We start from the raw sequence: 144,179 nt of genomic DNA, 5'->3' as shown, positions 1-144,179 counted from the left end.
AGAAAATCAACACAGCAAAAAATAGGAGAAGACAAACAGGCAGAGAAAGAGACACAGAGAGAGAAAAAAAAAAAAAACTAACAAAACCAGAATGCAATGCGTTTACAGAGGACAAAGCATAGCAGGGAGGGGGGGGGGGAGGTGTAGAGCCAACGCCCAAAGTGAGGAGAAACAAAAAAAAAAGCCAGACACGAGCAGGCGCTGACGTAAGCAGGAAGGAATGTGCAGGGGGATGGGGCGTGACAACGCACAGCACCAAAAAAGGACAAAACTAAAGGGGGGGGAAGCAAAACTCAATTACCCAACATGCACGGAGAAGAGACAAGGGAGGGGCGAGTTGGGAGGGGCGAGGAGGGAGGGGCGAGGAGGGAGAGCGAGGTGGCAGATAGAAGGATGAACACCAGACAAAGAAACCGGTCGCCACTTGGCACAGGAATGCAAAGGAATGCAAGGGGGGGGGGAAGGCGTCTCCCGCCTCAAGAAACAAAGAAAGTGCAAGCAGAAGCAAGGAAATGCAAGGGAGAAAGTAGAAAAACATACAGCATTTAAACAGAGCAAATTAAACAGTCAGAGAGAGAGGGAAGAAAGTGAAGGCAAAGGAGAAAAGAATGCAGAAGGTTTACAACTACAATAAACGGAACAGCAGAGAGAAAAAAAGGGAGGGGGAGAGGGGGAGCAGAAAATCTGCACGAGAACACCAAACTGAAGTGAAAGTCTGAAAGGTTGAAATAATACAGAACAAAACCTGCTAAATTAGCTCGTTGGTATACACACACATAGCTGGGAAAAAAAAAAGTACTCGAAAGCAGATTCCACAGACAGTAAGGAATGTCATTCAAAAGAAGCACGAACTACAAGTTAAACTAGGTCTGGCAGACTAACAAACTATAGTAAAAAATAAAAGAGAAGACACAGATAACTGAAACATTAATCAAATCAATCACTTTTTCTTAAAAAAAAATTAAAATTAAATCCCATACGTACCCAATCATGAACTGAAGGACTTCTCCCTATGGATCAACGTCTTGAATCCAAAGGTGAGAAGAGTTTAATGGTGACCTCCGTGGCAGCCACCGGACTCACTTCACGATCTTGCCAGTACTAAAGTACGCTAATGACCCCAGGTCACCCTAAGTGGAACTGGTTAAGTAGTCAAAAGCTTTAAACAGGTCCGCAAACTGCTGTAGCCGGTAAGTCACAGGAAAGGGGCGCAAATCCTTTCCTATGAATCCCAGCGGTGGCTCCAGATGTTAAAAGAGGAGCGTCCCCTGTGTCTAATTACAGAATAAATACCAGCTTCAGACGGTAATAAAGAAAGGGGTTTATTAATACAGGTAATTATATAGAGGAAGGCGGATAATTCCTCTAGGAGCAGAAAAATACAGAAAGAATTTAGTACAAGCAAAGGTGTACAAGGTCTGTTTAAAATCTGCTCAGTGTTCTTAACGTGTGCATCAGCTTATAAAGGGTCTGGGGTCTGCTGTTATCAGTCATCTGCATAATCCACACCCTTTACCTTTAATAGCCAATCGATATATATGTTAACATGTGTACTTTAGCTTGCTCTTACTATAGGCCACAGGCCTCTTCTTATCAGTTAGAATAACAAACTTAGTTCCATCCTTCCAGGAATGATGTCATCTGTGCTGGATAATTCTCTGGCAAGTTCAGTAATCAGTGCTTCATAGTGCTATAACTACATATGTGCAGGATATATGCAGTGCACTATTCTACACCAGGCAAGGACGCTGATGGCTTGAAACAAGGCTGAATCTGAAGCGGAGCTAAAGGCTGCAGCGAAGCCACAGCCAAAGACTAAAGCAAAGCTGAAGGCTGAAAGATGGAACCAGGCAGAAGCTGATGACAGGAACCAGGCTGGATTCAAAGGCAGGAACCAGGCTACAGATGAAGGCTTGAGCAAAACAGAAGACTGGAATTAGAAGGAGCAGGAACCAGGAGACCTTCTTGCTAAGGTAATGAATCCAAGTCCATGCAGGTTAAGAAGTCTTGAGCATGTGACATCATCATTGGGTTGGATATCTGACTCTCCTGCCAATGTGCACATCGGTTTGCATGCATGCCCTAAGCATCTCTTCGCTGGGTCCTAGTACATGCATCAGAGCATCCAATGGATGCTCCCTGCTGCACGGTGTACATCTGCTGCCGAGAAATCTAGGAAGTCAGCTGGATTCTAACACAGACAATAACCACACCTAGTTACTTCGGTAATATTTCTTTTATTGTGATTTACTTGCATATAAGGAAACAGCTAATCTAAGGAAATCAAGAAATACAGACCAATATATCATTTCAGTTATTCATTATTAAACAGTATTTCATTATTTAGTATATAGCTATTAATTGGAGCTGAGCACTTCAGGGTGGCTTTACCATCAACGTGATGTATTTCCCATAAAAGGCAAAATTCAGATTCTGACCAATAAAAGCTCAGCTAAATATCTATATTTCTAGCAGAATTCTGAATCTTATGAATAATAATTTTATGCCTATAAGAAGTATTTTACTTTCTAGCAGTACACATTCTGCTTTGTACTAGTTCTAGTTAGTTCAGGACACTGACTTCAGCTGCAGAGTGAAGAAGGCTATTACAGTTCAAAGCATGAAACAGCTTCCAGCTAATTCTATGGGACCCACACAGTGAACTTAGCTTGGCATTAGTAAAAGCACAAACAGGCCAAAGACCAGCTTTCTAAGATTCTACACAATTTTCAAATTCTGTGAAGAAGAGAGAGGGAATGGTTATGAAAGGTTAGCAAAATGCTTCAGTTTTGTATAGCTATACACAAATTGTGATGTAAAGATGGTGAAAATACAAATAATGAGAAAATTAGATAATTCTAATCTGTAGTATGGGAATAATAAATTCTCATATAAGCTGCACACTATATGTACTTATTAGCAGGAGATGTTCATGTACTCTGCTCCATCCTAATAATCATAGTACACTAAGACTGCCTGGGCCCCTTCCTAGCCAGAGCAACTATAAAGACCAGGCCCTTCCCAGTCAGAGTGACCATACAGACCCAGGCCCTTCAAAGTAGGAGCGACCATACAGAGACAGGTCCCTCCCAGCCAGAGTGACCATACAGATCCAGATACCTCCCAGGCAGAGCAACCATACAGACCAAGGCCCCTCCTATCCTGAGCAAGCAAACAGAGACAGGCTTCTCCCAGCCAGAGTGACCATACAGAGACAGGCCCCTCTTAGCCACTGTGACCATATAGAGCCAAGCCCCTCCCAGTCAGAGAGCTCATACAGACAGCTCCCTCCCACATGATTTCGGCAAATGGTTTGAGGAGTGATATTCTCTCATCAAAACAGCTCCTCTAAGGACAATTCATGGTTTAAGAAGTGTCTTCAACCAATGTATCTATATCCTGACAAGTGCCTGTTAACTCCAAACTTGTGAAAATCCCACAAGGCACACAGGAATTGAATCCTTGTTAACTGAAGCAGGAAAACATAATGAGGAACCTTGTTTTTTGCTCTCAAAGAATAGTATAAACAAGGATAACATTACACTGTAACAAACACACAAGAGGTTGTTGTATTGTACTATATGTTTTTTTCTGCGATTATTATGAATGTTGTCTAGTTTTTATAAGCGATCCATAAACTCTAATATAAACACGCATACACAATCTTTTCTTTGTACTTCCTCTGACCAGGCACTTTATAAGGTGAATGAGTCGTTATGGCTGTATTTGGTAATGAGAAACTGTCTGGTAACTGGATATAGCTTGCTAGCTTTTCATTTCAGAGCTCTGTACTCCAATTACCTCCAAATGGCCAAAGACTGATGAAAAACAAATTCCCTTCTAGGTACAGACTTTTATATATTTTTAAAGTAACCTTTTCAATTGGCTACAAATATAGTAACTACTTAAATTACTTAAGTAATTAGTAGATTACTGGTTGCTTAACATAAGAAGTAAACATAAGAAGTAAACATAAGAAGTAAATCCTTTTAAACGGCAGAGGAGCTTCGGGACCGCTGAGGGCCTGCGCATTCGGCGCCGAGACCTGCCGGGGTAAGGCCTTTAAAATTTCAGCTTACCCAAGGCAGCCCCAGTGCCGACCATGAGGCTGCTCCGGCCGAATCCGCGCCTCTTCTCCGCCTCCTTCTGCGCCGGAACCAATCGCAAACTTCAGCCGCACAGCCAATCGGGGGACAGCCCCTTTGGCTTAAAACTACGAACGGCAACTAGGCGTCGCGCGCCGAAGGAGCGCGTCAAAGGGGCCTGCCCCTTTGTGTGCCCCTTCGTGTGCACATTCGCAAGGTCCTACTAGCGTACAGACTTTCTGCCAGCACTCAGAAATAAAACATCCTCAGTCAACGACCATTCCACTCTCCGCATACAGCCAAACTCAAACAACTACCTCTCAAACAATTCAATAACTGCAAACAACTATCACTCACAAATAAGCTTCCAAACACCCACAAACATCCAAACATCCAACTTATATTGGGAGCCAGTTAAAATCCTCTATTACAACGAGACCCCCCGAGCGCCCCAGAATCAGGGCCGCTTACACCCTCCAAGTCAGCCCTGGGAACGTCCACAACTATACCTTTAAAACTCACTCTTTGCATACAAAGCAGGACAACTCATCCGGAGAAAAACAACAGCACTTGTGCCTTCATCAAAGCGCCGAGTACATCTCTCATCAAGCGTCAGCAATTCATGTCAATCTTATCATATCTCAGCAATCATCCCCACAGTCTCCTGCAAATACTACTGTCTCCTAGAAACTACTCTTCCATCCTGCATCCTACAAAATCCTGCTTCCACTCATCTACCTTACCATCATCCATTCATCTACCATACACTCAGCAACCACACATCCTTCCATCCTGCATCCTACAAAATCCTGCTTCCACTCATCTACCTTACTATCATCCATTCATCTACCATACACTCAGCAACCACACACCTAATCTTCTTCTATCAACCACCCATCTTTCATCCGACAAGCTACCAGCCCCCCGTAATCCCAACTACAACTCCGGATTCCAAGAAAGGATACAATTCAACACACCAACACCTTAACATGCACCCTACACCTATACCTACTATCCATTACACTCCTAAACTCAAACCCAATAAACCCAGGATTCTAGGCATACGACAACAGAGATTGATTCCAATCATGATATCCCCCATCTCTCAAACACTAGGATTAACACTATTCACGCTCACACTATTCAACGCCCAATCGATCACAAAAAAACTCCACCTCCTCAACGACCACAACCCCGATATTTGCGCCATCAGTGAATCATGGCTGAAACCCACAGACACAGTTCTATTAAACCAGCTACCCAACCATCTTTATGACGTACATTCAATCCCTAGAATCAGAAAAAGGGGTGGAGGGATCCTCCTAGTCTCAAAAAAGGGCCTAGGGCTCTCACTCCAATTATCTTCCACAATAAACAATACTGAAATTGCCTTTTTCAATTCGGAACATCTACAAATAGCTTTAGTCTACTCACCACCTGGAACTTTAGACACAGACCCTTCACCTCTAATTGAATTTATAACAAAATACTGCAAACAGGACAAACCAGCTATTTTAATGGGAGACTTTAACTTACATGTAAACAGCGCACCTCTAACCCATAACTGTGATATCCTGCTCTCAGCACTCAACAGCCTAGGCTTCAATCAAATAGTTAAAGATCCCACGCACAAAGCGGGACATACCCTCGACCTGATCTTTCTCAACTATGGCATAACACCAACCAACAACCCTATTTACGTCCCAGTCCCATGGTCGGACCATCACGTCATCTCTGCAGAACTTCAAATCAAAGACCAGCCTCGTCCCATCTTTCCAGAAACCACCATACGTTACAGGAAACCCTGCCCCATAGACAATCTTAGTAATATACTTTCCAAAGAACTCAACCGACTGGATCTAACAGACGCTTCCTCAGCTATCATCTCCTGGCTCAACATTACAAACGAGATCGCAGATCTTACCTGTCCCTCTATCACCAAATCCTTAAAACCACCCCAAGCAAAAAGACAACCGTGGTACACTCTGACACTCAAAATCCTCAAACAAGAACTTCGGAAAAAAGAAAATAGTTGGCGCAAGTCTCCTTCCACCATCACAACGCTAAACTATAAATCCCATCTCAACACATACAGATTAGCCATCCTAAAGGCCAAAAAAGACTTCTTTGCAAAAAAAATCCACAACTTTGCACTCGACTCAAAAGCTCTATTCTCATTTGTATCTTCCTTAACAAAACCCACTCCACCTATCATTCCAGATAAACAAGCAGCCAACAAAGCTGAGGAACTAGCAATCTACTTTGATAAAAAGATCACTAACCTCCTTAAACCAATCTCCACCCAACAAACAACAGTACCACAGCCGACAACCTCATCACATCACAAAGAATACAGCTTATCATCGTTCGAAACTCCGTCATCATTGGAAATCGAACTTATTCTTAAGAAGCTCAAACCATCTTCCCATCCTCTGGATACCATACCCTCCAATCTTCTATCGACTCCCAACTCCATTTCTAAATCAATAGCTGACATCATCAACTGCTCCTTAATTCAAGGAAAGGTCCCAGATCAACTCAAGATAGCCATTCTGAAACCTTTACTAAAAAAACCAAACCTTTCAACGGATGACCCTGCAAATTTCCGCCCTATCGCTAACCTTCCCCTGATCTCAAGAGTGATGGAAAGATTCGTCAACAAGCAACTGTCGGAATACCTGGAGGATAACATTCTCTCCCCTTTCCAGTTCGGCTTCAGGAAATCACAAAATACTGAAGCTCTTCTAACATCATTATCTGACACCATCCTTATTAATCTCGAAAAAAAACAACCTTACCTCCTCGCTCTCCTTGACCTATCCACCGCATTCGACACAGTCAACCATACCATCCTACTCGAACGGCTATCCGATATAGGAATTCAAGGAGAAGCTCATAGCTGGTTCCAATCGTTCCTGGAGAACAGATTCTACAAAGTAAAAATCAATAATGAAGAATCGCACCCTATCAAATCAACTAGAGGAGTACCACAAGGATCATCTCTCTCCCCTACGTTATTTAATATTTACCTGCTTCCACTCTGCCACTTACTCTCTAACCTCAAGCTAAAACATTATATTTTCGCTGATGACATCCAGATTCTCATGCCCATCACAGAATCACTGCAAAAAACTTGGGCACATTGGAATAACTGCTTACAAGCTATCAACACTCTGCTATCCAGCTTGAACCTCATACTCAACCCAAACAAAACAGAAATCCTCATCATCTCACCTGACGAAAACCATACCCTTACCAACTCCCAAAGCGCAACACAATTCTCAAAACTAACTATTAACCACTCCACCTCCGTCAGAGACCTGGGGGTGTGTCTCGACAACAAATTCAACCTTAAATCCTTCATTACCAACACAACCAAAGAATGCTATTTCAAACTCCAAGTGCTAAAAAATCTTAAACCTCTTCTTCACTTCAGTGACTTCCGGCTAGTAGTCCAGTCTATAATTCTGTCCAAACTGGACTACTGCAACTCTCTACTGCTAGGTCTTCCAGCCTTATCCACAAGACCATTACAGAAGGTGCAGAATGCCGCAGCGAGGCTACTCACTAACACAAATAAAAGAGCTCACATAACACCTATTCTTCACAGCCTTCACTGGCTTCCTATAAAAGCTAGAATCACTTACAAGACATTATCAATGATCCACAAGGATATCATGGGCATCGCCCACCTTAATCTAAACTCACAACTCCGCCCTCACACATCACAAAGACCCATAAGGTACAACTACAAAGGTTCCTTATATGCTCCCCCAATCAAAACTACACTAACAAAACGAGCACTCTCCACAGCCGGGCCCACCCTCTGGAACTCATTACCGCCGGATCTACGCCAAGAGCCCTGTCATCTAACTTTTAAGAAAAACCTAAAAATGTGGCTTTTCAGGCAAGCCTATACAGAATCTCAAGATCACTCAGACACAGGTCAAAGAGAAAAATAGTCCAACATCAGATCCTCGATCACCTATACCCCCCTCAAGAACCAACCACGCCAGATCTGAACAACACACCTGTTTAAGACTCCTTCTCTGATTCAACAGTCTTCTTTAAACCATGCATAACTCGGACTTTTTGCACATCAACAAGGTCTATGTACCCACATATCACATTCTAGACTACCCCTTTAATTATTCAAGATATTTATTCACGTTTTAAACATTCCCTATATTTATCCACGTCCTGTTGACGAGTTATTATTATTACTGTATATGTAATATCTAATTTATATTATTTATATTTATGTTATATGTTATATGCTACTCATATGTTAAGAAACGCTGTTTAATGTAACGCCCTATTGCGACAGTTTTGTTCTATGTAAACCGACCTGATTCGATACCTGTATTGAGAACGTCGGTATATAAAAATCCTAAATAAATAAATAAATAAGTAATTAGAGATTATTAATTTGGGATTAGTTGTTGATAGATGTAATGCAGGATAAAAAGGAGGACAAGAGACTGAAAAGCATTATGCTACAAAAGCAAACTCAAAGCCTGGCTGTGTCAGCAGTTTGAGAAATTCATACTTTGAGCAAAATATTCTGGTTACCATATTAGCCAACAATCAAAGATGGAAAGACCGCAAGTCCCAGCAACCCCTGAATCTGGCCTAAAACATCCTTATTCAGGAGAAATCACACTGTGTGCACCTCTGATGTCATCAAACATTTGGGTTTCTTTGACGAGTACATTTATGGTTGACGCATGGGTGTCTACAAGAACTCTGTCTTCCTGCGGTTCTTTGCTTGAAGATGCTGAGGGACTTCTTGTCCGTGAAGATGGTATAAGTCTGCCAAAGCTAACAGGTACATTTTAAAAGGAGCGTGTGTGCACCCATAACACGCTTACTGGGCACGAGAGCAAAGATATGCTTAATTTTATATTGCTTGTGCAAGTACACGTGTATCATTTAAAATATCCCTGCCACGCACATGTGTGCAGCCTTTATGCGCATATTATGACCATTGAGGGGCAGAGGGAAACAATCTGACACTCTATATATCTCCCACTGTAAGAGGGGCACTTTCAACAGGATGGGGTTTTGGGGGGGGGGGGGGTGTTACAAGGGTCTACAGACCCTTGCACCCTAGGCAGACCAAGGTAACACTGCCTGGGCCCCCAAAACCTACCCTGAGTTGAAAGTGCCCTCTTACAGTGGGAGATATATAAGAGTGTCAGATTCTCTCTCTCTCTCTCTCTCTCCACTTTTGAAAGACATTGTTTGATATGCATTTCTTTCCACAGACAATGGTCCAGTGACTTATCCACGATGTGTATTGTTTTAAAAGCTCCTGAGGAACATAGGCTGCTGTTGGGCTTTTGGGAATACCATTTAAGACTGGTGTCTAAAGATTTTATGTGCTGTTTAAAAACTTTGCCCCCCCCCCCCCACACACATATATAATTGAAAAGGCCGAGTGGCCCGTGAGATGCAGGGCACACTGACTGGCTTGCTGATTCTGTGGGTGATGTTTGCTAAGGTTTACTAATGGTGAGAAAGAGAAACAAGGGTATTACGAAGTCTGGGAGATTGGAGAAGGTGCTTTGGAGAGCTCTCGTCTAGTCCATGAAAGAGATGACGGATTGCATTAAGTCTGCAGATGAGGTTGTGAGTCACTGAACTAAACCACAATATGAAAGAAACTTTGTCTAGTGGCAGCTAATTTACTGAGCAGACAAACTTCCATCGCTTTGAGCACTTCCTGCCTGAAGCTTGGTTTCCTCGTCTGACGGTTCATTTCTCCAGTATTACACCGAACAGAAAACAGGCAGTGAGCCAGAAAATGCAATGTGCACAGGGGCAGATAGATATAGGAGCTGAAGGTTCAGCCTTACTAATACGGGGAAACATTTCTTCTGTAGTGTTCATAGAAGGACATAGTTCCTTTTCTTCCTGTTCAACCCACACTGCTGAGTTTTCAGTGCAGACCCTCACAAGAATGGATCTGGAGGTTGCTAATTGTTTATCTCGTGAGATGGCTGCCTCTTTGAGTTTAAGTGCATTGCAATAGTGCATGGAAGAGACAGAGACTGCCACACTAATGCAGAGCTTTCTGTTTTGGGGTGCTGAAACGCAGAGCTGAACTGTGTGGGAACAGAAAGCACTGCCATGGTCAGTGAAACTTCTTTATTTATAGCATTTCTTGCTCACCCCTCCAAACAAGTTGCACATACACAGGGCCCAAGATGCTTTTCATCTTCCTCTCCTCCAACAGATGCCAGAAATGTTTCTGGCTCAGCCCAGCTTTAAATAGGTAAAACAAGTTGGCCCGTGCCAGTGGTTGGCAGGTAAAAAGTCATTTCTTGTTGAAGATATTTAAAAGCAGTATTAGCAGGCTCTGCTCAGCGCCTCCTGAGATCACACCTCCTGGCCTGGTGCAGCCCAGGACCTTCTCTGGTTCCCCTGTAAGTGGCTTCCCCAGAGATGGTATCTGGACCCACCAGCAAAAGACTTTGGGAGCAGATCCTTGGTCTATAGGCCCACCTAGCCACCACCTCCAGTGTCCTGGTTGACTCCCACTTGTGGCTGCAGGCACCAGGACTCCCTGGCCTTCCCTCGCTCTTGCCACTAAGGTACATGTAATACTGATGCCCCCACACCCACAAACCAAGACCACTAACACTTTTGTTAAAGGCTTAATTTGTTGAATAAAATGCATTGTTTAAAATTATCTATCAAATAAAATCAGGAAATCAGACTGGAAGATAAAAGGGAAGGGGGAGAGTGCTAGAGTGGGATATTTATAACTCTATTAGTGCCACTTATCTCCATGGACCTTTTATATATAACAGAAAAGCTATAATGAGGCTTGGGGATGCTTTTGGAAGGGAAAAAAAGCTGTCTGTTTCCCAGAGATCTAAACTCTGAAGAAGTGACAATCTTTGAACAATGCCTGTACTTTTAATTCTCTCTCCTGACAGCAGCACAGCAGGCTCCATTATCCAATCGGTAGGGGTGGGAGGGGAGAAATCCCTCACTTTCAGAGAGCCTGCATTAAGTAAATGAGATGACACTTTTATCCTCATTAGAAAAGGTACTTGACAGCTCGTGGAATCTCAATCAGGAATAATTCCAGATTGGGAGGAAGGGGAGAGGCAGCCCTACCTAAGAGGCAAACATTTGAATAGCACCATTAATGGTGTTTACTGCAGGAAAACGGAATTAGCATTTCACTCTGCTCATTATAACGTTACAGGCTGGGCTGGAAGGTAGCCTGGGTCCTCCTGAGACCACACTCTGGTTATTGGTAAAGCTTTCCTCCAGTGGGAAACTGACAGCTCTGATGAATCTAGTACATGGTTTAGATAATTTAGAAATCTGTATTAAAACTGCAAGCAAGCAAGCAAGCACTTTGCATAATGTGGCTGTATTTTTCAGGCAAGCCTAGGAAGGAATACCCCAGAGCACTCATCAGAAAGCAGGGGGTACTGGCTTATAACTGAGAAACACATGAGCCCTGTGCACTGTGCAACTTGCAATTAGTCCTAAACTTTAATCTGGTATTTCTGCTTCTCACGGGGCCTAACATACGAGCTGATACTGTAAGGTGCGGTAGAAAGAGGTGCGTTAGTGTCCGGCGCACCCACGTTTGCCACATGCACAGTTCGGATCACCTACCGCTCGATACTATATTTAAATGGCATGCAAATGCAAGCCGCATCCAACCCGCGTCCAACGCGTGTCCATGAAGCGCAATCCATTTTACTGTATAGGCACTATACAGCGCCTATACAGTATCCTGGGTGCGCTGGTACCTGTCATTTCAAAGGTCATTTCAAATGACCTTTGAAATGACAGGTACCAGGAAGTGGATGGTTCTCGCACTTAGCCGCCCAGTCCCAAACCAACCCAATCCACAGAAAAAAAAATGCTTCTCGCACTTAGCCGCCCAGTCCCAAACCAACCCAACCCAAGCCCAAGCAGAGAGAGACAAAATTTTACAGTCCCAAACTTTCCCCCAGACCCCGCTCACCTGCCCTGACCGCGGCTACGCAAGCCCCCAGCAGCAGCAGTAGAAGGGCGGTGAGAGAGAGCGGCTTCAGCAGCCCCGCCAGCGAAGGTGAATACGTGCACGCCTGTACGTCCAATATGGGCGCGCAAGGCAGCAAAGGCGCATGCGCACACGCCGTGACCTAGTCGGTCACGGCGTGTGCGCATGCGCCTTTGCTGCCTTGCGCGCCCATATTAGGACGTACAGGCGTGCACGTATTCACCTTCGCTGGCGGGGCTGCTGAAGCCGCTCTCTCTCGCCGCCCTTCTACTGCTGCTGCTGGGGGCTTGCGTAGCCGCGGTCAGGGCAGGTGAGCGGGGTCTGGGGGAAAGTTTGGGACTGTAAAATTTCATCTCTCTCTGCTTGGGCTTGGATTGGGTTGGTTTGGTTTGGGACTGGGCGGCTAAGTGCGAGAAGCATTTTTTTTCTGTGGATTGGGTTGGTTTGGGACTGGGCGGCTAAGTGCGTCATTTTGCCATCCTCCTCCGGCGTCCCCAGACCAGCTAGACGCTGCCTTCCGCCATGTTCTCCTGAGGCCTAAGGGCGCACGCGCGGTGCGACCCCGACTGAAGTACCAGCTGTGGCGCGAACCTCAGGGGCGTCCCCCTGAGATGACATCATCATCGCCAGATATTTAAGGTCTCTTGTTTTGCTAGCTAATCGAGTTAGCAAAGGGTTTCCTACCTAGCTGCCTCCAGGTATCGCTGCAGATGGGATTCGCTCTCCGCTTACCTTGCTACTCTGCCTCCTCGGACTTTACCAGGGGTACCCGCTCCTCGGGGCCTCGCTCTCTTGCTTTTCAGGTTGCAGTCTGGAACCAGTACTCACTCCTCGAGGGCCCATGCTCCCGGACCTGCTACTGAATATAACTTCTGCCTACAATACCAGTGAGTTACCATCTCTCTCTCAGAGCTTTCCCTGGAACCAAGTACTCGCTCCTCGAGGGCCTACTTCATTCCAGCTCCTGGGCTGTTCCAAGAGACTATTGTGTGAGTGTTACCATCAAGGTTCTGTTCCTGAACTCTGCATACTCTGCATCTCAGTTCTCTTCAGCTCAGCCATCCTGGGATCATTGTTCCAGTGCCTGAGGGACTACAGCCCAGCAGGGCTCTTCCAGCTCACTACTGCCACCTCTGGTGGTTCTCTAAAAACAGTTTAATAAAAGAACTAGTGTGTGTCTGTCTCCCAACTCTGAGCCTGACCGGTGGTCCCTCTCAGGGATCTTCCCCCGAGGGTGTGGTCATCTGCCACACCCTCGGGGGAATTATCACAATTATACCCACAATTATCACAAATAATAACAATACAATAGTCCTTTATTTTGAGATCCTAGTGTTTGTTGAGGGATGTAAGATTGTAGTGTCACTCCTAATAAGCCAGTGTTATTGGAGTTAATAATGTTGACTATTATCATTAATACTTTATAGTAGATATATTGAATATTATAATTAATACTTTGTAGTAGATATGTCCTTTTGGGGCCTTCTAAGTCACCTTTGCTCAGTTGGCTACTCATTCTGCCACTATCATAAGAACAAAAGATTTGCCATACTGGGTCAGACCAAAGGTCCATCAGGCCCAGTATCCTGTTTCCAGCAGTGGCCAATGGCCAATCAAGGTCACAAGTACCTGACAGGATCCCAAATATTATATAGATCCCATGCTGCTTACACCCAGGGATAAGCAGTGGCTTTTCCAATTCTACCTGGTTAATAATGGTTTATGGGCTTTTTCTTCAGGAAATTGTCCAAACCTTTTTAAAACCCAGCTATGCTAAGTGCCTTTACCAGCAATGAATTCCAGTAATGAATTCCAGGGCTTAATTGTGCATTTAATGAAAAAGTATTTTCTCTGATTTGTTTTAAATGTGTTACTTTGTAACTTCAGGGCGTGTCCCCTGGTCTTTTTATTTTTTGAAAGAGTAAACAACTGATTCACATTTACCTGTTTCACTCCATTGATGATTTTATAGATCTCTACTATATCCCCCTCAGCAATCTTTTTTCCCAAACTGAAGAGCCGTTCCATCCCCCTTAATTATTTTGGTTGCCCTGCCTGTACCTTTTCTAATCACCGCTGCAAAGAAATCCTACATCTACAAAAAACTGTGAGCTTCACGGAACAACCCTAGAGAATTATATACCTCTGTCAAGAATATAATCAACCCAAGCTTGACCTCCTCCACTCTTCCTCCCACCACCCCAGGGATGAGCATCGTAGAGACATTCGCCACCCACTTTTCTAACAAAGCTGCATCTGGCATCAGCACTTTCAATAATTCCACCCCTGATGAAGCCTACCGCAATCCAAAATTTCAAGGCCCAACCTGGGAACATTTTGAAGACATCATTACAGTGGAGACCACAACGATCATCGACAACCTGAAACCCTCGTCCAACCCCCTTAATCCATGCCATACGTCCTTACTCAAACTGATCAAAATAGATATTGCTCCATTCATCACTAAATTCATAAACTCATCACTACAACATGGCACCATCCCAAATACCATGAAACAAGCCTCAGTCCAATCCATAATCAAAAAACCAACAGCAGATCCAACTGTCACATCCAATTATCATCTGATATCCACCCTATCCTTCATGGCCAAAGGACTAGAAACTACAGTTCTCCACCAACTCTGTGACTTCATTGATTCAAATAATATCCTCAATCAATACTAGTTCACTTTCAGGAAGCACCACAGCACTGAACTCCTACTGCTATCTAGCTTTGATACAGTAAGAACTGGATTTGGCTATGGCCCCTCATTCCTCCTATGTCTACTCGACATCTCCGCTGCATTCAATATGGTTAATCATGCCATCCTACACTCAAGGTTACGCACCTTCGAAATAACTAGTACTGTGCTGAACTGGTTCTCATCTTACCTTAGCAACAGGACACAGCAAGTCCAAATTGACTCTTCTACCTCCTCATTGATGCCTCTGAGCCCTGGAGTGCCCCAAGGATCCAATCTCTCTGCTGCCCTCTTTAACCTTTACACTTCACTAAGCTGCACCCTTGACGACCTCGGAGTGCACTATAAAATCTGTGCGAATGAGATTCAATTCTTTTTCCCACTCAAAGAAACATGGGCCCTGATGGAATCTTTCCTCAACAACTACCTTACAATGATCCAAAAATGGTTACACTGTAATAAATTAGCACTCAACACATCCAAAACAGAAATCATCATTCTATCACGCCATCCAGTCGTCAATACTCCCAACTGTATCACTTTTGATACTCATCCCATCCCCATCGCCCAAGGTGTATGGAACTTAGGAGTCACTATTGACCCCTCCCTCTCCATACGTAACTATATCATATCACCAACTCCTCCTTCTACAAACTGTGCTTACTACACCATCTTAAACCTCTCCTCAAATACTCCGATTTCAGGTCCATCCTCCAATCCCTACTATTCTCAGGGTTAGATTACTGCAACTCTTTCCTGACAGGCCTACCCCTATACACCACCCGTCCACTACAAATAATCCAAAACATGGAAGCAAGACTCCTTACTAGCACTGACATGTGCGAGCACATTTCTCCTATTCTACAATCTCTGCAATGGCTCCCTATCTCCTTCTGAATACAATATAAGCTGGAAATGATCATCCACTCCTTGATTCACAACATAAACTCCCCATGGCTCTCCTCAATAATAAAAGTCCACACCCCACCAGAAAGCTAAGATCATCTAACCAGACACTACTTGATGCTCCACCTGCAAGACTCATGCACCTAGTGGCAACCAAAGAACACGCTTTCTTCTATGCTGGCCAGTCCTATGGAACAGCCTACCAAAGACAAAAAGATGTCTCTGAGAAAGAACAAAAAAGCCCTAAAAACTTTCCTCTTCAACAGCATTCCCAAACCAAGATGATAATGGACTACCCTCAATCTGTCCCCCGGCAGGGGATGCTACCTAGCCTTCTACTCCCCTCTCTGATGACCCATTGTCACATCTGATCTCAATCCCTTGATGCCTGTCCTGTCTCTCCCCATAAGATTTTGTATTGCTTTCCCGCCTCCCTATTGTCTATATACATTCCATACTGTACCCCGCTCTGAACGTAAGAAGGGTGGGCAATAAGTGCCTTTAAATAAATAAATAAATAAATAAATAATTCTGCTGTATCTTTATTAAGATGTGGTAACCAGAACACACATTACTCAAGATGCAGTCACACCATGGAGTGATACAGAGGCATTATGATATTCTCTGTTTTATTCTCCATTCCTTTCCTAATAATCCCTAGCATTCAGTTTGGTTTCCTAACCACCTTCACACTGAGCTGAGGATTTCAATGTATTGTCTAAGATGATAGGATCCTTTTCTTGGGTGGTGACTCCTAGTATGGACTTTAACAAAGTGCATCACTTGCACACAGAGCAAAGTAATCCCTGTCAGATCCTGCAGAGTTAACCTACTTCAGGAAAGCAAAGCTGTGGAATTTCTTTTTCATGCCTTATCCCATAGCAGGATGCAATATTCCAAAGCCCCAATGCCTTTTGAGAATCCCTTCCACAAAAGTATGGTACGCTGACATAGTGCAGCACCCCCCACCCCTCTCTGTTGGTTGCGTCAGGCATAGCCACCTGCAGAATAGAGTGAACATTTTCCTCAGACTTAACATAGTTAAGAACATAAGAAATTGCCATGCTGGGTCAGACCAAGGGTCCATCAAGCCCAGCATCCTGTTTCCAACAGTGGCCAATCCAGGCCATAAAAACCTGGCAAGTACCCAAAAACTAAGTCTATTCCATGCTACTGATGCAATTAATAGCAGTGGCTATTTTCTGCTTCAACTTGATTAATAGCAGGTAATGGACTTCTCCTCCAAAAACTTATCCAATCCTTTTTTAAAAACAGCTATACTAACTGCACTAACCACATCCTCTGGCAACAAATTCAAGAGTTTAATTGTGCATTGAGAGAAAAAGAACTTTTTCCGATTTGTTTTAAATATGCCACATGCTAACTTCATGGAGTGCCCCCTAGTCTTTCTACTATCCGAAAGCGTAAACAACCGATTCACATCTACCCGTCCTAGACCTCTCATGATTTTAAACACCTCTATCATATCCCCCCTCAGCCGTCTCTTCTCCAAGCTGAAAAGTCCTAACCTCTTCAGCCTTTCCTCATAGGGGAGCTGTTCCATTCCCTTTATCATTTTGGTTGCCCTTCTCCATCGCAACTATATCTTTTATGAGATGCGGCGACCAGAACTATACACAGTATTCAAGGTGTGGTCTCACCATGGAGCGATACAGAGGCATTATGACATTTTCCGTTTTATTAACCATTACCTTCCTAATAATTCCTAATATTCTGTTTGCTTTTTTGATTGCCGCAGCACACTGAACTGACAATTTCAATGTGTTATCCACTATGACGCCTAGATCTCTTACCTGGGTAGTAGCTCCTAATATGGAACGTAACATCATGTAACTATAGATTGGGTTATTTTTCCCTATATGCATCACCTTGCACCTACCCACATTAAATTTCATATGCCATATGGATGCCCAATTTTCCAGTCTCACAAGGTCCTCCTGCAATTTATCAAAATCCTCTTGTGATTTAACTACTCTGAATAATTTTGTATCTGCAAATTTGATTACCTCACTCATCATATTCCTTTCCAGATCATTTATGAATATATTGAAAAGCACGGGTCCCAGTACAGATCCCTGAGGCACTCCACTGTCCACTCCCTTCCACTGAGAAAGTTGTCCATTTAATCCTACTCTCTGTTTCCTGTCTTTTAACCAGTTTGTAATCCATGAAAGGACATCGTCACGTATCCCATGACTTCTTACTTTTCCTAGAAGCCTCTCATGAGGGACTTTGTGAAACGCCTTCTGAAAATCCAAATACACTACATCTACCGGTTCACCTTTATCTACATGTTTATTAACCCCTTCAAGAAAGTTGGTGCAGTCCTGCTGAGCCCAGTTTGTCCTTCAGATCAGAACATGCAGCTGTGGAAAAGATCTAGACTCTTTCCTGAAAATCAGAAAAAATGTGAACCGCACCCAGGGCTATCAGGATATGGCAAGTGGAAATGTTTCTTAATTACAAATATCCATTTAAAAAACAAGTTGTGCAGTGAATAAATTATATCATTCTCATGTTTAGGGGCTAGTGTCTTCTTTTTAGTGTGTAAGCCTGTTTTAAGGCCAGACACATTTTCCCATAGACACAAAGTGGGAAAATCTCCATAGTGATTCAGATTGAAACAACGTGACAGGTGGTAGTTAAGGCCAAAGGGATGCTGGGCTGCATAGAGTGAGAAATAACCAGCAGAAAAAAGGAGGAGGTAATGCCCCTGTACAGGTCCTTGGTGTTCAGTTCTGGAGACCATATTTCAAAAAGGATAGAGACAGGATGGAAGGAGTCCAGAGAAAGGTGTCCAGAATGGTGTGGGGCCTGCAGCAGAAAAGTTATGAGATGAGACTGAAGGACCTAAATATGTATACACTGGACAGGGTTGATATGATACAGACTTAAATATCTGAAAGGTATTAATGCACAGGAATCAAGCAAGCCTTTTTTGATGGAAAACAAACTGTAAAAAAGGAGTCATAATATGAAGCTCCAAGGGCAGGGCTTCCCAAACCTGTCTTGGGGACCCCACTGCCAGTTGGATTTCAGGATATGCACAATGAATACGCAAGAGATAAATTTGCATATCATATATATTCAGTATATGAAAATTTATTCCATGCATATTCATTGTGCATGCCATGAAAACCCGACTGCTGTGGGATTCCCAGGACAGGTTTGGGAAGCCCTGTCCAAAGGGGTTGAGACAAGGCCCAAAGTCAGGAAGTATTTCTTCACGAAAAGGGTGGTGGAGGCATGGAATGCCCTTCCATAGAGGTAATGAGGACAAAGATGGTAATGGAATTGAAGATGGTAATGGAATTGAAAAGGATTAAATGATGGAGATGAAGAAAAGGGTAACCTGCACAGAGCAACAACTACCCTAAGAAATAAAATACTAAAAATTCAAGGCTTACTGGGCAGACTAGATGGAGCACTTGGGTCTTTTTCTGCCGACATTTACTATCAGGCCGATACAGTAAAGTGCGGCCCCAGTTACCCCGTTTCTAACCCGCTGTGTACTCACAATTTCGCCGCGTAAGTCTAACCCGTGATTCACTATCTGTTTTTACCGATCCTTACCGCTTCTTTAACTCGACACGTATCCCTTTCCGCCCGCGGCATGTATATGTATATAAACGCGGCAGCCAAACTTCCATCAACCAAAGAGGGAGTCGCCAAAGAGGTAAGGTGTGCGGAGTGGAGATGTCGGGCACAACATGTATATTCCCACAATATGGTGCACACATCCTGACACAAATAAGAAATTGAGTGTTTTCAATAGCAGGTCCAAAGCTCTGGAATTCCCAACCCAAGGCATTACGTATTTTGCCAGAAAGAAAGAGATTTAAATGTGAACTAAAAACACGGGTATTCAAAAATGCATATAATTTAACTTAAAAACATCAGAATATACAGAACCACAAAAAAAATGACAAAAATAATAATAGAATCATGAAGAATAAATCAAACAAGAGAATGGAAGATTCTCAAGACAACTCACTGACTAAGACGTGAAAAAGGAAAATTGGTTCTTACCTGCTAATTTTCGTTCCTGTAGGTACCATGGATCAGTCCAGACCGTGGGTTGAGCCTCCTGTCCAGCAGATGGAGACAGACCAAAATTGAATGGGTATCCTATAATCAGGAAAGAGCCTACCCTGCATCCCTTCAGTATAAACATTATCAAAGCAGATAAAACTCCCAAACGATCAAGCAAGTAAACAGAAACAATTGAAATAATTCTGTATCAAAAAACACTCTTGCATAGATATTCATTTTCATCTAGTAGAAGCTTCCGGTGCCTTAAAGCAAAAATAGGAGATTCAGGAACTTGTACAAGTTCCTGAAACTTCGAGCGGACGAAACAGATCTAGAACAGGAGGGCATCTGGACTGATCCGTGGTACTACAGGAACGAAAATTAGTAGGTAAGAACCAATTTTCCTTTCCCTGTATGTACCCAGATCAGTTCAGACCGTGGGATGTACCAAAGCTTCCCTAAACAGGTTGGGACCGAGACAATCCTGCTCGAAGAACCTGCTGCCCGAAGGAGCCAAAAACTGGAGCCTGTACATCGAGGCGGTAATGAAAGCAAAGGTATACAAAGATTTCCAAGTAGTTGCCCTGCATATTTCCTGCGGAGAAACCGACTGACTCTCTGCCCAAGAAGTGGCCTGGGAATGCAAGGAGTGGGCCTTTAAGCCCTCCGCGACCGAACTGCCGACGCAATAGCCTCCTTTAGCCAACGAGCAATCGTGGCGTTAGAAGCCTTGTTACCCTTATTTGGACCACTCCATATAACAAATAGGTGATCCGAGACACGGAACTCATTTGTAACCTGGAGATAGCGGAGTAAAACCCGTTTTACATCCAGGCCCAGAGATCACCACCAGACGTGTTCGCTATGTCCTCAGAAGAAAAGGCCGGGAGTCCTACCGACTGATTGATGTGAAAGGAAGACACGACCTTCGGCAGAAAGGAGGTGACCATCTTGAAGGAAACCCCTGAATCAGAAAAACATAGAAAAGGTTCCCTGCAAGACAAAGCTTGGAGCTCCGACACCCTCCTGGCAAATGGACACCAGGAAGACTGTTTTGAGAGTCAGGTCCTTAAGCGTAGCCCTTCATAGAGGTTCGAAGGGAGCCTCGCATGGAACCCGAAGAACCAAGTTAAGACTCCACAAGGGACAAGTGGCCCAGACCAGTGGTTTCAAATGCTTGGACCCCTTGAGGAAACGAATGACATCCGGATGAGCTGCCACCGTGTAACTGTCAATGTTGCCCAAGAGGGAGCCGAGGGCAGAAACCTGCACCCACAAGAAGCTGAAAGACAAGCCCATAGAGAGACCGTTCTGGAGGAAGGAAAGGACCTAGGATACTGGAGCTTTACGAGCCGACACTCCCGATGCTGCACACGCATTTTCAAAAACATAAGAACATAAGAAATTGCCATGCTGGGTCAGACCAAGGGTCCATCAAGCCCAGCATCCTGTTTCCAACAGAGGCCAAAACCAGGCCACAAGAACCTGGCAATTACCCAAACACTAAGAAGAACTTTCCAGACCTGGACATAAGCGAGAGAGGTAGATGGCTTCCGAGCCCTCAACAGTGTGGATATAACTTCTTCCTTATATCCCTTCTTTCTCAATCTCCGCCATTCAAAATCCAGGCCGCTAGACAAAAGCGATCTGCCTGATCAAAAAATACGGGACCCTGCCGAAGAAGGTGTGAGAGATGACCGAGGTGGAGAGGACCATCCGTGGTGAGGTTTACCAGATCCGCTATCCACTGCCTGCGGGGCCACTCGGGTGAACTAGAATTATGGGACCCCGATGGAGCTCTATCCGTCTGAGTACCTTTCCCACTAGAGGCCAAGGGAGAAAAACATACAGAAGAACGTTGTGAGGCCAGGGGAGGACCAGGGCATCCTCTCCTTCCGCACAATGCTCCCTTCTGTGACTGAAAAACCTGGGAGCTTTTGCATTGTTCATTGTGGCCAACAGATCTAAGTGCGGGGGACCCCACCTTTGGACGATCAGGTTCATCACTCCATCTGACAACTCCCACTCGCTGGGGTCTAGCCGCTGACGACCGAGGAAATCAGCTTGAACATTCTCCTTCCCCGCTATGTGCGAAGCTGCTAAGCGATCCAGGCGAAGAGCTTGCTGGCTTCCATAGCCAACAGGCAACTCCTGGTGCCTCCCTGCTGATTGATATAAGCCACCATGGTAGAGTTGTCTGAGAGAACCAGCACCGCCTTGCGATGGAGCAAGGGAAGGAAAACCTTGAGCACCAGACAGACCGCTCGAGCCTCCAGTCAATTGATGTGCCAGCGGGATTGGACCGGGGACCAGTATCCCTGCATAGACCGGTCGACACACCGCTCCCCAGCTGGAGAGGCTAGCGTCTGTCGTGACAATGATCCACTGCGGCATCTGAATGGGCACTCCCTTCAGAAGGTGGGCAGGCGAGAGCCACCATTGCATCTCGGCGATGGTAGACTCAGAGAGCGGGTGTTGTAATTCGGAAGTGGATCCTTGGGCCGACCGATGATGGAGGACGGTCAGGAGGCAAAGACACGCTGCTGGAGCTGAATCTTCACCTGGAAACCCGTGACCCCCCCAGAGGAGCTGTTGGGATCCGGATCGCTAGGACTTAGGCGGCTTCGCCCTGGAAGTCCGCGGTCCCCCCAGGAGGAGCCTGTAGGGACCCGGACCGCTGGGACTTAGGAGATAAGGCGCTGTGGAAGAAGACCAGGAGCGGAGTAGAAGCTGGCCGGGTCACCAGAGGCAGCGAAGACAGACGGACCGAGGTCTGGGCAGGCAGCAGAATACGGAGCGATGAGACAAGTCGGAGTCAGTTCAGGTAAGCAGGCAGGCAGGTAGACTGGCTGGCAGGCAGGCAGGCAGGTAGACTGGCAGGCAGTGGCAGGCAGACTGAGCAGGAACAGCAACTTTCTAGGTGACCGCGTTGCAAGGCAAGGGAACCTAGCAGATGCCGGGTTTACATCCCCCCAGCATCTGAGGTCACAGAAGGGGTCTGACGTCACAGAAGGAGGCGTGTCCGGCTGACGTCACAACAGTACCCCCCCTCTTACGCCCCCTCCTCAAGGGTCCAGGTTTATTGGGATAGTCGGGATGAAACTGGATTAACAGGGACTTGTCCAGTATATTTCGAGCAGGTTCCCAAGAGTCCTCCTCAGATCCGCACCCCTCCCAAGCTAGGAGGTATTCCCAACGACGGTTGTGGAAGCGCACATCCAATACTTCTCGTACCTGATACATGGGTTCTTCGTTAGAGGGGGCCGGTACCGTATCAGCACTGGGTTGATGGAAGCGGGAAACTACCACAGGCTTCAACAGGGAGACGTGAAAAACATTGTGAATGCGAAAGGAGGAGGGAAGCCGGAGCCTGTAGGACACCAAGCCAATCCGTTCTGCCACCCGGAAAGGTCCACAATATCTGGAGGCTAATTTCCGTGAGGATGCAGGCAAGTTGAGGTTCTTGGTACTTAACCACACTTTGGTACCGGGCAGAAAAACCGGTGCTGGGCGCCGATGGCGATTGGTAACCCTTTGTGCTTTGATAGCAGCTTGAGAGAGTCGTTGCTGAATAACCTTCCACCACTGGTAAAGCTGGAGAGCCGATGTTTGCGCTGCAGGTGAGGGAACGGCCACAGGAATTGGTACTGGTGGTCTAAGGTTCCGACCGAAGACCGACTGAAAGGGTGATAGCCCAGTAACCGAATGTGTGTGGTTATTGTATGCAAACTCAGCCCATGGTAGAAGGGAGACCCAGTTATCCCTTCTTTCGGAAATGAAGCTGCGGAGGAATGTCTTAAGGGAGCGAATCATTCGCTCGGTCTGCCCGTTGCTCTGAGGATGGAACGCCGTGGACAGATTTAACTGTATTCTGAACTTTTTGCAGGGGGCCCGCCAATATCGGGCCGTGAATTGTGGCCCCCGATCGGACACGATACTCTGAGGGAGCCCGTGGGCCCGAAAGATGTGTTGTGTGAAGAGGAGAGCCAGCTCTGGTGCCGAGGGCAGTTTAGGCAAGGGAACGAGGTGAACCATTTTAGAGAAACGGTCAACGATGACCCAGATTACGGTGTTTCCTTCAGAGGACGGTAGATCAACCACGAAATCCGTGGCAATGTGAGTCCATGGCTCGGTGGGAATCGGTAGAGGTTGTAAGAGGCCCCAAGGCCGACCACTGACTGGTTTTTGTTGAGCACACACCGGGCAAGACTCAACGTACGCACGTACATCCTGACGAACCTTGGGCCACCAGTAGTAACGATTCAGGAGATCTAGCTTCCTGTCTCTGCCGGCATGACCTCCTATGAGGGAGTCATGGGCCCACTCGAGAACTTTTGTGGGATCCCGACGAGGAACCAATACTCTCCCCAGAGTGTGGACGCTGGTACTGGTGAGGCAGATTTTGGCTGGGTCGATGATATGCTGAGGAGGATCTTCTTTTTCCTCAAAGATAGTATTGCGGGATAAAGCGTCTGCCCGCACGTTCGAGGCAGGCCGATATTTGAGGACGAAGACGAATCGACTGAAAAATAATGACCAGTGAGCCTGCCTGGGATTGAGCCGTTGGGCTTGAGTGAGAAATTCCAAATTTTTATGGTCAGTATAAACAGTGACCGGGTGTTGAGCCCCCTCCAGCCATTGCCTCCATTCTTCAAAAGCTAACTTGATAGCTAACAATTCTTTGTCACCTATTCCATAGTTGGCCTCGGCAGGAGTGAATTTCTTTGAGAAATAAGAGCATGGTAGAAGGTGTCCAGTACTGGAGCATTGAGAGAGCACCGCTCCAACGGCGACACTGGAGGCATCAACTTCGACAATGAAAGGGCGCTGATGGATCGGGATGTCGCAAACAGATGTCCAGTAGAAAGGCCTCTTTCAAGTCCTTGAATGCTTTACAGGCCTCAGTGGACCAGTGTCAAGTATCCGCACCCTTCTTGGTTAGGGCGGTCAGAGGAGCAACTAGTTGCGAATACCGTGGTATGAAGTGCCTGTAGAAATTCGCGAATCCTAAGAATCGCTGCAGTGCTTATAGGCCCACGGATTGGGGCCATTCCCTGATTGCGGATATCTTATTAGGGTCCATGAAAAACCCCGTGGCAGAGATAACATACCCCAGAAAAGGTAAAGTGTCCTGTTCAAATAAGCACTTCTTAAGCTTTGCATAGAGATGATGGTCGCGCAGGATCTGAAGTACTTGCCGGACGTGGTGCCGGTGGGAGTCCAGGTCTCGGGAAAAAACGAGGACATCGTCCAAATATACAATTACGCAGGAATATAGTAGTTCTCGAAGTATTTCGTTCATCAGATGTTGGAACACAGCAGGCGCATTACACAAGCCGAATGGCATGACCAAATACTTGTAATGTCCGTCCCGGGTGTTAAAAGCGGTCTTCCATTCATCCCCGGGACAGATCCGAACCAGGTTGTAGGCGCCTCTTAAGTCCAACTTGGAAAATACCTGTGCTCCCTGGAGTCTATCCAATAGTTCAGGAATTAGAGGTAACGGGTAGCGATTCTTTTTAGTAATGGCGTTCAACCCTCAGTAATCGATGCATGGCCTCAAAATCCCATCTTTTTTGGCTACAAAGAAAAAGCCTGCCCCTGCAGGTGACTTAGAAGGGCGGATGAACCCCTTGGCGAGATTCTCGGTGATGTAGTCCGACATTGCTCGAGTCTCCGGCTGAGAGGGGGGTACACTCTTCCCAGAGGCGGAATTGCGCCGGGAAGCAGATCAATTGCGCAGTCGAAGGGACGGTGTTGAGGCAAAAGTTCCGCTTTTTCTTTGGAAAACACGTCGGCAAAGTCCGCATACTGAGACGGAAGCAGAGATCCAGTGTGAGCCAAAGGAATCTGATGAACCACACCTGATTTGATGCAGGATCGAAAGCAATGGGAGCTCCATTGGGTAATCTGCAAATCATCCCATTGAATCACCGGCGAATGTTGCTGAAGCCAGGGTAGTCCAAGAACCACTGGGTGTACGGACTTTTCTAGGATCAGAAGTGAAATCTTTTCTGAATGTAATAGCCCTGTCTGAAGGGTGATTGGGACCATAGCAGTAGAAATACTTCCGGGTAAAGGAGTACCCCGAATTGAGGTAACCCGTAACGGTGGCTCCCGAGGTTGAGTGGCCAAGCAGAGTTGTTGCACGAGTTCGCGGGTAATGAAGTTCCCTCCGGCGCCCGAGTCGATGAGGGCTCTCGTGTCAAAGGTACCCCCCGGGAACTTTAGAGTTATAGGAACTGTACATTGAGGAGTAGCGTTAAGGCAGCCTAGGAGACGCTCCTCCCTTACTCCTAGGCGCGAGAGTTTTCCGCTCGCTCCTTGCACTGCGAAAGGAAGTGTCTCTTTCCTCCGCAATAAAGGCATAGCCCTAGGTTGCGACGGCGTCGTTTCTCCTCTGGAGTCAAAGAGGCCCTTCCCAGTTGCATAGGCTCTTCCGTGGCAGGTTCAGAAGGAGTACTGGTACTCCGGGGACTCGGAGGAAGTGGTCTCGAAAAGACCGGGGCCAGAGGAGCCATACGTCGAGGAGGTCGTCCTTCCTTCGCCCTTTGCTGCAGACGGCGATCAATGCATCCTGCGAGGTCAACCAGTGCGTTGAGATCCTCCGGAAGGTCCCGGGCGGCCAGTTCGTCTTTTATCCTGGCTGCTAGACCCTCCAAGAAGATTCCTCGGAGAGCGTCGTCGCGCCACCCTACCTCCAAAGAAAGCGTGCGGAACTCCAGAGCATAATCCGCCAGAGTCCGAGTTCCTTGTCGAAGCTGGAGCAACTCCGAGGTTGCCGAGGTTTGGTGCGCAGGCTCGTCAAAAGCCGCCTTGAAATTCTCTACAAAACTAATCAGATTGCTGAGGATGGCGTCGTTCTTTTCCCACATGGGTGATGCCCAGTTCAAGGCCTTACCGTCCAACAGGGAGAATATGTAAGCCACCTTGACGGCATCCGTCGGGAATTGATTGGGCAATAAAGCGAACCGCACGAAGCACTGGTTCAAGAATCCCCTACGTGCCTTGGGGTCCCCGGCGTAACGTGAGGGTGCCGGACGTTGGGTAGAAGCGTGGAAAGGTACCACTGGTGGTGGTGGTGGTGGTGCGGACACAGGTACAGGAGGTTCCGCATCCATCCGAATAGCCAACCGCTCCACAGTGGCTGCCAAGGAGTCTAGGACTTGTTGCTGGTGCACCAGGCGTTGAGCGAGTCCCGGAATGGCTTGAAGACCAGTGAGGTCTGCCGGATCCATGGCCTTGCAAACTGTTGTAATCCGGAAGTGGATCCTTGGGCCGACTGACGATGGAGGACGGTCGGGAGGCAGACACACGCTGCTGGAGCTGAATCTTCACCTGGAAACCCGTGACCCCCCAGAGGAGCTGTTGGGATCCGGATCGCTAGGACTTAGGCGGCTTTGCCCTGGAAGTCCGCGGTCCCCCCAGGAGGAGCCTGTAGGGACCCGGACCGCTGGGACTTAGGAGATAAGGCACTGTGGAAGAAGACCAGGAGCGGAGTAGAAGCTGGACGGGTCACCAGAGGCAGCGAAGACAGATGGACCGAGGTCTGGGCAGGCAGCAGAATACGGAGCGATGAGACAAGTCGGAGTCAGTTCAGGTAAGCAGGCAGGCAGGTAGACTGGCAGGCAGGCAGGCAGACTGGCAGGCAGGCAGGCAGACTGGCAGGCAGGCAGACTGAGCAGGAACAGCAACTTTCTAGGTGACCGCGTTGCAAGGCAAGGGAACCTAGCAGACGCCAGATTTACATCCCCCCAGCATCTGAGGTCACAGAAGGTGTCTGACGTCACAGAAGGAGGCGTGTCCGGCTGACGTCACAACAGCGGGAGAGGCGTCCGAAACTGCTCTGACACCAGTTTCCAGCGGGATAGCAATAAGAACATAAGAACATAAGAAAATGCCATACTGGGTCAGACCAAGGGTCCATCAAGCCCAGCATCCTGTTTCCAACAGTGGCCAATCCAGGCCATAAGAACCTGGCAAGTACCCAAAAACTAAGTCTATTCCATGTAACCATTGCTAATGGCAGTGGCTATTCTCTAAGTGAACCTAATAGCAGGTAATGGACTTCTCCTCCAAGAACTTATCCAATCCTTTTTTAAACACAGCTATACTACCTGCACGAACCACATTCTCTGGCAACAAATTCCAGAGTTTAATTGTGCGTTGAGTAAAAAAGAACTTTCTCCGATTAGTTTTAAATGTGCCCCATGCTAACTTCATGGAGTGTCCCCTAGTCCTTCTACTATCTGAAAGAGTAAATAACCGATTCACATCTACCCGTTCTAGACCTCTCATGATTTTAAACACCTCTATCATATCCCCCCTCAGTCGTCTCTTCTCCAAGCTGAAAAGTCCTAATCTCTTTAGTCTTTCCTCATAGGGGAGTTGTTCCATTCCCCTTATCATTTTGGTAGCCCTTCTCTGTACCTTCTCCATCGCAATTATATCTTTTTTGAGATGCGGCGACCAGAATTGTACACAGTATTCAAGGTGCGGTCTCACCATGGAGCGATACAGAGGCATTATGACATTTTCCGTTTTATTCATCATTCCTTTTCTAATAATTCCCAACATTCTGTTTGCTTTTTTGACTGCCGCAGCACACTGAACCGACGATTTCAATGTGTTATCCACTATGACACCTAGATCTCTTTCTTGGGTTGTAGCACCTAATATGGAACCCAACATCGTGTAATTATAGCATGGGTTATTTTTCCCTATATGCATCACCTTGCACTTTTCCACATTAAATTTCATCTGCCATTTGGATGCCCAATTTTCCAGTCTCACAAGGTCTTCCTGCAATTTATCACAATCTGCTTGTGATTTAACTACTCTGCACAATTTTGTGTCATCTGCAAATTTGATTATCTCACTCGTCGTATTTCTTTCCAGATCATTTATAAATATATTGAACAGTAAGGGTCCCAATACAGATCCCTGAGGCACTCCACTGTCCACTCCCTTCCACTGAGAAAATTGCCCATTTAATCCTACTCTCTGTTTCCTGTCTTTTAGCCAGTTTGCAATCCACGAAAGGACATCGCCACCTATCCCATGACTTTTTACTTTTCCTAGAAGCCTCTCATGAGGAACTTTGTCAAACGCCTTCTGAAAATCCAAGTATACTATATCTACCGGTTCACCTTTATCCACATGTTTATTAACTCCTTCAAAAAAGTGAAGCAGATTTGTGAGGCAAGACTTGCCCTGGGTAAAGCCATGCTGACTTTGTTCCATTAAACCATGTCTTTCTATATGTTCTGTGATTTTGATGTTTAGAACACTTTCCACTATTTTTCCTGGCACTGAAGTCAGGCTAACCGGTCTGTAGTTTCCCGGATCGCCCCTGGAGCCCTTTTTAAATATTGGGGTTACATTTGCTATCCTCCAGTCTTCAGGTACAATGGATGATTTTAATGATAAGTTACAAATTTTTACTAATAGGTCTGAAATTTCATTTTTTAGTTCCTTCAGAACTCTGGGGTGTATACCATCCGGTCCAGGTGATTTACTACTCTTCAGTTTGTCAATCAGGCCTACCACATCTTCTAGGTTCACCGTGATTTGATTCAGTCCATCTGAATCATTACCCATGAAAACCTTCTCCATTACGGGTACCTCCCCAACATCCTCTTCAGTAAACACCGAAGCAAAGAAATCATTTAATCTTTCCGCGATGGCCTTATCTTCTCTAAGTGCCCCTTTAACCCCTCGATCATCTAAAGGTCCAACTGACTCCCTCACAGGCTTTCTGCTTCGGATATATTTAAAAAAGTTTTTACTGTGAGTTTTTGCCTCTACAGCCAACTTTTTTTCAAATTCTCTCTTAGCCTGTCTTATCAATGTCTTACATTTAACTTGCCAATGTTTATGCTTTATCCTATTTTCTTCTGTTGGATCCTTCTTCCAATTTTTGAATGAAGATCTTTTGGCTAAAATAGCTTCTTTCACCTCCCCTTTTAACCATGCCGGTAATCGTTTTGCCTTCTTTCCACCTTTCTTAATGTGTGGAATACATCTGGACTGTGCTTCTAGAATGGTATTTTTTAACAATGACCACGCCTCTTGGACATTTTTTACTTTTGTAGCTGCTCCTTTCAGTTTTTTTCTAACAATTTTTCTCATTTTATCAAAGTTTCCCTTTTGAAAGTTTAGCACGAGAGCTTTGGATTTGCACACTGTTCCTTTTCCAGTCATTAAATCAAATCTGATCATATTATGATCACTATTGCCAAGCGGCCCCACCACCGTTACCTCTCTCACAAAGTCCTGTGCTCCACTGAGAATTAGATCTAAAATTGCTCCCTCTCTCGTCGGTTCCTGAACCATTTGCTCCATAAAGCTATCATTTATTCCATCCAGGAACGTTATCTCTCTAGCGTGACCCGATGATACATTTACCCAGTCTATATTGGGGTAATTGAAGTCTCCCATTATTACTGCACTACCAATTTGGTTGGCTTCCCTAATTTCTCTTAGCATTTCACTGTCCATCTCACCATCTTGACCAGGTGGACGGTAGTATACCCCTATCACTGTAGTCTTCCCTGATACACAAGGGATTTCTACCCATAAAGATTCAATTTTGTATTTAGTCTCATGCAGGATGTTTATCCTGTTGGACTCTATGCCATCCCGGACATAAAGCGCCACACCTCCTCCCGACTGCTCCTCTCTGTCATTGCGATATAATTTGTACCCCGGTATAGCACTGTCCCATTGGTTATCCTCTTTCCACCATGTCTCTGAGATGCCAATTAAGTCTATGTCATCATTTACTGCTATACATTCTAATTCTCCCATCTTACTTCTTAGACTTCTGGCATTAGCATACAAACATTTCAAAGTTTGTTTTTTGATTGTATTTTTATTCTGCTTTTTAATTGATAGGGATAAGTTAGAATTTTTTAGCTCAGGTGAGTTTTTAGTTACAGGCATTTGGACTACTTTTCTAATTATTGGAACCTCACTGTCGGGATGCCCTAATTCTAGTGCATCATTAGTATCCTTTAAAGATACATCTCTCCGAACCATGCGCTGCTGAGCGACTGTCGGCTTTCCCCTTTGTTCTAGTTTAAAAGCTGCTCTATCTCCTTTTTAAGGGTTAGCGCCAGCAGTCTGGTTCCATCCTGGTTAAGGTGGAGCCCATCCCTTCGGAAGAGACTCCCCCTTCCCCAAAAGGTTCCCCAGTTCCTAACAAAACTGAATCCCTCTTCCTTGCACCATCGTCTCATCCACGCATTGAGACTCCGGAGCTCTGCCTGCCTCTGGTGACCTGCGCGTGGAACAGGGAGCATTTCAGAGAATGCTACCCTGGAGGTTCTGGATTTAATCTTTCTACCTAAGAGCCTAAATTTGGCTTCCAGAACCTCCCTCCCACATTTTCCTATGTCGTTGGTGCCCACGTGTACCACGACAGCCGGCTCCTCCCCAGCACTGTCTAAAATCCTATCTAGGTGACGCGTGAGGTCCGCCACCTTCGCACCAGGTAGGCATGTTACCAGGCGATCCTCACGCCCACCAGCCACCCAGCTATCTACATTCCTAATAATCGAATCACCAACTATGACGGCCGACCTAACCCTTCCCTCCTGGGCAGTAGGCCTTGGGGAGATATCCTCAGTGCGAAAGGACAATGCATCACCTAGAGAGCAGGTCCTTGCTACAGGATCCTTTCCTGCTACATCTGGTTGGTGCTCTCCCATTATGAGACCTTCTTCCTCCAAGGCAGCACCAGGGCTGCCAGTCTGAAGTTGGGACTGGACTACTATGTCCCTGAAGGTCTCATCTATATACCTCTCTGTCTCCCTCAGCTCCTCCAGGTCTGCCACTCTAGCCTCCAGAGATCGGACTCGTTCTCTGAGAGCCAGGAGCTCTTTGCATCGCGTGCACATGTACAACTTCTCACCGGTGGGTAAAAAATCATACATGTGACACTCGATGCAAAAGACTGGGAAGCCCCCCTCTTGCTGCTGGACTGCTGCCTTCATCTCAATTTTGATCAGTTCCTAGTTAAGTTTTAGGTTGCTATGGGATTAGGAATGTGTCTAAGTTCCTTTAAATGTATTAGTGAATTCACTATATGTCTGGTAGTGGCCTACTGGGGTCTGATCGAATTCTCAATAACGTTTTTGTTGATGGGGTTTTTTTTTTTTTTTTTGGGTTTTTTTTTGTGCAAGTGGCACCTGCCTATAAATTAAGGGATGAGCTTGGGGTGGGTGGGCGAGGGGTGGGAGGGTTGGGAATTACAAACAGTCTAACTTTAGTTAGTCAGCCTGAGTGACTCACAGCTCCCTTGATTAACAAATGTTGTTCCCTATTCAAACCTAATCACACTACCTCAACACCTTTCCAAGGTGAGTAACTGAGCTGAAATATTCAACTTTTTTACTTTGGTATATACTGCTCCTAGCTTATTTCTAGCTTCTGGCTACTTTTTTGTTGGGTTTTTTTTTTTTTTTTTTGTGGTTTTTTTTGTTTTTCAATACAATGCACTCAGTTATTTATTAAATAAAACACTTAGCTCTTTAAAAGTCTGGAGGACACTTTAATAGTCAGGCAGACTTTTTTTAAAAAATAAACACACTACCTACTGCTACCTTATTGACTGACTATTTAAAAATGCAAACAGTCTAACTTGTTTTATTTACTGACTGACTATTAAAGGCACAAACACACAAACACACTAAATAATATTCCCAAATAGTTAACTTTGCCCCAATACTTTTAAAAAAGTCAATGTCAATGTCCCAAGCAAAAACTTACTGATTCCTTTCAGCCACCAGCAAGGTGATCCTCTCCTCTCAGTGTTTCCACTGGAATGTGGGTTACTGAGCTCTTTCCTTCTAATTTATAATGTGCTTCTAAAGTAAATTAGTGCAAAATAATCCCTTAGGAGATGTACACTTCAGTTAGATTTCCTGAGTGACCTTTCAGTTAGATTTCCTGCGTGACCTTTCAGTTAGATTTCCTGAGTGACTCACTGCTGTGCTGATTAACAAAGAATAGCACCTATTCACAAATACACAATAGTACCTATTAACAAAACACACAATCTTCACACTTTTTGTAATGGACGCATATGAACAAAGGCCCAAGGAACCAGATCGATAGTGGAGGCCATGGACCCCAGGACCTGAAGGTACTCCCAGGCCATGGGTAGAGAAAGTGAGAGAAAATTGCGCACTTGTTCCCTGAGTTTGAGCGCCCAAGCATCTGGAAGGAACACTTTGCCTACTCGTGTGTCGAATCATGCTCCCAGGAATTCCAGGATCTGAGATGGCTATAGCCTGCTCTTGGAAAAGATGATTATCCACCCCAGAGAGGTCAGACAACTCAGGACCCTGTCAACCTCCAGCTTGCAGAGAGACTCTGACTTGGCCCGGATGAGCCAATCGTCCAGGTAGGGATGGACCAGAACTCCTTCTCGCTGAAGAGAAGCCGCCACTACCAGCATGACCTTTGTAAAAGTGTGCGGCACTGTGGCAAGACCGAACGGGAGTGCCCGAAACTGGAAATGTTGGCCCAGGATCTCGAACCGGAGATACCTCTGATGTTCGGGTTGAATCGGAATGTGCAAGTAAGCCTCCGTCAAGTCGAGCAAGGCAAGGAATTCGCCAGAGCGAACTGCCGCTATCACTTCTCTCAGGGTCTCCATTCGAAAATGGGGGACCTTGAGGGTCCAGTTGCCTCGCTTGAGATCCAAAATTGGATGAAAGGAGCCTTCCTTTTTGGGGATGATGAAGTAGATGGAATATTGGCCGAACCCACTGATTCATTGTAATCTTGGTCCATTCCTCGAGAAACAGGGACAGCCGTCCACCTAAGTTTGGAACGGAGGAATGGGCTGGCCGTATTTCATAGAGGACTTTGCGGCCGAGTGTTGTTGGCTACCATCCCAGAAGGGCCGATGTCCACGAAAGGAATGAGACCAGGATTGGGATCTGGAAGCATTGCCTCTCAGAAAGGAACCCCATGCTCTACTGTTATATCGACATTGCAGGAAGGAAAGAAGGACTTAGACTGTTTCGGGCAGTCCTCCGGCAGCTTACGAATCTTGCTCTCCCCAAGAGATTTAATAAGCTGCTCTAGGTCCTCACCAAAAAGCAACTGGCCCTTGAAAGGGAGAGTGCCCAACTGCACTTTAGAAGAGGCATCCACTGCCCAATTCCTCAGCCAGAGGAGACACCTGACCAAGACCACGGAAACCATGGCTCTGGCTTGCACCCACAGAAGATCGTAAAGGGCATCAGCCCCATACACAATCACGCCTTTTAGCCGGTCCACCTGTTCTGCCTCTGCAGATGGGAGGTCTTGGGTGCTAAGTAATTGTTGAACCCACCTGAGGCTTGCCCACTGCATGAGACTGCTGCAGATTGTCACCCAGACTCCTAAGGACAAGACCTCAAAGATGCGCTTGAGAACATTCAAGTTTGCGGTCCTGAACATCCTTCAATGCTGTGGCTCCCACTACCAGGATGGTGGTGTGCTTGTTAACCGCAGAGACGGAGGAATCCACCTTGGGTATGTTGAGCATGTCCAGGCAGTCCTCAAAGAGACTCCTAATATTCTCCTAATGTTATCACTGTCTACTCATAATTCCTATTTAAGTTTCTATGTTAAGCCTCGTTGCTGATTTGCAGTTTTCATCACTGTTTACTTACAAGTTCTATGTAAAGCCTTGTTTGCTGATTTCGAAGTTTTACTGTAAACCGATCAGATGTTCTTTACGAAGTTTGGTATATAAAAGCCACAAGTAAGTAAGTAAGTAAATAAATAAATAAAGAGAGGGTAGAGCTTATCCATAGCCCTACCCACTCGGAGTCTCGCCTCTGGCGACTCCCATTCCCGAAGAAGCATCAGCTTGTGCATAGGATGAAATGGGAACGTACGTGGAGAAGCCCTAAGTCCCGCCAGGACTGGGTCCACGTTAGCAGGCATAGCAGCCGTGAGTGTCCTCAGGGGGCACCTCAATTCCCAGCTCCTTCAGAATTAAGGGAATGAGTAATTCCAGTTCCTTCCTTTGAAATAGCAGAGCACTCGAGGGTCATCCCCCTCGAGGGGAGGGGGTTTGGGAAGCAGAGAATCAGGGTCCTGATCCGGATCAGGCACCGGTGGAGGCTTGGGGGGGGGGGGGAGGGTCTGGAGGTGGTAGCACCCCCAGTACCACCCTGACCCTAATGGATCCTTGCCCCTCTGGTGCCGCAGGAAGTTGTGGAGAAGAAACCCACAGACTCTTAGCTGGGGGGGCCCTAGGGGAGGGTCTTCCTCCTCCTGTAGGGTAGCAAGGTAGGATTTGTGCATGAGAAGCGCAAATTCCATGGAGAAGCGAGACTTACTTGCCAGGAGGGCGAGGAGGAGAGGGGGGGAAGGGTCAGGAGCCCCCTCTGGAGAATGAGCAGGGCTCAAATCAGTTGAAGAAATCATAAAATCGGGCTCACCTTTCTCCTGCAGTCCCGATTCAGCATCTGAAACTGTACCCAAAATGGCCGCCATTTGCCAAGCAGGCCACGTGGCGTACAGCCCGACTCCGAGGCGCTGTTTTCACGGGTGCCAAGGAGGGGCCCTCCCCACCCAGCAGACACTCGGAACAAAGCCCGCCGTGGGAGACCCGCGTGGCAGGCTCCCCGCAGGCCGTACAAGCGCTGGGACACGGCATGAGAAGAAAGAAAAAATTACCGCGGAGAAAAAAAACAGCTGAGCCAAGCCCTGCCGGCAAGCGAGTGCAGGGACTGAACTCTGCACGCTGCCAGAGCTGTCTGCTGTCCTTAAACCTTTTGCTGAGAAGCCCGGCTTAACTTTAACTTTTTCTTCTGTCTTTTTTTTTTTCCCAGCAAGAGCAGGGGAATAAACTTCCCTGCCAAAGGCCTGAGGAAGGTACGTCTCGGGGATAGACTGCCAGCAAGGGGGAGTGACTGGACCACCGGGAAATGGGGAGCCTAGGCTGACGATTCAAGGGGCAAAGCCCCCCCTAGGCTCCCAGCAGAGCATGGAGACAGTGCTGTCTCCAAGGGAAAAACAGACAAATCTTTCAACAAGTTTCTTTTTTTTTTTTTTTTTTTTAAATATCATTCAAAACTAATACTTGCTTGATCCTAGTAATGAAAGGTAGGAAAACCCCATAGGGGTTCCAAGTTACTGCCCTGCCCCCTTCCCTCCCCTCCCCCTAGTTATAATATCAGTTACAATGTAAAGCCCTGTTGGCTGAATTTGCTGTTATCTGGAAACCGATGTGATGTCTCGTGCGAATGTCGGTATAGAAAAATGTTAAATAAATAAATATAAGCAGGGGAACCGCAGGTTCAGTTACCTGCATCTGCTGGAGACAGACGAATACTGAGGGATGCAGGGTAGTCTTTGTCCTGGTATAGGATACCCTTTCAGTTTTGGTCTGTCTCCATCTGCTGGACAGGAGGCTCAACCCACGGTCTGGACTGATCCGGGTACATACAGGGAACTACCATTTCATTTGTAATTATCCTTACTCTTTGCCTCATGTACTAGATCAATTGTAATATGTACTAGTACATTTTTCTTGATAGATATCAATGCCTGTGAATACCTCCTCTGTAACCAAGTTTTGTTTGTTGGTTGAGTTATAATTATGAAAGTCACTTAGTAGGCCGTTATGATATAAACGTGGAATGACGGTATATAAAATGTCTAAATAAATATATAAATACATTTATACAGCTGTATGGAATTGTAAAGTGACAGCTCTTTTAGTAGCAGGATGCAGTGAACAGTAATGAAAAGGACATGGAAGCCCTCTGGAATACACCAGAACTGCCTCAACTAGAAAGGCAACCCCCACAGGGAAATTCTGGAGTCTCTTTCATTATTTAAAGTTACAGGCATTTGAAAAGTCATGAGATGAATGAGTTCTGTTATGCTCAGGCTTGTGGACCCTTGGCCGACAAGAGGGTGGTATACCTTTCGGAGGGTCCGTAGGCTCTCTTGTCGGGTGGCGAGGCAGAACAGGAGGCGGGACCAGCTGACCCTTGGCACTGGAGGCGGAGGCGAATACAGAGGCGGTGAAGAGACGAGATGAGGCACTGTGTCTTCACCACTGGTGGTTTGCGGTCCCCCCGGGAGGAGCCCGTAGGGACCCGACCGCTGGGACTTAGGTGGACCTATGGAGGTCAGAGCAACAGTGCAAAGGCCAACTGGAGCTTCGCCCTGAAAGCCCACGGTCCCCCCAGGAGGAGCCCATAGGGACCCGGGCCGCTGGGACTTAGGTGGGCCCTTGGAGACGGAGTCTTGAAGGAGTCCTAGGTCGAGTGCCAGAGGGTCGTCGCTCACCAGTCCGAAGTCGTGCACCAGAGAATCACTGCTTGCCAATCCGAAGTCAGGAACCAGAGAATCACCGTAAGCCAATCCGAAGTTAGGAACCAGAGAATCACCGTAAGCCAATCCAAAGTCAGGAACCAGGAAGACAAAGCAGAAGCCAAGCTCGAAGAACTCACTGAAGCAAGCAGACTGGAAAAAGCTCACAGGAGACGTTGCCAAGTCAAGGAATGAGCAGAGGGAGCCTCCCTATATACTTCCTCTGCTCTGGATCATTGGAAACAGGTGAGTCCAGTTAAAGGGACCAGGTCCCTTTAAATGCAAATGAGTTGATGGCGGCCATCTTGGATCTCATGGCGGTGGCCATCTTGATCTCCCGGTGGAGGAGAGACGCTGATGAAAGCAAGACGGCTTCCCCTGCAGCAGGCAGCACGGCCCGAGTCGGAGCCTTCCCCCGGGGCTTCCTGGCGCTGAGAGTCAGGTAGGGAAACGCGGTCGTGGGGCGCCACGGCCGCGGAGCATAACAAGTTCATGGAGCTCAGACTGGTCACAGAGCCTTTGATTAAGAAGCAGCGCTATCATGGTGCCCGTGACAGATCTTTCTGATTTTGCACAGAATAACAAATAGAATGCTGTGTATTTCTGCCCCACCAGTACGTGCATAGACTTGGGACTTTATAAAATTTTGTATTTTACACACGTACTAATTGTAATAATGCATGTGCAATTACGCAGAGTTAACCACGGGGGCATGTACTCAGTTTCTGAAAATACTTGTGCATGCACTTGGAATCACCAGTTTATCAATGCCCCCACCAGTTCATCCAGACCAAAAAGATGAGTCCAGTTAGCACTTAGCAGTGCAAAAGTGCTCAGATAAGTTTGATAATGAGGGAACATATACCACTTACAAAATGGCAACGTGTGCGTGAATTTCTAAACTCACCCTGAAAGACCCTGAAACTGCTTTTTTTTCCTCTGTTCATTTATGTGTGACTCTGCAAGCATGCACACTCTAGAAGTTTATAAAATATTGTTTACATGATTAAATGCTACTTACACCTGTATATGCTAATTTTACATGTGCAAATCTTGTGTAACTCTTTGACAACTACCTCCATACTGTGTGTGTGTGTGTGTATATATATATACACACTGATGTGAAATTTATTTATTTATTTATTTATTTATTTAAATAATTTATATACCGGAGGTTCCTGTATAATATACATATCACCCCGGTTCACAAAGAACAGTAACTATCGCTACAAATAGCGGTTTACATAGAACAGAATAAAAAAGAAGTTTTACATTGAACAAAAACTAAGTAAACAAGTTTTTACATTGAAGTCAGCATGTGTAAATTTCTGATTGAAAAAAGGAAGAAAATAATAGATCTGAATAACTCGTTGTGGGCTTGAAATGTATTAAAACATTCTTTATTCATATATATTCTATACACAATAAAATAAATGAGCAGTACCTGATATAGTAATAACTAATTAAAATTCTTTTCAAAGTCCTCATGATGATCCACAAAGATATTCACAACATCTCCCCCCTCAAGCTAAGCATCCAGCCTCGTCCACACACATGGGACAGACCCATCAGAAGAGCCTAGAAAGGCACTCTCTATGCCCCCCCCAGCAAAAACATGCTTAAGGAAGCGAGCCCTATCCACAGCGGGTCCCACCCTCTGGAACACTCCTCCACCTGATCTCCAACAAGAACTCTGCCTTCAGACATTCAAAAAAAAACGTAAAACCTGGCTGTTCAGCCAAGCCTTCAACGGAGATTTAAGCTCCTCCTGAAGCTGCCTCCCAGTCTAGGTTATGTCGCACTCTCGAATTAATCCTCCCTGCCCTTTTCAGGGGCGCCCTCTTGCAAACCTAGCGTGCTCTTCTGCTCACATCAGGTTCCTGCCCCCTTATGGCACCCCAGTCCTGTTGGACTCTAACCCTCTATCCTACCTGCTCAAGTTATCCGGTATTTATCCTGTTACTCAGCAGATATCATTTCACAGCCCCTCAAGCTGTGAGCCCTCAACCTAAACTCATCAGCTCCTTATTCTTCCAGGTTCATTTCTTCATTTTATCAAAATAATAATTTTAACTGCTCTGAAGTTATTTATTTCAACTCTGATAGTATTTATCTACTCGATTTTAATTGTTGATTTAATTTATACGGAAGTTATTTCATCTACTTGACTTTATTGTTCCTTGATTTAAATTGTAATTGTAACTGTTCCTTGTATCGCCACCAAGCGACTGTTCTGTGTTTAATGTAAACCAGTGTGATCTGTATTCTATACAGGAACGTCGCTATAGAAGAAATCAAAATAAATAAATAAAGTCTAGTATAATGCACTAAGTTTAATCACAGCACAGTGAAACTTAACATTGTATCAACACAATAAATGGGCGTGAAAATGTGTTACAAAGTCCAAATGAGCAAATGTTCAAGACATAATAAGTTAAAGGTAATGTGACATAATAACACTTCATTACATATAACATAGCTGCTTGTTGTACATGAGCATAGATCAACTATGTGCCAACCCATCAGTCAAGAGCAATTGTTAGATACACAAATACATAGATACAAGGACATAAACATGCATACGTTCCATAGACAAAGCATTAACTGTAATGTGTAGTGTCCCGGGGTGCACACACTAAAAAGCCCCTTGGGGGACACTACACATTACCACATATTTGGATTTTTAGCTTTCCTTTCAAAATAATGTTGGAGGTGGTTTAAAGCATGACTAGCATTCAGTTGCATGTGCAGTAAAAGAGGCCAAAACACTCCTTAAAATAGGTGAGCTCTTGAGAATACAGCACAAATGTATACAATGTTGTACATACAGAAAGCCTCTAACCCTGCTAATTAATGAACCAAAGTCTTTCGGGGTGGGAGGAGCAGTAGTTATCACCTAATGAAGGAGCACACTTACATCTAATAGTTATACCGGAGAGAGAGAAGGTGCAGCTCAGTTGTTGGCAGCTTGCAAAAAGGACTTGCACCATATCCGCTGAAACATCTTTTCATGAATTACTAGAAAGCACGCAGGTGATGTGATAAATCCAAAGGGCCAGAGTACTGCAGTGTCTCATTGTAACCATCGTGTTTTTCTACTTTCCAGGGTGGGAAAATCCCCATCAGATGGACGGCCCCTGAAGCTATCGCCTACAGGAAGTTCTCCTCGGCCAGCGATGCTTGGAGTTATGGGATTGTGATGTGGGAGGTGATGTCCTATGGAGAGAGACCTTACTGGGAGATGTGTAACCAGGATGTAAGTACTGCTCAGTCACTCATGCTATGGGATTCTTGTTAAACCTCTAGAAGTGCTCGATAGATCGGTAGTGCACGCTGCATTCTGCAGGACAAAATCCGACACAGCACCGTACACTGTGAGAAGATCTCAGAAAAGTCACTTGATTGGATACTACTGAGTGAGTGAGATCAAACCTCGTGCAGCTTTCTGAGAGGCAGCCAGAGTGGCTAGCGGGCTACCAGCATGAACAGGGTAATCAGTAGCAGAATGACAGAGGCCATGTTACTTTTGTATGGGGCATTGGTAAAGTCATTGAGGACTATGATGATCCAGCTTGATTACCATATTACACAATTACAATTTTTTCCTGTAGATAGCAGGCTGAATTAGCCATGCTGTCGTGGGATCTGTCAATCAGGTCTGGGAGGCATAGCTACCAAAGTGATGTTAGAGCTTTGCTCTGAGGCTGCGTGTGGTTTCCCACGCTCGGATCGACTCTCCTCAGTCTGATCCATGCGCAGGATTGTGCGCACGGAGCGCCAGACCTCCTCAGTTTTTCACAAAAAAAAAAAAAGAAAAGAAGAAAGAAGAAAAGAAGATGAAGGAAAAGAAGGACCTTCGTCTGTCGGGCTTCAAACCTTGTCCCTGTGGCAATGTCCCGAACCAACGACCATGACAAGTGCTACAGGTGTCTGGGCCCAGACCATCCGATAGTGACTTGTTCAAATTGCAGTAAGATGTCCCCGCGGGCACGTCAACAGCGGACCGAGAAGATGGAGGCCTTAAAATTAGGCCGCATGGGCTCTTATGTCCCACCGTCCGAAGCACGGTCATCGCCAGGGCCATCTTCCAGCGTGCCGCCCCAGCAGCGTCGAGCAGCCTCGGTGGAACCATCCACGTCTTGGGTGGCCAGAGGGGATGCACGCCTAGCACCATCCAGAGGCTGAGACCCCACTCGGGACCGAGTACGGGGCCGAACGGAGTCGCCTGCGTTGACAACACGGCCATTAACTGAGCACGGAGCTCCCAGGCCAAAGACGCACAAGTCAAAGGTGCGTCCGGTGTCAGTTGCCTCAATCGACATGACGCAGACTACGCTTGCGATACCTCCGCGCCCACCGACGCAGACGTCCTCGACGCGGGAAGAGTCGTGCCGGGAGTCGACACCGATACACCGCTCGATGCGTCCTACACCAACGCAATCGCCGAGGCGACCATCGACGCAATCGGCAAGACCACAGTCAACGCAATCGACGCATCCGTTTGAGCCAGCGCATCGACGCAAACAGGACATCTGCTCTATCTTCCACAAAAGGGACGACGCACACGACGCAGGAGACAGCATCGGATGTGTCCCCTTCCATATCCAGATTACAAACACCTTTGGGGGCTGAAAAAGTGTGAGGGCAGGGACGTCTTATCACCCAGGTACCACAAGCCTCCCCAGTGGACCTCTCTGTGGATTCCAGTGAGGATCTAGGACAGGCACACACTCCGCGCTCTCTCTCTTCATCTTCTTCGTCCCTCAGGGTCTATTCGGACCTATCCTCTGTCTCTAAAGCGCGCTCTCATGGTCATAGTTTACAAAAGCCGCTGGCGAAGAAACGAAAGACATTAGCTTCACCGCCGGTACGTAAGGTGGCAGTGCCTCCACCGGACTCAGATATTCTCTTAGCGGCGCTACCGCACCAAGGCGCAACATCTCGTCCAGTCATGCCTCCACCCACTCAAGAGGCATTCTCTAATCTCTCGCTGGCTCTGGAAGAGTTCTTTCAGGTCATGCAGGCTACCTATAAATTACCGATTAGTTCACCGAGTTCCGCACCATCCTCGCACCATGCTTGGCACCTGCCTCGCCTACTCCTGTCACGCCGATGCCAGTGGAGGTGCCCCCTCCAGCCACGGTACTACCACCATGGAATTTGCCTTCTCAACCAGAATTACCGACGGGTCATACCACCACTCCGGACACATCAACGGGATATCCCTCGGAGCCGGAGGAGCAACCGGCTGAGCTGTACTCTCCGCCCAAGGATCTCACTTATCCCAAATTCCTGGAAAAGATAGGAAAGGCTCTCAACCTAGATATACAGAAAGTACCGGATCCTAGGGCGGAAACCCTAGGACTACTAAAGATCTTTGATCTACCAGAGGAACCTACAGCCCTGTCACCACATAAGATTCTTGATTCAGTTCTTGAGCATTTGTGGGAGTCACCTTCCACACTGCCGGCAGTCTCCCAGAAAATGGACCTTTAAGCTTAAAATGCAAAAGTCGTCCTACTACTCACCGACTCAACTACCCCACGCCTCCGTGGTGGTAGGATCTGCTATGTCGCGAGCCAAAAATCGAACATTCATTCCTCCACCCTACCGGGATGGGATTTGAAATCTTTAGACGATTTTGCGAAAAGAACATTTCAAGCATCCATGCTAAACGCCCGGATAGGTCATCATCAGTTTTATATTATCCAGTACATTTACAACTGTATACAGCGCCTAAAACAGGGTTCGGAGGCACAGACTAGCACGACACCGGATCCTGTTATCTTACAGGATGTAGAAGAAGTTATCCGACATCTCCTCCGCACAGTATACAAGAGTTTTGAAGCCTCTTTCAGGATTTCGGTGGGAACTATAGCAGCGTGCAGAATAGCTTGGCTCCGCGCTAGCTCTATCCGACCGGAATTCCATGATAAACTGGCCAACCTGCCCTGCAAGGGGGACAACATCTTTGGGCTGCAGTTCCAGGAGACGATTGCGCATCTAAAAGAACAATCGGTAGCGGTACAATCCCTAACAGCCACTCAGTCCTATCCACCCTCGAGAGGCTACTATACCCCGAACAGGAGATCGTCTTTCCAACAACATCCATACCATCCATTCACTTCATATCGCACGCCACCGCACCAGCCTCCACCACGGCAGCAACCACAAGCCCCTCAAAATCACAGAGGCCATCAACGCCCCCAACGTCCAACAGCACAACAGCCACCTACCACGCCGAAGTCCAATCCATCTTTTTAGACTTCGCTCCGCCACCATCACCAACAGTTTTCGCAGGAGGCATAACAGGTCACCTTCCACAGTGGGAAGCGATCACATCGGATCAGTGGGTACTGGACATCATACGTTCCGGATACCGAATTCCCTTCCTAAGTTTACCACCCCTGCCCCATCTTACATGCAAGGGACCTAGATCCGACCTCGGGCAGTTGCAGAAGGAAGTGTTGACCTTACTCCAACAATAGGCAATCTGTCGAATCCTTCCATCCAACCACAACACAGGGTTCTACTCCCCATATTTCCTCATTCCAAAGAAATCTGGAGGACTCCATCCAATTTTGGATCTCAGGGATCTCAACAAATTCATAATCAAGGAAAAATTCAAGATGATCTCCCTCAAATCCATCCTACCCCTGATTCCTCCCAAGGCATGGATGTGTTCTTTGGATCTCAAGGATGCCTACACTCATATTCCAATGCATCCTTCCTCCTGGCAATACCTATCCTTTCAAGTTCAGGGCCAGCACTTCCAAAACAAGGTGCTGCCCTTTGGCCTCTCGGCGGCACCCAGAGTATTCACCAAGTGCATGGCGGTGGTGGTGGCGTTCCTCCGTCAACGGGGAATAATAATTTTTCCGTATCTGGACGATTGGCTCCTGATAGCATCAGACCCACAGACGCTCCAGAAGAACTTAAAGGACACAATCTGCCATCTCAGCCAGTTGGGCCGTATCGTCAACTACAAGAAATCCCAGCTGTTGCCAACTGAAAGACTTCAGTTCTTAGGAGCCCTGTTGGACACGATACAACACAGAGTGTTCCTACCATGTGACAGAAGGAACACGATGTGTCAACTTTTCCGCAGTTTATGTCATACACAGACTCCTTCGGCACAGCAAATTCTCACAGTGCTGGGCCACATGGCAGCGGCCATTCATGCGGTCCCTTCAACCAGACTACACATGCGCCACATTCAATGGGATCTCAAACGTCAATGGCACCAACATTCTCATCCATTGACAATGAAGGTGTCTCTCACTGTTATTGATCACCCTAGCTGCATACAAATCCGCCCTCCACTTCTACAGGAACTCAACCCTACAAACAAAAAGAGATTTTTACGCTCTTAGAATCCATGACCTAGTATTTGACGCGAAGGCCCTATTCTCATACGTATCTGATCTCACAAAAACCTCCACCCCGCCCATCCCAGATGACCAAGCATAATCTAAAGTGTTGAATATGGTTGAATAAGGCACTTGCCTCCTTTTTCCAAAGCAAAATATCCAACCTTCTAACACGCCTACCCCCCAGCTCCACACCACCTCTCTACTTCACCTCCTCTCTTTCTTACAAAGGAGCATCACTTGAATCTTTTGAACCCATATCCGCCTTAGAGATTGAAACTATATTAAAGAGAATGAAGCCCTCTACCCCATCCATCCGACCAAGCTACTTCTATTGGTACCGGACACTATCTCCAAGCACCTGGCGGATATTGTAAACTGCTCTCACAAGGAATCTTCCCTGACGCACTAAAACTCGCCACCTTCAAACCACTTCTTAAAAAACTGAACCTCGACCCTAAGGACCCCAACAACTTCTGCCCTATCTCCAACCTGCCTTTCGTTGCCAAGATCATGGAAAAACTGGTCAACACCCAACTCACAGACTATCTTGAAAACCATAAAATACTTTACCCAACGCAATATGGATTCCGAAAATCTCTAAGCACCGAAACCCTACTCATCTCCATCACAGTCCAACTCATCATGGGATTGGACAAAGGACTCCTTCCTGCTAGTGCTCCTCGACATCTCGGCAGCGTTCGACACGGTGAACCACTCTATCCTCCTAAATCGTCTATCCGACATTGGGATAACAGGATCGGCGTTCAAATGGTTCGACTCCTTTCTCAGTAGCAGAGGTTACAAAGTCAAAATCAATAACAAAGAGTCCCCACGCATTAATTCTTCTCTAGGAGTACCCCAGGGCTCCTCCTTGTCTCCCACCCTCTTCAACATCTACCTCCTTCCCCTCTGCCAGCTGCTAACAAGCCTAAAACTAAAACACTACCTTTACGCAGACGATGTACAAATCCTGATCCCTATAACTGAATCCATTACGAAAACACTCAAGTTCTGGGACAACTGCCTCCAAGCCATCAACCTCTTACTCACCAGCCTAAACCTGGTACTTAACTCCGCCAAAACGGAACTCCTCCTTATATCCCCCGAACACAGTGATACCCTCCAGCCAACCCTCCCCAACACACTAATTACACAAGCAAGAGATCTCGGAGTAATAGTGGACAAACATCTAAACTTAAAGAAGTTTGTTAACCACACAACCAAGGTCTGCTTCTATAAACTACAGATGCTAAAAAGACTCAAACCCCTTCTACATCTTCACGACTTCAGATCAGTCCTCCAGGCCATCTTATTCTCCAAGATAGACTATTGCAATTCCATTCTACTAGGTCTCCCTGCCTCCTCCACCAAACCTCTCCAGATGCTCCAAAATGCAGCCGCCAGAATCCTAACAAACACCAACAGAAGAGAGCACATTATGCCCGTCCTTAGAGATCTACACTGGCTACCAATAACCTTCAGAACAAATCCCTTACCATCATTCATAAAACCATTCACCACCAGGTATCCATCGACTTGCAACTCCCACTCAGACCCCACACTCCCTCTAGACCTATCAGGGAAGCCCACCCTACCAAAGCCTCCCATCTATCTTCCACTAGAGAACAGGCCTTCTCAACGGCAGGACCAACAATCTGGAACGCTATCCCCCCCGATCTCAGACAGGAACCCTGCTTGTTGTCTTTTAGAAAAAAACTTAAAACCTGGCTCTTTCAACAAGCCTTCCTCTAACCCAGTCCTACATCATGTACTAAGGCCTTCCATCTAAGGCATTCCATCTCAGGCTTTGCAACTGACCATTGCACGCCATCTCAAACATTGTAAATGATTTGCTATAGTTACCGAGTTTCCTATCTACTATAGCTTCTTCATCTTCCAAGTTCCACTACCCTTGTTTTATTGTAACTTTTGCCTTTTCATTGTGGTTAATGTTCTGGTTTATGTTAAATCCCCCTGTTCCTTGTAAACTGATATATGACCTGTATCATGAATGTCGGTATAAAAAAGTACTAAATAAATAAAATAAATAACATGGGCCCTCGAGGAGCGAATACCAGTTCCTATCTGTAATCTGAAAGTAAAGAAAAAGAGCGATGCCCCCAAGGAGCGGGTACCTCAGTTAAGTCTGAGGAGGCAGAGTAGCTTGGGGGAAGTAGTCCGTAGGTAGCGAGACACATTCCCATTCCCAACCCCTTGCTAACTCAGTTAGATAGCAAAATAGAGACATTTAAATATTGGAAGCAGATAACGTCATCTCAGGGGGACGCCCCTGAGGTTTGCGCCCTTGCTGGTACTTCAATCAGAGCATGCGCGTGCCCTAGGTCTTCAGGCAACATGGTGGATCTGCAATATTGAACCGGTCCAGGGACGCCGGAGGGAGGCGGCATGGAGATGCCGCGGCAGCCAGCCATCCATCAGACCTGGAGGGAGTCGCCACAGAGGTAAAGAGGGCGGAGTGAGGACGTCGAGTAGCGATGGTCACAACACTCACCAGAGCCATGTGCAATGAACTCAACTGGTGGCTTCGCAAGAGAACGCTCAGCAAGGGTGCTCCATTCTTACCTCACAATGCCGTTCTCACCACGTATGCCTCCCGCAAGGGATGGGGAGCGCACTTAGATCACCTGCAGACTCAGGGTCTGTGGACTCAACGGGAACAATCACATCAAATCAACCTATTAGAACTTCAAGCAATACGCTATGCCCTACAGGCTTTTGTCTCTCACCATCAAGGTCATCGAGTGATGGTCTACACAGACAATCACGTGGCCATGTTTTACATCAACAAACAAGGCAGCTCAGGCTCATGGATCCTCTGCAAGGAAGCCCTAACCATTTTCTCATGGGCAGACACACACACTCAATTCAGTTATAAGCAACTTACCGGGAATCTCCAACACCAGGGCCGACAGACTGAGCAGAGTATTTCACCCTCACGAATGGTCTCTCAACCCAGTCATAGTAGACATATTCCACAGGTGGGGAACACCGACAATAGACCTCTTCGCAACAGAGGCCAACAGGAAATGACCCCGCTTCTGCTCGGTCTGGCCGAGCCAGTACAGGATCTCCCAGGATGCCTCTCTCATTCCGTGGACGGAAACATTAATGTATGCTTTTTCGCCCATTCCTCTTATTACCAAGACATTACAAAAATGCATGCAGGACGAGGCACAACTAATTCTAATAGCACCTGCGTGGCCACGTCAACCGTGGTACAAGCACCTGCTATAGCTGTTCACAGCGGAGCCATTCCGCTTACCAAATCAGGAAGACCTCCTATCGCAAGAAGAAGGTTCTCTTCTACACCCGCTCCAAGCCTCCCTACATCTAACGATGTCAAACGGGGCGGACCCCCTCACATGCCCCCCGGACATTCTTCTTGCGTACCTACACACATTGCATGTAGCTGGCCTAGCCACAGCTTCTGTCCGAGTCCACCTGAGTGCTATAGCTGTGTTTCATCGGCTACATGAAGGACATCCGATATCTCATCATCCAATGGTATCATGAATCCTCGGAGGTCTTACTCACCTGCAACCTCCAGTAACAAAACCCCCCGTGCCATGGAACTTCAACCTCGAACTAGAACAATTCATGCTGGCTCCGTTTGAACCAAATGCCTTACTTGGAGAGTGGTTTTTCTGGTTGCAATCACTTCAGCTTGTCGAGTTAGTGAGTTACAAGCCTTAGTACATTATGCTCCCTTATCTCCAGTTTCACCACAATAAGGTGGTCCTTCGAATGCATCCTACCTTTCTACCGAAGGTGATTTCTCAATTTCATCTCAATCAATCTATTGAATTACCTACTTTCTGTCCGAAACCACATCGGAACAAAACGGGAGAAACTTCTACACACTTTAGACTGCAAGAGGGCATTGGCTTACTATAAACAACGAACCCACTCCCCTGACAGAGTCTCACAGCTGTTTGTCTCTTTCAATCCAAATGCCCCAGGACAACCAGTGGCTAAATGAACAATTTCCAGTTGGATTACTCAATGCATACTGTTCTGCTACAACAAAAGGCAGATCGACTTACCGTCTCGTCCTACGGCTCACCAGCTCCTACAGCTCACCAGCTTCTCTGGCTCATTTGAAACATGTTCCACCACTGGACATATGCAAAGCAGCCACATGGGCATCTCTTCATACATTCACCTCACATTACTGCTTGGACCAGCAGATAGTGGATTATGCCAAATTGGGACAAGCATTATTGCATTCATTAAAGGAGCCACAGGAGAGGTCGACTGACACATAATGGGTCACACGCTGCACGTAAGATACTAACTAAAATGATACCATGCAGCATGTTGAGGAGCTTCGGACTCCCATGACAGCATGGCTAATTCAGCCTGCTATCGATGGGAAAAAGCAAGTTTGCTTACCGTAAACGGTGTTTCCGTAGATAGCAGGATGAATTAGCTATGTTGACCCACCCACCTCCCTGCACAGTCGACTGTCGTATCTACGACCAAGCTTGCTTTATCACAGACTGAGGAGAGTCGATCCGAGCATGGGAAACCACGCGCAGCCTCAGAACAAAGCTCTGACATCACTCTGGTAGCTCCACCTCCTGGACCTGATTGACAGATCCCACGACAGCATGACTAATTCATCCTGCTATCTACGGAAACACCATTTACGGTAAGCAAACTTGCTTTTTCTTAGACATACTCAAAATATTATGATTGTGTAATTTTCTTTTCTTCTACCACTGGCTTCTCTTTCACATAACAAGCACATAAAATGTTGACATTGTATCCCTGTGTCAGTAAGTATAATGTATATCCCATTTTATGCTGCTACCTTTAGGTCATTTTGTCAATAGAAGAAGGCTATAGGCTTCCAGCTCCCATGGGCTGCCCGGTCTCACTCCATCAACTGATGCTCCACTGCTGGCACAAGGAGAGGAACCACAGGCCCAGATTCTTGGATATTGTCAGCTTTCTAGACAAACTGATCCGCACCCCCGGCAGCCTTCATACACTGGTGGAGGATATACTCGGGTAGGCTTTCAGATGCTCAACTTTCTGTCATAATCATAAGCTAGATTTGTCAGAGAATACAGAAGATGTCCTACAATAGCTCAGGAAGGTGGAACTTTATTTCACTGTAAAGTTGAAAGTTGTCAATTCTAGCTGAATGGGGAAGAGGGGTTTACTGTACAGCATAAATATATTTTATCAGTAATTAGGAAAATGGTTGACTGTATTTCTGTTAGGGACCTGAACACCCAAGGGTGTTCAGGATATCTATCTGGCAGCGAGCCATGGGATACATCTAATGCAGAGGTTCTCAACCTTTTTCCTATCGGGGCACACCTACCAGATGGTTCTCACATGCGTGACACACTGAACACATGATCGTCATGGGGCTAAATGTAAACATGAACTCTGCATCCACAGGAACCTCCCTGATCCCCCAACAATGGGTGCAGAATAGGCCAATCCTCATTCAATTTATCATACAAAAAAGATATTTTTTGTATGATAAATTGATCATAAGGAGGTGCAATAGCCCTCCTTATGATCAATATCGTGGGGTTTTCCTATCGTTTTGGGGGAGCCCCCAATTTCTGACGATTTTTAAAATATCGACGATATTTTCAATCATCCGAAGCCCAATTCACATCCCTACTGTTTTCACCTTCCTGAAGATGATTCAGGGTTTCTAAGCAGGCAAACCCCAGCTGGGCCAAAATCACTGCCTTTACTGGATATTAGGGGTTTTATGTATCTTTGCTGCAGGTTGTTTGATGATTTCCCTATGGTTTATCATTTTGTTTGTGTTAGACTAAGCAACCTTCTCAGGTACCAGTTTGGGCCTTTGCTTATTGTGCCAGTTATCCCAAAGCATCCTCCGGTGTACCTGCCATTCTTTCTTGCCTTAATTGTCACAGCTTATGGGTTGTTGTTTCTGCAGGATCCCAGAATCACCTGGTGACGTTCCAGAGTACCCGGTGTTTGTCTCTGTGACTGATTGGCTAGACTCCATAAAGATGGGCCAGTATACGACTAACTTCCTGGCAATGGGATTTACATCCTTGGATTTGGTTTCTAGAATGAGCATTGAGTAAGTATGTTGCTTTTTGTTACATTGTTCACCTTGCTGTCAGGTCTAACCATTACTGGCACCTTTCCCTGGGACTCACTAATCCAGGCACAGGATCTCGCTAGTTTTTCATGCTCTACTGTTGTCACTTGCCCTATTCACAAAGGATTCATCTAAATTGCCTAAGATTCACAGCAAACACTGCATACCTAAAAGCTCAGATCCTCAACAGCTAACCAGATGTTTAATTGTGGCTCATTGAACAAGAACAGTCTGAAAACTAATGGTGCTGACAATGCCCCTCTAGAAGGAAAAGTGATTGACTCAAGCAGCATTACTTATGCAACATCCATGGCAAGTCTTAGGACTGCGGAATAACAAGCTGCTGCTCGCCATACGTCTCCTCTCTCTTGCATGCTATACACCCAGGGGACCCAACCAATCCTCGAGAGCCACAAACAGATCTAGATTTCAGGATAACCACAAAGAAAATGCACTGCCTCTCTCTCATGCATATTCATGGGGAATAGCCTGAAAACCTAGTATGTCTGTAGCTGTTGAGGACTGGACTTGGCCACCCCTGCTAAAAACACTAGCATCATTCAGATGAAGGGTTATTGTTTGGGATAATGCTCATAATGTGCTGAACCCACTTCTTTTCCCCCTTGTAGTGACATTAGAGGAATTGGAATTGCACTCATCGGACACCAGAGGCGAATAGCGAGCAGTATACAGACTTTACGACTACAGATGATGCATATCCAGGAGAAGGGTTTTCATGTATGAGACTTAATGGAAGTAACTGTGTTATGTGCCTCAGCATTTTTAAAAGGGAAGATCCTTTTACAGCCCATCCTTCTCCTTTCCTGGCCTCCAGCTCTTCTGTTCAGGTGGCAACATCACATTTTGCATCTACACACCAGCCCGGGGATTTTAATCATCTTGCATAAATCCTTCGTCCGTTACCAGCCAAGAAGATTCTGGCCTGCCCCAAGATTACTGTACCACCTGGCTGAATGGCTCTGGGCGGACCTGAAGCTCCGAAACTTCTCCAAACATAGAACAGCCCGCTTGATTTGGTGTGGCTTCCTTATTGATGTACTTAGAGTTTGATGGTAGATCAAAAAGTAATTGACTTTTTTCCATGTTTTGTGACCACGTAGCTTCCAATTCAAATGTGCAATCAAAAAAAAAGATACATATATATGTATATACAGATATATATATATATATATATATATGAATTTTCTAGCTAACTGAAACCAACATATGGGTCTTACTGTTAACTTATTTTGTAAGAGTTTAACTACTGATAAAGCAGGTGCCTGAAAAACAATTGGAATCTCTGCAGATTTGACAATTTCATGTAGCTGCTTCTGCGAATATTTGAGGGTAGAAAGAATTGTGCTTTTAATCTTCCTGAAGCCTGGGGCAGAAATGCAAAACTAGCAACTCTATATTCTTGTATCTTTTATATCCTAGTAAGGCAAAAGCAATTGCTCCCCCCTTTCCTATTTCTTACTAAACCCATGCCTCACTACTACTTTCAAAGGTTCCTCCATAGAAGGGGTGTGTGGCATTGCCTACTGCTGCAAGATAGTCAGATGGGAGAGAAGACAGCAGGAGAATTTTTCTACCCTATGCTGTCTTTTGCCCACTTTTATGTATTTTTGGTCAGAATTAGTAGCGCATGAAGAAAACTAAGTCGAATTCTTAACTGGGTATTTATTTGTAACAGATCTTGAAAAGCAGACCTCGTTCACAGCTGCACTTGTGTGCATGGACACATTTCCAAAAGATTGATATGCAGCAGTGGTAACATTTTGCACATTAGGGTTTTTGTTTTTTTTCTTAACAACAAAAAAGCTAACCTGAGCAAGCCATGGTGCTCTGTGGAACCTGAAGTCCATTCTGTGCACCAAATCCTGGCATCCAATTACAAAAAGAAAACGCAGACAACAGTTTGGCAAGTCCCTCGCCTACTGCAGTCATTTCTAACGTCTTACAATTTTGCAGCTGTCAACCCCCGGAGAATTCCTTCGCTTCTGCTGCCAGTCTTGTCATGCCACTTGCCCACAGCTGAAACATGACGTCTGCAGAGGCCAGAGCTGCCACACCACACACCTGATCCCAGTGACGCGCCCTGTCTCTCTTTTTATTCTGTGCTTTATAAAACAAATGGTATTTATTTTTAGAAAGGACGATAAATGATTGTAGAAATTTTAAAAAGAAGCGAACAGTCTGAAAGTTCTATCTAGATTGTATTAAATACTAGTTTCCTCCAGGAATAGTTATGACAAATGTGAACTTACTGTCGGTCTGTACTTGTAGTATCAATGAATCTAATTAGGTAACTGGTTGGAAATGAGAGGATGCGTAGAGGTAAGAAGGGTTATGAGAAGGATCAAAAAGCATTATATTCTGGGTCATTCAGAGGAAAAGTGTTAACCCTTGGGGTAAAAGCAAGTTTATCTCCCAAGGAAAAGAACGTCTTCAGCCTTTCAATATTAATATTGTGTGGGAATCAACTTTGTATCTATTGAGAGCAATCACTTGGCACAGTAACCCTGCAGTCAATAATGGCATTGTGTGTGTATATGTACACACTGTCATAGGAAGATTTAAACAAGCTGAGATATTCAGTGTGAAAAGAGACTGAGCACACTAAAGCAATTCCTCTTAGTTTGTTATCCCAGTATCTTCCTGCAGTACAAAGACCAAGGACAGTTTATTGTGCACATGACAAACACTTCAGACAACATTAAGCAGTCAAATCAAGTGCTATTCCAACACCGAAAGCTTAAGCTGATTTGACTTTTGTGAAATGCTGTGCAAGCAGCCTCCCCCTTTCCTTTTTCTAAGGAGCACCAGCTAGCGTGCCCTCCTGGGGCTTCCCTCACCCCCATGGACAATACTACCTATGTATAAAAATGGCTCTTCTCAGAGCTCCTCACCACACTCCACCTCGTAGGCCTTCTAAGCTGCTTCATTTATCCATGAGAAACTGCAAAGCAACAGCAAGGAGAGAGAATCCAGCTGAAGTGCTTTCTGCAAATAGTTTTCCTTCCTCTGGGAATCTCTTACCCTTCTTTTTTTTTTGCGAAGTTTACTCCTGCAACTAGGCAGTGATTTTTTGCTTCTTTTCTATTCAGTTTTCCCCGCTTCAGCCACACATGACCAGGGGAAAGTTGCAGCCCCCAGCAGGACCGTTTCTGTATAACTTCATACACTATTGGGACTTTTTCTCCTTTGTATTCACACTTTATTTATTTGAAAGCTGTTCTTTTAAGAAAAAAGAAAGTTTCCTTTCCTCTCTGAATATGATGTACCATGTGAATCTTCCAGTGCAGGCATGATTACCACGGAAACATTTAACTGAACCCTCCACTCTCCCACCAAGGAAGTTTCTCTGGTAAATCTCTTCAGATATGGATACGCCATCAGTGTGCTGAAAGTAATACTGTGTTTAGCAAACCTATCTGCTGAGCAACACAAAAAAAAAGTTTTGTACAAAGTACAAGTTACTGACTATTACTCTATTTTATTTTTCTATTATTTCCTAAAGAGGCATTACTGGGCCTTACAAATAGTGTAAGCCTGTTTATTAAGATATTTATTAGCAAATAAAAGTTACAGTTCTGGTGGTTGTGCCCAGCATGTGTCTTTCCTTCTTCACCTTGTCAGTATATATACACACAGGTCCGGCAGTGGAAGTTCCTGCTCCCAATTTTGCCTGCTGCACTAAATGTTTTCACCCTGTCGGGCCTGGGAAAGCTAAGTGAGAAGGTGGCCTATCAGCTTCAGGGACACAGGCAGATGGTAGAGGTAGGATCGGAACTTGGAGCCATGTTTCAAGTTAGGAGGGCAATCCAAGCAAATCTCTTGATCTTCATGTTCCTTTTTATTTGATTTATATTCCACCTTTCAGGCACTTTAAAGTGGGTTACATTCAGATACTGTAGATATTTCATGAGTTTACATTCCCTATGGACATCTTAGTCACTGTTTTTCAGGGTAAGTACATCAGTCTGCCTTTATCATCACCAGAGGAAGAAGGGATGAACAGAGAGCAGCACAGCTTGTCCTAGCCTTTACTGCTCCCTTGTAAATGTCATAAGAGCTGGACAGTTTTACCACACTCTTCGGTGGCATGATACAAGCAGCTTGCATAAGAAATTGTCCTTCAAATCTTTCATCTGAGTTTCTATGAGTGGGAAACAGTCTTGGTCCGTGTGTTTGCTGCTCAATAAACATTACTGCTTCCTATTATCCCACAATGAAGCTGGCTATAGATATAGAACAGCACGTCCTTTAGCCTCCTGTTATCAGACGTCCGCTAGCTCCTTATTCTTCAGCATCATGAGGAGGCCTGCACTCCATCAGCTCTTCTCTAATTAGGCCAGGAGGGAATTTGACAGAATCTGTTCTCCTGTGTTTCTTCATTATTTACCTCTTCAAGACTGTACAGTGCAGAGCTGCAGTGACTAAAAGTTGACAGAGCAGAAAGCATATCCTGTGTGTGGATATATCAAACTGTAGTAAGTAGAAGTCAGAAGAGCATTTGTGTGTGTTAATGTGAAATGATGACCCTTGTTTTAAATCTTTTAAAGTGTCATGAAGCAGAGCCGACCTGCATCACAATGGGGCAATCTTTCCCCGTTCTCAGAGCCCTGCTTCTGCTCCAGCCTCCCATCTTCCTCCAGACTGCTCAGACAGAAGAGAGGGACCATATTTAAAAAGGGCAGCAGACAGTTTCTTGGTTCCCTCTTCATTTGTGGTCTGTTAGCACCAGCGAGGAGTTTGTTGTTCAAGTCTGAATTATATTAGAGAGGAGAATGTGTTTATTTTTTGGCTAAGCTAGTGGGGTTCTCGTTAATACTCTGGAATGCCTGGAAATAAAGGTTAGCAATTACTTCTTGACCAGCTGGGCCCCGAGGAAGAGTCAGCGCCAGAAAATAAGGGGTAGATTTTATAAAGTGCACGCTTCCCAGCATGCACACATGGACACATGCACATTATTAAATGCGTGGGCCGAGCGCACATGTGCACCACATTTTATAATCCACACGCCTATGTGTGGGCGGCGCACGTAAGGGGCGGACTTCTGCAATTTCCACGCGGCGACGCATTCCGGCCCTTCCCCTCCCCCTTTCCCTCTCCTCTCCTCCCCACCCCCAAACCCTACCTTTTTTTTTTTTTCTGTTTCACAACTTACTTCAGCTCCCGAACTGAAGTTGCATGTGCCGGCTGCCGGGTCTTCGGGACAGCAAACAATGGTGCTGTCCTGGCCTGCCCCCATCATGCCTTTCCCTGCCTAGAACATGCCCTCCGGCCCACCCCTTCAAAGAAGCCCAGCACTTGCCCTGTGCATATAAAATCCGGGCTTTACTTGCGTAGCTGGGCCTTGCGTGCGCCGATCCAATTTTCGAAGGGGCCCAGCCACGCACGTGAAGCCCAGTACGCGGGCAGTTACTACCCTTAACAGAAACATGGGGTTAACCTGCATGGAGCGGCAGTTGATACCCTTAACAGAAACTTAGGGGTAACCTGCACAGAGTGGTAGATACACCATAAGAAACTTGCTGGGCAGACTGGATGGACCATTTGGTACTTTTTCTGCCGACAATTCTGTTACTATGTTAGTTTTTTAGTAAATCTTATTGCTGGTATTTTCTTTGCAAGATTTTTTTTTTTTAACTGTACTTAATTTTGCAAACTTCGGTAAAAAAAGAAAATTAGGTCTTACCTTCGATAATTTTCGTTCCTGTAGAACCAAGGATCAGTCCAGACTCCTGGGTTTTGCCTCCGCACCAGCAGATGGAGACAGAGCAAGATTTGACTGGCTCTGCCTTCTATACCAGGGTGCCACCCACAGTCTGCCAGTATTATGCAATGTCAAAGCAGAATGACTCCGAAACCAAACTAACTATATACAGGAATTACAACCTGAAAAAAAGGATCACTGACCCCAACAAAAAACCAGACCCATAAAAGAGGGTACCAACGGAAGAAAATTGCAGATCAGAGGAAACAAAAGCAGAAGCAGCAGACTCTCCCTAAACTTTATGCACACAGTGGGCGGGACTCTGGACTGATCCGTGGTACGACAGGAATGAAAATTATCGAAGGTAAGACCTAATTTTCTTTTCCCTGTACGTACCAGATCAGTCCAGACTCCTGGGATGTACCAGAGCTTGCACCTACGTGGGATGGGATCCGGAGAGGCCCGCTCTCAACACGCCTGCTCCGAAATAATCCCCCCCCTCGGATCCTGGACATCGAGTCTGTAATGTCGCGCAAAAGTATGCAAAAAGTCTTCCAAGTTGCTGCCCTGCAAATCTCTTGTAGGGAAACCTGACGACACTCAGCCCAGGAAGCCACCTGGGAGCGTTTGGAATGTGCCTTAAGCCCTACCAGCAAGGGCCAAACACAAAACAAATATGCAGAATTTATGGCCTCTTTCAACCACCGGGCGATCGTGGTTTTGGACGCCATATTATCCCACTTTGGACCATTCCTGAGAACAAAGAGATGATCCGAGATTCTAAAATTGTTGGTAACTTCAAGATAACGCAGCAGTGCCCTACGAACATCCAACTTTCTCAAATCCTTCGAAAGAGGATCCGACCTATCCAGACTGAAAAATAAGGGGAGTTCCACCGACTGATTCAAATGAAACTACCTTTGGAAGAAAAGATGGTACCATTTGTAAACTAACCCTGGAATCAGAGATCCTCAAGAAAGGTTCCCTGCAGGATAACACCTGTAGTTCAGAAACTCGACGCGCTGAGAAAATTGCCACCAGGAATACCACTTTCAACGTGAGGTCTTTCAGAGTCACTCTCTTCAATGGCTCAAAAGGGAGCGCACACAAAGCCTTAAGAACCACAATCAAATTCCAGGATGGATATGGAGAATTCACCGGTGGACGTAAATGCTTTGCCCCTCTAAGAAAACAAGAAACATCAGGGTGCGCTGCCAACATCATCCCATCTATAGAACCACTTAAACAGCCTAGGGCTGCCACCTGCACCCACAAGGAGCTACAGGACAAGCCCTTAGCTAAACCGTCCTGTAGAAAAGCTAGTATACTGGATACCGACGCCCAGGTGGGAACAATCCTACGAACAACGCACCATGACTCGAAAATCTTCCAAACTCGCACGTAAGATAGCGAAGTGGACACTTTGTGTGATCCCAGGAGAGTGGTCACCACCGCGTCGAATAACCTTTACCTTTTAGACGCCTCCTCTCAAACGCCATGCCGCTAGACAAAAGCGATCTACCTGATCGAAACAAACGGGCCCCTGGTGAAGAAGTTTCGGAAGGAACGGAAATCGTAGTGGACCCTCCACCGCGAGATTGATTAGATCCGCGAACCACGGCCGATGGGGCCACTCAGGAGCCACCAGGATCACATCCACCGGATGGTTCTCTATTAGACGAAGCTCCTTGCCGATAAGGGGCCAAGGCGGAAAAACATACAGCAGAACTGTCGTCGGCCAGGGCAACGCCAGAGCATCCACGCCCTCTGTCCCTGTGACGAGCAAAGAAGCACGGAGCCTTGGCATTCTTGAAGGTCGCCATCAGATCCATTCCAGTGTGCCCCATCTGTCACAGATGAGTTGAAAAGCCCTGTCCGCCAGTTCCCACTCTCCGGGGTCGAGCTGATTTCGACTTAGAAATTCTGCATGTACATTGTCGACCCCTGCTATGTGGGACGCAGCTATGCTGGCTAGGTGTTGTTCCGCCTAATGAATCAACAGACGAGCTTCCAATGCCACCGGACGACTCCTGGTCCCACCCTGATGATTGATGTAGGCCACTGTGGTCGCAATGTCGGACAGCACTCTGACTGACTTCCCTTGAAGGAGAGGAAGGAAGGCTTGCAAGCCAGTCGCACCGCTCTGGTCTCCAGGCGATTGATCGACCACCGAGACTCTGCTGGAGACCAGAGCCCCTGCACAGACTTCTGCAAGCAAACCACTCCCCAACTGGAAAGGCTGGCATCCGTGGTGACTACCGTCAAGTCCGGAACCATCAGTGGGACGCCCCGGTGCAGACTGTCCAAACACAGCCACCAAACTAGACTGGACCAAGCGGACTCCGTCAACGGCAGGGGAAGGTAGAACTGTTCGGAAATTGGACTCCACCGGGAAAGCAATGCCGATTTCAAGGGCCACATGTGTGCCAATGACCACTGGACCAATTCTAGCGTCGAAGTCATGGAACCTAGCACCTGCAAGTAATCCCAGACCGTCGGCGGATGTTTCCTTTACTTGGCCCTGCAGTTTGAGATAAACTCTCCCCTGATGGGTGTCCTTTACTTGGCCCTGCAGTTTGAGATAAACTCTCCCCTGATGGGTGTCGAACAAAGCTCCCAAAAACTCCAGTGATTGGGAGAGAATGAGGTGACTCTTGGCCATCCAACCGAGAGACTTCAACAACTGCAGCACCCAATGGATCGCTGATTGACACAGTTTCTGACTTCGCCCGGATCAACCGATCGTCCAAGTACGGATGCACCATCAAATCCTCCCGGCAAAGTTGTGCTGCCACTACTACCATGATCTTGGTGAACTTTCTGGGAGCCGTCGCAAGCCCAAATGGCAGAGCCTGAAACTGGTAGTGTTTTCCTAAGATGAAAAATCTCAGATATTTCTGATGGTACGCTCTGTTAGGTCCAGAGAAGCCAGAAACTCTCCTGGCCGAGTGGAAGCGATGACCGATCATAACATCTCCATGTGAAAGTGGGGGATCCGAAGGCATCTGTTGACGCATTTTAGATTGAGGATGGGTTGGAAGGATCCCTACTTTTCTGGAACGAGAAATATATGGAATAACGTCCCTTTCGCTGCTCTGGAGAAGGTACCGGAACAATCGCCCCCAGATCTAGAAGACGATGCAAGGTCTGTTTGACCGCTTGACGTTTTTCGGCATACCCGCACAGAGATATCAAGAATCACGGGCTGGGTCGACGTGCAAAATCTAAAGCATAGCTGTGTTTTATCACTGAAAGCACCCACTGGTCCGACGTGATTGTGGCCCATTCCTCGTAAAACAGAGACAATCTGCCCCCAACCTTCGGTACGGAAGAATGGACCGGCCGTACATCATTGTGCTGCCTTTCCACCTGAAGTCGCCTGGGAAGCACCAGGTCTGCCGAAGCGCCTGCCTCGAAAAGGCTGAGACCAGGCCTGCTGTCGGTCCGCAGTAGGGCGAAAGGAAGAAGTACTCGTACGAGCTGGGTGAGGTTTTCGAGTCCCCCGAAATCGGGACCGAACCGAAAAGGATCCTTTGGAGTGCGCCCTGTCCTCTGGGAGGCGATGAACCTTATTTTCGCCCAGTGACTGAATCATGTCTTCCAGTTCCTTTCCAAATAGAAGTTTGCCCTTAAAGGGTAAAGACCCCAAACGGAATTTGGAGGCCCCATCTGCAGACCAGTTTCTTAACCACAATAATCTTTGTGTCGAGACTGCCGAGGCCATGGAACGAGCTGAAGTCCGCAGGAGATCATAAAGAGCATCAGCACTATAAGCAACCAAGGCGGCCGCCTCGAGGCTGGCCGCCTTGAGGCGGCCAGCCTGCCGAGCTTCGTCCTCGGAAAGGCCCTCGTTGGCTAGCAATTGTTGCACCCAACGAAGCCCTGCCCTCAAGGCAAAATTGCTACACATCGCTGCCCAGGCCCCTAGGGTGGAGACCTCAAAGATCTTCTTAAGCTGTACCTCCAGCTTCCGATCCTGTAGGTCCTTAAGAGCTGTGTGTTGTGTTCTCCGTGAGGAGTTGGCAATCTGTTGTCAACTTGTTAAAGTTCTGTAGTGAAAGCTGGGAGTTAGCAATGTCAGAAAGCTCTGTTGATAAGACTGGTATTTAGCAATCTGTAGTTATTTAGAATAGTTGTGGGTGGATCCTTGGACCAGTGGCAGATCACGCCCTCGGGGGAAATCCCGAGAGGGACCACTGGTCAGGCTTAATGTAGGAGACAGACACACACTAGTTCTTTTATTAGACAAGATAGTAAACCACCAGAGGTGGCAGTAGTGAGCTGGAAGTGCCTGGCTGGGCTGTAGTCCCTCAGGTTCTGGAACAGCGATCCCAAGGTGGCTGAGCTGTAGAGAAACTAAGAAAGTGAGTAGGCAAAGCATGCAGCATTCAGGAACAAGTCCTTGATGGTAACAGTCCCACAATAGTCTCTTAAGGCAGCCCAGGAGTTGGTATACATTAGGCCCTCGAGGAGCGAGTACCTGGACCCAGGGAAAGCTCTGAGAGATAGATGGAAACTCACTAATGTTGTAAGCAGCGATGATTTCTTAGCAGAAATGATATTCAGGAGCAAGTCCGGGACGAGGGCCCTTGAGGAGCGAGTACCGGTTCCGGACTGCAACCTGCAAAGAAAAAGATAGCGCGAGTCCCCCGAGGAGCAGGTACCTCTAGTGAAGTCCGAGGAGGCAGAGTAGCTGGGTTTGCGGAGAGCGAATCCCATCCGCAGCGACCAGGAGGAAGCGAACCCTTGCTAACTCGTCTTGTTAGCGAAAACTGAAACCTTAAATATCTGGAGCTGATGATGTCATCTCGGGAACGCCCCTGAGGTTCGCGCCAACGTTGCTACATCTGTTGGGCCACGCGCGCATGCCCTTAGGCATCTTGTCAACATGGTGGCTTGCAGCATTGAGCCGGTCCGGGGACGTCGGAGGAGGACGGCATGGAGACACCGCAGCAGCTAGCCTTCCATCAATCCCGAAGGGAGTCGGCAACGAGGTGAGGTGGGGCGGAGCGGAGATGTCGGGCAGCGACGGACACAACACTGTGGCCCCTGTGACCGGAATAGTAGTCTTTTTTGTCACTGCAGAAACCGCTGCGTCCACTTTTGGGACACGAAGCACTGCCAAAGCATCTTCAGGTGGAGGATAGATAAAGCTTATCCATGGCCTTCATGACCTTTAACCCCAAATCCAGGGTATCCCACTCGCAAAAGAGCAGGTCCGTAGCCAAAAAATGGAATGGAAAGGCTGTAGGAGGACCACTCAGGCCCAATACTGGGTCCATCGAGCCCAAGCGAGACTCTTCGGGAGGCGCAGCAATCCCTAATTCCTCCAGAATGGCAGAAATGAGGGGTCCCAGCTCATCTCTACAGAACAGTCAGACCACCTTAGGGTCATCGCCCTCTTTGACATGACTCTGCCGCGCAGCCCCCTGTGGTTGGTCGCCGTCTCCCTCTACCCCCTCGGGGGCAGGATCAGCCCATCCGGATCTTAATGATCCGGAGACTCCGAAGCCGAGTCCGTATCCTCCTGGGATGGTATAAGCCGCAACGGATGCTTTGCCTTCGAAGACCTCCCCGGGTCCACCGACGGGTGCTGCCTCTTGCCTGTAGGGGGCGGCACGTCAGAGCCCCCGGGCTTAGAAGCATGTCTTTTTTAGGCCTTGCGTGTCTTAAAGGCCCTATGCATAGCCAGGATAAATTCTGAAGAAAAGGAAGAACAGGAACCCTCTGAATTCATTCCTGTATCGTCATTTTGCCCCCCCCCCCCCCCCCGCAGCTCCCGCAGGCGAAACAGGCCGCGGAGCTGACTGCTGAGGAGAGGGGGGGGGCGGGGAATTCCCTTCCCCCACCGCGAGAGGAGACATGAAGGAAGCTGCGCCTAAGATGGCACCTTTTCCCGCCTAGAAACGGAAGCAGGCAGCTCCCTGATCGCGATCGATCTCCGCCGCACGACCACCCCTCTGATGGGTCCCGACGTCCCTTCACCTCCGAGGATGCAGGCTGAGCACAGCCCATCCCACGAGAGGGGCGCACGCCCCAATCCGCAAGCCAAGCAAAACGGACCGAGTGGCATCAGGAAGCTGGGCCAACAAGAAAAACTAAGAAGAAAACTAAAAAGAAGGGGGGGGGGGGAGAAGAGAGGCACAAATGACTGACTGCCGCAGCAGAAAGTTAACAGAGAGACGCGCTACAATTTTTTTTTTTTTTTTTTTACTTAGCGCATTCCAACCTGCTCCGCTGAACACCGACAGGTCCTGAAGCGCTCTGGCTGGGGCGAGTGATCCGAGCTCCCCGGTATCACCCCAAGCTGGGCTGCCCAAAGGCAAAGGTAGGGCCCTTGACTCTTAGCCACAGCTGTCTGCAGAACTAGGGGGGGGGGGGGGGAATCGTCCCCTCAGGACCTGCCAACCCCCTGGGAGGCTAAGACCGTCAGCCGGTTGCTCTCCCTCCTGCTCCGTGGAATTACTTTTTTTTTTTTAAACAACTTAATTAAGGTAACCAAACAAACTATCTAAGTCTACCCTGATTTCTCTTTTTTATTTTTAAAGAATCAGCTCAGACTGTGAGTAATGCACCCGAACCATCTGCTGGAGACAGAGTAATACTGGCAGACTGTGGGTGGCACCCTGGTGTATAGGGCAGAGCCTGTCAAATCTTGCTCTGTCTCCATCTGCTGGTGCGGACGCAAAACCCAGGAGTCTGGACTGATCCCGTACGTACAGGGAAAAAAAATTAAAATGGAGGTTAATGTTTATCATTCACATTTCTAAAACCGTCTCTCCCACAATAAAACACAACAGCAGAAAAAGACCATATGACTTATCTAGTCTGCTTCTCTCGATAATTCTTACCACACCCTCTGCGATCTTCTGTGCTTATCCCATGCTTTCGTGAATTCAGATACTGTCCTTGACACAACTACCTCCAGATAAGGCTGTTCCATGCATCCACCACTTTCTCTATAATGAAATATTTCCTTAAATTACTCCCAAGCCTTCCCCCTTTCACTTCATCCCATGAACCCTCATTCTAGAGCCTCCTTTTCCTTTGAGAACGTCCTGCATCTTCTGCATGGAAACTTTGGAGGTACTTAAATGTCTCTATCATATCTCCCCATCTCGCCTTTCCTCTAGGGCAGCGATTCTCCACCAGTGTGTCGCCAAGCACCAGTAAGTGTGTCATGGCTCCCGGTGTCCCTTCTCCTTTTTCCTGCCCATGAGCCAATTGGAAGCCTCTTCCCTTCTTCCTGCCAGTGGAAGGCGGGAGGAAGCCTCCGATTGGCCAGTGGGGCAGGGGCACCCCAGAGCCTGGGGGTGGGGGTAGTTTGAGTGGGGCTGGGAGGAGTGGCAGTGTCCAGGCCAGTGGCAGCGAAGAAGCCAGACACTGCCGAAGCAAGGCCGCCATAGGCCGGCTGTACTGAAATTAAACATGGAGGTGAGCTGCAAAGAGGCCAGCTGCACCAGGATTTCCTCCTTCCAAAGCGACAGGGAACCACAAGAACGAAGAGGCCGGTTGTTCCGGGAGTTCCTTCCTTCCCCCAGTGAGCGCAACAGAGCCACGATTAAAGTAAAAGAGGCACTCGGCCATGCTGGTTACATATGGGGCCACTGGAGCTCCCGGCGGCCATAAAAGCAGGCAGATGGGGGCCGCGGGAGCCTGGGAATATCCCAGCAGCCAGAAGAAAGACCTGAGTGCTGTGGCATATTTTTTTTAAATAAATGTACGCTGCTTCAGTGTGGCTCAGAAGGCAGCAGCAGCACTGGGAATTCTGCTGCTGCTAAATTAAAGGGCAACACGGCATCGGGGCTCTAAGCAAAGTGTGTGTGAGAGAGTCTGGTCAGGAAGGTGATGTTTTTCTGTGAGAGAGAGAGACAGACTGGTCAGGGAGATGAGGTGTGTGTGTGACAGACTGTCAGGGAGGTGTGTGTGTGAGAGGCAGACTGGTCAGGGAGGTGACTGGTGTATGTGAGACAAGACTGGTTATAAGGGTGTGTGTGAGTGACTGGTTGTGGGCGCTAAGGAAGAGGATCATGAGGACAGAGCTTCCGCAGCCACTGCAGCTTCTGGTGAGTGCTATTGGCCTGGAAGGGAAAGGGGTAGGAGAGTTGCTAGAGAGGGTAAGTAAAGGTGGCTTAAGTTTATTTTTCTTGACTGTCATTTTATTTATTGGGTATTATGTGATGTCTGCTGTTTTGAAATATTTTACTGATATTTGGACAATTTTTAATAATTTTTATGAGTTTTTCATTGTTGGATGTTATTCTGTTCAGCAGCTGTTTTGTAACATTTTTAGTATAGCTTTACAGTTATTTCTGTGTGGGGATCTATAGCAGCTTGGCTTGTTCTGTTTTCCTAATGTTAATGTTTAGGGCCTAGTTTACTATTTGTAGTGTTGCCTTTTCATAGGTAGGGTTGTTAATGTTTGAGTGTGTTCCATAATGCAGGTGTAACTTTGTGTGGATTAGTTTGTGTGCATTATTGCAGATCCTGGGACTATGTTAGGTGCTATATTTCTCTTTCCATTTCTCCAGGTTTGCACTGCATGCAGAGTGGCTTTTTTGGTTTTCCATTCCAGTTTCTTTCTCCATATTTATAATTTGTGGTTTTTCTGTACTTGGTGAAGGTCAGTTCTGGGTGTGTGACTGAGGTGAGGTATTTTACTAGCATGGAGGCATTTGTATCAATCTTATTTGTTGTGTTTTCTGAATAGGATACACATCAGTGGTAAATTACTGTCTTTTAATAAGGAGGGATATTGTACCTGCCCGTAAAGGGAGTTTGTTTTACTTTTACTGAGATGTCATCAGAACCAGAATATCTTTTTTGTATGGTGAATTGTATGGGTAATGCCCTAGTTCTGCTCTGCACCATTTGTTGGGGGTTGAGGGTGTTCCTGTGGATGCAGAATGTATGTTTACATTTAGCCCTGTGACGGTTCAGTGAGTCACACATGTAAGAACTATCTGTCAGGTGTGTCCCAGCCGAAAAAAGGTTGAGAACCACTGCTCAAGGGTATACATGTTTAGATATTTAAGTCTATCCTCATATGCATTAGAACAAACACCACTAATCATTTTAGTAGCCATCCTCTGGACCAACCCCATCCTGTTTATATCCTTTTGAAGGTGCAGTGTCCAGAACTGTACGCAGTATTGCAAGTGAGATCTTACCAGGAACCTATACAAGGGCAATATTGCTTCCTTTTTTCTAACCCAATCAGTTTTCCATTAGGATCCATCCTGAGAGTGACCAGTTTATCTAACATAGTAATTACGGAGGGAAAAGACCAAATGGTCCATCTAGTCTACTCAGCAATTTGCTTATGATAGTAACTGCTGCTCCGTGCAGGTTAAGAACATAAGAAAATGCCATACTGGGTCAGACCAAGGGTCCATCAAGCCCAGCATCCTGTTTCCAACAGTGGCCAATCCAGGCCATAAGAACCTGGCAAGTACCCAAAAACTAAGTCTATTCCATGTCTATTCCAGGTTACCCCCATGCTTTCTGTTAAGGGTAGTAACTGCCTCTCCATGCAGGTTACCCCCTTGCCTTTTGTTAAGGGTAGTAACTGCCTCTCCATGAAGGTTACCCCCATGCCTTCGGTTAAGGGTAGTACCTGCCTCTCCATGCAGATTACCCCCATGCCTTCTGTTAAGGGTAGTAACTGCCTCTCCATGCAGGTTACCCCATGCCTTCTGTTAAGGGTAGTAACTGCCTCTCCATGCAGGTTACCCCCATGCTTTCTGTTAAGGGTAGTAACTGCCACTCAGTGCAGGTTTCCCCCATGCATTATGTTAAGGGTAGTAACTGCCTTTCCATGCAGGTTACCCCCATGCTTTCTGTTAAGGGTAGTAACTGCCACTCAGTGCAGGTTTCCCCCATGCATTATGTTAAGGGTAGTAACTGCCTTTCCATGCAGGTTACCCCCATGCTTTCTGTTAAGGGTAGTAACTGCCACTCAGTGCAGGTTACCCCCATGCATTATGTTACGCATGTTGCCTATGTGGAGCTATGTCAATGACCTTAATGAAATCCAAGTGCACTACAGCTAACCCTCTCCCTGATTACCCAATGAAAGAAATTGGTCAGATTCCTCCTATATGATTTACCACTGGTATAAGCAGGCTGCCTCTCAGCATGCAGTGCATTGGATTCCAGAATATAGCAGCGATTGCATTAGGTCAAGTTGTGCACCACGGTGAGCCGAAAAACTGCCTCTACTTCCTAGCCGCCTCCTTCCTCTTTTTCGAGGCCTCTGGAACTACTTCTGACTGGAAAGACCAGGTGCTCTGGGTCAGAGCATAAGACATAAGAAGTGGAATGAAAGCATAATCAAGTATGGGAAATGCAGACCTTCCGAAAGCATAAATATGAAGAAAAGACAATCGGACAGCACAGGTATCAATGAATAAAAGGAAAGCAAACTCCTGGGGGAATTCTGTGCAAACAAATTTAAAATTATGCGCACAAAAACTGAAAATTCTGCAAAATTCTGCAAATTTTATATTGGTCAAAATAACACAATGTACATGACAGTATTTAAGTAATTACATTTTAAATTATTACAGAAAAACGTTATTACTTAAAGTTGCAGCATTTTAAATATTTTGAGGAGAATTTCCCTAGAAATTCACTGTAAGAGTGTCCCTTCCACATACACACACATCCCCTCATACAGGGTTCCTCTCTCATGTATGCACACTCTCACAAGCTCCCAATCTCTCACACACATACATCCTCACACAGGCTACCTATGTCTCTCTCCCTCTGGCACCCATTCACACAGGTTCTGGTCTCACATATACACAATCCCTTCACACAGGCTAGCACCCTCACATACACACAAGCTCCCAATCTCTCACACACATACACACTCCTTCACAATCTCCTCATATAGGCTCCCTCTCTCTGAAACCCACACTCAAGCATCCCCCACTCCCCCTCTTACCAACCAAGCTCTCTCACCCTCTCCCACACCCCCTCTCCTCTCTCACACACACACACATTCTCTCTCACCGGCATCCCCCTCCCCTCTTATAGGTTCCCTCTCTCTGAAACCCACACTCAAGCATCCCCCACTCCCCCTCTTACCAACCAAGCTCTCTCACCCTCTCCCACACCCCCTCTCCTCTCTCACACACACACACATTCTCTCTCACCGGCATCCCCCTCCCCTCTTATAGGTTCCCTCTCTCTGAAACCCACACTCAAGCATCCCCCACTCCCCCTCTTACCAACCAAGCTCTCTCACCCTCTCCCACACCCCCTCTCCTCTCTCTCACACACACACACATTCTCTCTCACCGGCATCCCCCGCCCCTCTTATAGGTTCCCTCTCTCTGAAACCCACACTCAAGCATCCCCCCAGCCCCCTTCTCTTACCTCCCATGTTCTCTCTCACACCCTCCTGCTCTCTGTCACCCTCCTCTCTCTCGCCGCGGGACGCGCTCCGTTTGCGGCCAAGATGAAGGCCCGGCGCGCCGTTCGCCACGAAAAGGAAAGGCCCCTGTGTGCCGCGAGCGGCGCGCCGGGCCTTCATCTTCGCCGGGGTCTCCTCTGCTATTTTCTGCGCGGGGGGGGGCGCAATTCTGCGTCTCGCAGTAGCGCAGAATTCCCCCAGGAGCGTAATAGTTTGCAATAAGCTGAGGAGGCCGGGAAGCTGCCCAGCAGAGGCGGAGCCTCGTCCTCACATCCCCAGGAAGCGGGAAGCGCCGCTCCGGGCCGGATGTGTTTACAGTTACCGGAGGAACGCGCCCACGGGGCTCAGTGCAGCGCTGCTCGCCCACAGGCTCCAGAGCCAAGGTTCGTTTCTGCCGGAGCGGGGATGCATGGGGAGATCCGGCTGCAATCACAGGGAGAGAGGAGAGAGGCAAGGGGGTGCACGGGAAGATCCGGCTGCAATCACAGGGAGAGGGGAGAGAGGCAAGGGGGTGCATGGGAAGATCCAGCTGCAATCACGGAGAGGGGAGAGAGGCAAGGGGGTGCATGGGAAGATCCAGCTGCAATCACGGAGAGGGGAGAGAGGCAAGGGGGTGCATGGGAAGATCCGGCTGCAATCACAGGGAGAGGGGAGAGAGGCAAGGGGGTGCACGGGAAGATCCGGCTGCAATCACAGGGAGAGGGGAGAGAGGCAAGGGGGTGCATGGGAAGATTCAGCTGCAATCACGGAGAGGGGAGAGAGGCAAGGGGGTGCATGGGAAGATCCAGCTGCAATCACGGAGAGGGGAGAGAGGCAAGGGGGTGCATGGGAAGATCCAGCTGCAATCACAGGGAGAGGGGAGAGAGGCAAGGGGGTGCATGGGAAGATCCAGCTGCAATCACGGAGAGGGCCAGGAAGGTGCATGGAGCGATCCGGCTGCACTCACAGGGAGAGGGGAGAGAGGCAAGGGGGTGCACGGGAAGATCCGGCTGCAATCACAGGGAGAGGGGAGAGAGGCAAGGGGGTGCATGGGGAGATCCGGCTGCAATCACAGGGAGAGGGGAGAGAGGCAAGGGGGTGCATGGGAAGATCCAGCTGCAATCACGGAGAGGGGAGAGAGGCAAGGGGGTGCATGGGAAGATCCAGCTGCAATCACAGGGAGAGGGGAGAGAGGCAAGGGGGTGCACGGGAAGATCCGGCTGCAATCACAGGGAGAGGGGAGAGAGGCAAGGGGGTGCATGGGGAGATCCGGCTGCAATCACAGGGAGAGGGGAGAGAGGCAAGGGGGTGCATGGGAAGATCCAGCTGCAATCACGGAGAGGGGAGAGAGGCAAGGGGGTGCATGGGGAGATCCGGCTGCAATCACAGGGAGAGGGGAGAGAGGCAAGGGGGTGCATGGGAAGATCCAGCTGCAATCACAGGGAGAGGGGAGAGAGGCAAGGGGGTGCATGGGGAGATCCAGCTGCAATCACAGGGAGAGGGGAGAGAGGCAAGGGGGTGCATGGGAAGATCCAGCTGCAATCACGGAGAGGGCCAGGAAGGTGCATGGAGCGATCCGGCTGCACTCACAGGGAGAGGGGCAGGGGGTGCATGGGGAGATCCGGCTGCAATCACATGGAGAGGGGGCAGGAAGGTGCATGGGGAGATCCGGCTGCACTCACAGGGAGAGGGGCAGGGGGTGCATGGGGAGATCCAGCTGCAATCACATGGAGAGGGGCAGGAAGGTGCATGGGGAGATCCGGCTGCACTCACAGGGAGAGGGGCAGGGGGTGCATGGGGAGATCCAGCTGCAATCACATGGAGAGGGGCAGGAAGGTGCATGGGGAGATCCGGCTGCACTCACAGGGAGAGGGGCAGGGGGTGCATGGGGAGATCCAGCTGCAATCACATGGAGAGGGGCAGGAAGGTGCATGGGGAGATCCGGCTGCACTCACAGGGAGAGGGGCAGGGGGTGCATGGGGAGATCCAGCTGCAATCACATGGAGAGGGGGCAGGAAGGTGCATGGAGCGATCCGGCTGCACTCACAGGGAGAGGGGCAGGGGGTGCATGGGGAGATCCAGCTGCAATCACATGGAGAGGGGGCAGGAAGGTGCATGGGGAGATCCGGCTGCACTCACAGGGAGAGGGGCAGGGGGTGCATGGGGAGATCCGGCTGCACTCACAGGGAGGGGGTGGATGGGGAAATCCGGCTACACTCACAGGGAGAGGAGAGAGGGGCAAGGGGTGCTCTGGGAGATCCAGCTCGGATGCTGCAGGAGACATAATATAAGTGTTCCTGGCAGGGCACTTCCTAAAGATCATCTTGCTACCCGCCTTCCAGGGTACCCTCTGTACTGCTCACAGCCCCTGCGGTGTATTTCAGGTGCAGTCAGGAATTGCAAGTGAAACCCAACCCCCAGTCTTCAGCTGCCAGCCACAGAGCCTGACTGCAAGATTTCTCCCACCAATACCCACCCATCTTTCCATGACTAACCCCAAAGCTCTGTAGTAATCTAAATAGCTAGCAATACTAACATGCCCATTGCCCAAATGTTGCCTCCTACGTAGTGTGCCAGACAGACCCAGGTACATGGGTGCCACTTGTTCCATTAGGACTGGCAGCCTGCCACAGAGAGTCGATATCAGTATCGCAGCCTTCAGCTCTGCCATAACAACTTCAGCATTCATTCCATAGCCCCAGCACTCCTTGCTGAATTAGCTGCCTACGGCCCTATGAACGTTTAAGCAATGCCTCTAGGTCATGCATTTCATTTACACTTTAAATTCAGTTTCTAATGAATTTCTACTGCTTCCCTAAAAACATTGCTGACTTCTTGCTTAAACATCTGAATTTCTCCAAAGCTTGTGATATCTCTTCTATACCATGCAAGTCTGTTTTGCTGGAATCTCTGATAATGTTATTTAATATTGCAAAAAACATGTAACTGATTGAACAGCTCTGTAGAAGTTACTGCAGTGCATCCCAGGTTATTTCAACCACTTACAAGTTGTTTGTGGACCTGTGTGTTGTCTTATTAATTTAGCTCGTAATGCAGTTGCTAGGATTCAAAATGCTAACTTTAATATTTATGTCTTTAGTCTGATCTAAGATATAAAATTATTATAAGCTAAGATAGCAAATGAGATGTGAGGAGGAGAAGGCTCACATAACACGAAGCTATCCTTTTTGGAATGAGCTTGACAACAGCCGGTATCTAGAAATGGTTGCCAAAACATTGGAGATTGATGCAAGCTTTTGCTAGAACATGGATTTTTGCAGCAGATCAGAGGAATGCTCTGATTAGAGGCGCTAACCCTTACGTGTTTCGCTGGTACATACTAAATAGCCATAGTGAACGCTGTATCAAGGCCATGATACTACTGTAGGAACCCAGGCTTAAAGGCAGCCAATCTGCTTTCATCTCAAGAGCTCCTTCCCCATAATCAGCTTACAGTCCCTGTGATATTAGGTGAATTCATTCAGGGTTCATAGAGCTTGAAATCCTGAGCAGCCGAAGCAGGCTCATTTCTTAGGGTTCTGCTGACCGCTGCTGCTTTCGTCTCTCCTTCAGGAGTATGGGGCTCTTTGATAGGCTTGCAGGATGGCTCGGACTGAAGAAGAGAGAGGTCCACGTTCTGTGTCTGGGGCTGGATAACAGTGGCAAAACAACGATCATTAACAAGCTGAAACCTTCCAATGTAAGTAGACTGTCTTAACTTCCTGTATTTGAAATGCTTCACAACAAACTATCTGAACTGTATTCATTCAATTAGTGTGATGCTTAAAAAATGCCAGGCAGTTTTGAAGCCAGCTCCAGCTTGTGGGGGATTTATCCATCAACAGAGTACAGTTTCAAGCTATTTCACGACAGAGGACATTATCTTTTTCACTATTTTGTTGAACGTCCTGGTCTTCTCATTAAATGAGAGCATATTCAAGCTTCATCCCACTAAGAGCCTAGAATAGACTCTGGTTCAGGCCAGTTCTACAGTTGGACACAATTCCTGGCGAAGGCTGGGGGGCATGTTGTTCCAAAGTGCAGGCCCTGCGATGGAGAGGGCACGTTCTTTGGTGGTTATAAGTTTTGTTAGTTTAGGCGAGGGTGTGTGCAGAGTAGACAGATACTGTGTTCTGGTGGGTCTGTCGAGGGTGTGAAAGCAGAGGTGTTCATTGAACCAGTGCATGTCTTGGTTGTGAAGGGATTTATGGATGATGATGAGGGACTTGTATATTATCTGGGATGTGATTGGCAACCAGTGTAGGTGTTTGAGGACAGGGGTGATATGGTCGGATCGGTGGGCATTGGTAAGGATACAGGCGGCAGCATTTTGGAGCATCTGCAGGGGTTGGATAGTATTTTTTAAAAGGCCTAGGAGGATGGAATTTCATTAATCAACTTTGGATAGGATAGTGGCTTGAAGAATGGTACGAAAGTCATTTAGATGTAGGAGGGGTTTTAGTTTTTTCAGAGTATGGAGCTTGAAAAAGCCGTCTTTTAGGGTGACGTTAATGAACTTTTTTAGGTTGTAATGGTTGTCTAGGGTGACTCCGAGGTTGCGAACGTGTTGGGAAAAGGTAGAGGGGGGAGGTGTGTGTTGGGTAAGGGAGAGATGAGGTGGTTGGAGTGCAGTGAGATGATTAGGAGCTCTGTTTTAGAGGTGTTGAGCGCAAGGTAGTTGTCTGAAAGCAGGGTGTTAATGGCTGCAAGGGCCGATTCCCAGGTCTTCATGGCCTTGGGTAAGGTATCGGTAACAGGAATGAGGATCTGAACATCGTCCGCATATATGAAGTACGGAAGACCAAGATTGGATAGGAGATGGCAAAGGGGAAGGAGGTATATATTGAAGAGGGTAGAAGACAGTGAGGAACCTTGAGGTACTCCTTGCAACAGGTTAATTGGTTTGGATTCACAGTGCCCAATTTTCACTCTATTGCCTGTTGGTTAGGTATGATTGAAACCAGTGGAGGGAGGAGCCGGATATGCCGATTCCTTTTAGGCGTTCAATTAGGATGTGGTGGTTGACCGTATCAAATGCTGCGGATATGTCCAGGAGGGCCAGGATGTATGATTGGCTTTTATCAAGGGCCTTCAGGATATAGTTGGAAAGGGAGATAAGGAGGGTTTCGGTGCTGTGGTGTCTGCGGAATCCATATTGGGAGGGGAAAAGGATGTGATGATCGTTTAGGTAGTCTATTAGCTGCCGGTTAATAGTTTTTTCTAGGATTTTAGATAAAAAGGGAAGGTTGGAGATGGGGCGGTAGTTGGCAGGGTCAGAAGAGTCAAGGGAGGTTTTTTTAAATGGGTTTTATTACAGCTTGTTTGAGTTGTTTTGGGACTGTGCCGAGTGACATAGAGCGATTGATGATATTGGATATAGGTTCGGAGATAATATTAGGGATAGTGAGGAAGGATTGGGTGGGGATAGCGTCTGAGGGGTGCACTACGGGGTTGATTTTCTTGAGGATGGATTCAATCTCCATAGGTGTCGTAGTCTTGAATGAATTGAGTACTGCAGTGGTGTTAGGTGCTTGGGATGTAGTGGGCGTTGGCATGGTGGCAGTGGTGTTTATTATTGGGGTATTGGTGGGAGTGGAGAAGGGGGGAAGCACGCCATGATTTTTTCTATTTTATTGTGGAAGTATAGGGCGAGTTCTTCGCCATTGGCTCCAGCAGCCAAAAAACATAAGTGCCTTTCTTTCCGCACTGCTTGTCATATTAGGGCTTCACAGTCTGACCTGGATTCCAACTTATGTCGGGACTGTGAGGAAGTGTTGCGCTGGAGGTGGACCCTTGGCCTGGTGCAGGATTGGTATGGCCCTCTGGTCGGACCCAGAGAGTGCCTGCCACCAGGAGGCGGAGCACATGAGGAGACAGAGGCTAGCTGGAGCTTCGCCAATAACAGTCCGGGGTTTCCGCAGGTTGAGCCCTTGGGTACCCGGACCGCCTGGACTTAGGTGGGCCTCAGATGGTCTCCCGGAGAGGTAGCGGAGGGGTGTGCCCACCATGAGCAAGGGTGCGTGGCTGATGCAGAGTGGATGGACCAGACCCGAACTGGAAGCTCCGGAGACCTCAGGGAGGTAACAGTTCAGGAAGGCTCTCCGGGCGAGACAGGCAGCATCTGCGGGTCTGGTCAGGTGAAGGCCACGGGTACATTCCAAGCAAGATGGGCTAGTAGTCACAGTAGGCCAGAAGAGAGTGAAGCGCAAGGGTCAAAGCCAGAGTATCCATCCAGAAGTGGTCAGCCAAAGCAGGAGTCAATACCAAGGTCAGTCCGAGCATAGTCAAGGCAAGTGAGGATCAGTTCGAGGCAGCAGACGAACAGAGTGGTCAGACAGGCCGAGGTCAGTACCAGAGATCAGTCCGAGAAGGTACTACCTGAGTAAGGACACAGGAAGGAACACAGGGCGCAGGAACACTGGAACACAAGGAGACGCAGGAATAAGGAGACACTGGAACACAGGATTAGGCAAACTAGAACACCACGGTGTCGACCCGATTGCTAAGGCAAGGTCCTGGGGATAGGGCCTCGCTATTTATAGGGCTACTAAGTGATATCATTTATTTATTTGAAAACTTTTTTATACCGATATTCGAGCGGACATCATATCTGTTTACTTCATAACTAAAGAAAGGAAAATACAATGAACAGGAGGGGGGAGGGGGCTCAGACAGGAACAGGTAAACAGCAATGAATCGAAAGGAACATCAAGGGGCTGCTCAGGCGAGCTGTTAAAAATATGATAGGGTGGCAACTGTGCCCATAACTTTGTACAAGGTTCAGTAAGTACTAGCAAGGAGGCAAGGGGGGGGGTCAAAGATTATGGGGGGGGCGGAAGGGTAAGCTTGTTTAAAGGCTTTGGGGGGGGGGTGGTGGAAGGGTAAGCTTGTTTAAAAAGTCAGATTTAAAAATTGGCCCTAAATTTAGATGTGCAGGTCTCGAGCCGGAGGTTGGGGGGTAAATAATTCCAGAGAGTGGGACCTGCAATGGAGAGGGCCCGGTCTCTCGTGGAGGTGAGGTGTGCCTTTTTAGGGAAGGCACGTGGAGGGTCCCATTGTTGGAGGATCTGGTGGCATGGTTAGATCGTATGGGTGGGTGGAAGGGCTCACCAAGCCAATATGAGTTGTGGGAGTGTATGGCTTTGTGGATTACAGTCAGGGTTTTATTGATGATGCGTGATGGGATCCGGGAGCCATTGCAGATTTTTCAGAATGGGGGTAATGTGTTCATATTTACGGGTGTTAGAGAGAGTTCTCGCTACAGCATTCTGTAGCATTTGGAGAGGTTTTACGGAGGAGTAGGGGAGACCTAGGAGGAGGGCATTGCAGTAGTCCATTTTTGTTGAGAGGGTGGCTTGTATGACAGTGCGGAAATCAGCGACGTGAAGCAAGGGTTTTAGTTTTTTCATCACATTAAGTTTGAAAAAACCTTCCTTTAGGATCAGGTTGATGTGTTTTTTTAGGTTCAGTTGTTGGTCAATCTGAATCCCGAGGTTTCTTGCGCAGGGCTGTGTGAGGAAGGTATTATAGGCAGGGTCATTTGTAAGTGCGGGTTTGGGGGGAGAGTGTTGTGAGATGAGGAGTTCTGTTTTTGAGGCGTTTAAGGCGAGGTGCAGGTCGGTGAGGAGTGCATTGATGGAGGCAAGGCAGTTTTTCCAGAAGACAAGGGCATTGGTCAGAGAGTCCTGGATGGGTATGATGATTTGCACGTCATCTGCATATAGGTAGAATTTGAGGCCGAGATCTGATAGGAGTTGGCAGAGGGGGAGTAAGATATATATTGAAGAGGGTGGAGGAGAGGGAGGAGCCCTGGGGAACTCCTTGAGAAAGAGCATAGTGGGAGGATTTGACATTGCCTATTTTAACAGAGTATTTTCTATTAGTAAGATAGGATGTAAACCATTGGAGTGTGGTGCCAGAGAGGCTGATGCTGGCTAAGCAGGAGAGGAGGCGATTATGGCTTATAGTATCAAAGGCGGCGGAGATATCCAAGAGAGCCAGGATGTAGGAGTGTCCTTGGTCCATGCCTCTGAGGAGGAAATCAGAGAGAGAAAGCAGGAGGGTTTCAGTGTTGAGATGTTTACGGAAGCCAAATTGGGAGGAGAGCAGTATCTTGTTGTCTTCCAGGTAGTCTGTTAGTTGGGTATTAACCACTTTCTCCATAATTTTTGATATGAAGGGTAGTTTGGAGATGGGGCGAAAGTTGGCTGGGTCCTTCGGGTCTAGGGAGGGTTTTTTTTAGCAGGGGCTTGATGGCTGCATGTTTAAGAGAGTCAGGGACTATGCCAGAGTAGAGGGAGCAGTTGATAATGTCAGCCAAAGGTTTAGCAGTGGTGTCAGGTATCATAAGTAGGGCTTTAGTGGGGACAGTGTCAGAGGGGTGGGTGGCCGGTTTGATCTTTTTGAGGATCGAAGTTATTTCAATGGAGGAAGTGAGTTCAAGGGAGTTGAGGGTGGTAGTAGTTAAGCATGGGCTCACAGGAGGGGGGATGGTGTCAGGGGTAAATCTGAGGAGTATGTTAGCTATTTTGTTGTGAAAGTAGAGTGCCAATTCTTCACATTTACTACTTGCTTCATTGTCGGGGATGACAGGGGGGGTTGGCTTGGTGAGATTGGTGACATGGGAGAAGAGGGCTTTAGGGTTATAGATGTAATCGTGAATTTTCTTGGCATAGAAATCGCGTTTGGCATTGAGGGTGGAGGTTCTATAGAAGTGAAGAGCAGATTTGAAGGCAGAGGCTTTTTGGGAAGACGGGTCGTTACGCCATGCTCTCTCCTTTTGTCTTAGGTTGTTTTTCATATGTTTGAGGTCAGTCGTGTACCACGGTTTCTGATTTTTGGCAGACTGGTTCAAATCACGTGTGGTGATGGGGCATAGTTTGTTTGCGATGTCAAGTGTGATATTGCTCCAGGACTTGATTGCGGCATCTGGATCAGTGCAGTTAAGGTTGGGCAAGGAGTCAGTGAGAGCTGCAATGAGCTCTTCACTAGGGCAGGCTTTTCTGAAAGTAATAGAAGTATTGGAGGTGGGGTGATTAAATAATGGTGACTTGATGGAAAGAGAAGTTTTGATAATGGTGTGGTCTGACCAGGGGACAGGGTACATGAGGGTGTATAAGGGGAGGTGATGCAGGAGTTGATGAATAAGAGGTCGAGGGTGTGGCCAGCTTTATGAGTAGGGGAGGTGATAATTTGTTTGTATCCCATGGCATCTAGGGAGTTGAGGAAGGATTCGCAGAACGAGGAGAGGGGAGATACATCAACGTGGAGATTAAAATCTCCTAAAATGATGGCGGGGGCTTCAATGTTGATGTTGTCTGTGATGAATTCGATGATGGGTGATGGGTCGTGTTCTAGGAGGCCGGGTGGGGCATAGACCAGGCAGACCTGTAGTTCGTGGGATGTAGAGACCGATCTCTAATCTGTTAGGGGGTTTGATGATGACAGGTTTGAGCTTTAGGTGCTTTTTAACTGCAAGGAGTAGACCTCCACCCCGTTTCTTAGGTCTCGGGGTGTTGAAGATATCATAGGTGTGATTGGGGAGCTGATTTAGGAGGACGATGTCTGAGTCCTTGAGCCAGGTTTCTGTGATGGCGCAGACATCAGGCTTGGAGTCGGATAGGAGGTCATTAAGAATTATGGTTTTTTTGGGGAGGGATTGGGCATTGAAGAGAATTATGAATAAGGTGGTGAGTCCTATGAACTGAGTGAGTGGGGAGATGTGGATGGGTAGAAGCGACTTATAGTGGGGGAGAAGGAGGTGAGGTGAGAGGCGGGGTGTTCTACGGGAGGGGTAGTGTATGCAGGGGATTGAGAAGCTTGATGGTTAGCCATTGGGAGGCGAGGGGGGGAATGGTAACCGAAGACTCGGAGGAGGGTATCAGGGGGTTCAGGAGAAGGTGGGGGTTGAGAGCTCAGGGAGGATTGCGTGGAGTATTAGGAGGTTAGTATGTGAGAGGGATCAGGGGCAAAGCGTGTGATTAGGGAACTAGAGAGCAGGTGTGTAGCAGACAGGGTATAAGTACATACAAGATATAAGTACATACAGGAATGATGATTGAAGAAGCATGCGGCTGAGAAGACTGTGTAGAGTTCAGTGGAGGCGTTGAGTAGTTTACAGTTCTGGAGGACGGATTGAAGAGGCAGTCGTGGATACGGGGAGCAGGCAGGGGAGCACAAAGGGGCAGGCCCCTTAGTTGCGCTCCTTCGGCGCACGACGCCCTTCGCGCGGTGTCCAGAGTTAGCAGAGGGCCTCGAGGGCCTGTTGCTGCCTCCGTCTCCTGTGATGTCGATGGGGGCGGATTATCGACGCTGGAAAGGCGGGCGGGGGCCTGGGGAGGCCTGGATCGCAGTCAACCCTTACCCCGACGGGTGCGCACCAATCGCGCCAGCCACCAGTTCTTGGTCCGGTGTGGTCCAGCTTTCGGGTCCGGCGGGTCTGGCTTCCGGGGTCGGGTCCGGCGTGGTCTGGCGGGTCTGGCTTCCGGGTCGGGTTCGGCGTGGTCTGGCTTCCAGGGTCGGGTCTGGCATGGTCGGCTTCCGGGGTTGGGTCCGGTGTAGGATGGACCGCGGGACGGAGGCCGAGGTAGGTTGAGGTCCGGTCTTCCGGGAAGGGCCGTGGGTCGGAGGGCATCCGAGGGTGGGATGCTGGTCCGATCGCGGCGTCCGAGGCAAGAGGGCTTTCTTAAGTGGGCAGAGAGCCTTAAGGGACTGTTGCTGCCTCTGCCTCCTGTGACGTCGATGGGGGCGGATCGCCGACACTGGAAAGGCGTGTGGGGCCTGGGGAGGCCTGGATCGCGGTCGGCCCTTACCCTGATGGGTGTGCGCCGATCGCGCCAGCCACCAGTTCGTGGTCTGGGGGTCGGGTCCGGCGGTTCCGGCTTCCGGGGTCGGGTCCGGCGTGGTCCGGCTTCCGGGGTCGGGTCCACTGCATCCGAATCGGTTTTCCCGCGCTTGGCCCTTTAAAGCTCAGGACATCAGCTGTGCACGCGCCTAGTGGCGGGGCTGAGGCGGCCGAAGATGTGGAGCCCCGCTGAGATCTCCGCTGAGATCTCCGCTGTGAGGCCTGCAGCATGGAGGAAGCCTTGGTGAGCGTCGGGGACGCTGGGAGCTGGCAGCAGCGGCAAGACCGGAGCTAGTGGAGGGCAGTGCGAGGTGAGCAGGCCCGGTCGCGGCACCCACATGGCCGGGACGCGCAACAGGAAGTCCAGGGAGTGTTGGCCTCCGCGGACTTTGCTAAGCCCGGCTCCTCCCATTCAGAGGAATGGGTTAGCCACACCCTTAACTGGAAGTACCCCGGACCTGAGTACCCCCAGGACTGGGTCATCCATGGAAGAAGGAAATTCAGTGGCACCTACCCCAGTACCTCCTGGGCTAGGCATGGACCTGGCTGCTGGGTGGAATTTTTCCAGGGCCTTCAAGCCTTTGTACATGTGCAGTCTTCTACCTCACTTGTCCCTGTCCGGACGGAACCACAGCCGGTAAGCTCTCCCACTCCAGTCCTATCGGCAGACCTCTAGGCATGCCTCGCCTCACCAAGCGTATCCCTGGCAGGGACCCGAACAGCACAGAGGAAGAGGAGGATACAGATTCCTTAGAAGATGAGGAAATTCCCCCTGGTTTAGAACCTTATCGGACCGTGTTAAGGTTTTTCCATAGAGATGAATTGCCGCCCCTGGTTTCCCAGATGCTGAAGATGCTGGGAGTTCCTGGGGCAGACTCTATGATGGAACCAAAGAAGAATCCCATTCTGATTTCCCTACGGAAAACCTCTTGCTACATTCCAGTACTAGAAGCTATCCAAGAGTTGATTGACCTGGAATGGGATGCCCCAGAAGCAAGTTTTAAAGGGGGATAAGCATTAGAAGCTTTCTACTCACTGGATCCGGCAGTGAGAGAGCATTTGCATTTCTCTAAAGTGGATATGCTGGTCTGTGCTGTTTCGAAGCGAGCAACTATCCCAGTGGAGGGAGGAGCGGTCTTAAAGGTTGCACATGATAAATGGTTGGAGTCCATCCTTAAACAGGCCTTTGACGTAGTAGCAATGACCTTACAGATTGCTTCTTGTTGTGCCCTGATAGCTCGTTTGTGCCTACTCCTTTCTCAGGAGGTGGATGACTCGGGGGTGAATTCCAGAGCGGTTATGGAACCCGCAGCCACCTTTTTAGCCTACGCGGGCTCGGATCTAGTTTGTACTTTGGCCAGAGGAGTGGCCTCAGCAGTGGTGGCCAGAAGTTAGCTTTGGCTGCAGAAGTGCTCAGCAGACGCAACCTCCAAGGCAAATCTTACAAAGATGCCCTTTAAAGGATCACTCCTTTTCGGCAGTGAATTGGAACCGCTGGCCAGTAAATGGGGTGAAACTCCAGTTTCCTGCCTACCAGAAGATAAGAGAAAGCAGTTACAGCACTCCTCACCTATGAGGGGTCGATTCAGGAGCTCCCAACGCTTTCGTCCCTTCAGTCAAAATTTCGGAGGTCTTGGCCCTTTGGGAGGTCTCAGTCCTTTTGTAGTCAACAGCTCAAGAGAGGGGCAGGCTCGGGTTGAGATTCATCCCGAACCCCCCAGTGAAAATTTACATGGAAACCCCTATGCTCCGTGATAATGGCCGTACAAACGGGAGAGTTCTTAACTTCCCTGGACCTATCCCTACCTACATATTCCAATCCATCAAGAATACCAACGTTTCATACGCTTCGTGGTACTGGGTCGCCATTATCAGTTCCAGGCACTGGCCTTAGGCCTAGTCACCATCCCCAGAACATTTTCCAAGATTATGGTGGTCGTAGCGACAGCATTGAGAAAAGAGGGAATCCTGGTGCACCCGTACTTGGTTGACTGGTTGATTCGGGCCAAGTCCATGGAAGAGAGTCTCCGGGTGACCAACAGGATGACCTCCTTGCTTCAGGAACTCAGTTGGGTCATAAACCTGAACAAAAGCAGTCTCAAGACCTCCCAGTCCTTGGAATATATGAGAGTCCTGTTCGACACCAAGCAGGGCAAGGTCTTCCTTCTGACCATGTGGATAAGGAAGTTGATGTCCCAAGTGCGTCAGTTGATGAGCACGCTATGCCTGATGGTGTGGAGCTATCTCCAAGTTCTCGGTTTGATGGTGGCAGCCCTGGAGGTAGTGCCATGGGCGAGGGCACTGTTACAGTCTTGGCTGCAGTGCAGCCGCCTCACCACCAGGGGTCCCTCTAGTGCTGGCTCTCCTGACAGGCCCAGGCCATCTCCCCTGTCCACTCTATGTTCTGGGTTGGCCCTTATAACCCTGCCTGACAGTTCCCTCGGTGCTTCGGCATCGAGCTCACCTGGGCTCCCTGCTCTAGCCTTGCGCGGCCTTCAGGCCTTTCCTTGCGCGGCCTTCGGGCCTTTCCTTGCCTTGCGCGGCCTTCAGGCCTTTCCTTGCCTTGCGCGGCCTTCAGGCCTTTCCTTGCCTTGCGCGGCCTTCGGGCCTTTCCTTGCCTTGCCTTGCCTTGCGCGGCCTTCGGGCCTTTCCTTGCCTTGCCCTGCGCGGCCTTCGGGCCTTTCCTTGCCTTGCCTTGCGCAGCCTTCGGGCCTTCTTCCTCGCTTTTCTTACCTGGCCTACGGGCCTTCTGACCTGCCTTGCTCTGCTTACGGTGTGTGGCCTACGGGCCTTCTGTGTGTGTGGCCTACGGGCCTTCTGACCTGCCTTGCCCCGCTTACGGTGTGTGGCCTACGGGCCTTCTGTGTATGTGTGGCCTCTGGGCCTTCTGACATGTCTTGCTCTACTTACGGTGTGTGGCCTACGGGCCTTCTGTGTGTGTGTGGCCTACGGGCCTTCTGACCTGCCTTGCCCCGACTACGGTGTGTGGCCTACGGGCCTTCTGTGTGTGTGTGTGGCCTACGGGCCTTCTGACCTGCCTTGCCCTGCTTACTGTGCCCTGACCCAGCCTGAACCTAGACACTGCCATCTGCCGCCTGCCCTGACCCAGCCTGAACCTAGACACTGCTTTCTGCCGCCTGCCCTGACCCAGCCTGAACCTAGACACTGCTATCTGCCGCCTGCCCTGACCCAGCCTGGACCCAGACTCTGTTTTTGCCATTCCTGTCTCTCTCAACCTGGAGCCACCCTTCTGGGTGGTGTTCACGACTCCTGACCGGAGCCCAGCCGTAACAGTATGCCGAAGCCATTCACATTGGGAGAGACAGAGAGGACTCAGTATTCAGACGGTGAGTCCTCACGGTTTATTATCTGTACCATTTGTCAAACTCTGAATTATCCTACGTACCTGAACTGTTTAGCTTGTCAGCTCTCGGACCAGGAGCACTGGATTTGCAGCAACTGTCACAAAAGAAATGTGTCCGTATACCAAGAATGCCTTAATTGCAATTCTCCCAAACCAGGCTGGTGGAAGTGTCTCTGTCTTCCTTGTCTTTTGCCTCCAGGCAAACCCTGCCCCCGCTGCACAGCTAACGGGCCACCGTCTCCTCATAAAGATTCAGCCAGAGCTATCACACTCTGCCCTGCTTCTGGCTCAGCTAGGAATGTTTTCACCCTGGACAGTTTACTAACAGAAGATTGTAGCATAACTTGTCACAAAACTTTTCACCAAAAAGCAGCTTATACTTCAGGAAAACCAAAAACTTACCTGGCCAAGAGAACTTCTAGGACTTCCGTTCTAGGAGAGCAAGCACAAAAACAGATGGAACTCATTAACCCGAGCAGGGCTCTGCTTCCCACAGCTGCTGAACAGCCTGTAACGAGCACCTTCCCTAGACGTCCTAGAATGGCCTGTGCCTTCTCTAACCTGCTCCTCCAGAAACAAAATCAGGAGCTTCAGACTTTGGCTCGAGGTATCAAGCCCTTGGCAGTACAATCTGTGTCTTCCATGTACACTACTTCTAACCTTGCTGCTCTGCCATCTGAGTTTGCTTCATCGCCCCGAGAGGGGTCCGAGCCTGCTACAACGCCCGGAGAGGGGTCCGAGCCTGCTTCATCGCCCCGAGCGGGGTCCGAGCCTGCTTCTTCGCCCCAAGCGGGGTCCGAGCCTGCTTCTTCGCCCCGAGCGGGGTCCGAGCCTGCTTCTTCGCCCCGAGCGGGGTCCGAGCCTGCTTCTTCGCCCCGAGAGGGGTCCGAACTTGCTTCAACGCCCCGAGAGGGGTCCGAGCCTGTTACAACACCCCGAGAGGGGTCCAAGCCTGCTTCATCGCCCCGAGAGGGGTCCGAACCTGCTTCATCACCCCGAGAGGGGTCCGAGCCTGCTTCATCACCCCGAGAGGGGTCCGAACCTGCTTCTTCGCCCCGAGAGGGGTCCGAACCTGCTTCATCGCCCCGAGAGGGGTCCGAACTTGCTTCAACGCCCCGAGAGGGGTCCGAGCCTGTTACTACGCCCTGAGAGGGGTCCGAGCCTGCTTCATCACCCCGAGAGGGGCCCGAACCTGCTACAACGCCCCAAGAGGGGCCCGAGCCTGCTACAACGCCCGGAGAGGGGCCCGAGCCTGCTTCATCGCCCCGAGAGGGGTCCTAACCTGCTTCATCGCCCCGAGAGGGGTCCAAGCCTGCTACATCGCCCCGAGAGGGGTCCGAGCCTGCTGCAACGCCCGGAGAGGGGTCCGAACCTGCTTCATCGCCCCGAAAGGGGTTTGAACCTGCTTCATCACCCCGAGAGGGGCCCGAGCCTGCTACAAACGCCCCGAGAGGGGTCCGAGCCTGCTACAACGCCCCGAGAGGTGTTCGAACCTGCTACAACGCCCGGAGAGGGGTCCGAGCCTGTTAACAACGCCCCGAGAGGGGTCCGAGCCTACTACAACGCCCGGAGAGGTGTTTCGAGCCTGCTTCTTCCCCCCGAGAGGGGTCCGAGCCTGCTTCTTCCCCCGAGGGGGGTCCGAACCTGCTTCAAACGCCCCGAGAGGGGTCCGAGCCTGTTTCAATGCCCCGAGAGGGGTCCGAGCCTACTACAACGCCCGGAGAGGTGTTCCAGCCTGCTGTTTCACCCCGAGAGGGGCCCGAGCCTGCTGCACTACCCCGAGAAGAGCCTGCTAAACCGGTCCTGCTGCCGCCCCCGGAGGGGCTCAAACCGGTACCACTAACAGACTTTCTGACTCAGCCATCTGAGCCTGTTGAATTGCTCCAGCTGTTGCTGCCCCCGGAGGGGTCTGATTTCATTTTTGAGTACCCCCTGCTAAGATGGGACCTAGGAGGAGGGGGAGGCCTTGAGGAGGGGGTACTGTTACAGTCTTGGCTGCAGTGCAACCGCCTCACCACCAGGGGTCCCTCTAGTGCTGGCTCTCCTGACAGGCCCAGGCCATCTCCCCTGTCCACTCTATGTTCTGGGTTGGCCCTTATAACCCTGCCTGACAGTTCCCTCGGTGCTTCGGCATCGAGCTCACCTGGGCTCCCTGCTCTAGCCTTGCGCGGCCTTCGGGCCTTTCCTTGCCTTGCGCGGCCTTCGGGCCTTTCCTTGCCTTGCCTTGCGCAGCCTTCGGGCCTTCTTCCTCGCTTTTCTTACCTGGCCTACGGGCCTTCTGACCTGCCTTGCTCTGCTTACGGTGTGTGGCCTACGGGCCTTCTGACCTGCCTTGCCCCGACTACGGTGTGTGGCCTACGGGCCTTCTGTGTGTGTGTGTGGCCTACGGGCCTTCTGACCTGCCTTGCCCTGCTTACTGTGCCCTGACCCAGCCTGAACCTAGACACTGCCATCTGCCGCCTGCCCTGACCCAGCCTGAACCTAGACACTGCTTTCTGCCGCCTGCCCTGACCCAGCCTGGACCCAGACTCTGTTTTTGCCATTCCTGTCTCTCTCAACCTGGAGCCACCCTTCTGGGTGGTGTTCACGACTCCTGACCGGAGCCCAGCCGTAACAGGCACACGTACGACCACTTCAATGCTCACTACTGTCATGTTGGAACCCGCAGTCTCAAGACTTCAATTTGCCTCCTCTTACCAATGGGAGTATGCTCTCAGCTCCAGTGGTGGCTGCAGGAAGCTCATCTGAGCAGGGGTGTACCCCTGTCCTCACAACAGACGCGCTCCTCCGGGGCTAGGGAGCTCACTGTCTGGAACTGATGGCCCAGGAATGTTGGACCGAGGAAGAGGCCCAACATCAACTGCCTGGAAGCCCGGGCAGTCAGATTGGCATGTCTACAATTCAGCCACAGACTCCAGGGTCAAGCAGTCAATGTAATGTCGGACAACGCAATGACTGTAGCTTACATCAACTGCCAGGGTGGAACCAAGAGCCAGCAAGTGTCACAGGAAATAGATCTCATTATGGAATGGGCGGAAATATATCTACAGATGATCTTAGCCTCCCACATCGCAGGAAAAGACATCAGAGCAGACTTTCTAAGCAGGGAAAATCTGGATCCAGGAGAGTGTACATTGTTGACCAAAGCCTTTCAGCTGATAGTATATCATTGGAGTCTCCCATCCATCAACCTGCTGGTCGCATTTCACAATGCGAAGGTTCCCCGATTCTTCAGTCGCAGAAGAGATCAGTGTTCCCTGGGGATCGATGATCTTGTTCAGACCTGGCCGGAAGAAGAGTTGCTATTCGCCTTCCCGCCATGGCCCCTGCTGGGCAGGGTCATTCACAGAATCGAGCACCACAGGGTGTTAGTCCTACTAGTAGCTCCATATTGGCCTAGGCGTCCATGGTATGTGGACATGCGGATACTCCTAGTGGAGACCCTTCTGTGCCTCCCACTGCACGGACCTGCTACTCGATCCTGTCTTACGGTCTGGCCCTTGAGAGGGCTCGCCTGATGAAGCAAGGATATTCTGCGGCAGTAATTGCCACCTTACTCCGCGCATGGAAGTTCTCTACGTCCCTAGCGTATGTGTGGGTCTGATGTGAGGAACGCGGTTTCCCCCCTTGGTCGATCAAAATCCCATTTCCTAGCGTGTAGCAGATGGACCCAGGACCAATGGGTATAGTGTACTCCTGCTAGCAGTTGGAGACGGATCAGATTTCAATCTGACGTCAGTCCCTAGTACATATACTCCTGCAGGAAGTGCAGCTCTTCAGTATTTTTTCGTCTCCATAGCAGTTAGGGACTATCTGCATGCTCTCAAGCGTTAGATCAAATTTAAAGAAGAAAACCCAAAATTGAAAGAAGAAAACCTACCTGAAGACGAGCCCCGCTCTCCTGCGGTGATACCCTCGGGTCCCTCCCCCAGTTGAGATTCCAGAGGTGATTTCCGTGGTCCCTCGGAGGTGAGCCTCGGTCCGGCGGCCGAACCGCAGCGAGGCCCTAGCCCCCGATCCCTCGGGTGCGGCTGAGAAGCAGCGGGTGCACCCTCGAGCGTGGCGGTGAAGGTATTTGCCCCCTCCCCCCGCAGCCGGAGACCTCCCGGGACGAAACCGGGAAGCGCCGAAGACAAGGGAAGGTAGAAATCTTCTACTCGAATCTGGTCTCCGAGGGTCGAGGACGAGCATAGGTCACCGACCGGGACCAGTGCCACCGGGTTGATCCGCCCTAGCAGGGCCAGGCCCCGGCTATTCCAAGAGTCTGCCCACGTGGAGACTCTGAGGAGGTCGCCATATTGCCCGTGTGCTCACCGTCGCCATCTTGGCCTACTCGCCGCGCCGTTCGTCTCCGAGCGCACATCTCCAAGCCAGGCGCACAAAGCACTTGTGCGCATAGACTTACGCACGCATAAATCCTTGCGCGCATAACTTGCACGCACATAGCCGAGCGCATATCTACGGCACAGCCGCGCGCACAACTTACACGCTCAATCTAAGCGCACCGGAGCGCATAAGATTTACGCGCCGACAACCATGGCACCCCCAGGAACAGAAATTAAAGCGCAAGGGCTCTGCCCAGCATGCCACATCAGAGCCGCACAAAGCGAGGAGGCCGACGCCCTGTGCACGCAGTGCGAGGAGGCCCTGAGAGATCCAGCTCAGGGCCAGTCCCACCCAGGGCCGAGTTCCAGCTCCTCAGGGGGCACCCCGGACCTAGCTAGGGGGACCCCCCCCCCCCCACAGACGGGGACCCCCAAGGAACCAGCGCCCCCCGGCTTTGATCCAGCATCCATATCATGGGCAAACTCAACCTCTGGCTGTCCAGCCACATGCTCCACCGGAGGACCCACATGCTCCAGGCCCCTCAAGACCTAGGCACAGGCTCCCATTACCCAGAAGCCCCACCTACGGGGACTCGGACACCTCTGAGGAAGAAGCTGAACCCCTAGAAGAAGGGGAGCTCCCCCCGGGGACAGAGCCTCACTGAACCATGAGATGCTTCTTCACAAAGGTCGAGCTCCCAGACCTGGTCAATCAATGTCTGACGGAGCTCGCTTTCCCGGGCCCAGGTACTTCGGGGGAACCGAAACCGAACCCCCTGCTTGGAGGGTCCGACAGACTTCTCGCCATTTCCCTCTGTTACAAGCAGCACAACAGCTGATTGACCTGGAATGGAATGCTCCGGAGTGCGCATTCAAAGGGGGACGAGCCTTGGCGGCCCTGTACCCGCTGGACCCAGCAACCAAAGATCTTCTTGCATGCCCAATAGTGGATGCTATGGTCTGCGCGGTCTCTAGGCGCACCACTATCCCAGTGGAGAGAGGAGCTGCGCTCAAAGATGCACATGACCGACGTCTGGAGTCCATCCTCAAACAATCATTTGACGTCCCGCTATGTCTCTACAAATTGCGGCCTGCTGTACCGTGGTGACACATGCCTGCCTATCACAAACCAGGAACACCCCAGGAGAAAACATGGAACCAGCAGTATCATTCCTAGCGGACGCTGCCTCCGACCTAGTGCGCACAGCGGCCAGAGGAGTGTCCTCTGCGGTGGCTGCCAGGAGACAACTCTGGCTCCGAAGCTGGTCGGTCGACGCATCTTCCAAAACGCGCCTCACAAGGATGCTCTTCAAAGGATCCCTCCTGTTCGGCAGCGAACTAGAGAAACTGGCCGACAAATGGGGCGAGTCCCCATTGCCGCGACTGCCGGAAGATAAGACAAAGAGAAATCAGCGTCCCTTCCCCAGGTCCTCCAGGAGCAGAAGTTCGCAGCGCTTCAGTCCTTACAGGAACAACTATCAAGCGCCCCACCCTAGGGCAGGAACCAGTCCTTTCGGACCAAGCACAACAAGAGAGGAGCCAGCTCGGGTACGGGCCTCAGCCGCACCACACAATGAGATTCAGCCGACCCATCCAAGGGAAGAAGCCATAGGGGGCAGATTAGCCGTATTCTACCACAGATGGGTCAAGATAACCTCGTACAAGTGGGTCCTAGCCATCATTCGGGAGGGGTACTACCTGGATTTCCTACGAACCCCTCCGGACAAGTACGTGGAGTCCCCCTGCTAGTAGCCTGGACAGTGGAAGCTACACTGTCCAGGTTACTGGCACTCGAGGCCATAACCCCAGTACCTCCACAGGAAATAAATACTGGCCATTATTCCATTTATTTTATCGTTCCCAAGAAAGAGGGAACATTCAGGCCCATCCTGGATCTCAAGTCGGTCAACCGTCACCTCAGGATCCCTTGCTTCCGCATGGAAACCCTACGATCCGTTATAAGGGCGATACAACCAGGAGAGTTTCTCACATCCCTGGATCTTTCGGAGGCCTATCTGCACATCCCCATTCATCATCTTGGCCTACTCGCATTCATCAGGAACATCAGCGCTACCTACGCTTCAAAGTACTGAACCGTCACTACCAATTCCGGGCACTACCCTTCGGGTTAGCCACAGCACCCTGGACGTTCACCAAGGTAATAGTGGTGGTGGAGGCAACACTGAGGAAGGAAGGAATCCTTGTTCACCCCTACCTGGACGATTGCTGATCAGAGCAAAGTCACCGGAAAAAAGCCGCCAAGCAACCAGCAGAGTCATAACTCTACTGGAAAGCCTAGGATGGGTAGTTCCCTACAGCCCTCACAGTCGCTGGAATACCTAGGAGTCCGATTCAACACCAAAGAGGACAAGGTCAGCCTGACCCCCACAAGGAGATCAAAATTGTGGAACCAGCTACAAACCTTGCTGGACGATCCTCGTCTCACAGCATGGGATTACCTACAAGTCCTCGGGCTGATGGCATCCACACTGGAAGTTGTGCCATGGGCGCAAGCCCACATGAGGCCCCTACAGCGCTCACTCCTATCACGGTGGAGCCCACGGTCCCAGAACTACACCGAACGTCTATCACTCCCAGGCAGAGTTCGGACCCAGCTATGGTGGTGGCTGCAGGCCAGCCACATGAGCCGGGGATCAAAACTATCCTCCCAACCTGGACTCTACTCACCACAGATGCCAGTCTACGAGAATGGGGAGCACACTGTGAGGAACTAACTGCCCAAGGGCAGTGGAACGCAGAAGAGGCGGGATGGAACATCAACCGCCTAGAAGCGCAAGCAGTCAGACTAGCCTGCATGCTGTTTGTCCACAGACTTCGAAACAAAGCGGTCAGAGTAATGTTGGACAACGCCACGACAGTGGCCTACATCAACCAGCAGGGGGGAACCAGAAGCCAACAGGTGTCCCTAGAAATAGACACCCTGATGGCGTGGGTGGAAGCAAACCTCCAGGAGATCTCCGCCGTCCACATCGCCAGGAAAGACAACATCACGGCAGACTTCCTCAGCAGGGAAAGTCTAGACCCAGGAGAATGGAGGCTGTCACCCACAGCCTTCAAGATAATAGTGGATCGGTGGGGGACACCGGACATGGACCTACTGGCGAACAGATCCAAAGCCCAAGTATCCAGATACTTCAGCCGCAGGCGGGAACTGCAGTCCCAAGGGATCGATGCCCTGGTACAGCCCTGGCCCCCGGGGACTCTACTATATGCCTTCCCGCCGTGGCCCCTACTGGGCGCAATCATTCACAAGATACACCTACACAAGGGACTAGTTCTTCTGGTGGCTCTGGACTGGCCAAGAAGACCCTGGTATGCAGACATGAGAAGACTGCTGGCAGGGAACCCCCTACCCCTGCCCCCACACAGGGACCTGCTACAACAAGGTCCGATCCTCCACAAGGACCCAGCTCAATTCTCTCTTATGGTCTGGCCATTGAGAGGGCTCGCCTGAGAAAGAGCGGGTACTCGGGGGTAGTAATCGACACCCTCCTCCGAGCACGCAAGTTCTCCACATCACTAACGTACATAAGGATCTGGAGAGTATTTGAAGCCTGGTGCGAAGACCACAACATCAAACCACGCTAATTCACAGTTCCCGTGATCCTGGAATTCTTACAGAACGGACTACAGAAGGGCCTGTCCCTCAACTCCATCAAGGTACAGGTGGCTGCCCTGTCATGCTACGGCTCCAAGAGCAAGAGCGACAGCATAGCCTCTCACCCGGACGTGTCACACTTCCTGAAAGGAGTCAAACACATTCGCCCACCACTAAAGTGGCCGGTACCTCTGTGGAATCTCAATCTCATTTTGAACTTCCTAGCGGGAACCGCCTTCAGACCCCTACGAGGCCTGTCCCTTCGCCCCTTAACCTTGAAGACTGTGTTTTTGCTGGCGGTGTGTTCAGCCCACCGCATATCGGAACTACAAGCACTGTCCTGCCGTGAGCCGTTCCTTAGGTTCACCCCGGGGTCCATCCAACTACGCACGGTCCCCTCCTTCCTCCCCAAAGTGGTCTCACACTTCCACCTTAACCAGACCATCTCGCTATCAATGACGGATGGCCGGAAGAATTCAGAAGAAGCCCGTAGTCTTCACCACCTCAACATCGGCAGACTCCTATCCAGATACCTGGAAATGTCCGAGCCCGTACGAAAAACGGACCACCTTTTCGTCCTTCACAGCGGAAAGAGACAAGGGGAAGCGGCCTCACGGGCAACCATCGCCCGCTGGATCAAGGAAGTCATCAAGGCGGCCTACGTAGAAGTCCATTACCTGCTATTAAGTTCACTTAGAGAATAGCCACTGCCATTAGCAATGGTTACATGGAATAGACTTAGTTTTTGGGTACTTGCCAGGTTCTTATGGCCTGGATTGGCCACTGTTGGAAACAGGATGCTGGGCTTGATGGATCCTTGGTCTGACCCAGTATGGCATTTTCTTATGTTCTTATGTTCTTACGTAGAACCTGGCAAGTCACCACCTCTACAGGTCAAGGCCCATTCTACCAGAGCCCAGGAAGTATCATGGGCAGAAACTAGAATGCTGTCACCTGCCGAGATCTGCAGGGCAGCTACATGGTCCTCCATCCATACCTTCTCCAGATTCTACCGTCTGGATGTTCAGGCTCGGGAGGACACAGCGTTTGCAAGGGCAATACTAAGTGGGTCACGGGCAGCCTCCCACCCGGATCGGGAGTAGCTTTTATACATCCCATTGGTCCTGAGTCCATCTACTACACGCTAGGAAATGGAGAAATTACTTACCTGATAATTTCATTTTCCTTAGTGTAGACAGATGGATTCAGCATCCCACCCTTGACTGCCGTCACACAGGGCCTTCAAATGTTCAAGGGTAAGCCATGTTTTTCATTTACCTAGGGCATCCACCCTGCCGGGTGTCGACGCTTTCCGGTTGAGTACACTGGCGGTCTCCAGCTATAGTCAATCAACCAGTTCAAGTTAATCAAGTTTAACTTTTAACCAAGTTATGAAGTTATCCAAGTTAACCAAATTATTAAGTTAATCAATCAGTCAGTCACACATATATCCACAATGCTTTTCAAGGAGAATACTGAAGAGCTGCACGTCTAGGGGCTGACGTCAGATTGAAATCTGATCCGTCTCCAACTGCTATCAGGAGTACACTATACCCATTGGTCCTGAGTCCATCTATCTACACTAAGGAAAACGAAATTATCAGGTAAGTAATTTCTCCATTAATTCTGGAATTTTTGCAGGACAGCGTGAATAAAGGTTTGACCTTTAACTCCTTGAAGGTCGAGGTAATGGCTCTCTCCTGTTTTAGGGGTGACGTGAACGGAACCCGCCTGTCAGCTCATCTGGACATGGCCCATTTTCTGAAAGGGGTGAATCACCTCCGGCCACCCCTACGGTGGCCAGTTCCCTTGTGGAATCTTAATCTAGTATTAGAATTTTTGGCAGGGCCCTCCTTTCGGCTGCTACACAGTCTTTCCTTGCATTTATTAACCATGAAAATGGGTTTCCTTTCGCATCTCTGAACTACAGGCCTTGTCGAGTTGGGAACCGTTCCTCCGGATGACTCCAGGAGTGTAACATCTTCATATCGTTCCATCCTTCTTGCCCAAGGTAGTCCCAGAGTTTCATTTGAATCAGTCCATTTCATTGCCATCCCTAGATAAGCACAAGGACGCAGAAGAATATCACCTCCTCCATCATTTGAATGTCAGTAGACTTTTGGTTCAGTATCTGGATGTTTCAGAACCGGTCTGAAAGACTGGTTCCTTCACAGTGGAAGGAACCAGGTGAACCAGCTTCGCTGGCTACCATAGCTCGCTGGATTAAGGAAGTGGTCACAGGAGCCTATGTGGAGGCAGGAAAGCCATTACCTTCTCAGGTTAAAGCTCATTCCACTAGGGCTCAGGTGGTCTCATGGGCGGAAGCTAGACTGCTGTCTCTCTTCGATATCTGCTGAGCGGCGACATGGTCTCCTTGCACACCTATTCCAGGTTCTATCGCCTGGACGTACAAGTCCGAGAGGATTCAGCCTTTGCAAGGGCAGTGTTAACCGGACCATGGCAGCCTCCCTGCCAATCTGGAGTAGCTTTTTATACATTCCAATGGGTCCTGAGTCCATCTGGCTACACACTAGGAAATGGAGAAATTACTTACCTGATAATTTCATTTTTCTTAGTGTAGACAGATGGACTCAGCATCCTGCCCACGGCTGCCCAAGAATGGTGCCAAGGATTTGCCTGTGCAGTGGATATCGATTCCAAGAGATTATGGGTAAGCCGTCATCCAGTCCTAGTTCAGGGCATCTGCATTCTTACTAGGGTTCAGTGTTTATGATTGGTTGAGTACAGTTGCAGTTATCCATTTTTAATCGTATTTTAAATCAAGTTTTTTTCAATATTATGTCCACAGTGGCATTTGAAAATACTGAAGGGCTGAGGTCACTGCAGGGATGTATCTAGGGTGTTGTCAGCTTTGAAATCTGACTCCGTCTCCATCTGCTGGCAGGGGAGCGTAACCCATTGGTCCTGAGTTCATCTGTTTACACTAAGGAAAATGAAAGTATCAGGTAAGTAATCTCTCCAATACATTGACTTTTTATGTTCAGTCACATTAATGTGCAGTTCTCTATCAACCATGACACCACACTCTGGTACAAGCTGAGAACTGATTGCCACTGGGCCTGTAACATGGATTGAAATATTTCCGCACCCTCGATCACTTGCATGTATCTGGAGATAGAGCAGTTACATTTGTGTCTCTGGATCCCTGGGGTTAGGTGATGGATAACAGCCCGAGCTTCAGCAGCCTTAGGGTTGTGAAACATTAGCAGAGCACCGAGAGTGGCTGCAGCCAGCTGAGCAAATCTTTTCCTATATTATTATTCAACAATAGCAATGTAATTAGGATTTCCCTGTACGTACCAGGATCAGTCCAGACGGTGGGTTATGTCCCCCGTCCAGCAGATGGAGTCAGAACAGACTTCGAGGGATGTCACCAGTATAAGCCAGTGCACCCTCTGCTGGAGCTCAGTATCTTTCTGACTCCAGCAGATGAGAGTTGAGGGGGACCCATCGGCTCCCCCAGGCTGACAGGATTTTAGGTTTTTCTCTTCCTTCTCTTTCCTCCTGTCATGTTCTTTGAGCTGTTCTTGGATCAAGTTTAAAGTTTTATGTAAAAAAAAAAAAAAGTGCCCTAACTTCTTTGGAGGCATGTCTTTCTCCCTGCCTTCTCGGCTTGCTTCCTCCGTTGCGTGGGGTAAGTTGTTGGGGTTTTTCGCTTTGTATTTCTTCTGTTTCAGGGGATTTTCTTTTTCCAGCAGCGTGTTCGGTGCCCCGTGGTTGCCAGTGGTGCCGGCCTCGCGACGTGCTGGCTGACGGTCCCGCGGCCCAGCGGCCTATTTCGCGGGGTTTTCTTGCCCTGGCAGGGCTCCTCCTCGGCGCTGCGGGACTTTTTGGGCGGGTTGTGTAGGCCGTTCCGGCCCCCCCGCAGCACCTCTCAGTGCCTTCAGGCCCCCCCCCCGAGGCATATTGCCTGCCTTACCCTGGCGTTTTCTGTCATGCCGCGGCCGTCCCGATGTGCGGCCTGCGGCGAGCCGGGGTCCCGGATTTCGCGGGAGGGGATTTGTGCGAGGTGTCTCCCTGGAGGGGAAGGCACCTCGCAGCCACTCGCTTCGTTTTCCTTCCTCCCCTCCCCGTGGCACGGGCGGCGCGGGCCGGCCACTTCGCCGCCGTTGGCGGGAACGGCGGCCATGTTGGATTTGCAGCACATTGCTGCAGCTGAGGCGGCACCAGAGTGGAGGGATTTTCGGGAGGTCTCTCCCCCGAATTTATCCCCGGAGGGGTGATTGTCCGTCCCAGAGCCCTCAGAGGTACCCTCCTCGGGCCCCCCTCCCAGCTTGCCGCGTTTTTCGCCAGAATTCATCCTGCTCATGCATAGTGCGTACTTGCAGGGGCTGGGGGTCCTCGGGGGTTCCCTCTTGGGCCCCCCACCGGCCAAGACCCCTCGGGTTTCCTCGGCTCTTCCTGTTGCGCCTCCCGACCTGGTGGGTTCGGTGTCAGGGGCCCCTGGGCCGCTTCCTCGTCCTTGGGCTGTCCTGGGAGGTACGGGAGCGGCTTCTCCACCAGGGGGAGCCTCCCAGGAGCCATCGGATCTGCCGTCCGAAGGGGACGATCCACTGGCGCTCCGTATTTTCCAGAGGGATGAGCTGAACGATCTGATACCGCAGATCCTCCTGGAACTGGACCTTGATCCTCCACCGGATCCGCTGCTCCCGGTGGCGCCCGCAGTCGCCACCTCGTCCAGGAAGGGGGACCCGGTACTCGCCGCTCTTCAACCTAGGCCTCGGGCTTTTCCCATCCATGATTCTTTCCTACAGCTTCTCACCAGGGAGTGGGATACTCCTGAAGCCTCGTTGAAGGTTACGCGGGCCATGGAAAAATTGTACCCGCTACCGGAAGATTTCTTGGATCTCATTAAGGTTCCCAAGGTGGACTCGGCCGTTTCAGCGGTTACCAAGAGGACGACGATCCCGGTCACGGGCGGCACGTCCCTGCGGGATACCCAGGACCGCAAACTGGAAGTCTTCCTGAAGAGGGTTTTTGAAGTCTCCGCCTTGGGTATGCGGGCAGTTATGTGTACCTCTCTGGCCCAGCAAGCCAGCCTTTGGTGGGTCCAACAACTACTCACTTCGCAGTCTTTACCTCCAGAGGAGGCCGCACAGGCTGACCGCTTGGAGTCCGCCATAGCCTACGGGGCTGATGCTCTTTATGACCTCTTCCGAGTTCAGGCACGGTCCATGGTATCGGTGGTGGCGGCCAGGCGGCTTCTATGGCTTCGCAATTGGGCGGCGGATGCATCCTCCAAGTCGAGCTTGAGCTCCTTGCCGTTCCGGGGCAAGTTCCTTTTTGGAGATGACTTGGACCAGCTCATCAAGTCTCTAGGGGAGAATGCTGTCCACAGACTTCCTGAAGACAGACATCGGCCTTCCTGGGCGTTTGCTTCCACTCGGACTAGGGCCAGAGCGCAGAGGCGCTATAGGTCTTACAGGCAGTCGGGGACTCGCGCAGGCTCCTCCAGACCCCAGGCCTGGCCCCAGTCCTTTCGTGGCCGGCGACCCGCGAGTGACGGTTCCGGGCAGGGTAACCCCCCGCCAAAGTCTACCCAATGATGCCAGTTTCGCCCACTCCTCCACTCCCAGGATAGGGGGTCGACTGGCGGAGTTCTACGAGGAGTGGGTACGTATATCCGCAGACCAGTGGGTCCTGGACACGATAAGACACGGCTACGCCTTGGAGTTTGTCCGCCCTCCAAGGGACCGGTTCCTCTTCTCCCCCTGTGGCTCGGACCTCAAGAGGGCGGCAGTGCAGCAAACCCTGGATCGGCTGCAGAGCATAGGGGCCATTTCCACCGTCCCCTTCGGCGAGGTGGGCTTGGGACACTATTCCATCTACTTCATCGTACCAAAGAAGGACGGTTCCTCTCGGCCCATCCTCGATCTGAAGGAAGTCAACAAGTCTCTGCGAGTCAGCCGGTTCCGCATGGAGACACTGCGATCAGTGATTGCGGCGGTTCACCGGGGAGAATTTCTGGCTTCCCTGGATTTGACGGAAGCCTATCTGCACATTCCCATCTTGCCGGCGCATCATCGTTTTTTCCGCTTCAAGGTTCTGGGCCAGCACTTCCAATTCACTGCTCTCCCGTTCGGCTTGGCGACAGCACCTCGTACATTCACCAAGATCATGGTTGTCATGGCAGCGGCCCTGAGAAGGGAAGGAATACTGGTGCATCCCTATCTGGACGACTGGCTGATTCGGGCGAAGTCCTTCGATCACGGGCAGGCCTCGGTGGCCAGGGTGGTCCAGGTCCTTCACTCCCTGGGTTGGGTGGTGAACTTCTCCAAAAGCTCCCTTGTTCCCTCGCAGCGCCTGGACTTCCTGGGTGCCAGTTTCAATACGCTTCAGGGCAAGGTGTTCTTGCGCCCGGACAAGGCTCAATCATTGCGGGAACATGTCTGTCGTTTTTCAGCTTTGCCGGAACCCACCTCCTGGAATTATCTACAGCTGTTGGGAGTGATGGCCTCCACCATCGATATGGTGCCCTGGGCATTTGCACATCTGCATCCTCTGCAGGCGTCGCTTCTCTCCAGGTGGAAACCAGTGTCTCAGGATTATCAAGTGGTTCTCCCTCTCCCACCAATCGCCAGGGCCAGTCTGGACTGGTGGCTGGTTCCGGCGAATCTGGCGCGCGGAGTATCTATCGAGGTACCCAATTGGGTGGTAGTCACCACCGATGCCAGTCTCGTGGGATGGGGCGCCATCTGCGACCGAAGTGCCACGCAGGGGACGTGGTCCCCGATGGAAGCAACGTGGCCGATCAACCGCCTGGAAACCAGGGCGGTACGTCTGGCGCTCCAACGTTTCCTTCCGCTGGTGCAGAACAGAGAAGTGCGGATTCTCTCGGACAACGCCACCACCGTGGCCTATATCAATCGACAAGGGGGCACAAGAAGCAAGCATGTCTCCCTCGAGTCGACCCTCCTAATGGAATGGGCGGAGATGCATCTCGTCTGGATCGCGGCATCACACATCACCGGGGTAGACAACATTCAGGCGGACTTCCTGAGTCGTCAACAGCTGGATCCCGGCGAATGGTCTCTCTCCGACGAGGCGATGCGCCTATTGATCCAACGATGGGGCGCACCACACTTAGATCTGATGGCGACTTCCACCAATGCCAAGGCACCACGTTTCTTCAGTCGCAAGAGAGAACATGGCGCGGAAGGGGTGGATGCCCTAGCCCTGCCGTGGCCGACTCATCGGCTGCTCTACGTCTTTCCTCCGTGGCCCTTGGTGGGCAAGACTCTCCGCAGGATAGAAAATCATCGGGGACCGATGATTCTCGTCGCCCCGGAGTGGCCGCGCCGACCTTGGTTTGCGGACCTTCTACAGTTGGCGGTGGACGGTCCGCTACGACTAGGTCATCTTCCTCGTCTACTGCACCAGGGTCCGGTATATTTCGAGCAGATCGAACTCTTCTGTCTTGCGGCATGGCTTTTGAACGGCGTCGTCTCCGACGCAGAGGCTACCCGGAGGCGGTAGTTTCAACTATGCTGCGGGCCCGAAAATCTTCTACTTCGGTTGCTTACGTCCGAGTTTGGAGAATTTTCGACATCTGGTGCTCTACCCGAGGTATTCGACCCACGGAGGCGTCGGTTTCATCAATCCTACAGTTCCTTCAAGATGGTCTGGATAAGGGACTCGCATTTAATTCCCTTCGAATCCAGGTGGCGGCCCTGAATTCCCTTGCGCAAGGGAATGGTTCTCTTCTCCTTCAACCGGACGTCGCACGTTTCCTCAAAGGGGTCAAGCACATACGACCACCGGTGCGGGATCCTTGTCCCTCCTGGAGCCTCAACCTTGTGCTTCGGGCCTTGTCAGGGGCGCCTTTCGAACCAATACGTGGCGCGACCCTCAAGGATCTTACAATCAAGGTGGTTTTCCTCGTGGCCATCTGTTCAGCGCGTTGTATCTCGGAGCTACAAGCGTTGTCCTGCAGGGAACCTTACCTCAGATTCACGGATTCCGGAGTTTCTCTGCGCACCGTTCCTTCGTTTCTCCCGAAGGTAGTCTCGTCTTTTCACTTGAATCAGACAGTGGAACTTCCGTCCTTTGGGTCCAACCAGTCCCGGACCCTTCGTCTTTTGGATGTCAAGCGCACATTACTCCGCTATTTGGAGGTGACCAATGACTTCCGGGTCTCCGATCACCTCTTCGTTCTCTGGTCGGGTCCGAAGAAGGGGTGCCAGGCTTCGAAGACAACGATTGTGCGATGGCTAAAGGAAGCTATCTCCGCATCTTACATTGGAGCAGGACGGACTCCTCCTCGCGGAGTTATCGCTCACTCGACTCGCTCACAAGCTGCTTCTTGGGCGGAAGCTCGTTCCGTCTCCTCACAGGAGATTTGCCGGGCAGCGACGTGGAAGTCGCTGCACACTTTCTCACGACATTATCGACTACACCTGGCTTCGTCATCCACTGGACATTTTGGCGGCCAGGTTCTCCGAGCAGGGCTTTCAGGGGCCCACCTGGTTTAGGGAAGCTTTGGTACATCCCACCGTCTGGACTGATCCTGGTACGTACAGGGAAATGAAAATTATTCCTTACCTGCTAATTTTCGTTCCTGTAGTACCATGGATCAGTCCAGACGCCCACCACTCTGGGATCTTTTGCTCCTGCTCGGGTCTGCTTGCTGTCGATATCTTCTGTTTTCTTCAGTTCGTTTCTTGTTTCTGTTCACAGCTCCCTACAAGTTGGGTGCCTTGCCTCTGGTTGGCGGTTTATTATTATCTCTGGTTAATTCCTGTTTTAATGTATGTTTAAGTAACTTGATCCAAACTCTTTCTGGTCTTTTTGGGCTTTGCTATACGTGATACTGAGCTCCAGCAGAGGGTGCACTGGCTTATACTGGTGACATCCCTCGAAGTCTGTTCTGACTCCATCTGCTGGACGGGGGACATAACCCACCGTCTGGACTGATCCATGGTACTACTGGAACGAAAATTAGTAGGTAAGGAATAATCTTCATATTTTGTTAACCCTCCCACAATACTAGTCAGGAATAAGATCCATGAAACGTGCTGACTGCACCCTATCAGGATTTAAGAAGCTGCTGGCTGTGGTTTTCCCAACTAACCGAAATATTTCAAAAACTCTCCTTTACCCCTGGCCCTAGAAGATATTTGCACTGCAGCTGTCTCATTGCTAATGATATGATGTATGGCATTGGAGTTGTTAACACTCACCTAGGTGTAACGTGCAGTCGTTTGAAAAGCAACCACAACTGTGCTTTTGGGAAATGAAGGAGGAAGATAAATGTGTCAGATCCTTGGCAATTGTAATGCATTGTTTAATGTAAGGCGATGTCCTGTCGTGGATTACAAACTGGTTAAAAGACAGGAAACAGAGAGCAGGATTAAATGGTCAATTTTCTCAGTGGAAAAGGGTAAACAGTGGAGTGCCTCAGGGATCTGTACTTGGACCGGTGCTTTTCAAAATATATATAAATAATCTGGAAAGGAATACGACGAGTGAGGTTATCAAATTTGCGGACGATACAAAATTATTCAGAATAGTTAAATAACAAGCAGATTGTGATACATTACAGGAGGACCTTGCAAGACTGGAAGATTGGACATCCAAATGGCAGATGAAATTTAATGTGGACAAGTGCAAGGTGTTGCATATAGGGAAAAATAACCCTTGCTGTAGTTACACGATGTTAGGTTCCATATTAGGAGCTACCACCCAGGAAAAAGATCTAGGCATCATAGTGGATAATACTTTAAAATCGTCAGCTCAATGTGCTGCAGCAGTCAAAAAAGCAAACAGAATGTTAGGAATTATTAGGAAGGGAATGGTTAATAAAACAAAAAATGTCATAATGCCTCTATATCGCTCCATGCTGAGACCACACCTTGAATATTGTGTACAATTCTGGTCGCCGCATCTCAAAAAAGATATAATTGAGATGGAGAAGGTACAGAGAAGGGCAACCAAAATGATTTATTTATTATTTATTTAAAATAATTTATATACCGGAGGTTCCTGTATAATATACATATCACCCCGGTTCACAAAGAACAGTAACTATCGCTACAAATAGCGGTTTACATAGAACAGAATAAAAGAAGTTTTACATTGAACAAAAACTAAGTAATAAGTTTTTACATTGAAGTCAGCATGTGTAAATTTCTGATTAACAAAGGAAGAAAAAAAATAGATCTGAATAACTCGTTGTGGGCTTGAAAAGACTTTTCTTCGTGTTCTTGGCTCTAGGGGAAAGCTTGTTTGAAAAGCCAAGTCTTAAGTTTCCCTTTAAATGTAGAGTGGCATGGTTCCAAACGAAGGTCTGGAGGGAGCGAGTTCCAAAGTGAAGGGCCCGCTGTGGATAATGCACGTTTCCTCAGAACGGATTTCGCAGGTTGTGTGATTAGTCTGTTCTGATAGGCGCTTCTGGTTGGTTTCACAGATGTGTGTAATTGAATTTGGAATGTTAGGTTGAGAGGTGCGATGTTATGTAAGGCCTTATGTATCATCATTAGAGACTTGAACTGGATCCTGTAGTTAATTGGAAGCCAGTGGAGATGGTGGAGAATTGGGGTGATATGATCTCTCTTTTTGGCATTTGATAGAATTCTTGCAGAGGCGTTTAGGACCATCTGAAGTGGTTTGATGGTGCATGCTGGAAGGCCTAGGAGGAGAGAGTTACAGTAATCCAGCTTTGGGAGTATGATGGCTTGTAAAACCATGCGGAAGTCTCTGTATAGGAGGAGAGGTTTGAGTTTCTTTAATGTTTGAAGTTTAAAGAAACATTCTTTTGTTGTGTTGTTGACGAATTTGTTGAGACTGAGTCTGTTGTCTATGATGACTCCCAGGTCTCTAACTTGTTGCGTGGTGGAGAGCCCTGCGGTGACCGGATGTTGATTAGTGTTAGAATGTGAGGAAGGGGTATAGTTTTCAGGAGTTATAATGAGGATTTCAGTTTTGTTTTTGTTTAGAACCAAGTTGAGGCTGGTGAGTAGATTGTTGATAGCTGACAGACATTTATTCCAGAATGATATGGCTTTGTGTATGGAATCTTCTATAGGGATGAGGATTTGAATATCATCCGCGTATAGGTAATGTCTTAGCTTAAGGTTAGTGAGAAGTTGACAAAGTGGGAGTAGATAAATATTGAAAAGAGTCGGGGAGAGGGATGATCCTTGTGGTACCCCCCTTTTGGATTCGATGGTGTGGGACTCTTTGTTATTTATCTTGACCTTGTATGTTCTGTTCTCCAAAAACGATTTGAACCAGTTAAAAGCTACTCCTGCAATGCCGATGTCTATTAGGCGTTGCAGGAGGCATGAGTGGTTAACGGTATCAAACGCTGATGAAAGATCCAGGAGAGCGAGGAGGCAAGGTTGGCCCTTTTCTAGGTTGAAAATGATAGTGTCTGATAATGATGTTAATAATGATTCGGTATTCATAGACTTACGAAAGCCAAATTGGTTTGAGGTGAGGATGTTGTTTTCGTCAAGATATTCTGTAAGTTGTTTGTTTACAACTTTCTCCATAACTCTGGCAATCAACGGGAGGTTTGCTATGGGTCTAAAGTTTGCTGGGTCTGAGGTGGGTAAGTTGGGTTTTTTGAGGAGCGGCTTGAGCATGGCTAACTTGAGTTGGTTCGGGACATGTCCTTGAGAGAAGGAGCAGTTAATAATGTCTGCTAAAGGTTTGGCTATGGTGTTGGAGATCAGACACAGTTTGTTGTATGGAATATGGTCTGATGGATGGGAGGATGGTTTTTAAAATGATAAAGGGGATGGAACAGCTCCCCTATGAGGAAAGGCTGAAGAGGTTAGGGCTGTTCAGCTTGGAGAAGAGATGGCTGAGGGGGGATATGATAGAGGTCTTTAAGATCATGAGAGGTCTTGAATGAGTAGATGTGAATCGGTTATTTACTCTTTCAGATAATAGAAGGACTAGGGGGCATTTCATGAAGTTAGCAAGTAGCACATTTAAGACTAATCAGAGAAAATTCTTTTTCACTCAACACACAATAAAGCTCTGGAATTTGTTGCCAGAGGATGTGGTTAGTGCAGTTAGTGTAGTTGGGTTCAAAAAAGGTTTGGATAAGTTCCTGGAGGAGAAGTCCATTAACTGCTATTAATCAAGTTTACTTAGGGAATAGCCACTGCTATTAATTGTATAAGTAGCTTGGTATCTTCTTAGTGTTTGGGTAATTGCCAGGTTCTTGTGACCTGGTTTGGCCTCTGTTGGAAACAGGATGCTGGGCTTGATGGACCCTTGGACTGACCCAGCATGGCAATTTCTTATGTTCTTAAGTGTTTCTATAGAAAAGGAACCTCTCAATTCTATTTTGTACTGTCCTACTCTGGTGCTGCCACTGCCAAAGCAAAAGATGACCATGAAAAAGCGACCCAAAAATATTTTGAAATGAAGGTCTTTTCTGAAAGACCTGTCTCAAGCCAAGAGCTCTCCTGAAGGGCTGAGATCGGCCAAGTGACAGGAAGAGAAAGGTCTGCAGCTGGACATTTCCCAGTGCCCTCTGCTTCCTGCCTTCTGCCGACTGCAATTTTAAGCATTGTATTTTTAAGTTTTAATGTCATGAAGGGTTTATGTATTTTTACATTTAATCAACATCTGTTTTACATTTTTTTGAAGGCTCAAACCCAAGATATTGTTCCAACAATAGGATTCAGTTTGGAGAAATTCAAGACATCCAGGTAACTCCATAATGTTCATATATGGACCCTTGTGTCTGTGGGGAACAGGCATGACAGGACTGGGAAGAGGAGAAGAAAGTACATACAAAACAAGGAGAGACCATCACCCTTCAAATCCCAATGGTGCTGTTCTAGTTCTTCCATTGAAGACGTCATTTGTTCCCAAGGTGGCACATCAGTGATGTGTGTGCAATGGGATTGTCTCATTTGAAAAAGGCAAACATTGCGATGCACAGATAGAAGCATCTTAGTCATGTTACTGCTGATGACAGATCAGCCTGTAGGTTCCATGAAGGCCTTTTCCCATATCCACAAAAGGTGACATGTGCTACCAGTATCGGTAGCTTTGCTACCAATGGCTACACTTGGTAGGACGATTCATCCTAGTGTAAATGAAAAAAGCACTTTAATTCTGTATTTTCCACGTCTTCTTCTTTTTTTTTTTTCCAGTTTGTCTTTTACAGTGTTTGATATGTCTGGTCAAGGCAGATACAGGAATCTCTGGGAGCACTATTACAAGTAAGTGGGAGGTGCCAGTTTTCTTCTTGCATTTCCCAGTGGATATTTCTAGTCTGTGCTTTTGCTTGTATGTTCTTTGTGTAGTTTCAAGACCCTTTTAAGCTGCTAACTGTCCTCTAGTGTTACTGTGATAAAAGAACCATGTGGTCGTGCCGCTGACCTGCCCTAAAGTTATCAGGCAAACAACATGTGCATACCCTCCAAACTTTAGGGCAGTACTATCATAAGAAAATGAAGGTAATTCAAAAAATATTATACCATGTCTGAATCCAATTGAATCTAATGCTTTATTATCCAAATTACAATGGACCTATGTAAAACATGATCATTAAAAATCACCCCATACACACTACTCTTTTACTTCTCACACCATTCATATCCATACCACACTTCCATGCTTTACCCCCACATCATCATACTCACATTCACACTAAAACATACTCTCCATAACCCATAAAACTAAAGGCTTTAACATACCAAGATTTAACAATAGTTACATTGCCTTATAGCATCCACTTATTTCCTTGTGTATTTCTGAACAAATACAATGAATCAGTATACTTTACAACCAAGCATTCCCTTATATTGAGTCCAATTTGTTCAATATTTTAAACAGATCTTCCAAACCCAATCCAATGTTCCTCTGATATATTCTTCAATACGATCCGACGAGAGCCTCGTTTCCCCCTGCACTCCAGGGCTTCTTCAGGGACTTCACTTGCAATTTTTTCAATGTACTGATTCACGTATCCATAGGTCCTGTATACACTGTAGAATCATCAAAAATTTTTTTACTTACATGTAAAGTATTATAGGACAATATTCAAGGAAGACCTCAACATATCTCCCATCAATCAACAATGCTGGAACCTTTATACAAAAGTCACAAATGATTCACATCGTATTACATAAAAATGTAGACACAAGAGTAACAATTGAATTAGTTACCATTCATATCGGATTTACCCATACTTCTTTCATCCGAATCGTTTAAACCAGGTTGCACTCTTCACATACTGCATCTTCATGCTCTGTATCACAGCTTCAGTTATCTACAGCTACCCGTTCACGGCGTTCCCCAAACAGTTTGTTATATTCTACAAATGCAGTAAATATATATTAAAAAACAAGCCTAACATTACTAAACGTTAAAGTGAAAACCAATCTCCAAATGATACCTACCCATAAATCTTATCAATTTTCGCCAAATTATTCAATGTTATTTAAAAAAAACATTGTCGTCAAGATGCTGTCTTTCTCTGCAGTGCTATACCACGAGCTTTTAAATCCCATTCAAGCAATGCAATGCACAGCTTGAATCTGACGCACTAAATGCGGGCACTTTGAATAAACTTTATAGTTACCTACATCCGGGATACCACGGATTCTCAAACTTTATTTATGTTAAAATTACTTGAGAACAAAGTTGCAGCCAAAACGCTGCCTATCTATACGTTATTGTATGCCAAGCTCTTAAATCGCATTCATATGTAAAACAGAGCGACTCAATCTACTATATCCGAGTATTCTAAGTGGACATTATGAAAACCTACATCCGCGCAACTACAAATTCTCTCTAAATTTTATTTCACAGAACATTAATGTCTAACCAATACATGCCACCTAGGAAATACCCTGCAAACTTTCTTTAAATACCTCACCAAAAACATTATTAATGTCATCATTATGTGGGTTTTCCAACTCACCACATATAAACTAGACATTTCAAAAAATATTGTGATCAAAAACTTGCTGATAACTCCCTGTGACAGTTAAAATTATCTTATATATCAGATTAATCATACCGCTGCTTATATGTGCTTCATTATGAGTACTTGATATTATCTTTCTGATATTCACAACTGTATAATCTCTGTATAGAATGGGATACATCCCACTATTTATATATACTTTGGCATAACGTTACTAAATATTATCTTTTTAATGTTCACAACTATATATTCTCTATGTAGCATAGAATACATTCCATTCTACCGCATCATTTAATCCATGAGGGGCTACAGTTTTCCAATTCTATATATATTTCTGCTCAATCCTCTTGAGGAATTTCGTTTCACCTTGATGTACCTGGCTATAACATTGTTGAATAATGAAAAACTTTACTTGTTCAACATCATGTTGAGCTTCCTGCCAATGGGCTACAAGGGGAGCTCCCGTTTTGCCTGTACGTAACCTGCTTTTATGTTCAATAATTCTTAATTTAATGTCTCTTCGTGTGACCAATATAAACAAGGTCAGACTATGGCATATATTACCATGCTGGGGTTACATGTATATCTGCCTCTAATGACCTGGGGATACTTCAAAGAGGAACCTTGATAAGATTTTACAGTAAGTATATTATTACACACTGCACATTCCCCGCGAGGATAATTCCCCCACCTGCCATCATCCACTTTCGTGTTCTTATAAGCAAGCATGGATTTTACATTTATTCCCTTTTTCATGGCAAAAATGGGAGCTTCCTCAAAACCCGGTAACTTTTTTACTACATCCCAATGCTTCATAATGATATTCTTAATACCATCAGCTTTAGATGAAAATGGTAAAGTGCAAATTGGTCTTGAAATAAAATTCATAGGTGTACTCCCTAATAAATATTCCCTATTCGCATATAGGGCTTGCTTGTAAGCTCTTTTTATGCACATTAGGATAGCCCCTTTGCTTAAATTTTTCCATCAGCGTAACTGCAGTTCTTTTATATTCCTCAATGGATGAGCATATGCATCTGTAGCGCAAAAACTGGCTTATTGGGATGCTTTCTTTAAGCTTTCTAGGATGAAAGCTGGCAAAATGAAGAGTAGTGTTCCTATCCGTTGGTTTCACATAAATTGATGAATGTAACTTATTATGCCGTAACTGTACATTGACATCCAAATAAGATATTTCTGTGCAACTTGATTGTAATGTGAATTTTAAATTCACGTTGCATGAATTAATATAAATGTCAAAATCATGCAGCTTTTTGTTGCCACCATGCCATATCCAAAACAGGTCATCTATATACCTAATATAGAAACGTATACAAAAGAAAAACTCAGATGTATATAAGAACTAATTCTCGTATTCACTGACATATAAACATGCCACAGAGGGTGCAAGAGGGGATCCCATAAGGATCCCTTAACTTATTTAAATAATATGTCCTGAAATGTGAAATAAAATTGACTTATTATTATCTCTGCCAATTGTAAGACAAATGTTTTCTTACGTTCACTCATAGAAAGCTTAATAAGGGACATATTAATAATTTCCAAAGCTTCTTTTTGTGGGATGTTGGTATATAACAAAGTTATATCTGCTGTCACTGAAAAAAGTAAAAAAGTACCGGGTTTTGAGGAAGCTCCCATTTTTGCCATGAAAAAGGGAATAAATGTAAGATCCATGCTTGCTTATAAGAACACGAAAGTGGATGATGGCAGGTGGGGGAATTATCCTCGCGGGGAATGTGCAGTGTGTAATAATATACTTACTGTAAAATCTTATCAAGGTTCCTCTTTGAAGTATCCCCAGGTCATTAGAGGCAGATATACATGTAACCCCAGCATGGTAATATATGCCATAGTCTGACCTTGTTTATATTGGTCACACGAAGAGACATTAAATTAAGAATTATTAAACACAAAAGCAGGTTACGTACAGGCAAAACGGGAGCTCCCCTTGTAGCCCATTGGCAGGAAGCTCAACATAATGTTGAACAGTTAAAGTTTTTCATTATTCAACAATGTTATAGCCAGGTACATCAAGGTGAAACGAAATTCCTCAAGAGGATGGAGCAGAAATATATATATAATTGGAAAACTGTAGCCCCTCATGGATTAAATGATGCGGTAGAATGGGATGTATTCTATGCTACATAGAGAATATATAGTTGTGAACATTAAAAAGATAATATTTAGTAACGTTATGCCAAAGTATATATAAATAGTGGGATGTATCCCATTCTATACAGAGATTATACAGTTGTGAATATCAGAAAGATAATATCAAGTACCCATAATGAAGCACATATAAGCAGCGGTATGATTAATCTGATATATAAGATAATTTCAACTGTCACAGGGAGTTATCAGCAAGTTTTTGATCACAATATTTTTTGAAATGTCTAGTTTATATGTGGTGAGTTGGAAAACCCACATAATGATGACATTAATAATGTTTTTGGTGAGGTATATAAAGAAAGTTTGCAGGGTATTTCCTAGGTGGCATGTATTGATTAGACATTAATGTTCTGTGAAATAAAGTTTAGAGAGAATTTGTAGTTGCCCGGATGTAGGTTTTCATAATGTCCACTTAGAATACTCGGATGTAGTAGATTGAGTTGCTCTGTTTTACATATGAATGCGATTTAAGAGCTTGGCATACAATAACGTATAGATAGGCAGCGTTTTGGCTGCAACTTTGTTCTCAAGTAATTTTAACATAAATAAAGTTTGAGGATCAGTGGTATCCCGGATCAATCCAACATTGACTCTCACCCTCGACCTCTTCCCTATCCCTCCCCCCCTCCCTTTTCCAGTCCCTGCCCTGACACCACCCCCCCCCCTGCTCACCTCCCGATGTCTCCTCCTCCCACAGGATATATTATATTAATAATCACCTAGGATAAATCTGTTTATTTCTCGCTACTATATTGTTTCGTTATTTTTTATCACTCTCCAGTTGTTATCATTTAAAATCTTTCCTGTCTTCCATCTCCCATGTTTTCGCTCCCTGTTTGAATGTAACTTTACCTTTCCACTTAGTTGTTAAATTGGTTTCCCCCTGTTCTATTGTAAACCGGTACGATAAGACCTCGTCTTGAGAATCGGTATAGTAAAAGAAGTTAAATAAATAAATAAATGTAGGTAACTATAAAGTTTATTCAAAGTGCCCGCATTTAGTGCGTCAGATTCAAGCTGTGCATTGCATTGCTTGAATGGGATTTAAAAGCTCGTGGTATAGCACTGCAGAGAAAGACAGCATCTTGACGACAATGTTTTTTTTAAATAACATTGAATAATTTGGCGAAAATTGATAAGATTTATGGGTAGGTATCATTTGGAGATTGGTTTTCACTTTAACGTTTAGTAATGTTAGGCTTGTTTTTTAATATATATTTACTGCATTTGTAGAATATAACAAACTGTTTGGGGAACGCCGTGAACGGGTAGCTGTAGATAACTGAAGCTGTGATAAAGAGCATGAAGATGCAGTATGTGAAGAGTGCAACCTGGTTTAAACGATTCGGATGAAAGAAGTATGGGTAAATCCGATATGAATGGTAACTAATTCAATTGTTACTCTTGTGTCTACATTTTTATGTAATACGATGTGAATCATTTGTGACTTTTGTATAAAGGTTCCAGCATTGTTGATTGATGGGAGATATGTTGAGGTCTTCCTTGAATATTGTCCTATAATACTTTACATGTAAGTAAAAAAATTTTTGATGATTCTACAGTGTATACAGGACCTATGGATACGTGAATCAGTACATTGAAAAAATTGTTTGCAAGTGAAGTCCCTGAAGAAGCCCTGGAGTGCAGGGGGAAACGAGGCTCTCGTCGGATTGTATTGAAGAATATATCAGAGGAACATTGGATTGGGTTTGGAAGATCTGTTTAAAATATTGAACAAATTGGACTCTATAAGGGAATGCTTGGTTGTAAAGTATACTGATTCATTGTATTTGTTCAGAAATACACAAGGAAATAAGTGGATGCTATAAGGCAATGTAACTATTGTTAAATCTTGGTATGTTAAAGCCTTTAGTTTTATGGGTTATGGAGAGTATGTTTTAGTGTGAATGTGAGTATGATGATGTGGGGGTAAAGCATGGAAGTGTGGTATGGATATGAATGGTGTGAGAAGTAAAAGAGTAGTGTGTATGGGGTGATTTTTAATGATCATGTTTTACATAGGTCCATTGTAATTTGGATAATAAAGCATTAGATTCAATTGGATTCAGACACGGTATAATATTTATTGAATTACCTCCATTTTCTTATGATAGTACTGCCCTAAAGTTAGCCACATAAACATAGCCGGATGTTTTCAGTGGCTAAATATTGGCCCCTAAGTGAATAGTGTTGCATAGTTTGTAATCTGGTCATCAGGACACTGCTGACCTCTTCAAAACCCAATGAGGTGTTGGTACTGCAAAAAGGAGGAGATGTTTTTCAGCAAGGATCTGCTAGCGCAACAAATATATACAGCAGGTATATATTTGTTGCGCTAGCATCCATGCAGCTTTAAGTATCAGACTACAGTGCCCTGCCTCTCACAACTTATTTTTAACAGGCAGTCACAGTAATGGCAGCTCATGTCTTGAATCCATAATAAGCGTACATTGTGAGTTTCTAAAACATAGCAAACGTCGTGAGGCAGCTGGATTCAGACAGTGATAGCCTGGAATACTGTCAGATACTGAGTAATACTCTTCCCCTGAATGTCTGCCTTGAGGAACCAGCTTAGTCTGGACCAGCATTGGTTTATGATTTTCTGTGAGGCAGCAGTCAGGAAACAATGCAGAGCAGAGGACCCAGGGAAGGAGGAAATGGTGACCCAAGAGCAGCATTGAGGTTAGCCCTTCCGCCGGCGGGATTTTGGAATACCTGTTGGTATATTTGGGAGACAAGAAGGAACAAAATGGAAAAAGAATCAAAACAGCAACATGAACCCACAGTATAGGCTGATGGTTTTCTGAAGGAATTTGAGAGAAACAGAAACTGAGCTTGCCTTATGATACATGAGCTATCTGTCTGCCAGTTGCCTGGTAAGATCCCTGCTCTCTTCTTGTGTGTTGCAGGGAAGGTCAGGCCATTATCTTTGTCATTGACAGTAGTGACAAGTTAAGAATGGTTGTGGCCAAAGAAGAACTTGATACGCTCCTCAATCATCCAGGTGAGATTATTCTCCTCTCTTTGTTTTTTTTCTGTCATACTTTCAGGAGAACTCTTCTCACAAAATGCCAATGCAGTTGACAGATACCCCAAAGAGTAATACTGTCCAGTGATGCATGTGTCATTAGTTCAGTCCCTCAGCTGACCCCTCAGTCCTGTAATGCTGTGAAAACCAAAATACAAAGAAGCTAGACTACTCCATGATCCAGAAGTTCTTGATGTGACTATCATTTTATAAGAATTAAGACCATACCCTTCCGCCTAGTTAAACCTTTTTATTCTCTGATACTGCAGAGTAATAATGTCTTGCAGAGTGGATGCTGTATTCCTCTGTGTTACAGGCAGCTGTCAATGTGATGACAAGGAAGAAAAAAAGAGCACGAGCATCAGAAATATTTATTCTGTTGCAACAAAATGACTAAAGGAACAGAGCAAATGTAATATAGAGGTCACACCTTTAGACGTACCAGTGAAGAACCGTCGGGCGAGGGCTTCCAGCAGGTTCTTTTTGCCCTTCGGGTTCAGTACTGATGCAGTGCTCTATGCAAAAGAGACAGCAGGAGTCACTTCTTTCTGTGGCTGCATCCAGTGAGTGGTACCTGGGATGCACAGAGCAGTATCACCTTCCAAAGGTGGCCAACATGCCAAGCCCGGCCTGAAGTAGATTCCTAGACCTAATTTGTTAATAGGCAATGGCCGGATGCTGAAGTCATTCATATTGAGATGAGAGAGAACTTCCAAAGCTTTGTTTAGGTTACTAGTGTGAGGTATATGTGTACCCAAGCTCAGTCTGAAACTCCAGTCACCATTTAATTTAGCACAAGTTGAGATTACTTTGAATTTGTAGTATTAAAACTCCAAGAGCAGCATTCATCAGTCATAGGGCATTCTGCAGAATCCCATTAAGAATCTCTTCCAAACATAACTGAAAATACTGTTTCCTAGCATGTGGATAGATGGATTCAGGACCAGGGGGTTATGCACCTCTACCAGCAGATGGAGACGGAGCAAACTGACATCACAGTATATATATATATATATATATATATAGTCCTGCTCTGACTTCTGCCTGCCAGTATTCTCCGTTTCCAGCAGATGGTGGACAAACATCTCCCTACTGGGGATTGCTTCAAAATTTAGAGGAGAATTAATAGGAGCTTTGAGTTGCCCTACTCTCCTGCGGTGATACCTAATGGTCCCTCCCCCAGTTGAGAATTCCTGAGGTGATTTCCATTGTCCCCCAGATGAGTACCTTGGTCCGATAGCTGGTTCTTCAGCCAGCGTGGGCTTAGCTGATTTAAGCAGCTGAAAGGCAGCGGGTACAGGAAGTCGATCGTGGCAGTAATGGTACAGGCCCTCTCCCCCTGCAGCCGGAGACCTTCTCTACTCAGCTGAGAAAGGCTGAACTCAGGTACATTAAAAAACAAAAACCGTCAGAGACAGAGTAGAAGGGTTGATGTAGGACTTCCTCCAGTCTCCGTGCTTGGCGCACTGTTCTGACATTTGTTCCCGGCGGGTTGAGCAGCACGGGTGGGATAGACCCCGCGGTTAGACTTCTTTCTGTGCGCCGCATGGTAGGCCACAGCAGCATTTTCGCACGCTCTTTTTCTGCGTGTTTGGCTGTCCTCTGCAGGACCATTTGTGTGTGCAAATGCATCTGAATTGTGCGCCCAGTTTCACATTCTGGAACATATTGGTTGTGCTCTCGGGATTGGTGCAGTGACTGTGTACTTAGTTTTGTGGTGCATAACCTTGAGACGCCTACATTTTGTGCTCCTAAATTTTTTAGTGTGAATTTGACTAGACGCACATCTTCAGTCACCTATTAACCTTTTTGACAGACTAGTGGCAGCTGTGGCTAAGAAACCTAAGCGCCTTTGCCTCTTTGCTGCCTGTTATATTCGGGCATCTCAGCCTGGAGTGCCCTCTAACTTGTTCCAGGGCTGCTTAGATGATCAGGGAGAATTATCTCCCTCTGATTTTACTAAGCCTAGCCTGATGATGGCCTAGTTAAGGACATGTCAGGAGGGATGCCTGACCTTGGAATTCCCTTGTCTGGTTCCTTAGCAGGGGACAGCAGCTCAGTGGGTGCCGCACAAGTGCCTTCTGGTTGTGGCATGGATCCTTCTTGAGTTGCAATCCTTTCTTCAGGCACAGTCCTCAGCCCTGTCTAATCCTGTCAGGTCAGATTCTCAGGCGGTGGCCTCTCCCTCTTCCAGTACTACTGTTAAGCACCAGATTACACCTCGATTGACTGCAGGTACTCCTGATAGGAATCTGGGTGGCACTGATGATGAGACAAATCCTGACTCTCTGGAGGATGGGGAAATTCCTCCAGGATTAGAACCGTCTAGGACTATGTTGCGGTTCTTTCATAGAGATGAACTGTCAGCCCTGATTTCCCAGATGTTGAAGATACTGGGAGTACCTGGGGCAGATTCTATGTCTGAGCCAAAGAAAAATCCCATTTTGATGTCTTTACATAAAGCCTCTTGTTTTTTCCCTGTTATGGAAGCCATTCAAGAATTGATTGATCTTGAGAGGGGACACCCTGAAGGCAAATTTCAAAGGGGATCGGACCTTGGAAGGCCTGTACCCCCTGGATCATAAGAACATAAGAAATTGCCATGCTGGGCCAGACCAAGGGTCCATCAATAACATAGAAACATAGAAATGATGGCAGAAGAAGACCAAAGGGCACATCCAGTCCACCCAGCAAGCTTTCACACTTATTTTTTCTCATACTTATCTGATACTCTTGGCCCTTAGTAACGTTTTGGTTCTATTTCACTTCCACCCCTGCCATTGATGTAGAGAGTAGTGCTGGAGCTGCATCTAAGAGAAGTATCTAGCTTAATTGGTTAGGGGTAGTAACTGCCGCAGTAAGCAAGCTACTCCCACGCTTATTTGTTTACCCAGCCTGTGCAATTCAGTCCTTGTTGGTTGTCTGAATATAATTCCACTTTACTTCATTTCCCCCTGCCGTTGAAGCAGTGAGCTGCGCTGGACATATATATTCCAAGTGAAGTATCATGCTTAATTGATTCGGGGTAGTAACCGTCGTAACAAGCAAGCTACACCCATACGTATTTGCTTATCCAGACTATTAATTCAATCCTTGTTGGTTGTTGTCTGAATATAAATCATCTTTTCTTCATTCCCCCTGTCATTGAAGCAGTGAGCTATGCTGGATATGCAGTGAAAGTGAAGTATCAGGCATTATTTGGTTTGGGGTAGTAACCGCCGTCACAAGCAAGCTACTCCCTGCTTTTTTGTGAATGCAATTCCTATTTTCCACATTTCCTCTTGCCATTAAAGCATAGAGCAATGTTGGAGTCGCATTAACCATGTGTATGTTTATTGAATAAAGGTATTATCTCCAGGTAGTAGCCGTCATTCCCGCAAGCCACCCCCATGCCTCTTCTCTTCATTCATATCCTCTAGTCACCAAGCCCAGCATCCTGTTTCCCACAGAGGCCAAACCAGGCCACAACACCAAGAGTATCCCATGCACCAAATGCAATTAATAGCAGTGGCTATTCCCTAAGTCAGCTTGATTAATAGCAGTTAATGGACTTCTCCTCCAAGAACTTATCCAATCCTTTTTTGAACCCAGCTACACTAACTGCACTAACCATGTTTTCTGGCAACAAATTCCAGAGCTTAATTGTGCATTGAGTGAAAAAGAATTTTCTCCGATTAGTCTTAAAAATGCTACTTGCTAACTTTATGGAATGCCCCCTAGTCCTTCTACTATGCGAAAGTGTAAATAACCGATTCACATCTACTCATTCAAGACCTCTCATGATCTTAAAAACCTCTATCATATCCCTCCTCATCCATTTCCAAGCTAAACAGCTCTAACCTCTTCAGCCTTTCCTCATAGGGGAGCTGTTCCATCCCCTTTATCATTTTGGATGTCCTTCTCTGTACCTTCTCCATCGCAACTATATCTTTTTTTTAGATGCGGTGACCAGAATTGTACACAGTATTCAAGGTGCGGTCTCACCATGGAGCGCTACAGAGGCATTATGACATTTTCCGTTTTATTCATCATTCCCTTCCTATTAATTCCTAACATTTTGTTTGCTTTTTTGACTGCTGCAGCACAGTGAGCCGATTTTAAAGTATTACCGTATTTTCCGGCGTATAAGACGAGTTTTTAACCCCTGAAAATCTTCTCAAAAGTCGGGGTCGTCTTATACACCGGGGGGTCGTCTTATAGGGCGAATAATTACCGTATTTTTCGCTCCATAAGACGCACTTTTTTCCCCCAAAAGTGGGGGGGAAAATGTCTGCGTCTTATGGAGCGAATATAAAAAAAAATAAAAATCTAACAAAACCCCCCACCCTCCTGACCCCCCCAGACCTACCAAATTAATTTACTACAACCCCTGACCCTCCTGACCCCCCCAAGACCTGCCAAAAGTCCCTGGTGGTCCAGCGGGGGTCCAGGAGCGGTCCGGGAGTGATCTCCTGGACTTGGGCCGTCGGCTGCCAGCAATCAAAATGGCGCCGACGGCCCTTTGCCCTTACAATGTCACTGGGGTCGACCAATGGCAGCGGTAGCCCCTGTGACATAGTAAGGGCAAAGGGCCGTCGGCGCCATTTTGATTACTGGCAGCCGACGGCCCTTTGCCCTTACTATGTCACAGGGGCTACCGCTGCCATTGGTCGACCCCAGTGACATTGTAAGGGCAAAGGGCCGTCGGCGCCATTTTGATTGTTGGCAGCCGAGGCCCAAGTCCAGGAGATCGCTCCCGGACCACTCCTGGACCCCCGCTGGACCACCAGGGACTTTTGGCAGGTCTTGGAGGGGTCAGGAGGGTGGGGGTTTGTAGAAAACTAATTTGGCAGATCTTGTGGAGGGGTCAGGAGGGTGGGGGGTTGTATTTAATTAATTTGGCAGGTCTTGGAGGGGTCAGGAGGGTGGGGGGTTGTATTTAATTAATTTGGCAGGACTTGGAGGGGTCAGGAGGGTGGGGGGTTGTATTTAATTATTTTGTCAGGTCTTGGGAGGGGTCAGGAGGGTGGGGGAAGCTGAGGGATTAGTTTTAAAGGGTCGGGATGAGTTTTTTGTTTATCAGCTCGGGCGCAGCCGATTAAAAAAAAAAAACCCGATCGGGCCGGAGGAAAAAAAAAACAATGTGAATCGGAACCGGAATCAGAACCGATTCCGGTTCCGATTCATCTCTGTTACCGGTACCTCCTTCTCTGCCTCTCAGATCTTGCACATGCATGTCTGCGCCGCTTCACTGCAGTCCTCAGGAGCGAGATCTGAGAGGTAGAGAAGGAGGTACCGGTAATAGGATACAAGGGTGGGCCAGAGGGATGCGTTACCGCTCTAATAGTCGTGGAGACAGGGAGGGCTAGGCAAGCAGGGAGAGCTGACCAATCCAAGCAGGATTTGTATACAACAACCAGCCAATCGCCGGTAAGGTACATCGCTTGCCGTGATTGGCTGGTTGTTGTATACTGGGTACCAAATACAGTATGGTTATGTAGTGACACAGAAAGGTAGTCTTATACGGCGAGTATATCCCAAACGCTATATTTTAACTGGAAAAGTTGGGGGTCGCCTTATACACCGGAAAATACGGTATGTACTATGATGCCTAGATCTTTTTCCTGGGTGGTAGCTCCTAACATGGAACCAACATCGTGTAACTACAGCAAGGGTTATATTTCCCTATATGCAACACCTTGCACTTGTCCACATTAAATTTCATCTGCCATTTGGATGCCCAATCTTCCAGTCTTGCAAGGTCCTCCTGTAATGTATCACAATCCACTTGTGATTTAACTACTCTGAATAATTTTGTATCATCCGCAAATTTGATAACCTCACTTGTCGTATTCCTTTCCAGATCATTTATATATATATATATATATATATATTGAAAAGCACCAGTCCAAGTACAGATCCCTGAGGCACTCCACTGTTTACCCTTTTCCACTGAGAAAATTGACCATTTAATCCTACTCTCTGTTTCCTGTCTTTTAACCAGTTTGTAATCCACGAAAGGACATCGCCTCCTATCCCATGACTTTTTAGTTTTATTATAGAAGCCTCTTATGAGGGACTTTGTCAAACGCCTTCTGAAAATCCAAATACACTATATCTACCGGTTCACCTTTATCCACATGTTTATTAACCCCTTCAAAAAAATAAAGCAGATTTGTTAGGCAAGACTTCCCTTGGGTAAATCCATGTTGACTGTGTTCCATTAAACCATGTCTTTCTATATGCTCTACGATTTTGATCTTGAGAATATTTTCCACTGTTTTTCCCGGCACTGAAGTCAGGCCCACTGGTCTAAAGTTACCCGGAACTCCCCTGGAGCCCTTTTTAAATATTGGGTTTACGTTGGCCACCCTCTAGTCTTCAGGTACAATGGATGATTTTAATGATAATTTACAAATTTTAACTAATAGATCAGAAATTTCATTTTTGAGTTTCTTCAGTACCCTAGGATGCATACCATCCAGTCCAGATGATTTGCTATTCTTTAGTTTGTCAATCTGGCCTATTACATCTTCTAGGTTCACAGTGATTTGGTTCAGTTCGTCTGACTCATCACCCTTGAAAACCATCTCCAGAACTGGTATCTCCCCAACATCCTCATTAGTAAACACAGAAGAAAAGAATTAATTTAGTCTTTCTGCAATGGCCTTATCTTCCCTAAGAACCCCTTTAACCCCTTGGTCATCTAATGGTCCAACTGATTCCCTCACAGGTTTCTTGCTTTGATTATATTTTTAAAAGTTTTTATTATGAGTTTTTGCCTCTATGGCCAACTTCATTTCAAATTCTCTCTTCGCCTGTCTTATCAATGTTTTACACTTAACTTGACAATGTTTATGTTTTATCCTATTTTCTTCAGATGGATCCTTCTTCCAATTTTTGAAGGTTTTTATTTGGCTAAAATAGCCTCTTTCACCTCACCTTTTAACCATGATAGTAATCGTTTTGCTTTCCTTCTACCTTTCAAATTGCATGGAATACATCTGGACTGCGCCTCTAGGATTGTATTTTTAAACAATGTCCATGCCTGTTGAACACTTTAGTTTTAAAGCTGCACCTTTCAGTTTTTTTCTATTTTCCTCATTTTATCAATGTTTCCCTTTTGAAAGTTTAGTGCTAGAGCTGTAGATTTACATCCAAGAACTTTATTACATCCAAGAACTTTGTCTTTAGCAATACCTGATGTTACATTTACCCAGTCAATATTGGGGTAATTGAAATCTCCCATTATTATTGCACTGCCAAATTGGTTTGCTTCCCTGATTTCTCTTAGCATTTCATCATCTGTCTGACCATTTTGTCCAGGTGGACGGTAGTATACTCCTATCACTATACTCTTACCCAACACACATGGGATTTCTATCCATATAGATTCTACTGAGCAATTAGTCTCTTGTATTATCTTTATCCTGTTGGACTCTATACCCTCCCGGACATAAAGTGCCACACCCCCACCAAGTTGATCCTCCCTATCATTGCGATATAATTTGTACCCTGATATAGCACTGTCCCATTGGTTATCCTCCTTCCACCAGGAACAACCTGCTTTTCAGTTGTTAGGGAAATTTGGAAATCATTAGCTTTGGTGATTTTTACATATAGGCACGTGGACTACGTTTGCTTTTATTGGAACCTCTCTGTTGGGATGCCCTAACTTTCCAGTTTCCATTAGTATCCTTCAAGGATACATTTCTCCAAACCATGCACTGCTGAGTGACTGTCGGCTTTCCTCCTTTTTCTAGTTTAAAAGCTGCTCTATCTCCTTTTTGAAAGTTAGTGCCAGCAGCTTGGTTCCACTCTGGTTAAGGTGGCGCCCATCCTTTCGGAAAAATCTCCCCTTTCCCCAAAAGTTTCCCCAGTTCCTTACAAAACTGAATCCCTCTTCCCTGCACCATTGTCTCATTCACGCATTGCAACTCTGGAGCTCTGTCTGTCTCTGGGGACCTGCACATGGAACAGGAAGCATTTCAGAGAATGCCACCCTGGAGGTTCTGGATTTCAGCTTTCTACCTAAAATACTAAATTTGGCTTCCAGAACCTCTCTCCCACAGCCGGCTCCTCCCCAGTACTGTCTATAATCCTTATCTAGGTGACGCGTGAGTCTGCCACCTTCGCACCAGGCAGGCAAGTTACCAGGTGGTCCTCACGTCCACAGCCACCCTGCTATCTACATTTCTAATAATTGAATCACCAATTATGATGGCCAGCCTAACCCTTCCCTCCTGGGCAGTAGCCCTGGGAGATTTGTCCTCAATGCGAGAGGACAATGCATCACCTGGAGAGCAGGTCCTTACTACAGAATCACTTCCTGCTATACTAGGGTGATGGTCTCCTACTGGGAGACCTTTCTGATCCAAGGCAGCACTGGGGCTGCCAGACTGGATTTGGGACTTGGCTACTATGTCCCTGAAGGTCTCATCAATGTACCTTGCTCTGTCTGCCTCAGCTCCTCCAAGTCTGCTACTCTAGCCTCCATAGATCGGATTCGTTCCCTGAGAGCCAGGAGCTCTTTGCACCAAGTGCACACATACAATCTCTGGTGCACTCATATTTGGAAGACTGATTTGGGCCAGATCTCTGGAAGAGAGCTGCTTGGTGAGTTGTAAGGTGATCTCCCTGTTGCAGGAGCTCAATTGGGTGCTGAACTTAGCCAAGAGCAGTCTTCAGCCATCTCAGTGAGATGGAGTATCTGGGTGTTTGCTTCAACACGAAGCAGAGCAAAGTTTCCCTGCCAGAAGCTCGTATTCAGAAGTTGATGACACAAGTGCGTCTCTTGATGAACACTGTACACCCGACCGTGTGGACCTATGTGCATGTACTTGGTTTGATGGTGGTAACCCTTCAAGTGGTGCCGTGGGCGAGATTACTTATGCATTCTCTTCAGCGCTTCCTGCCATCTCATTGGAACCCGCAGTCTCAGGACTGTTCAATTCGGCTCTCACCTCCAGTGGTGGTTGCAAGCGGATCGTCTGAGAAAGGGAGTTTCCCTGACATTTGCTGGACTGGTTGGTACTCACGACAGGAACTAATGGCACAAGGGCGCTAGAATACAGAAGAGTCTCTGATCAATTGGCTGGAAGCCCGGGAGGTCTGGTTGGCATGCTTGCAGTTCAGTGGCAGCCTGCAGGGTCAAGCGGTATGGGTAATGTCAGACAACGCAACGATGGTGGCTTACATCAATTGACAGGAAAGAACCAAGAGCCAGCAAGTGTCGCAGGAGATAGACCAACTAATAGAATGGGCGGAAGTGCATCTTAAGGAGATCTCGGCCTCGCACATTGTAGGAAGAAACAATGTAAGAGCAGACTTTCTCAGCAGGGAGAGTCTGGACCAAGGAGAATAGGTATTGTCAGATGAAGCATTTCAGCTGATAGTGGATCGCTGGGGCCTTCTATTTCTAAGCCTGCTGGTGACTTCTTGCAATGCGAAGGTTCCTCGATCCTTCAGTCACAGGAAAGATCCGAAGTCCTTGGGTATCGGTGCTCTCGTGCAGGTTTGGCCAGAGGACAAGCTGCTATATGCCTTTCCCCTGTGGCCCATGTTGGACAGAATAATTCGGAGGATCAAAGGTCACAGGGGGATGTTGCTTTTGGTGGCACCAGATTAGCCCAGGAGACCATGGCATGCAGATCTGTGAAGGCTCCTTGTAGACTTCCCCCTCCACCTTCCAGCACACAGGAATCTGTAGCAGCAGGGACCTGTCCTTCATGAAGATCTGACTCAGTTTTGTCTTACAGTATGGCCCTTGTGAGGGCTCGCTTACTGAAGCGTGGGTATTCTATTGCTGTGATTGCCACCATGCTACGAGCATGAAAGTTCTGCACTTCCTTAGCCTAAGTGCGGGTTTGGCGATGTGTACGGTGGTCGTGTGGGGGTATATTTTTATAATATGTCACAGAACACTTTACACACAATCTGGTGAAGCAAAACTTAGTTTACTAAATGTAAATATATGGATAATAAATCAGTAAAGTAATATCATTGAATACAGTATCACAGTAAGCTGTACATAAATCAATACAAGTAAATAGGAGACAAACAGAAATAAAGATAGAACATTAATCAAAGAATAATAAAGAACAAAAGGTTGAACACCTCCCTTATATGACCTCCTCATATAAGCCAGTATTCTTAGGAAATCAGGAGAACTTTACAGGCCCAGAGACGCTGAAGAAAGAACCAGCTATCTGCTCTTTGATCCTCCTCAGCTCATCTAATTAAAATAAGCAAATGGTATGTCTTGTATCCCCTCTCTGCAAGTTAGGTGCTTCAGTTTGCACTTTTACCCAGGACGGTATTTCAGTACCAGTCCTTTGATCTCCCATTTGGTAAAGAACATCAGTTGTTTAACTTATTATTGTCGCATTAGAATGGGTACTAGTTAGTCCTATGTTGTTCGGTAATTTTGTTTTACCTAATGTTGTTATTCTTATTTGATTGAGCTCTATAAATTCCTCATCTTGGTCCCGAAAATTACCTGGAATAAGAGACCTTTTGGAAAATGACTATATATTGTTTACCTTTGGAAACTAATGTTTGGCTCTCTGTTTTTCTTTTGATATATGATGTAATATATCTAAATTCATAAATAAAAAATTAAAAAAAAAGAATGGGTACTAGTTTAGAATTTATCTTCCCAGGTGAGAAGAAATCCCAAATGTCATGGCCTTTGATGTTCCCAGGGACACCAAATATTCCTTGGGGCCATCCCTACTCTTTATCAACACATTGGTGCCAGGAAGCCTTAGGAATGAGGGAAGATATAGTAATAGTGTCATGCCTTTGTACCATCCCTGTACTCAAATCACATGCAGTATATTGATTCATACTTATCAATCATTGGAGTCTGTTCTGATCCATAGCTGTCTATTCATGTTACAAAGTCTTCTGGAGATCTAACTAGCTTGCCTAAAATTATACTTACAAAGGCAAGTGTTTGAGGCTTAGTGTGAAGATCAAGGAGTGATGGCTTGTTCAGTTAAGATCCTGCTTATTTTGGAATTTTTGCAGTATGGCTTGAATAAAGGGTTGGCCTTTAATTCCTTGAAGGTACAGATAGCCTGTTTCAGGGTGAATCCTTATTGGCTCATCCAGATGTGGCCTGTTTCTTGAGAGGAGTGAAACATCTTCGTCCTCCCTTGCGATTACCAGTACCCTTGTAGAGTCTTAATCTGGTGTTGGATTTCATGGCAGGCGCTACATTTCAACCATTATTTAGTCTTTCATTGCAGTTACTGACCTTGAAAACAGTGTTTCTGGTGGCAATTTGTTCTGCGCATCGAATTTCCGAACTGCAGACCTTGTCTTGCCAGGAACCGTTCCTTCAGGTGACTCCAGGAGTGATACAGCTGTGTACTGTTCCTTCATTCTTGCCTAAAGTGGTCTCAGATTTTCACTTGAATCACTCTATTTCCTTGCCATCCTTAAATAAGGAAAGAAATGTGGAAGAATATCACCTATTGCATTCCTTGGATGTCAAGAGACATGTTGTAAGGTATCTGGAGGTTTCTAAACTTTTTCCTTCATGGTGGAGCAAAACAGAGCAAACCAGCTTCATGGCCTACAATAGCTTGCTGGATTAAGGAGGTGGTCACGGCCATGTATGTAGCGGCTGAAAAGCCGTTGCCTACTCAGGTTGGGGCTCATTCTACTTGGGCTCAGGCAGTTTCATGGGCGGAGGTTAGATTGTTGTCTCCCATCGACATTTGCCGAGCTGCAATGTGGTCCTCCTTACACACCTTTTCCAGGCGTTATCATCTGGATGTGCAGGCCCAGGAGGACTCAGCCTTTGCATGTGCGGTGTTGACAGGATCGCAGGCAGCTTCCCACCCTATTCGGGAGTAGCTTGGGTACATCCCATTGGTCCACGTGCTAGGAAATAAGAAATTACTACTTACCTGATAATTTCCTTTTCCTTAATGTGGATGGATTCTGCTTCCTGCCCTTGGCTACCAGATCATTGTGTGATGTTCCTCCTGTGTGGCTATGTGTTCCAGGGGATTTCTGGTAAGTGTTCAGCCAGTCCCTAGACTAGTATGCATACGTTCTTGCCTGAGTTCACAGTTTCTTGTTGGTTGAGTATAGAAATGGTTGTCTGTTTTTAATCATGTTTTTGCTAGTCTTTTGCTTTTGAAGAGAATACTGGCAGGCTGATGTCACTGCAGGAGTGTATATGCTGTGACGTCAGTTTGCTCCATCTCCATCTGCTAGTAGAGGTGCATAACCCACTGGTCCTGAATCCATCTATCCACTTTAAGGAAATTTCTCATTACTCCTCAGCTGTTGTGGCCTGTTTTTTCCATATAATTGTGATTTACAAGGCTAAAATCACAAGAAATCGGAGCAAAGTACTGCACTCCAAATATATCAATGTCAAACGTCAAAGGAATGCAAAGAATTTAAAGGTCCAAACTTTGAATTCATGCAAAAAAAAATATATTTTGTTTTATTTTCAATACGGCAACTCCATTGCTCAAATGCCAAAACTGAAATAGTTATTTTTAGGGTCTCCTGACACGGATTCCGTGTTTCACCCGAAGGCTGCGTCGGGAGGACAGGATAAATTTATGAAACTGAAATATAAAAACCAAAAATTACACATTTGTAGAAACTAGGCCAAAGGGGAAGGTACATAATGTCAATATTTCCGCCGATAAAGCATACCTTTAAATGCAGAATGGTGTTCATACAGCTGACAAGGCAAGGAGAGCGGGAAAGATTGACAGAACTCGGCGTTTAAAGCAGACAGTTTTGGCGCGAGATTTTTGCACCAATCAAAACACAGGAAATCTGACCAATCAGAGAACAGATAAACAATACAGTAATAAAACAGAGCATTGTATGACTGGTTATATGAAATATTGCCACTCGATTTCATTGTTTAAACCCTTAGGATGAAGGCAATCTAATTTAAAAATCCACTTTTGTTCTTTTCGAATCAGCATCTCAGACAGATTACCACCCCGGGGGGTGGAAGTAACATCTCAATTACAAAGAATTTTAAATCATTTTCTGAATGCCCTGCCGATTGCCAATGTGTGACCAGGGGCGCCGTTTCATGGCCAGTACGAATATTAGAACGATAAGAACATAAGAACATAAGAAATTGCCATGCTGGGTCAGACCAAGGGTCCATCAAGCCCAGCATCCTGTTTCCAACAGAGGCCAAAAACCAGGCCACAAGAACCTGGCAATTACCCAAACACTAAGAAGAACCCATGCTACTGATGCAATTAATAGCAGTGGCTATTCCCTAAGTAAAATTGATTAATAGCCGTTAATGGACTTCTCCTCCAAGAACTTATCCAAACCTTTTTTGAACCCAGCTACACTAACTGCACTAACTACCTTCTCTGGCAACAAATTCCAGAGCTTTATTGTGCGTTGAGTGAAAAAGAATTTTCTCCGATTAGTCTTAAATGTGTTACTTGCTAACTTCATGGAATGCCCCCTAGTCCTTCTATTATTCGAAAGTGTAAATAACCGAGTCACATCTACTCGTTCAAGACCTCTCATGATCTTAAAGACCTCTATCATATCCCCCCTCAGCCGTCTCTTCTCCAAGCTGAACAGCCCTAACCTCTTCAGCCTTTCCTCATAAGGGAGCTGTTCCATCCCCTTTATCATTTTGGTTGCCCTTCTCTGTACCTTCTCCATCGCAACTATATCTTTTTTGAGATGCGGCGACCAGAATTGTACACAGTATTCAAGGTACGGTCTCACCATGGAGCGATACAGAGGCATTATGACATTTTCCGTTCTATTAACCATTCCCTTCCTAATAATTCCTAACATTCTATTTGCTTTTTTGACTGCTGCAGCACACTGAGCCGACGATTTTATGCCTAGATCTTTTTCCTGGGTGGTAGCTCCTAATATGGAACCTAACATCGTGTAACTACAGCAAGGGTTATTTTTCCCTATATGCATCACCTTGCACTTGTCCACATTAAATTTCATCTGCCATTTGGATGCCTAATCTTCCAGTCTTACAAGGTCCTCCTGTAATGTATCACAGTCTGCCTGTGATTTAACTACTCTGAAAAATTTTTTATCATCCGCAAATTTGATAACCTCACTCGTTGTATTCCTTTCCAGATCATTTATATATATATTGAAAAGCACCGGTCCCAATACAGATCCCTGAGGTACTCCACTGTTTACCCTTTTCCACTGAGAATATTGACCATGTAATCCTACTCTCTGTTTCCTGTCTTTTAACCAGTTTGTAATCCACGAAAGGACATCGCCTCCTATCCCATGACTTTTTAGTTTTCGCAGAAGCCTCTCATGAGAGACTTTGTCAAACGCCTTCTGAAAATCCAAATACACTACATCTACCGGTTCACCTTTATCCACATGTTTATTAACCCCTTCAAAAAAATGAAGCAGATTTGTTAGGCAAGACTTCCCTTGGGTAAATCCATGTTGACTGTGTCCCATTAAATCATGTCTTTCTATATGCTCTACAATTTTGATCTTGAGAATAGTTTCCACTATTTTTCCCGGCACTGAAGTCAGGCTCACTGGTCTATAATTACCCGGATTGCCCCTGGAGCCTTTTTTAAATATTGGGGTTACATTGGCCACCCTCCAGTCTTCAGGTACAATGGATGATTTTAATGATAGGTTACAAATTTTAACTAATAGATAAGAAATTTCATTTTTGAGTTCCTTCAGAACCCTAGGATGCATACCATCCGGTCCAGTTGATTTGCTACTCTTTAGTTTGTCAATCTGGCCTACTACATCTTCCAGGTTCACAGTGATTTCGTTCAGTTCATCTGAGTCATCACCCCTGAAAACCATCTCCGGAACTGGTATCTCCCCAACATCCTCATTAGTAAACACAGAGGCAAAGAATTCATTTAGTCTTTCTGCAATGGCCTTATCTTCCCTAAGAGCCCCTTTAACCCCTCTGTCATCTAATGGTCCAACCGACTCCCTCACAGGTTTCTTGCTTTGGATATATTTTTAAAAGTTTTTATTAAGAGTTTTTGCCTCTATGGCCAACTTCATTTCAAATTCTCTCTTCGCCTGTCTTATCAATGTTTTACACTTACCTTGACAATGCTTATGTTTTATCCTATTTTCTTCAGATGGATCCTTCTTCCAATTTTTGAAGGATGTTTTTTTGGCTAAAATAGCCTCTTTCACCTCACCTTTTAACCATGACGGTAATCGTTTTGCCTTCCTTCCACCTTTCTTAATGCGCGGAATACATCTGGACTGCGCCTCTAGGATTGTATTTTTAAACAATGTCCAAGCCTGTTGAATACTTTTAACCTTTGCAGCTGCACCTTTCAGTTTTTTTCTAACTATTTTCCTCATTTTATCAAAGATTCCCTTTTGAAAGTTTAGTGTTAGAGCTGCAGATTTACTTATTGTCCCCCTTCCAGTTATTAGTTTAAATTTGATCATGTTATGATCACTGTTGCCAAGTGGCCCCACCACCGTTACTTCTTTCACCAAATCTTGCGTACCACTAAGAATTAAATCTAAAATAGCTCCCTCTCTTGTAGGTTCCTGAACCAATTGCTCCATGAAGCAGTCATTTATTACATCCAGGAACTTTATGTCTCTAGCAAGTCCTGATGTTACATTTACCCAGTCAATATTGGGGTAATTGAAATCTCCCATTATTATTGCACTGCCAAATTGCTTTGCTTACCTGATTTCTCTTAGCATTTCATCATCTGTCTGACCATTTTGTCCAGGTGGTAGTATACTCCTATCACTATGCTCTTACCCAACACACATGGGATTTCTACCCATATAGATTCTACTGAGCATTTACTCTCTTGTATGATCTTTATCCTGTTGGACTCTATACCCTCCCGGACATAAAGTGCCACACCCCCACCAAGTGTATCCTCCCTATCATTGCGATATAATTTGTACCCTGATATAGCACTGTCCCATTGGTTATCCTCCTTCCACCAAGTCTCTGTGATGCCAATTATGTCAATCTCATCATTTGCTGCTAAACACTCTAACTCTCCCATCTTACTTCTTAGACTTCTGGCATTGGCATACAGACATTTCAAAGTGTAGTTTTTGCTTGTTTTAACAACCTGCTTTTCAGTTGTTTGGGATAATTCGGTAATCATTAGCTTTGGTGATTTTTTACATATAGTCATATGAACTATGTTTGCTTTTGATGGAACCTCTCTGTTGGGATGCCCTAACTCTCCTGTTTCATTAGTATCCTTCAAGGATACATTTCTCCGAACCATGCACTGCTGAGTGACTGTCGGCTTTCCCCCTTGTTCTAGTTTAAAAGCTGCTCTATCTCCTTTTTGAAAGTTAGTGCCAGCAGCTTGGTTCCACTCTGGTTAAGGTGGAGCCCGTCCTTTCGGAAAAGTCTCCCCTTTCCCCAAAAGTTTCCCCAGTTCTTTACAAAGCTGAATCCCTCTTCCCTGCACCATCGTCTCATCGGGACCTGCACGTGGAACAGGAAGCATTTCAGAGAATGCCACCCTGGAGGTTCTGGATTTTAGCTTCCTACCTAAAATCCTAAATTTGGCTTCCAGAACCTCTCTCCCACATTTTGCTATGTCGTTGGTGCCCACATGTACCACGACAGCCGGCTCCTCCCCAGCAATGTCTGTAATCCTATCTAGGTGACGCGTGAGGTCTGCCACCTTCGCACCAGGCAGGCAAGTTACCAGGCGGTCCTCACGTCCACCAGCCACCCAGCTATCTACATTTCTAATAATTGAATCACCAACTATGATGGCCGGCCTAACCCTTCCCTCCTGGGCAGTAGCCCTGGGAGACTTGTCCTCAATGTGAGAGGACAATACATCACCTGTTCAGCAGGTCCTTGCTACAGGATCACTTCCTGCTACACCAGGGTGATGTTCTCCTACTGGGAGACCTTTCTGATCCAAGGCAGCACTGGGGCTGCCAGAATGGATGTTCTACAATTCTACAATTCTTGTCCTAACTTGTCTGGTTGTTTTGCCCACATACAATTTGGGGCAAGGGCAAGAGATCACGTAAATTACTTCCCGTGATTGGCAAGTGGTGGAAAGTTTGAGATAAAGTTTTTTGTGGGTAATCGGATGTTCAAAAGTGGAAGTAGGAATAACATGAGGACAAACAGAACAACATCCACATGATTGATGACCTGAAAAATTTGATACGCCTAAAGATGGGCTATCTTGAAAGTAAGAGTGAACTAAAATATTTCTGAGGTTCTTACCATGACAAAAAGAAAAACGTAAGGGACAATCAAAAACTTCATGAAGTGCCAACATGGACCAGTGATGTTTTATGATGGATGTGATGCTATAAACATGGGTAGAAAAAGGTAAAATGCAATGAATGCAAGTGTCTACTGTCTTAATTTGAGGAATAAAAAGGAAGTCCCGATTCACATATAAAGCTCTACGAAGGACCCGGTGAGGTCACCCTCTCTCCTTGCACCTAAGCAGCATCTGCTTAGCTTGAGTTACAAAATCCGCTCGGGACGAGCAGAGGCGTCGAAGTCTTAACAAGTGCCCAGCTGGAATATTCATTTTTAAAGTGGATGGATGATGGCTGTCAAATCGCAACAGAGTATTGCGATCTGTACTTTTGCGAAAGATAGATGTGGTGAAAACGCCATCTTGCAAATAAACTTGCACGTCCAAAAATGAGATTGTAAAAGAATCAATTGAATAGTTAAATTTCAGATGCTCAGTGCAATTATTGAGCCAGTCAAAAAATAGGAAAAATTGAATGTGCGTCCCCTTCCAAATCAAAAAAATATCATCTATATAATGGTACCATGAGAAAATAAAAGGAAACCATGATGAAATCTTCTTTGAATTTGCTCACATATAAACAAGCCAGGCTGGGGGCCATGGTGACCCCCATAGCCGTACCTGTAATCTGTTGATATGTGGTATTGAGAAATTGAAAATAATTTCTAGTAAGGGCTAACTGGGTTAAAGACAATAAAAATTCTGTAGAGATTTGACAAGGACGGGGACGGGCATTCAAAATATTTTCGACTAATGTTAATGCTTCGTCCTGGGGACTGTTACATTATAAAGATATAATACCTAAAGTAACCAAAAAACATGCATCAGAGGGAGGGGATATTTGTTCCAAAATGGTAATGAAATGATTGGAGTTGCGGACATAGGCCCGGCTTAGACAAACTAGGGGTTGTAAGAAATTATCCACAAATTGAGATAAAGGTTCTAAAACAGAGCCTGTGCCAGCGACAGTGGGACGTCCAGGAGGATTTATCAAGGTTTTGTGGATTTTAGGAAGAATATAAAATGTGGGAATGTTTGGAAAATCTGTCTATTGAAAATAAAATAATTTTTTTTTTTTTTTTTGCATGAATTCAGATGTGGACCTTTAAATTCTTTGCATTCCTTTGGTGATTTACAAGGCTAAAAGATCCTTTCTGCTAAGTGTGCACTGATATTGTCAGGTGACAGAACACCAATACCCCACCAAAGCTGGAGCAGGCGTCCTGGCACAGTTCACGCCTCGCCGTTGGTCGATTGTGAGCAGAGTCCTTGGGGTTGATGGCTTTTCTGCAAGGAGTGTATTCTGGGATTTTAAAGTGCTTGCCTCTATATGCCATTTCTTCATCTTGAGCGTTTTAGATTGATACATTTTCCCTGCTTCTTACGTTCCCAAAGGAGTGAAAGCATCCCACAGCTTGTGACTGTCTTGTTTTCTGCCCCTCTAGATATTAAACACCGACGAATCCCCATTCTGTTCTTTGCTAACAAGATGGACCTCAGGGACGCCCTCTCATCTGTAAAAGTCTCCCAACTGCTGCTTTTAGAAAACATCAAAGATAAGCCCTGGCATATTTGGTAAAGCTGCTTTACTTTCCCTTTTTTGCATTTGCTGTTATTTTTAGTGTCATTTTCAGTCCTCGGTTAAAGGGTCACTGTCGGGGAATGGCTGCGGTGTTGGTCTGTGGACCCTTAGCTGTGGTGCCGAGCTGACCTCTGCAGTACAGACAGCATAACCAGCAGCACTCAGGTTTTAAATCTTTAATAACAGTAAATCAGTGACCAGGAAGAGGAACCTTTTGACAGGACTAGGAACAGACATGGGGGGAAACAGGATTAACCGTGCCCCATGTCATAAATACACTGAATTCTCTAAGTGGATATAGAAACTCTGGTCCAGAGAAACGATGCTGGTCCTGCAGCAAAAGACATGTGACATGAGACTTACAGAGCAAAATATGTAGAGGAGAGATGGGGATATGATAAGAAACCTTAAAGTACCTCAAGAGTATAAATAATGCTCAAGAAGCAAACCTTTTTCAGTCATGATACCAGGGTCCAAGTGGGGAGGCTCAGGAGCAAAATCTTTGTCTATGGAAAGAGTGATGAATGCATGGAATAGCCTCACAGCGGAAGGGATGGAAACCAAACTGGTACAGGAGTTAAGAAAGACAAGATCCCTATCTATGAAGACGCAAGGGCAAAGGCCGAGATCAGCCGGGGTCTTTGGCACTGCACTGGGAATGAAAAGGGCTGGATGACCTTATTAATGGTCCTTATCTGCTATCAGAGTCTGTATGTCCAGCACAGAACATGGTTATTAAGAGGAGAGACACATGCAGAAATATTTTAAACTCTTATGTTCTATGGCTATATTTTCTTTCTATCTCTCTATATAATATGTTTCGGTTCCCAAAAGTGGTGCCTGTATGTTGGGCCAGCAGTGTGTGCGTCCCCATGTGGTTCAGAGAGACAGACTTGAGGGGAGCTAAGCGCCTGGGCTGGAAGGAGGTACAGAGGGTAATTGGTGGTGCAGGTCAGTGCAGGCAATAAACAGCTGTGTCAGCTAGCTCCATCCAGCCAGGCTGCAGGAGGGACGTGGTAGGGTGGGCGCAATGGACCGGCAGGCCAGGAAGGGTGGGGGGGGGGGGAATGCTGGGGTTGAGCAGGGAGAGGGGCTGCATGGGCTGGAAGGAGGTACAGAGGGTAATTGGTGGTGCAGGTCAATGCAAGCAATAAACAGCTGTGTCAGCTAGCTCCATCCAGCCAGGCTGCAGGAGGGACGTGGTAGGGTGGGAGCAATGGACCGGCAGGCCAGGAAGGGTGGGGGGGGAATGCTGGGGTTGAGCAGGGAGAGGGGCTGCATGGGCTGGTGGGAGGCCCAGGACAAGGAGAAGAAGGGCTAGTGGCTTGGTAGGAGGGCCGGCATGGTTGGGGATGACAGGGAAGTTTCCAGAAGGTGACAGGTAGGTAGTAACCTTCCTTTAGATGTGTGCAGAAGTTCTGCATAGTCTGTTTGAGGGTGTGAGCTAACACTGCTGAGAGCCAATCAGAATGCAGAAATGCTATTAGTGGAAAGGTCTGAGAATGTGAAATTCATTCACTACATATAACCAGTTTATAGAGTTACTAAGTTATTGCTAGATATGAAATAAGAGAAATCTTTAGGCATGCAGGTGTTTTATATATGCGAGAAATCCAAATGGCTGGTCAGGCTGGTTAAAATGGTATTTTCTGGTGACCAGGCTGTCTTATCTATGTACCTACCTATACCTACATATAAAAATAAATATATACATAGATCATAGAAACATGATGGCAGAAAAAGACCATAAGGCCCCTCTAGTCTGCCCATCCGTTCAATTCCCATCACTCCCTCAGATGGTCACCGCTAAATACCATATTAACCAACCTACCCAGCCAGTTTGGGTTGCTCTGTGGGAGGTTAGTAGCTCCTTTCATTTCTGTGGCAGTGCCAGATTCTCACCTTAGGTGCTTTGCTAACAGTGTTTGAGACGCTCTGCCCGTTTGCACGAGCTGCCGATTGCCCCTTACATTCTGCTACTTGAGGCCGTCCAGGGATTACACAAGGCGTAACACGTTGGGATTTTTGGCCCTGCTGGCATTTGTGGCTCGCTGACATGTGACAGGCAAGCTGCACATGAAAATCTGTGGCATCAGTCAGCGCTGATATGGAAACCTGTTCCAGTGGCGCGAAGAAAGGGCAACTCCACTTCAAACTTGGGAAGGTTTGGCACAGTGCTGATTGTCTTGGAACAGCCCCTGTCTAATGAAACTTCCAAACAGGTTTTCAGAAGGAGGTGTGACCTATTCCGAATTGCTCTTCGGATAGATGGGTTCAGGTATGTCTGACAGCAGAATAGCAAGAAGTATTTACAGCAGTAGGGCCTGCGCTCAAACCATCTTTCCCCTGAGGAAAAGCGTAGAGGAACAAATGTCTTTCAGCTGTTCCAAGACTATTTCCTAATCGTTATTCAATAGTAAAGAAAATGTGTATTTGTCTAAAACTAAAAGATTCCTCTTTCCAAAGTGAAAATCGCCTTCAGAGTGTGGAAAGGCCGGTGGCTCTGAGATGTCACAGTCCTGGGCCTTCTGCGTAATCACTCCCTGGAGGTTCATAGATGATTGTGGGAAGACAGAAATGTCCAGCCTGAGGTTTCGTGGCCATAATCCCATGAAGCCACAGAGCTGAAGCTCTCCGTGTCTTATCTGTCCTTGCTCCGTCCTTGTCCTGACTTGCTGTTGATGTTTCAGTGCCAGCGACGGCCTTAAAGGAGAAGGGTTGCAGGAGGGCGTAGACTGGCTGCAGGGTAGGTCTGGCGCTCACAGCTTCACTGTTTGCCTTTCTTTCCATCAACCTTTCACTCAATTCAGAAGCTTCCCCCCACCATTATTTGATTTGCATTAAGTAGTTTGGTTTCTTTTCATTAAGTAGTTTCATTTCTTTTGTTTTTGTTAATCTTTTTCTGTGCATTGATTTACATTGTTTCCATCTTCATATTTCTGCTTTCAGGTCAAATTACACAGTAAATGACCCCTCCAGTTCTGAATTTTATCCCAACATTATTGCAAAACCTCACATTGTTGTCTTTTTGAAGCACACATAAGCAGTACAATCCTGCATAAAAGGTTTGCATGGGATTGTGGCCTTCCTCCTATTGCAAATGTCTTTCTCCAAAGAGGCCCACTTGTGGAGGTTAGCTGATGGCGCTGCTGCATTTACTGTGCAGCTGAAATGTAGAGTATGCAGGCAGCACTATAGCTGCAGTAATACTCTCCCAGAAGGCCGTATAATGAGGGAATCGGTGATGTATTTCCTTCTGAATGGAAGAAATGTTATTAGTTTATGTTTGTTATGTTTTTGCATTGTTTATACTTTGTATTTATTGCTTATGAATGGTGTTTTATTGTCCAACCACCTAGATAACATGTTTTACAGCGGGAGATAGAATTTTAATAAATAAAATTTATAAAATAAATAAGGGAAAACCAGCTGTGAGAATTTTAAAGGATGGAAAGTCCCCTGTTTAAGGGCATTTACAATGCTGTAGCTGGATTTTACTGTGCAATAAACGTTTGCAGATCTCTGTTCTCTTCAGGAAAGATCTTGGTAGTAAAACACAGCCTGCTCCTGAAGTTCACTTTCTAGGAGCAGTGCTTTCAATTTGGCACAAGGTGGCAGTAATATTCAGCGCACCTCTCAGAACAGTGTGGCCAGAGGAGAGCTGGGTATACAGTAGCCTATAACAGTGTGTGTGCTCAGCCTTCTGTACCGAGGTTAAATAAAGGACACACACACATATACATACAAATCTTTATTTTAGAGGGCTTAGTAAGGACAAGGGGTGAGCATTATTAGAATACTTTGTCCCCTAATGTTTTCTCCCATTACCACCAGACCAGATCCAGGCAATGAAGACATAAGAAGCCACAAGGATAATGCACAGCGCGAATGGAAAATAAAGACCAGCCAGCTCTTTACAACAGAAAGAGAAGGAATCCGCGTTCTCTCCCCACCTCCGCCGCTTTCCCTTGGCCTGAGCACCAAAGATGGTGTTGGACCTAAACCAAGGTGCCAGGAGATGGTAGTGCCAGAGGTAACTGCTTCCGAAAATGAGATCCACCTTGCCCTAGGCTGGAAGCCGCACTAAATCATATACACCTTGTCGGCAAAAGCTAAGCATCTGCATTTCTCATTTTATCTTCCTGTATTAATCAGTCAATTAAAAAACACTTTACTGTACATAAACTAATTGCCTAGGAATTAATATCTGTTATTTAATTGACCTTGTTTTAGTATGTATGTAATATATGTAATAATGACCTGTTCTAAGTTATTAAATTAGTTTTTTAGTGAATTGTGTGTTGAGAAGTGATTGCAGGTTTTAATAGGGAATTATGTTTGTAATAAAATTGTGTACATATTCCTTTCTAATCTAAAATCTAGCACGTGTTCATTTTGTACTGTGTGTGATGGTTTTACTAGTTGCCCAGTTTCTGGGTGGTGGGGTTATTTCTTCAATCAGGATTACATAGAAACATAGAAACATAGAAATGACGGCAGAAGAAGACCAAATGGCCCATCCAGTCTGCCCAGCAAGCTTCCCTCATTTCTTCTCCCATACTTATCTGTTTCTCTTAGCTCTTGGTTCTAATTCCCTTCCACCCCCGCCATTAATGTAGAGAGCGGTGGAGGAGCTGCATCCAAGTGAAATATCTAGCTTGATTAGTTAGAGGTAGTAGGAGTAGTAACCGCCGCAATAAGCAAGCTACACCCATGCTTATTTGTTTTTACCCAGATTATGTTATACAGCCCTTATTGGTTGTTTATCTTCTCCCCTGCTGTTGAAGCAGAGAGCTATGCTGGATATGCATCGAAAGTGAAGTATCAGGCACATTTGGTTTGGGGTAGTAACCGCCGTGACAAGCCAGCTACTCCCCGCTTTGTGAGTGTGAATCCTTTTTTCTTCTCCCCTGCCGTTGAAGTTATGCTGGATATGCGTGAAGTATCAGTTTTTCTTTTCCCCTGCCGTTGAAGCAGAGAGCTATGCTGGAAATTCGTGATGTATCAGTCTTTCTCCGATGCCGTTGAAGTAGAGAGCCATGCTGGATATGCGTCGAGAGTGAAGTATCAGGTACATTTGGTTTGGGGTAGTAACCGCCGTAACAAGCCAGCTACTCCCCGCTTTGTGAGTGCGAACCCTTTTTTCTTCTCCCCTGCCGTTTAAGCAGAGAGCTCTGCTGGATGTGTGAAGTAACAGTTTTTCTTTTCCCCTGCTGTTGAAGCAGAGAACTATGCTGGATATGCATTGAAAGTGAAGTATAAGAATGGAGTGATCAAGCTAGTTGAAAGGCATCAGGAATAGAGGAAGGTGGAGGTAGTAATCTGGATATTTGGTTTGGGGTAGTAACCGCCGTAACAAGCCAGCTACTCCCGTCATTGTGAGTGCAAATCCTTTTTTCCACATTTCCTCATGCTGTTGAATCTTAGAGTGATGTTGGAGTCACAGTAACCATGTGTATGTTTATTGACTAAGGGTATTGTCTCCAGGCAGTAGCCATCATTCTGGCGAGTCACCCACTCTTCATTGGCGGCCTCTTGACTTTATGGATCCACAGTGTTTATCCCACGCCCCTTTGAAGTCCTTCACAGTTCTGGTCTTCACCACTTCCTCCGGAAGGGCATTCCAGGCATCCACCACCCTCTCCGTGAAGAAATACTTCCTGACATTGGTTCTGAATCTTCCTCCCTGGAGCTTCAAATCGTGACCCCTGGTTCTGCTGATTTTTTTCTTATGGTAAAGGTTTGTCGTTGCCTTTGGATCATTAAAACCTTTCAAGTATCTGAAAGTCTGTATCATATCACCTCTGCTCCTCCTTTCCTCCAGGGTGTACATATTTAGATTCTTCAATCTCTCCTCGTACGTCATGCGATGAAGATCCTCCACCTTCCTGGTCGCCCTTCTCTGTACCGCTTCCATCTTGTCTTTGTCTTTTTGTAGATACGGTCTCCAGAACTGAACACAGTACTCCAGGTGAGGCCTCACCAAGGACCTGTACAAGGGAATAATCACTTCCCTTTTCTTACTCGATATTCCTCTCTCTATGCAGCCCAGCATTCTTCTGGCTTTTGCTATCGCCTTGTCGCATTGTTTCGCAGAACCTCACTCACACTGCTTGCCAGGAAACAGGCTGTCTCCGAACCACTGTCACTGAAACTCTTATTTATCCATCAGATTAATCGAGTTATTTTCTTACATCAGAAAAATACATAAGGAAAAAAAGAAAACTTGTACTACCAGTTGGTCCTGGGACTTGCAGAAACTCCCTTCTTGCAATAACAGTGCCAGAATGCAGAACAATAGTCTGACTTCCCATTTAATCAAAAGGGTGTGTATGTTTGAGGACGGGAGGAAGGGTCAGGAGTAAGCCAGCAGGAGCTTTGCCTGGAATGCCAGCGACAGGTACGCCTGACCTTTTAGTGCCCAAAGTGAAGGGGGGGTGGATTTCTCCTGCATGTATAAGGAACATTTGCCGATGGCTGCAGATGCTTGCCCACATCTCCTTAAAGGCACAGCAGAGAATTTGAAACCTGTATATATTTTTCTAGAATTGTAGAGCCCCTCTCTATCTGCTGAAGAAGTGGCTCCTGCACGCACACACATATGCTTAACTGCTGCCTGGTTGTAGCTTTACTTTCACTGCTCTATATAGTAACAGGATGAGAGTCAAACTTTAGAGGAACACTGACAGGTTTTAGGAACAGGTCATTTTAAAAGTCACCAATATTGGTTTCCAGTTCTGGGGAAGCAGCACATATATGCAAATTGGAACAGGATTGGGCCACCTAACTCTCCAAGGAAGCCATGGTGGACACATAGACTGTAAAACAAACAAAAAAAAAAAAGAAAGGTAAAGAGAATTGATTAAGTAGATGGCAAAAAGTAACCTTGGGCTAAAATGAATCTTCCTGATTTTCACATATTCATTTTACCTGTGCTGATATTTTTCTTTTGAATAAGGCAGCACTTCTTAACACAAAGCAGGAAAAAGACCTGGCTAATGAATTATATTAGAAAGGAGTGTCTGAGACCAAGCACCAGCAGGAGGTGCCAAACGTGGGATTTCACCTATGCTATCATATTCAGAATGCCTCATTTCCTAGCGTGTAGCCAGATGGACTCAGGACCAATGGGTTATGCTTCCCTGCCAGCAGATGGAGATGGAGTCAGATTTCAAAGCTAAAGTCACCCTAGATACACCCCTGCAGTGACCTCAGACCTTCAGTATTTCTCCGTCTCAAGCATATGGTGGACTTACCTCTCCCAATGGGGATTGCTGTACTTTTTGGAAGGAGAAATTCTACATTTAAATTGGAGAAAAAAATTGAGCCCCGCTCTCCTGCGGTAATACTTAAAGGTCCCTCCCCCAGTTGAGAATTCCTGAGGCAATTTCCAAGATCCCTCAGAGGTGTGTCTTGGTCCGGTAACCGGTTCCCGGCGTGGACTTTGCTGCTGAAACAGCTGAAAGGTAGTGGGTGCAGGAAGCCGAGCGCGGTGGTGACGGCCAAAGCCTTCTCCCCCCGCAGCCAGAGACCATCTCTGTACTCAGCCGGTAAGCGCTGAGCCCAGGTAAGTAAAACAAAAACAAAGATTTACCTCACGATTCAGAGACATTTGGAGGGGTTTCTGTAAGACTTCTTCCAGTCTCCTAGCTCAGTGCACTGTACTGATATCATTCCAAATCCCATTGGGGTAAGGAGAAGTGGGCTTCCGAGCGGGCTGAGCAGCTCCCCAGTGGGCTAGGCCCCACTTTAGGCTTGGTCAGCACACTGCATGGTAGGCCGCGGCGGCGCGTCTTGCGTGCGTCTTTGTGCATGTCGTATTGCCCTCCATAGAATGTCGGTACGTGCAATGCATCAGCTGTACGCATAATGTCACGCACATCTTCATAGGATGACGTACGAGGAGAGATTGAAGAATCTAAATATGTACACCCTGGAGGAGAGGAGGAGCAGAGGTGATATGATACAGACTTTCAGATACTTGAAAGGTTTTAATGATCCAAAAACAACGACAAACCTCTTCCGTAGGAAAATAATCAGCAGAACCAGGGGTCACGATTTGAGGCTCCAGGGAGGAAGATTCAGAACCAATGTCAGGAAGTATTTCTTCACGGAGAGGGTGGTGGATGCCTGGAATGCCCTTCCGGAGGAAGTGGTGAAGACCAGAACTGTGAAAGACTTCAAAGGGGCGTGGGATAAACACTGCGGATCCATAAAGTCAAGAGGCCGCCAATGAAGAGTGGGTGACTCGCCAGAATGATGGCTATTGACACAATACCCTTATTAAATAAACATACACATGCTTACTGTGACTCCTACATCGCTCTAAGCTTCAACAGCAAGAGGTAATGGAAAAAAAGGATTTGCACTCATAAAGAGGGGAGTAGCTGGCTTGTTACGGCGGTTACTACCCCAAACCAAATATGCCTGATACTTCACTTTCAATGCATATACAGCATAGCTCTCTGCTTCAATGACAGGGGAGAAGAATAACTGATACTTCACACATCCAGCAGAGCTCTCTGCTACAACGGCAAAGGAGAAGAAAAAGGGTTCGCACTCAAAACGCGGGGAGTAGCTGGCTTGTTACGGCAGTTACTACCCCAAACCAAATGTGCCTGATACTTCACTTTCCATGCATATCCAGCATGGTTCTCTGCTGCATCGGCATGGGAGAAAGACTGATACATCACGCATTTCCAGCATAGCTCTCTGCTTCAACGGCAGGGGGAAAAAAAAAACAAAAACAAAAACAAAAAACTGATGCTTCACGCATATCCTGCATAGCTTCAACGACAGGGGTGAAGAAAAAAAAGGATTAGCAATCACAAAGCGAGGAGTAGCTGGCTTGTTATGGCGGTTACTACCCCAACCAAATGTGCCTGATACTTCACTTTCAATGCATATCCAGCATGGCTCTCTGCTTCTACAGCAGGGGAGAAGAAAAAAAAAACCAACAAGAGCTGTACAACATAGTCTAGGTAAAACAAATAAGCATGGGTGTAGCTTGCTTATCGTGGCGGTTACTGCCCCTACTACCCCTAACTAATCAAGCTAGATATTTCACTTGCATGCAGCTCCATCACTGCTCTCTACATTAATGGTGGGGGTGGAAGGGGAATAGAACAAGGAGCTAAGAGTAACAGATAAGAATGAGAGAAAAAATGTGTGAGGCTTGCTGGGCAGACTGGATGGGCCATTCGGTCTTCTTCTGCCGTCATTTCTATGTTTCTATGTTTCTATGTTTCTATCCTACTAAGTGCAGAATATAGGTAAAGCCGGGTGCACGGGCTGTGCGTATGCCTCACCACATCCCACCTAGGCGCCCGAAATCTGTACACATAAAATTTTAAGCGCTAGCCGACAGAACACAAAGTTAACGCTGCCAATGGCTTCGGCTGCCAAGAAACATAAGAGCCTTTCTGTGCTGTTTCTCATATTAGAGCTTCATGGTCTGACCTGGATTCCAACTTATGTCAGCACTATGAGTAAGCCCAGGGAGAGCTAACCTCCCCGGACTTTGCTAAACCCAGCTCCTCCCATTCAGAGGATGGGTTAGCCACTGCCTTAACTGGAAGTACCCCAGATTTGAGTACCCCCCCGGGACTGGGTCATCCATAGGAGAGGGAAATTCAGCAGCATCTACTAGAGATGTGAATCGGAACCGGAATCAGTTCGGTTCCGATTCAAATCGTGCATTTTTTTTCGTCCGGCCCGATCAGTTTTCATTGGCTGCGCCCGATCCGATAAACAAAAAACCCACCCCGACCCTTTAAAACCGCTCCCTTAGCCTCCACCACCCTCCCGACCCCCCTAAAAACATTTTAAAATTACCTGGTGATCCAGCGGGGGACCCGGGAGTGATCTCCCGCTCTCGGGCCGTCGGCTACCACTAATAAAAATGGCGCAGATGGCCCTTTGCCCTTACCATGTGACAGGGTAACCATGCCATTGGCCGGCCCCTGTCACATGGTAGGAGCACTGGACGGCCGGCGCCATCTTTAAAAATGGTGCCGGCCGTCCAGTGCTCCTACCATGTGACAGGGACCGGCCAATGGCACGGTTACCCTGTCACATGGTAAGGGCAAAGGGCCATCGGCGCCATTTTTATTAGTGGCAGCCGACGGCCCGAGAGCGGGAGATCGCTCCCGGGGCCCACTGGACCCGTTCTCTACCACTTTGGGTACATAATTCTCAACTCAGGCACCCATTCTCTACCACTTTGGGTACATAATTCTATACAATCCAATGTGTAATCAAAAACCAGCTTCACTTCCCCAATGTGTTTAATTCACTCTCATCTCCCCGAGCTGCTTGGAACATGAGGATTTCTGAACTCAATCTGTTCAATTGACAGGGCCATCTCTAAGTGAACAACTATCCCAGTGGAGGGAGGAGTGGCCTTAAAGGATGCTCACGATAGACGGATGGAGTCCATCCTTAAACAGACCTTTGATGCAATAGCAATGACCTTACAGATTGCTTCTTGTTGTGCTCTGGTAACTCGTTCATTCCTACTCCTCTCTCAGGAGGTGGATGACTTGGGGAAGAATTCCAGAGCGGTTATGGAAGTCGCTGCCACCTTTTTAACTGACGTGGGCTCGGATCTAGTCCGTATGGCCAGAGGATTGACCTCAGTGGTGATGGCCAGAAGGCATCTATGGCTGCGGAATTGGTCAGCAGATGCAACCACCAAGGCAAATCTTACAAAGATGCCCTTTAAAGAATCACTCCTTTTCGGAAGTGAATTGGAAAAGCTGGCCAGTAAATGGGGTGAATCTCCAGTTCCCTGCCTACCAGAAGATAAGAGAAAGCAGTTACAGCGCCCCTCGCCTAGGAGGGATTGATCCAGGGACTCCCAATGCTTTCGCCCCTACAGAAACTCAACATTTCAGAAGTGTCGGCCCTTTGGGAGGTCTCGGTCCTTTCATAGTCGACAGCCCAAGAGAAAGGCAGGTTCGGGTTCAGGTTTGTCCCGAACCCCCCAATGAAAATTTGCCAACCCACCCTCGGAATGAGGAGATAGGGGGGTCAGCTGTCCCTATTCTACCAGAGGTGGGTCGAGATCAGTTTGGACAAATGGGTACTAGAGGTCATACGAGAAGGATATGCACTGGAATTTTACAGCACTCCTCGGGACATATTCATGATGTCTCCTTGCCACTCCCAGCACAAGAAGTAGGCAGGGGGGAGACTACTCTTTTAAGGCTCCTCAGGATGAGGTCTATAATCCTAGTAACTGCACCCAAGGAAAATATGGAGCGTTATTCCATCTATTTCATCATACCCAAGAAGGAAGGTTCTTTTTGCCCCATCCTAGACTGCAAGAGAGTCAACCGACATCTACGAGTGAATCATTTCCGCATGGAAACCCTAGGCTCCGTGATAATGGCTGTACAATCGGGAGAGTTCTTAACCTCCATGGACCTATCCGAGGCCAACCTACATATTCCATTCCATCAAGAACACCATTTCCTAAGATTTGCAGTTCTGGGTCGCTATTATCAGTTCCAGGCACTGCCCTTTGGCCTAGCCATCGCTCCTAGAACATTTTCCAAGATTATGGTGGTTGTATCGGCAGCATTGAGAAAAGAGGGAATCCTGGTGCACCCGTACTTGGATGACTGGTTGATCCAGGCCAAGTCTATGGAAGAGAGTATCCGGGTGACTAACAGGGTGAACTCCTTGCTTCAGGAACTCGGTTGGGTCGTAAACCTGGACAAAAGCAGTCTCAAGCCCTCCCAGTCCTTGGAATATCTGGGAGTCCGGTTCGACACCAAGCAGGGCAAGGTCTTCCTTCTGACCATGTGGATAAGGAAGTGTTACAGTTGGACGAGTGCCAGGTGTGGTGAACACCACCTGCACGAGTAACTCAGGATAGAGAGAACTGGAGTCACACTGCTTAAAAGTCTGGGAAGCCCTGTTCTGGCCCAAATCTCACCTCAGTGCCGGCTTTCTTTGCTTTCCTGGATGGCTCTACATCAGCTTCTTCTGATTGATCAAGAAGAAAACCTGCATAAATGTCTCCCTCCAAAATAGCGGTGAACCAAACTAAAAGGAGCAATTACAAAGGCAACAAATCTATGTGTTAGAAAAGTAAACAAAAGTAAGAGAAATAAGAAACCAATCTGGTTCTCCATGGAGGTGGCAGATAAAATAAAAGCAAAAAGAACAGCATTCAAGAAATATAAAGGATCCCAAAAAGAGGAACATAGGGAAGAATATCTGGTGAAACTGAGGGAGACGAAGATAGAAATCAAGAAAGCAAAAACCAGGTGGAAGAGAGGATTGCCAAAGTGGTAAAGAGAGGGGACAAAACATTTTTCAGACACATCAGAGAAAGGAGAAAGGTCCGAAGTGATACAGTGAAATTGAAAGGTGAGAAGGATCAATGTGTAGAGAGAGACGAAGAAATGGCGGAAATATTAAATGAATACTTCAGTTCAGTGTTCACTAAAGAAGACCCTGGAGAAGGACCTTTGCTGGTTAACAAGGCTGTGGATGGGGTGGAATAAACAAACCTCCAGTTACAGAATGTATGGGAAGAGCTAGGAAAACTGAAAGTGGGCAAAGTCGTGGGGCCAGATGAGGTCCCTCCCAGGATACTGAGGGAGCTCAGAGATGTGCTGGCGGCTCCGGACCTGTTCAATAGATTCCTGGAAACGGGAGGGGTGCCGAGTGATTGGAGAAGAGCGGTGGTGGTCCCACTTCACACGAGTGGGAACAGAGAGGAGGCTGGAAATTACAGGCTGCTTAGCCGCAACATTTTTTAAGATGGCGCCGGCCGTCCATTGATCCTACCATGTGACAGAGTCCGGCCAATGGCACGGATACCCTGTCACATGGTAAGGGCAAAGGGCCATTGGTGCCATTTTGATTACTGGCAGCTGATGGCCCGAGAGTGGGAGATCGCTCCCGGGACCCCCGCTGGACCACCAGGGAATTCCGGCAAGTTTTAGGGTGGGTCGGGAGGGTGGGGGATTGCAAGTAATTAAATTTGAAGGGTTGGGGTGAGTTTGGGTTTTTATTTTTTTTTTTACAACCCCGTTCAAATTAATTAAATTAATTAAAATCATAGCATAAATTCTTTTATGCTATGATTTTACAGTTTTAACTATTTTTTTCTTGTTTTATAGAAGATGGTTTGGGTGTTTTATTTATAAGATAGGAGGAGGGAGGGGCAGCTATAGGATAAGTTTATTTAATTGTTTTATGAGTTGTTTTTATCTGAATGATTGTAATTTTATTTTTTAGTCCTAGGAAGTTGATTTTAGTATATTTATTGTGTATTATTATTTATTGTTGTGAACCGTTAAGGTGGAACCCGAGTGATGGAAAACAAAAACCAACAAATAAATAAATAAATACATTGGAAGGGTTGGGGCAGGTTTCGGATATCATTTCGGGGGCAGCCGAATTAAAATCGGCCCAAACTGCAGGTAAACGAAATTTCCCACATTGGGCCAATAACGAAGGCCGAACCAAAAGGTTCGGCTGAATCACATCTCTAATAACCAGTAAGAAAAAAGAAGTCATAATGCCCTTGTACAGGTCCTTGGAGAGGCCTCATCTGCATTCAGTACTGGTGCCTGCATTTCAGGTTAGAGGCAGTCCAAAGAAGAGCGATCAAGAAGGTGTACACCCTGCAAGAGAGGAGGTGCAGGGGAGATGTGATACAGACCTTCAGATACCTGAAAGGTTCTAATGATGCACAATCATCAAACCTTGTCCGTTGGAAAGAAATCAATGGAACTAGAGGTCATGAAATGAAACTCCAGGGAGGACGACTCAGAACCAATGTCAGGAAAGATTTCTTCACAGAGGGGATGGTAAATGCCTGGAATGCCCTTCCATAGGAGGTGGTAAAGATGAAAACGGTCAAGGAAATCAAAGGAGCATGGGATAAACACTGTGGATCCTTAAAGGCCAGAGGTTGGAAATATAGAAAAGAGTGCATGGGGGTAACTGGGAGTAACTTGCTGGTGTGGCAGTTGCTACCCTTACAATTAAGCCTTCATATTGTTAATGCAACTCCATCATTGCTCTCTGCTTCAACGACAGTGGGAAAAGGGGAACTGGATTCAGACAGCAACCAAAGAGGGTCTTGACTTTTACTGTTTGGGGAACAAATAAACATGGGAGTAACTAGCTGTTTCAACACTTACTACCCTGAATCACGAAGCCTGATATGGCAAGGGAAATTGGATTCAAACAGCATCCGAGGGCCCTGACGTTTACAGTCTGGGAATGATAAGCATGAGGGTGACCTGCACAGTGCGGCAGATACTGGCATAAGCTTGCTGGGCAGGCTGGGTGGATCATTTGGTCCCTCTTTCTGCCATCATTTCCATATTTAAACTTATTTAAACTTATTTTATATCTATATATAAATGTCCTTTAATTTCCTGGTAAAAAAAAAAAAGTCTTGGTGAGGCACCGCACACACATTCAGCGCTTCCTGGGCCTGGCCCGTGAATAAAGCATTTCAATCCATAAGCTGCCTATTGCCCAAGTCTTTTCTTGATGGTAATGATTTGGGTTCATGCAAGAGCTTTTCTGGTGAACAGGATTGCAGCATGTGTATTAGTTTGGAGGGGCTGGGGAACATACATAAGGTCACTTCCAGAGGGGGTGAGCCTGGCAGCACAGGCCAGCACTAAGCCTGTATGAAAGGGGGGAGGAACGATTTTATTGTTATCCAAAATATACTGTTGTTGGTTCAACAAGGTCGTGAAGAGACAAATGATTTGCCCTACAGAGTACAAGCAGCAAGAGCAGATCTGAACTCACATCCCAGAACTTATCCTGCAGTGTTCAGTGTTCTCCCTCTCCAAGCCCATCTTTCTCATTGCTCAAGCAGGCTTGTACCATTCCCACCCCAGCCCAGACATCCCCGATTAACCATCTGGACCTGGGTGTGCAGCAGCTCCTGCTTCAACCCGATGCCTTCACTGCAGCTCTTCCCAATCCAGGTCTGACATGAGCTGCTGATTTCTCCTGGTTTAGGAAGCACCCAATCAGCTTTTCAGCCTTCTGCACCCACCACCTTGTCTTGTAAACTCTTCTGCCATCGGGGCCCTTAATCCAGACCTGCTGTGGCTATAGGCACTGAGATAACCTCAGAGGGCATCTACACCAACCATGCATGTAAGAAGTCAGCGCTGGAGTTGCATTATGGCTCTCTTGAAAATGTTTTTCTTCCATTCTCACATCTCTGAAATGTTTCCCACAATGGTCTTGTGAAGCGCTGGCAGGAAAGGGACTTCCATCCCAATCTTATAAGCCACAAGGGCAATGTCTAGTGGGGTTGGGAGCGTGATGAGATGGGGACATCGCCAGAGGAGAAAATACCTCTTTC

At 47.1% G+C, this 144,179-nt stretch overlaps 2 protein-coding genes across 3 annotated transcripts in view; both read left to right on the top strand.

The window, feature by feature from the left end:
• The window catches only part of EPHA6 (EPH receptor A6), a 546,377-nt gene extending 492,191 nt beyond the window's left edge, over nucleotides 1–54,186 (top strand). Inside the window, exons 16-19 of the mRNA XM_029577739.1 lie at nucleotides 40,197–40,346; nucleotides 49,304–49,497; nucleotides 50,414–50,563; nucleotides 51,214–54,186. Coding sequence (XP_029433599.1) covers nucleotides 40,197–40,346; nucleotides 49,304–49,497; nucleotides 50,414–50,563; nucleotides 51,214–51,328 — 609 coding nt within the window. The 3' untranslated portion in view covers nucleotides 51,329–54,186. The remainder of the gene's footprint in view (nucleotides 1–40,196; nucleotides 40,347–49,303; nucleotides 49,498–50,413; nucleotides 50,564–51,213) is intronic.
• A 13,644-nt stretch (nucleotides 54,187–67,830) lies between these two features.
• On the top strand, nucleotides 67,831–132,743 carry ARL6 (ADP ribosylation factor like GTPase 6). Of its 2 annotated transcripts, none has more exons than XM_029578834.1 (8): nucleotides 67,831–68,108; nucleotides 71,278–71,404; nucleotides 102,480–102,541; nucleotides 102,992–103,060; nucleotides 109,872–109,966; nucleotides 128,685–128,814; nucleotides 131,512–131,567; nucleotides 132,656–132,743. In XM_029578834.1, exons 1-8 carry the CDS (start codon nucleotides 68,032–68,034, stop codon nucleotides 132,679–132,681), a joined length of 642 nt encoding a protein of 213 aa, XP_029434694.1. In that variant the 5' UTR covers nucleotides 67,831–68,031; the 3' UTR covers nucleotides 132,682–132,743. The 2 variants fall into 2 exon arrangements, with proteins under 2 accessions (XP_029434694.1, XP_029434695.1); XM_029578835.1 differs by lacking the exon at nucleotides 67,831–68,108 and adding an exon at nucleotides 70,061–70,591.
• The last annotated feature ends 11,436 nt before the right edge of the window (nucleotides 132,744–144,179 follow it).

Source organism: Rhinatrema bivittatum, chromosome 15 (genome assembly GCF_901001135.1).
Source record: "Rhinatrema bivittatum chromosome 15, aRhiBiv1.1, whole genome shotgun sequence".
NCBI lineage: Eukaryota > Metazoa > Chordata > Amphibia > Gymnophiona > Rhinatrematidae > Rhinatrema > Rhinatrema bivittatum.
Note: the sequence above shows the minus strand (reverse complement) of the source record. Positions and strands in the feature narration are given on the sequence as shown.

Excerpts from the sequence above, each read along its gene's own strand:
- ARL6 (XM_029578834.1), top strand. The coding sequence starts at position 68,032 with ATGTGTTTACAGTTACCGGAGGAACGCGCCCACGGGGCTCAGTGCAGC. Across the intron at positions 68,109-71,277 it reads CCACAGGCTCCAGAGCCAAG|GAGTATGGGGCTCTTTGATA; the intron begins GTTCGTTTCTGC and ends TCTCTCCTTCAG. Across the intron at positions 109,967-128,684 it reads TACGCTCCTCAATCATCCAG|ATATTAAACACCGACGAATC; the intron begins GTGAGATTATTC and ends CTGCCCCTCTAG.